Below are 123,248 nucleotides of genomic sequence, written 5' to 3'. Positions count from 1 at the left end.
GAAAAGCAACAGCATCTTCATCCTAAGTCTGAAGAGACGCTGAGAAAAGTTTCTGTGGGCAGCCTGTGCCATTGAAAACCCACCTGATGTCCGAGACCTATCATCCAGGAATCTTAGCCAGTGGGTTGTGCCTGAGTTGCTGTTGACCGGACCCATTCCTATTGCTGGAAGCTTCACTCCTGGAACGTCACTGACCAGATCCAGGCAGCCTTCTGGAAGCCATAATTTGCGGTGCTTACTGATTCCAGGGCTGATCACCAGCCTCTCATGGTGGTGTCTTTTTCCTTTTTTTAAGGCTTAATTATTTATTTTAGAGAAAGAGGGTGAGTTGGAGCAGAGGGAGAGAGAGAATCCTGAAGCAGACCCCCAGCTGAGCGTGGAGCTGGAGGTGCGATCTCACCACCCTGAGATCATGACTTGAGGCGAAACCAAGAGTCAGAGCTCAACTGACTGAGCCCGACGCCCCAACACAGAGGTATCTTATGTCCACCTCCCTCCCAGCATTCTGTGTAACAGACTCTCCTCTGAGCTAGTCGTGCTGTCACGTCTTACGAACCAGAGTTCGTGGGTGCATGCTGACCCAGGAAATTCTAATCACCTCCCATGAACACCCATGGGAGGTCATGCCTGATCTCTACGCCTACAGAGATCCTGAAAAGATTGGAAAGGAAAAACAGGCCCCTGGTAGAAAGGCTGTGACCAAGGAGAAATTTCTGGGTGAATAGATTGCTCTGGGTCCTGAACTTGGTGCTGTTGATCCTAAGGTCACAGATGGATCTGAGGTGCCCTCTGTGCCCCTTCAACCCTTCCCTCAGGAAGACTGGAGCTCTCAGCCACCCACTGGGGACTGGTCCGCAGCTCCCACTGCTCGGACCACTGACTGGGCAGGAAGAGCCATGGAGGCTACTTCGCCTGTTCTTGCACAGACTCCTGAGTGGGGAATGGAACTAAGGTTGACAGAAAAATCAACTGTTTCTTTTTTTTTTTTTTTAAGATTTTATTTATTTATTTGGCAGACAGAGATTACAAGTAGGAAGAGAGGCAGGCAGAGAGAGAGAGAGAGAGGAGGAAGCAAGCTCCCCACAGAGCAGAGAGCCCGATGTGGGGCTCGATCCCAGGACCCTGGAATCATGACCTAAGCCGAGGGCAGAGACTTTAACCCCCTGAGCCACCCAGGTGCCCCAAATCAACTGTTTCTAAAAGTAAAAATGAAAACAAAAAGCCCACACTTCTAACAAACACATGGGTCAGAGAAGAAATCTCAAGGGAAATTTCAAAATATTTTGAATGGAATAAAATGAAAACACAACATACCGGAATTTGGGAGAGAGAGTGAGAGCAGAGTTTGAGAGAAATATATACAGTTGAATGCATTAGTTAGAAAAAGAGAAAGATCTAAAATCAGTGATCTAAGTTTCCACTTTAGGAAACTAGAAAAAGAAAAGCCAATTAAACCCAAGGTAAGCAGAAGAGAAGAAATCCTAAGAACTATATCAGAAATCCATGAGTATGGAATCAAGAAATCAGTAGAGTTGGCATCCAAATTCAGGTATAAATGACTTCAAAGCAGCCCTCCTCCGAGTGCCTCAGCGAAAGATGATTTGAGTCAAGCTCAGGACTAGTGTTTTTTGTTTTTATGTTTTTTGTTTTTGTTTTTGTTTTTTTACCAATATTGAAGGCTGGATGCCTTACTTATTCAGCAGAACCCACCATGTGAGTCACCCCATCAGTGCCTTTCTGTTCTCCTGCATACATGCCTGTGCGCATCTAGAAAACCATGGGGCACTTCTTTCCAGAAAATGGATAGAGAAGGCAGTGAAGAGGTTTCTGGGAGAAAAGTGATCCTAATAAGGAAGGGAGCAGAGATGATGAGGTTTGTCGAATTATACATACAGACTTTACTCCTTCACAAAGGCAGGAGCCCGAGGAAGCTGGAAGGACAACGGAGACGGGGTTTTGATATGTGCCTGAAGATCTGGCACATAAGGAGCCGTGCTTTCCTACCATCCCCCTAACAGGCCGAGGCAGCATTCTCTCCACCCGCCACCTCACACAGACCAGACCTCAAGGCTCCTGGGAAAGTGCCTGTTTGTGGCTTAGGGCAAGGCTCCCATCCTGGTGCAGGACAGCAGGTGTGCCTGGAGGAAAGCCTATGCCTAGAGTATGGAGACAGAGGAGGAAGTAGTTGCTGGAGAAAGGTCAGCAGTTCTGAGCCAAAGTGGTGGTTTTCAGAAAAGATAGCCCAAAGTAGGAGAAGGATACCATGGCTAAAGCCAAGATTTTTGTTTTGTTTTGCTTTGTTGTGTTTTAAGCCAAGTTTTAATTAATCAGTTTGGTTCTTAACCAAATGTCCACACCCCTGGCTGTTCCATGAAGTTGAGCTGGGCATCTGCCCCATTGGGAATGGGAGCCAGTAACACCCGCAGGAAATACATGCATTACCTCACTTAATATTCGCAACCTCCCCTTTGTACATTTATAAAAAGAAATAAGACTCAAAGAGGATCAAGAACTCGTCAAATTCGCAACATAATTAAGAAATTAAATGAGGAAGTCACCTCAGCAACATGGAGGAGTTAGAAGTCGTGGAACCTCCTTCCCCATAAAAGACACTGGCTCATCAACAATGCCCTTTGTGAGAAATCTGGAACTAGTGGGAAGGCTCCCACCCCAGGAGAAAATAAGGCCACACTCCTCAAAGCTGGTGAGGAGATTCAGAACAGAGACTTGGCCCTCAGTACGATGCCGTATGATCAGAAAGAAACTGCATAGCTTCCAGTTTTGCCCAGCTTTCAAGTTTCTCAAGGGGGCTCCCCAAAGACCAGCTTCTGTCTGCCAGTCTTGAGGCTCTGACCAGTCCGGCACATTGTAGCATCCCAGGGGAGAATCGAAGTGGCCCCTTGGACTGGGAAACATTGCAACTCCTGTCTCAGTCCAGTCAGGCTGCTTTCACAGAAGGCCACAGACTGGGGGGCTTGTAAAAGCAGACATGTATTTCTCACAGTCCAGCGGCGGAGTCCAGATCAAGGTGCTGGCCAATTACGTCTCTGATGAGAGCCCACTTCTTGGATCTTGGATGGTCATGTTTTCTCTGTTGTTCTCACATGTCAGAGGTGGGGCACAGGAGTTCTCTGGGGCAACCTTTTAAGGGCACTAACCCCCATTAATAAGGGTTTAGTCCTCATGATCTAATCACTTCCTAAAAGTCCCACCTCCAAGTACCAGCTCATTGGGAGTTAGGTTTCAACCTACAAATTGGGGAGGCCACAAGCATTCAGTCCATAACATTCTGCTTCTGGGCCCCAAAGATCCGCATCTTTACCAAATGTCAGCTCAAATGTCTAAGTCCAAAGTTTCCTCTAAATACCACCTAAATCAGGGGCGCCTGAGTGGCTCAATCACTAAGCCTTTGTCTTTGGCTCAGGTGATGATCCCAGGGTTCTGGGGTTGAGTCCCGCATTGGTCTCCCTGCTTAGTGGGAAGCCTGTTTCTCACTCTCCCTCTCTCTCTGTCTCTATCTCTCAGGAATAAATAAATAAAATCTTAAAAAAAAAAAAAGAAAAGAAAAACAACACCTCAGGTGATTAAAGCAATCATGCCCACCCTGCCGACCAAGACAAACGCAAACCAAATGGTTTCACTGGTGAAGTCTATCAAACACCTAAAGAAGAAATAATACCAATCCATCTTAAACTCCTCCAAAAATTTATTTATTTTATTTTATGTTTTAAAAAATTGTATTTATTTATTTGACAGAGAGAGAGAGAGAGAGAGAGAGAGGACAGCAGGGGGAGCAGCAGCAGAGGGAGAGAGAGAAACAGGCTCTCTGAGGAGGGAACGCCATGTGGGGCTCGATCCCAGGACCCTGGAATCATGACCTGAGTTGAAGGCACACACTTAACAACTGAGCCACCCAGGTGCCCCTCCTCCAAAAATTTAAAGAGGAAACACTCCCAAACTCATTTAATGAAGCCTCCATTCCCACAATACCAAAGCCAGTTCTCACTATGAGAAAAGAAAACTAGAGGCCAATATCCCTGATGAATATAGATGTAAAAATTCTCAACAAAATTCTACTTAACCAAACTTAACTGCACATTAAAGAGATCATACACTAGAATCAAGTGGGATTTATCTTTGGGATAAAAGGATGTTTCAATGTATGCAAATCAGTTAACATGAGGTACCACATGAGGTAATAAAATGAAGCACGAAAATAATATTATCCTCTCAATAGAGAAAAAAAATTTCACAAAAATTCAACACCTTTTCATGATAAAAGCTCTTAAAAATTGGGTATAGAATGAACATACTTCAACATATCAAAGGCCACATATGATAAGCCCCCAAGCTAATATCATATTCAACAATGAAAGATTTCCTCAAAAATAAGGAACAAGATAAGGGTGCACGCTCCTACCATCCTATTCAACATAGTACTAGAAGTCCTAATCACAATAATGAGGCAAAAATAAATAGATGAAAGATAGACAAAGATAGTGTATGATCTCTTTAAATCAATGGTATCCAAGTCAGAAAGGAAGAAGTTAGATTGTCTCTGTTTCCAGATGACATAGTCTTATACGTAGAAAACTCCTAAGACTCTGCTGAAAAAACTATGAGAACTAATCAATGTATTCAAGTAAAGTTGCATGATACAAAATCAATGTGCGAAAATTTTTTGCATTAACAATGAAATATCTAAAGAAAAATAAACAGGGCGCCTGGGTGGCTCAGTGGGTTAAGCCACTGCCTTCGGCTCAGGTCATGATCTCAGGGTCCTGGGATCGAGTTCCGCATCGGGCTCTCTGCTCAGCAGGGAGCCTGCTTCCTCCTCTCTCTCTCTCTCTCTGCCTGCCTCTCTGCCTACTTGTGATCTCTGTCTGTCAAATAAATAAATAAAATCTTTAAAAAAAGAAAAAAGAAAAAAAAGGAAAAATAAACAGCCTCATTTACAATAGATTCAAAGAGAATATTTTATTCTTATTAAATTCTTTAAAAAAAAAAGAATAAAATATTTATGAATAAATTTAACCAAGGAAGTGAAAGATCTGTACAATGAAAGCAATAAAATATTGATAAAAGAAATTGAGCATAGAATGCAAATCAATGGAAAACATCCCAAGGTCATAGATAGAAAGAAATAATATTAAAATGTCCATACTGGGTGCCTGGATGGCTCAGTGGGTTAAGCCTCTGCCTTTGCCTCAGGTAATGGTCTCAGGGTCCTGGGATCGAGCCCCGTGTCAGGCTCTCTGCTCAGTGGGGAGTCTGCTTCCTCTCTCTCTCTCTGCCTACTTGTGATCTGTCAAATAAATAAATAAAATCTTAAAATAAAATGTCCAAACTACCCCAAATCATCTGTAACTTTAATTTATTTTTTCAGATGTTATTTTATTTTAGGTGCACCTGGGTGGTTCTGTCAGTTAAGCATCCGACTCTTGGTTCCCCCTCAGGTCATGATATCAATGTCTTGGGATCATGCCCCAAGTCAGGCTCCAGGATCAGTGTGGAGTCCACTTGGGGTTCTCTCTCTCCCTCTCCCTCTACCCTTCACTTTCTCTTTTTGACAGAGAGAGAGAGAGAGAGAGAAGGAGCACAGGCAGTGAGAGCTGCAGGCAGAGGCAGAGGCAGAGGGAGAAGCAGGCTCCTCTTTGAGCAAGGAGCTCAATGCCAGGCTCAATCCCGGAACCTGGGATCATGACCTGAGCCAAAGGCAGACAACAACTGAACCACTCAGGCATCCCAAGATTTTATTTTTAAGTAATCTCTACACCCAACATGGGGCTTGAACTCATGATCCCAACATTAAGAGTCACATGTTCTACAACTGAGCCACGGAGGTGCCCCCAAAATCATCTAAAGATTCAGTGAAATCTTGATCAAAATTCTAATGTTGTTTTTCACAAGATAAGTAATCCTAAAATTCATACAGAACAAAAGACCTTGGATAGCTGAGGCAATCTTGAGACCAAACAAAGCTGGAGGGATGACACTTCCTGATTTCAAACTATGCCACAAAGCTCTGGTAATCATATGGTACTGCCATAAAAGCCAATACACAGACCAACTGAATAAATTCAAGAGCACTGGAATCAGTCCAAGCATAAATAGTCAATTTATCTTTGACAATGGAGTCCAGAACTGAATGGGGAAAAGATCATCTTTTTAATAAATGGTGTCAGGAACACTGGATATTCACATAAAAGAATGAAATTGCACCCCTATCTTCACAAATCTTACCTCAAAATGGATGAAAGGCTTAAATGTAAGACTTGAAACCATAATACCTCTAGAAGAGAACATAGGGGAAAAGCTCCTTGACATTGGTCTTGGGTATGACACTAAAACCCTTTGGACATGATAACAAAAGCTGGAGTAGCAAAAGCAAAAAGAAACAAATGGGACTAACATCAAACTAAAAAGCTTCAGCACAGCAAAAGAAACAATCAACAGAATGAAAAGGCAGCCTATGGAATGGCACAAAATATTTGCAAACCACCTATCTGAGAAAACGTTAACTTCCAAAATACATAAGGAACTCCCGCAGCTCAATAACAAAAGAAACAAATAACCTGATTTAAATATGGGAAAAGGACTTGAGTAGACATTTCTCAAAAGGAAGCTGCAAATGGCCAACAAGTGTATGAAAAGATGCTCAGCCACCACAAATCAGAGCCACCACGAAATGTCACCTCACATCTGTCAGGATGGCTGTTATCAAAATAACAAAAGATAGCAAGTGTTGGCAAGGATTTGGAGAAATTAGAACCCTTGAACACCGTCAAATGGTGCAGCCACTATGGAAAACAGTGTGGATGTTCCTCAAAAAATTAAAAATAGCACTACCATATGATCCAGTAATCCCACTTCTGGGTATATATCCAAGAGCTGAAATCAAGACCTTGAAGAGATATGTGCACCCCCATGTTCATAGAAGCATTACTCACAATAGATATGGAAACAACCTAAATGTTCATTGATGGATGAGTAGATAAAGAAATGTGGTATATACGTACCAAGAAATATTTTTTCAGCATTAAAAAAAACCAACAACCGGAAATCTCCTAATATGTAACTACATAGATAGACCTGGAGAACATTATGCCACGTGAAATAATTCTCTTACAGAAGGACAATTATTACATGATTCCACTTACATAAGGTACCTAAAATCTTTAAATTTATAGAAGCAAAGGGTAGAATGGTAGTTTCCAGGGGATAGGAGTTGTTGTTCAATAGAAAAAGTTCGAGTTACGTGAGGTGAGTAAGTTCTAAGATCTGTCGTATGACATGGTGCCTATAGTTAACAACACTGCATCGTGCATGTAAACATGGGGTAAATGTCATATCAAATGTTTGGATCCCAAAAAAGGCAGGAGGCATAAGGAAAGTTAGAGGTGGTGGGTATGTTAGCTACCTTTATTACAGTGCATAGCTGTGTTCATATGTCCAAACTCATCAAATATATTAAATATTGGTAGTTTTTTTGTATATCAGTTACACCTCAATAAAGCTGTCTTTCTTTTTTTTTTTAAGATTTTATGCATTTATTTGATAGAGACAGAGACAGAGAGAGCACAAGCAGGGGCAGAGGCAGAGGCAGGCAGAGGCAGAGGGAGAGGGAGAAGCAGACTCCTCACTGAGCAGGAAGACAGGACCCTGCGATCATGATCTGAGCTGAAGGCAGATGCATAACCGACTGAGCCACCCAAGCGCCCCTAATGTCAATCAAAAATCTACAAAAAAATTCAAGTGGCCGCCCAGGTGGCTCAGTCGGTTAAGCAACTGCCTTCGGCTCAGGTCTTGATCCCAGGGTCCTGGGATGGGCCCCTCACGTCGGGTTCCCTGCTCATCGGGGCGCCTGCTTCTCCCTCTCCCTTTGCTCCTTCCTCTCCCTCTGTTCCTCCCCCTGCTTGTGTGCTCTCTCTCTCTCTCTCACACATAAGTAAATAAAATCTTAAAAGTAAATAAAAAATAAAAATATAAAAGAATTCAATGTACTACAGAGAAAAAGAATATTCCTCTTTGAATGTGATTTCTTTCCCATTAAATTAATGAAAATTTAAAGGAATAATACTGAGGACTGGGAAAAGTGATAGAAAACAAGCCTTCTCATATAATGTTGGTGTCAATCTAAATTAGAAAAGCCTTCCTGAAGGGGAATTTGAGGGTGTATGTGAAACTTTATGTGGAATATACCTTTTGAACAAGAAATTCCACTTTTTTGTTTTTTTTTAAGATTTTTATTTATTTATTTGACACAGAGAGAAGCATAATGAGAGAAAGAGAGCACAGGCAGAGGGAGTGGCAGGCAGGCAGGCAGAGGGAAAGGGAGAAGCAGGCTCCCTGCTGATCACGGAGCCCCATGCGGGGCTCCATCCCAGGGCCCCGGGATCATGACCTGAGCTAAAGGCGGACGTTTATCCCACTGAGCCACCCAGGAGCCCCAGAAATTCCACTTCTGAGATCCAGTTACAAGCACATGCGCTGAGAAATTTATGCTGGTGTGTTTTCCTAAAACAGTTCATTAAAAACAAAAATAACAACAAAAAACAATAGGGGCATCAGGGCGGTGCAGTCAGTTAAGCATCTGATTCATGGTTTCAGCTCAGGTCCTGATCTCAGGATCGTATGACTGAGCCCTGCATCGGACTCTCTGCTCAACGGGGAGTCTGCTTGAGTCTCTCTCCTTCTCCCTCTGCCTTTCCCCCCACTTGCTCTCTCTCAAATAAAAAAAAAAAAATTTTAAGATTTTGTTTATTTATGTATTTGTGAGAGACAGTGCCCTGGAGAAGGAGCGTAGGCAGAAGGACAAGCAGACTCCATGCTGCGTGCAGACCCGATGAGGGAGTTGATCCCACGACCCCCAGATCATGACCTGACCCAAAATCAAGAGTCAGATGCTCAACCGAGTCACCCAGGCACCCTAATACAAAAACCTTAAAAAAAAAAAAAAAAACCAACTATCAAGTCTCTAAATGACTTCAGTAAGAAAATTGACCTCCCCCCACCCAGAACTGTGATATATTCATACCACAGGGCACTATCTACCCATCCATTAAAAAGAATAAGGTTTGCTCAGGGGTCAGCAAACTATGACCCACAGGCCAAATTTGTTATGTGGCCTGTTTTATGTGGCCTCTAAGCCAAGAAGGCTTTTCATATTTCATAACAATTGTAAAAAAAATTTTTTTATTCAAAAAAAAATAACAACAACAAAAAAGAAGGGACAGAGACTACAGGTGGCCCCTAAGTCCTGAAATTATTATTATCTGGCCTTTCACAAAACGTTTCCCAACCCTTAGATCTTTATGTTCTGACATGGAAAGATTTTCAAGCAAAGTTACAGACTGGGGTTACCATACTTAGGGTTTTTTTCCCAAGCAGACAGCAGGTAAAGTGATGTCAGTAATTTTCCCTGGGAAATACGGTGGAAACTGAGGTGAACATTCACTTTTTACTCTACAGATTTCTGTGTTGTTTTCTCTTCTGCAAAGTGAATATTTTCATGTATTTTTATAATTTAAAATAATAAAAAGGTAAAAAATAATAATACCTTGACAAACCATACTAGAGTCCATACGGCAGATTAGTGCCCAGTAGACATTCTAATCTCTTTCTAGTGTGTCCTCCTATATCAGACGATAAAAAGATTAAAGGAAATAAAATCCCACTTTTTCCAAACCCCCTTGCAGTTAAAACCCTGGATATGACTTAAATTCCTCAAATCAGATCATAAGGTAAGAGCTCTGCTTTAGTTTTTTCTATGTTTTTGAGGTTTTTTCATTTTGTTTTTTTAAAGATTTTATTCATTTATTCGACAGAGAGAGAGAGCACAAGCAGGGGGAGTGGGAGAGGGAGAAGCAGGCTCTCCACTGAGCAGGGAGCCTGATGTGGGCGTCGACCCCAGGACTCGGGGATCATGACCTGAGCCAAAGGCAGATGCTTAACGGACTGAGTCACCCAGGCACCCCTCTATGTTTCTGTTTTAAAAACAGTCGCAAAAGGGGGTGTTTGGGTGGCTCAGTCCGTTAAGTGTCCAGCTCTGGTTTTGGCTCAGGTCATGATCTCAGGGTCATGAGATCGAGCCCCATGCTGAGTCTTGCATGGAGCCCCCGCACAGGGCTCTGCACTCAGGGGGAAGCCTGGTGAAAATTCTCTTTCTCCCTCTTCTCCTCTCTCTCTCTCTCTCTAATAATGAATAACTATTCATTATTATGAATAATAATGAATTCCCTCTCTCTAATAAATGAATAATAAAATCTTTAAAATAAATAAATAAAATAAAATAATAAAATGTTTGCAGAGGGGTGTGGTTTATCTGCAGGCACATGAGCCAAGGTCCCAGGATCCAGACAGCGCTGTCTGAAGATAGGGTTCACTCTCCCGGGTGGGGCGTGGATCTGAAGCGGGTAGCTGGGGGGGCAGAGGTCTCTTCATGATGCCTTCCCGACGGAGGTCATGATGGTGTGACTTCATGGTCAGCAATCGTTGTGGCGGCTTCCCATCTTAGTAAATGGCTTCCAGACTCGAGTCTCCAGCGGCTTCCTTGGCGTCCCGGTTCTGCGCTGTAGCTTTGAAATTCCCTTCTAAGTGTTCAACGTAGAACCTGTTTCTTCAGCCCTCCGATCTGTGACTACTTTTCCACGTAAATCAGCTAAAACAGATTTTTTGTTGCATCAGTGAACCCCAGTCGTTCCAGCAATCTGTCAACATCCCATAACAAAGGGCTCTGAGGGACGGCTGGGTGGCTCAGTTGGTTAACCGACTGCTCAGGTCATGATCCTGGAGTCCCGGGATCGAGCCCCGCATCAGGCTTCCTGCTCAGCAGGGAGTCCGCTTCTCCCTGGGACCCTCCCACTTCTCATGTTTTCTCTCTCTCTCTAAAAAATAAATAAAATCTTAAAAAAAAAGAACCCCACAAAGGACTCTGAGAGTAAAGAAGGAATTCCAGGGAGGTCAAATATCTTCGTACTAATCCTCGCATCAACGTAGGAGGCAGCATTTCCATTTTAGAGAAAAGAAAACAGGAATAAGGGATGAAGTTACCAGGTTAAGGTCATATAATTATTAAATAGCAGAACTGGAATGTGAGCCCATTACCATCTGAGCACAAAAGCCATGCTTTCCATACACACTGTGGCATGTAAGTCTGCTTGGCCGTCACTGTTGTCAGACTCACTAGGAGGTGCTGGTGCTGCTTGTTGCTGTTTCCATGCTTGTCTTGAGTACAGATGCATACAGGAGTCGTAAGGAGACAGAGGTTGCACATGGGTAGCTGTGTATGATGGATGGTACTTTTCTTCTTAAAACACACCAACAGTGGAGCACCTGGGGGGCTCAGTGGGTTAAGCCTCTGCCTTTGGCTCAGGTCATGATCCCAGGGTCCTGGGTTCAAGCCCCACATCAGGCTCTGTGCTCAGGAGGGAGCCTGCTTCCCCCATTCTCTCTGCCTGCCTCTCTGCCTACTTGTGGTCTCTGTCTGTCAAATAAATAAATAAAATCTTTTAAAAAAAATACACTAATAGTTTTTAGTCTTTGGCGGGGGGGTGGTCAGATTCCCCCAATGAGAAGCTGATGAAATTACAAATTCTTTTTCTTTTTTTCTTTTTTTCAAGATTTTATTTATTTGAGAGAGAGAGAGAGAATGAGAGGGAGAGAGAGAGCATGAAGCGGGAGAGGATCAGAAGGAGAAGCAGACTCCCTGCTGAACAGGAAGCCCAATGCGGGACTCGATCCTGGGACTCCAGGATCATGACCTGAGCTGAAGGCAGTAGCTTAACCAACTGAGCCACCCTCGTGCCCTACAAATCCTTTCTTATTTGATTTATATTTATTATTTTTTCAAAGTAATCTCTTTTCCCTAATGTGGGGCTTGAGCTTACGACCCCAAGATCAAGAGTCACATACTCCACTGACTGGGCCAGTCAGGTCCCCTTCACTACCAATCCTTTCTTGAGAAAAAGTTGCATTCAATTTTAGGGAGTTTATGTCCCCGCATCAGGACCGCATTCAACAAATGTTATTTCTTCTGCGTTTCACTGAGTCTTAAGGTCCTGGGAGTTTGCATGAATTTGATTCCTTTGAAGAATCAAGTCACACTATCTCCTCCGTGATTTTTTCGTAGCAGATTGACCTCTTCAAATCATTCCCAGTTCTAGGCTTTCTTCAAGATGCCAAGGAGCCCTCACTTCTGGGACATTCTGACTGAGAAGGTTCTACCCAAGATCAAGTACGATGGAGTCTCTAGTCTCCCACTCACAGCTTTGCTTTATGTGGAACTATCTCCTTGTGTCTGCTTCATCAGGGAATGTCTTCGTGTGGACCCACTTAGCCGAGCGAAGCAATGTCGAGTACCTGGGGAGCAATCACAGCCGTCTCACTACAATGCATCCTTCTCCAGACCACACCAGCCAAAACAGACATCTTCTAGAAGGATAGCCCTGATTCCATTCCTGATAATGCTGTGGGAATCCCAACCCTCCCTCAAATTCCTCCCAAAGGGTGCTGCTCCTCTCTGGTGGGTGCCGCCAGCATATTCTCCAAGAAACCCTCCATGAGCGGCACTTAAATTGGGGGCCAGGGCCTCTGAAGCCACTGCAATGTTGCCAAGGCCTGATGTCCTTCCTGCTCTCATCTGTGAGTCACTGTGTCCACTGCCTGCGCCAACAGCATCCAATGAGGAATAAAATATCCTTTCGGGTGGGAGTTAAAATAGTTAAAAGCAAGCTTAAAGCCGTGACTTCTGCCTTCCCAGGGGCCCTGTACGTGCACAGTTCCTATCAAGAGACAAAGGAATGTCTTCGCTGCCTCTTTCTACATGCAGACACGGGTGGGGGAGAGAGGAAGAGCAGGACTGAAATTTCAAAGCCACGGGCATCTCGAGGTTGCTAAGCGGCGGCGTGTTACCAAGTAGGCGGAGCCTTGCTTTAGCGGAGGTATGAATGCGGCATCAGCTCCAAGAAGAAAGGCTCGCAGAATGAAGAGAGGTTAGAGAATTTAAATTGGAGGCAAGGCAGGAAAATACAGAGAGTGGGTGTCTTGGTTTACATTTTCCCAAAAAGCAGCCCCTGGGGAGCAGCGTAGGTGCCGGCAGTTTGTTTGGGAGGTGTTGCTAGGCAGCAGAAGAGCCAGGGAAAGATATGCTAATGAGGGCATGACCGGCGTGGGCAAGTTTGTCGCAGTCCTGCTGGGGACCCCTGGGCCGAGTTGTCCCACCGCGGCACTGGAAAGGGGAAGCATTTGTCTACCTGTTGATGCCCTTCATCAGTTGGGGGTGGACACTGGCGCATTAACCGCCCCCACCCCACCGTCCTGGACCCGAGAAAGCCTTTTAAGCACCCAAGCATTTAGGGCCTTCAGGGAGAGAGCAGGTCCTGCTTGGTGACTGGATACCAAAGTGGAGGGTGGGTAGGGAGTGCCACGGAAGCATGAGTCAGAGGTGGCCGTGGGAACAGCCCACAGGACATCAAAAGAGCAGGTGCTCTCAGAAGAGGTTTCCAGGTCATTTCTCCTGAGCCTTCGTGCATCTTGCAGGGGTTAGAAATGGGACCACTCTTTGCATTGGAACTTGATGTCCTGTTGCAGCTCCTTCCCCTCCCAGGACTCGGGTGTGCAGCCCAGGGAGCAGCCTTAGGGCAGAGGACAATTTGAGTGGCAGCTACCCCCCCCCACCCCATGCTGTCCTCAGAAGCCCCTGTCCCCCAACACTTGCCCTCTCCCTGTCTTTGAACCGAATCCAGGAATTTCTTTTCCATGAGGCTTTTAATGCAAAATGACTGGCCTCCTGGCACAGGTCAGCCCCCTCAGATCAGACCACAGTCCGATCCGAATTCTGGATGAACCCACTTTCGGCTTTTGAGGAGGGATCCCCACTATCTGTCTGCAAACTTGCCTGTGGGGAAACCCGGCTCAGCCTCCCAGCCAAGGGCACTGGCAGAGGCCTAGACAAACCAGGCGATGAGCACTGTCAGTGCTCAAGAGACAGACCTTGCAGCAAGCCAGAAAGAGCTGTTTTTCCTGCACTGGAAAATATTTCTAAGACAAAGCCTGGTCCTCTGAAGCATTAGCCGGGATTTTGTGCCATAGGCGACTTAATCACATTCCTGCACAGTGGGCTCCACGGAGGGAAAAGGGGCAGAGTTGCTAAGTTACCACCGCAGTGCCTGAATGACATCAGCAAGATTAAGGCAGGTCACAAATTCCAGCTCCTGCCTGAAGATGGGGAAGGAGTTCCTAATATTCCGTCCTTCTTGGTTCTCAGAGTTTCCAGGCCTGGACTGGGTCAGATTTTCCAAACTTGCCTTTCGTTAATCATGTTCTTTGAATTCTTACCAAGTCCTCTAGAGACTTCCTAAAATTTGGAGTGCCTCATCCGATGATTGCTTTCATTCTGGTGAAAAGATATGTAAAAACCTTCTCCGAAAATGTAGAACAGTGGTGCGGTACTCAAGGAACAAATATGGCTGTTCCTGGCATCAATAAACACAAGTCAGCAATTACCTGCCACTGGTCCCAGCACGGGAGACACAGACAACTAGGGGACACAGGGACAGAGGACGCAAAGGAGATGACAGGAACTCCTCCCTCAGTCACACTGGGAAGGTGTTGTCACCAACGTCTCACTGAGAAAAGCTCCTATCAGAAACCATGCAGCATCTTTTATATTTTATTATATTAAAAAGTATACCATGGGCCACCTGGTTGGCTCAATCTGTACAGCACATGGCTTGTGAGTTCGAGTCCCACCTTGGATGTAGAATTTACTTGGAAGGAAGGAGGGAAGGAAGGGAAGGAAAGGAGGCGGAGAGAGAGAGAGAGAGTAGAAGGAAGGAAAAGTATTCCTAAGTCAGATGGGGTGAGTTCTGCTACAATAACAAGCAACACCAAAATGTCAGTGGCTTCAAACAGGAAAGGTTTGGGGGTACCTGGGTGGCTCAGTCAGTTAAACATCTGCCTTCAGCTCAGGTCATGATCCCAGGGTCCTGGGATCCAGCCCCATGTCAGGCTCCTTGCTCAGCGGGGAGCCTGCTTCTCCTTCTGGCTGCCACTCCCCCTGCTTTTGTGCTCTCTTGCTCTCTTTCTCTCTCTGACAAATAAGTAAATAAAATCTTTAGAAGTAAAAAATTTAAAAAAACACTTCTTTGCAGTTCTTAAATTATATCCCCCATAAATTATATTCCCACATATTGCCTTTGTGAAGGCAAAATATTATATTTTAAAGTCTCGGGGTGCCTGGGTGGCTCAGTGGGATAAACCTCTGCCTTTGGCCCAGGTCATGATCTCAGGGTCCCGGGATCGAGCCCCACGTCGGGCTCTCTGCTCAGCAGGGAGCCTGCTTCTCCCTCTCTCTCTGCCTGCCTCTCTGCCTACTTGTGATCTCTGTCTGTCAAATAAATAAAAGATAATCTTTTTTTTTTAAAGTCTCTTAAAGTACTGTACTGCTCTTCTCTATATGGATATGCTAAAACTTGATATATAATTAGGTTTATTAGTGTTAGTTTGTTTTCCTTTTTTTTTTAGTAAGCTCTATGCCCAATGTGAACTCACAACCTCAAGATCAAGATTCGTATTCTCTGCCTACTGAGGTTGCCAGGCACTCCAACAGTTTTCAGTTTTAAAGGATTGTTCTTGAAGGAAACCAGAATATGTCACCCCAAAATAGGCCATGTGGACGTATTGAATAATTTGAGTTGAAGGCATTTAAGAAGGAACCAGTGCAAGAAAAACCCTCTGACCCTCCTTTGTTTTCTTCAGAACAGGAGATCCCTCTCTCATGTAAGAGATGCCCTCCCTGTGCTGGGAGAAGGGAAGACATTCCTACCAGACACAGGGAATTTGGGGCCAGAGATCTATACAGAAAAATCTTGTAAACTAACTCTTACCTTCCTACTTAATTCTTCACCATATCCCACCCTTAGCCCAAACCTTTTGTCTTGCCAGTTTTTCACACATTTCTAGCTATGTTATCTAAAAGGTATAAAAATTCCTGCTATGGTCACATCCAGTCATCATTCCCTTGCGTAGGCTCCCATGTAAATGCAAAAACTTAATGAAATTCTATATTTTTCTCTTGTTAGTCTTTCAGGATTATGTCAGTTTAATTCTTGAACCCTGCTAGAGACCCAAGGAAGATAGTTTTTCCTCCCCTAATATTCTTTTCATTTGATTCCATTCAATTCATTATAAAAAACAAATAGAGTTGGGCGCCTGGGTGGCTCAGCGGGTTAGGCCTCTGCCTTTGGCTCAGGTCATGATCTCAGGGTCCTGGGATCGAGTCCCGCATCGGGCTCTCTGCTCAGCGGGGAGCCTGCTTCCTCCTCTCTCTCTCTGCCTGCCTCTCTGCCTACTTGTGATCTCTCTCTGTCGAATGAATAAATAAAAAATCTTTAAAAAAAAAAAACAAATAGAGTTACTAACAAAGATTCTTTGATCAAACTTGAGTCTGACTCCTAAAACTTCTCCTAGACCCATCCTTGTACTTCCTTATAAAATCTGGTATTGGCAAGAACCCTGCTAAATCAGCTTAGTGTGAGTCCCCCAACCTCTGTGAGAAGGGTCCAAACCACTCTTTGTCTAATTTATCCTCTAATTTGTCCTTTCTTTTTTTCTTTTTAATAGGATTTTATTTATTTATTCATTTATTTACTTATTTATTTATTAACATATAATGTATTTTTTTATTTTTTATTTTTATTTATTTATTTTTTTAAAATATTTTATTTATTTATTTGACAGAGAGAGATCACAAGTAGGCAGAGAGGCAGGCAGAAAGAGAGGAGGAAGCAGGCTCCCCGCTGAGCAGAGAGCCCGATGCGGGACTCGATCCCAGGACCCTGAGATCATGACCTGAGCCGAAGGCAGCGGCTTAACCCACTGAGCCACCCAGGCGCCCCTAACATATAATGTATTATTTGCTTCAGGGGTGCAGGTCTGTGAATCATCAGTCTTATGCAACTCACAGCACTCACCGTAGCACATGCCCTCACCAATGTCACCAGTGTCCCCCAGCTACCCTATCCCGTCCCCCGTCCCTCGCCCAACAGCCCTCAGTTTGTTTCCTGAGAGTAAGAGCCTCTTACGGTTTGTCTCCCTCTGTGGTCCCATCTTGTTTCATTTTTTCCCTCCCCACTCTCCACCCTGCCTCTCAAATTCCTCCTATCAGAGAGAGCATATGATAATTGTTTTTCTCTGATTGATTTATTTCGCTTAGCATAATACCCTCCAGTTCCATCCACATCGTTGCAAATGGCAGGATTTCGGGGGTTTTGATGGTTGCATAGTATTTCATTATGCATTCTTTATCCATCTTCTTTATCCATTCTTTATCTCTTTATCCATTCATCTGTTGATGGACATCTAGGTTCTTTCCATAGTTTGGCTATTGTGGACATTGCTGCTATAAACGTTTGGTGCAAATGCCCTTTAGGATCACTACATTTGTATCTTTAGGGTAAATACCCAGTAGCACGATTGCTGGGTCATAGGGTAGCTCTATTTTCAACTTTTTAATTGGTTCTTTCTATGATGAGTCAGTTTGGGTAATTCCATACACAAGAAATTGAGAGGTAGACTTAGAAGCAACCAAGCAGACATCTTGGTATTTCCAAAGTCCTTTCCTATCCAATTCTTTCTGAATAGATAGGAAGTCGTTACTTGGGTCTTGCAGTTCTCTTTTATGACTTATCTAAGGGCCATCCTAATGAAGTTCTCTTCCCTGAGGAGGGTGAATAATCCCAGCCAAGGGTCTAGCGCCTTGAAATGGGACTCAGGGGCATAGTCCCAAGGCTTGAAAACTGCTCGGGTTTCTTGAATGGCTGGAGAAGAGTTTGTTAATTTCACATATGTACTAGCTATTTATCATGGTGGAGAATTCTCCTGAGTTGATTTTAGCAGGACTCTTGCTAAAACTGACTTCTACAAAGAAGAATCCGTATTGAGGAGAAGGTTCAGTGGAGCTTGAATCAAATTCAGTCAAGCAAAGAGTCTCTGTCAATACATACACATCTACATACATACACGCACACCCTGTCTTATTCACAAGATAACACACTCTAATGCAGTTCCGGACCCATCTTCTCGTATTCAAATCTATCTTACTGAACACTCACTGTCAGTATATAGAGATACTCTTTAACCCTTTTTCACCCACAGAAGGCTCCACTGTGCAGAAATAGCATCATCTCTTTAATTTAGGTGTGTCTTACATACAACGTAGCATTGAGTTGGCTTGCAAAACGTCCTGAAATGGTTTATAATTTTAGCATGTGGTTACCAGTCCTACACTATGTATGTATGATGTTTCTAGGAATGACTGCCATCAAAAATGCTTCCTTCCACTTAAGTTAGGTCATAATCTGGATAAATGCTGGGAAAGCAGTATTCTTATCCTGTATGTGTTTTGTGCATCCTCTTGGACACTGGGGCTTCACAAGGAGATGTCTTAGGACCCGGCCAAGAATTTTCAGAGAAACCCCTCTCCAGAGTTCTATAAGACTAAACTTAAGATGAGATAAATATACATTGTCTGGGAGCTGTCTCTGACATTTTACTGCTCTTTGACAACTTAACCAAAAGGAAATTGATGCTAACACAGACTGGACCGAGACAAAAATGTGCCTCAGCATCTGAATTGTGACCTCACTCAGAGCTCTTGACAGTGATACCCACCTGAAGGTTTGAAAGTCACCCATTTAGTCATATTGACTGTTGGGGCGAAGGTCCATGTATGTGTTTCCACAACTCAAAAACTTCACCCAGGGGCGCCTGGGTGGCTCAGTGGGTTAAGCCGCTGCCTTCGGCTCAGGTCATGATCTCAGGGTCCTGGGATCGAGGCCCGCATCGGGCTCTCTGCTCAGCAGGGAGCCTGCTTCCTCCTCTCTCTCTGCCTGCCTCTCTGCCTGCTTGTGATCTCGCTCTGTCAAATAAATAAATAAAATCTTTAAAAAAAAAAAAAAACGGGACGCCTGGGTGGCGCAGTTGGTTAAACGACTGCCTCCGGCTCAGGGCGTGATCCTGGAGTCCCGAGATCGAGTCCCACATCAGGCTCCCAGCTCCATGGGGAGTCTGCTTCTCCCTCTGACCTTCTCCTCGCTCATGCTCTCTCTCACTGTCTCTCTCTCTCAAATAAATAAAATAAAATCTTAAAAAAAAAAAAAAAAAAAAAACTTCACCCAGAGCCCCTGAGTTCATCCCGATTCTGTGTTGTGATATTGTAGTTGTAACACCAGCAAATCCGGAGTAGAGAATCAGGAAACTATGAGCCAAGCCATTAGGACTGGGCACAACTGTACTTTTCTAAATATATATCCCACCTGACATCATCAGTTTGGAACTTAGACATAGGGTACAATTATATGACTCCTTTCATATTCCAGAAACATCAGGAGATTATATGTTGTTGCCTGGTAAGTGAGGTTATTTCTTTTGTTCTTCTAGTTCTCATGAGGAAAGTTCCCTGACTTTTCCTTTATGCTTTGCCTTTTCAATCATTTTGAGCTGAAATCCTCCTGAATAATGAATTTGTATAAACAAGGAGTTTAGGAAAATAATAATAATATAGAATGTCAACTGATGAGCTAGAAAAATGATCATGCTTGGTTTCTATTCCAGGGACAAAGCAAGGTTTTTGTCTACTTTAGCGATAGCCCTATACCGTGGCCCCTTTTAGCCAAATAATCACTACATGTCAGGGACTGTATTCGACGACTCAATTTATGTGCTTTTTTCCGTTTCCTTCCATTCTTACAGCAGCATTGGGAGGTAGATCCTCAGTCAGTTAGATTTTCTCTTTGTTTCACAAACAAACCTACCAGCATTACCTTATACAATGAGACTTTGTTATAATAATACCTTGAACGATGAGGGTGTCATCATTTTTCAGGGAGTCTGATATGGTGCGGTTTATGTGAGTCACAATCCGTTCTGGTGACCTGTAACAACAAACTCAAAGTGATCGTCACCCAAACTGATTAAAGGCTTATATCTCTCACAAAACCGTAATTCTGGAGGTAGAATGTTGCTGGCTTCATTTTCGTGCCTCAAGAATCTCAAGGCTGAGATCTCCAGGATTTTAGACTCCGTAGCCTCTGCCCCGCATCTCTTGTTCCTTTATAGTCCAAAAAGCTGCTGAACCTTCAGTCATCTTGTTGACCTTCCAAGGTATACCTCCAAACCAGAGCCAGTTTTCCTTGAAGCCCCAGCCAGAGTTCTCCACATAAATCCTTGTGGCCATTCTTGGCTTCAGTGGAAGCTGGGAAGCGTAGTGTTTTATCTGGATAGGCTGCTGTCCTGAATAAAATAGCGGTTCTGGTGATGAGAAAGGAGGCAGGGATGCATTTTGAGTAGGCAACTGTGATCACCGCTGCAAACTAAATAGGTGGTAATAGCACCTCATCAACAGATAATATAACTGGAAAGTACCTTGGGCTGATTCGGGGCAGGTAATCATAACAAGCGTGAATGGCGACCTCGCTCTTTATGTTATGTGCCTTACGTATATTCTCTTATGCAAGCCTCGCAACAGTGATGTTGTGATCATTGCCTACCAGGATGTAGGTAATGACATTATCATTCTCCAGACAAGAAAACCAGGGCTTAGAGAATTTCAGAAACTTGTTTAAAGCCATTCAGCCTGTCCATGGGAGAGCAGCCAGAGCTAGAATCCGAGTGCTAGAGCCCAGACTTCCCCGTCAGTACGTGGTGGTTTCCCTTCTTGCCCTGAACCAAGTGACCAATCACAGAACCAGGAGTCTGTTCTAGAGAGCAGAGCCCTCTCCTAGAAAACCTTTCCCAGGACTGTTTATCTCAAAGGGCAATGTTACTTCATCAGTCTGACTCTGCTTTTTCTCCCATCAAATCATTTCGTCAACACATTTGCCATATTCTGTTTTGGCTACGTGTGCCCTGCTCTTTGCATTGATCATCCTTATGTGTCCTGGTACCATAATGATTTGAGGGCAGTTTTCCAGGTGAAGTTCCAAGGGTGACATTTACTGCAACACTTTGATAACTGAAATGACAGGAAAGAAAATAAAATATTAAGGATGCTCTTTAAAATGTCATAAATGTGTATTCGTTGGCGAGGGTTCCTGGACTCTCACTGAAGCTGTAAACTTACAACTCTGTTGCTAACTGACTCTGGAGAATGCAGGAGAAGCTTTCATTTTTCCATCTAATATGCTTATAATTCAACAAAATCCCTTCTCACTTTGCTTCCTAGACCTCATAAAATTTAAATGGAAATATTAAATGGTTTAATAACTAGGCAACACCAAATAGCATGCTTGGCGTGACTTAGCATTTCTAAAATACGGAGCCTCATTATATTAAATGTGTCTCATTATTGTAATTATGCTGCTACAAATGTAGTGGATAACACATCACATCATTATTTAATTTTATGGAAAAGCTTTCTGAGTTATTTGTTGACAGAGAAAGTACCAGATTCTGTTTCCATTTGCTTAAATTGCAGCCTGTGTTAGGGTTTTGTGGGTTTTTTTTTTCTCCCTATGCCAGGATTTTATATTTCACTTCAGTATTTCATAAATGTGCTTATCTTTGGGATCCAGATTGATAGGCATTATTTCATTTAAGATACCAGGAATTGCTTTGAAGACAGCATCACAGCTTTTGTGTTTTAGGATGACAATAAAATTGCCACTTTTTAAAATGCCTTAAAGGACATCTGTCATTAAAAATATGTTTTGGGGGTCCCTTGGGTGGCTCAGTCAGTTAAGCGTCTAACTCTTCCTCTCAGCTCAGGTCTTGGTCTCAGGGTGGTGAATTCAAGCCCCACACTGGGGGTAGAGATTACTTACAAAAATTAATTCATTAGTTAATTAACAAACTAATTAAAGTTTAAAAATATGCTAAAACATCATGGGTTTGTTCCATAAATGGTGAATATTGGGATGATTTTAATTATCATTTTACGTTCTTTGCTATTTTCTGAAAATTCTATGGTAAGCAAATCATTCTACTTTTTATTTAACATTTATTTATTTATTTAAGAGAGAAAGCACTGGCATGCATGTGAGGGGGAGGAGCCGAGGGAGAGGGAGAAGGAAAGAAGCTGACTCCCTGCTGAGTGCTGAGCCCACCAGCCAGCTGCCAGCCACGGGACTCGATTCCGCGACCCTGAGCTTATGACCTGAACCGATATCTAGAGTCGGATGCTCAACTGACTGAGCCATCCAGGCGCCCCAGCGTTCTGCTTCTTTAACTGGAGAAAAAAAAAAAAAGTTAATAGTTTGGCAGTTACTTCAAATGGGTGGGTGGAAGGTATTGCGATATGACCTTGACTACAGAGCAATAAAGCTTAAACAAAGCAGCTGATAACTCATTCCACGATTAGTTTCAGTCCAAGGATACCAAGCATCTTCAAAGACGATGGTAAAAATAATGGCCTGGGCCCCTTTCTGGCCTCTCTAGGAACTCCATCTGGACCTCCTACTCTCCCAGCAAATCGGGCTGTCCCAGCCAGGACCCGTTGACCTCCTTCTCTCTACGCACACTGCGGCTGAGGTTGCCTCTCACCCTGCCTCTCTTCATGCTGGTTACTTAGCCCGAGGGCCCTTCTCTGCCTAACCTGTCCACTGAAATGCCTTTTATTTCTTATTTTTTTTTAAAGATTTTATTTATTTATTTGAGATCACAAGTAGGCAGAGAGGCTGGCAGAGAGAGAGGGGGAGGCAGGCTCCCGCTGAGCAGAGAGCCCGATGTGGGGCTCGATCCCAGAACCCTGAGATCATGACCTGAGCTGAAGGCAGAGGCTTTAACCCACTGAGCCACCCAGGCGGCCCCTGAAATGCCTTTAAAAAAAAAAATAATAACTTTTTAAAGCAATTTCTACGCCCTACGTGGGGCTTGAATTCGTGACCCCAAAGTCAAGAGTAACATGTCAGCCAGGTGCCCCTTTTTGAAATGTCTTTTAAAAATTCAATTCTGTAATGGGTTATAGAGTTGCATATTTGGAAGATTTAAAAGTTCTTTTCCACCATGGAGTATTTAACCAAAGAAAATGAAAAGACAAATTTGAAAAGATATATGTACCCCTAAGCTTAGTGTCATATTATTTACAATAGCCAAGATATGGGAGAACTTAAGTGTCCATTGATAGATGAATGGATAAAGGAGACGTGATATATATATATATATATATATATGAATATGACTCAGCCATAAAAAAAGAACGAAATCTTATCATTTGTGACAACATGGATGGACCTGAGGATATTACGCTAAGTGAAATAAGTCAGACAGAGAAAGCCAAATACCATCTGATTTCATTTACATGTGAACCTAGAAAATACAACAAATGAACAAACAACAAAAAAGCAGAAACAGACTCATAAATACGAAGAACAAACTGGTGGTCGCCAGAGAGGGGGAGGGGAGAAGATGGGCAAAGAGGATGAAGGGGAGTGGGAAGTAGAGGCTTCCAGTCACGGCACGAAGAAGTCACAGGGATAAAAGTCACAGCCTAGAGAACATAGTGATGCTGTCACAGTGTAGCACGGTGACAGACGGGAGTGACTCTTGAGCGGAGCGGAGCATACGCCTAGACCTGCTGAATCACTGTGTTGTACACCTGAAACTAACGTAACACTATGTGTCAACTACACGTCAAAGGAAAAAAAAAAGTGGAAAAAGTTTTGGAGAATTATGTCATGACAGTGTGAATCCTAAACTATCGAATTGTGTATATAAAACTGGTTAATCTTGTCAATTTTGTGTTACGTGTTTTTTTAATCACAAATTCAAAAAAAAAAAAGAGAGAAAAAGTGTTGAAAATCAGTGCAAAGAGCTCCAACAACACAATAAGCCCAGTGATTCTCAATACATCTTGCTGAGTCCATGAGGTCAGTGAAACTTATGCAACCTCCTTCCCAAATATGCCACTTTGGCATAAGGATTATTTTGACCTGAAAGCAATAAAGAAACAGCAGACCTATGGGGCGCCTGGATGGCTCAGTCGGTTAAGCATCTGCCATTGGCTCAGGTCATGATCCCAGAGTCTGGGATCCAGCCCCACACTGGGCTCTCTGCTCAGCAGGGAGTCTGTTTCTCCCTCTCCCTCCACCCCTCCCCCAGTTCATGTGCTCTCTCTCGCTCTCTCTCTCTCTCTTAAATAAATGAATAAAATCTAAGAAATACAGAAAGGAAGGAAGGAAGGAAGAAAGGAAGGAAGGAAGGAAGGAAGGAGAAGAAAGAGAGAGAGATAAATAAATAACGACCAGACCCAGAAGGAATTCTCTGCTCTTCCTCCTTCGTCCTAAAAGCAGGTCATAAATGACTTCTCACTTGAAAAGGGGTCTCCCCTCTGTACCAGGAAGAGGAGAAGGCTTCTTATCATGCGTGATGGCACTAACTTGAGTCTGCATCACAAACCTTACTGCCTTAGTCCATTCAGGCTTGTGTAAGACAATACCACAAATTGGGGAGTGTTTAAACAATGGAAATTGATTTCTCACAGTTCTGGAGGCTGGGATGTCCAAAGCAGGTGCCAACACGGTTGTGTTCTGACCACAAGTGCACTTTCTCCCTATGTCCTCATGCAGTAGCAGGGACAGGGAGCTGTCTGTTGGTCTTTGATAAGAGCATGAATCCCATTCATGAAGCGGAAGGCCTCTCAAAGGCTCCCCTCTCCTAATATTATCACTTTTGGGGGTTAGGACTTATCACATGAATTTTGGTGGGGACACAGACATTCAGACCACAGCACTTATGAAACAACCCTTATCTATCATATATTTCCTTGTCGACTTCCCCAGATTTAGCACCCCTAGAAGCCCACCGTCTAGGGTGGTTCAGTCGTTAAGCATCTGTCTTCTGCTCTGGTCATGATCCCAGGATCCTGGGATTCAGCTCCGTGTCAGGCTCCCTCTCCCACTCCCCCTGCTTGTGTTCTGTCTCTCACTGTGTTTCTCTCTGTCAAATAAATGAATAAAATCTTAAAAAAAAAAAAAAAGCCCACCTCCCCCCTTTTCTTTTGTCCATTGCTTCTCTGTAATGTAACACCCTTTGTTAAAATGGTATATACGTTCCCAAGCCTAACTGCCTCCTTTTTTTTTTTTTAAGATTTTATTTACTTATTTTAGAGAGAGATAGAGAGAGCACAAAGAGAAACCCAAGCAGACTCCACACTGAGTGTGGAGCCCAACGCAGGGCTTGATCCCAGAACCCAGAGATCATGACTTAAATCAAGACTCAGACGCTTAAGCAGCTGAGTCCCTGGGGCACTCTCGCTTCTTTTTGTATCTATCTGACAACTGGACCATACATCCCCTGGTTGCAGGCCGACATAATAATATTTTATGCACATAATTATCCAGTGACAAGGCTCAGGACAGGCTACCCCTAAATAGGGCACCTTGACCTGTGACTATTTTAATCTTGAAGGGTTTTGAGAAAGAACGTGTGCAGGAACAGCCTTCTGACCTTCTCCTAAAGCCGTCCTAAAACCCTCATGTGCGCGGTGCCCTCCCTACTCCAACTGAGGAAAGGAGTAGCCTCACATCCACAACGCGATGCCAGGAGGAATCTGAACAAACAGGCCTGGCTGGTCCGCCAGTTTATACACTTAGTTCAGACCCTTCTTTGTCCTACCGTATTTTTTCACAACTTTTCATTCTTCACCAGCCCTGGCATAAAACACTCTTCAGGTCTTCATTTCCTTATGAAGACCTCCATGGTCATGTAAAATTTATATTAAATAAATGTGTATGCTTTTCTCTTGATAATCTGTCTTTTCTTACAAGGGCCCCACTTAAAAGGATAGGAGAAAAACACACTTTTCCTCTTCTACAGCAGCAGTTAATAATTGAATTTTAATGAAACATATCTGTCTACAGAAGGTACAATTAATGCTGTAATGCTTTTACTTTTTGAATCAGTCTCTCAAAAATTGTTTTCAAACAATTTTTCTAACATTTTATTTATGCTTTGAGGATTTTATTTTTTAAGTAATGTCTACAGTCAATGTGGGGCCCAAACTCACAACCCCACTGTCAAGGATCACATGCTCCATGCCAGGCAGACATCCCTTAAAACAATTTTTTTTTCCTTAAAACAATTTTTTAAAAATGATTTTCAAGAGGCGCCTGGGTGGCTCAGTGGGTTAAGCTTCTGCCTTCGGCTCAGGTCATGGTCTCAGAGTCCAGGGATAGAGCCCCATATCAGGCTCTCTGCTCAGCAGGGAGCCTGCTTCCCTCCCTCTCTCTGCCTGCCTCCCTGCCTATTTGTGATCTCTCTCTCTCTGTCAAAAAAATGAAGTCTTTAAAAAAATGATTTTCAAAGGGTGCCTGGATAGTTCAGTCAGTTAAACATCTTCCTACAGGGCGCCTGGGTGGCTCAGCGGGTTAAAGCCTCTGCCTTCGGCTCAGGTCATGTCCTGGGATCCAGCGCCATATCAGGCTCTCTGCTCAGCAGGGAGCCTACTTACTGCCCACCACCGCCCCCCCCACTGCCTACTTGGGATCTCTGTCAAATAAATAAATAAAATCTTAAAAAAAAAAAACCCACAAAAAACAAAAAACATCTTCTTACAGCCCAGGTCATGATCTTGAGGTCTTGGGATCAAGCCCTGTATCAGGGTCCTTGTTTAGCAGGGAGTCTGCTTCTCCCTCTGCACCCCACCCCATGTGTTCCCTTTCTCTCTCAAATAAGTAAATAAAATCTTTCTTAAAATGATTTTCTTAAAAAAAAATGAGTTTCTATTTTAAAAATACTATCCAAGTTCAGTAAAAAAAAAAAGTTTGTGGACTAAAATTTACATTTGCCAAATAAAAAATAGCACAACTTGCAGCTCTCCTTTTATCTTACCGTTTCACATTTAAAAAAAAAAAGATTTTATTTATTGGGGCACGTGGGTGGCTCAGTGGGTTAAAGCCTCTGCCTTCAGCTCAGGTCATGGTCTCAGGGTCCTGGGATTGAGCCCCACATCGGGCTCTGCTCAGCGGGGAACCTGCTTCCTCCTCTCTCTCTGCTTGTCTCTCTGCCTACCTGTGATCTCTGTCAAATACATAAGTAAAAAATCTTTTTTTTAAAGATTTTATTTATGTATTTGAGAGACAGACAGTGAGAGAGAGCATGAGAGGGGAGAAAGTCAGAGGGAGAAGCAGACTCTCCAAGGAGCAGGGAGCCTGATGTGGGACTCGATCCCAGGACTCCGGGATCATGATCTGAGCTGAAGGCAGTCGCTTAACCAACAGAGCCACCCAGGCGCCCCATAAATAAAAAATCTTAAAAAAAAAAAAAAAAAAAAAAAAGGGCGCCTGGGTGGCTCAGTGGGTAAAGCCGCTGCTTTCGGCTCAGGTCGTGATCTCAGGGTCCTGGAATCGAGTCCCGCATCGGGCTCTCTGCTCGGCAGGGAGCCTGCTTCCCTCTCTCTCTCTCTCTCTCTCTCTCTGTCTGCCTCTCCGTCTGCTTGTGATTTCTCTCTGTCAAATAAATAAATAAAATCTTAAAAAAAAAGATTTTATTTATTAATTTGACACAGTGAGACAGAGATCAGAAGTAGACAGAGAGGCAGGTGGGGCCGGTGGAGGGGAGCAAGCTCCCTGCTGAGCAGAGGGCCCAGTGTGGGGCTCGATGTGGGGCTGGATGCGGGTCTCAGTCCAGGACCCTGAGACCATGACCTAAGCCGAAGGCAGAAGCTTAACCCACTGAGCCACCCTGGTGCCCCTACTGTTTCACATTTTAAATAGAAGGACAAACTTCGAGTGGTACAGTGAGATGAAGAAACCGAAATGATTTAAGTTCCATTTCTTCATTTTTACCATGTGTTTTCACTGTGTGTTTCAAATCTATAGTTGAAATATAAGCATTTGTAATATTATAGGGGGAAACATGAACCACCAATGATTTGGAAACATTACCAACTTAATCTCCAAACAAAGCAGCACAGGGCACACATGGAAGGGTGTGTGTCTCCAATAGGGAATTTTTTATATTAACTTCCATGTAAACTGTATTGTCTATTAAAAAAAAGAAACACAAATTAAAATAAGAATAAGTAAGAATAAGTTTCATGTGAAACACCTTGTGAAATAAAAAATATATATATAAATATATAAACACAAAATTAGGGCACCTGGGTGCCTCAGTGGGTTAAAGCCTCTGCCTTCAGCTCAGGTCATGATCTCAGGGTCCTCGGTTCTAGCCCTGCATCGGGCTCTGTGTTCAGCGGGGAGCCTGCTTCCCCCTCTCCTCCCTGCCTACTTGTGATCTGTGTCCAAAAAAACAAAAAAAAACCAAAAACCCACTACAGTTAATGTATATACAAAATTAAAACTCCTACTTTTCAAAGCAACTGTTTAGACCTCAAGCCCACAAAAGATTTTTTGAGGGGAGGAGTATTTCATCACTGACCTTGTTTAGAATTGCTGGCACATGGTGATCACACAAAAAAGCAGAACTTTAATTGATTTTATTATTGTTTTTAAATTTCTTATAGACAGTGCTCTCCTTTATTGCCCGCACCTGGGCAGACGGCGCCCCAGCGTACCTCCTTCCGCGTACCGCCGTTGCACAGCTAAGCTAGCTCAAGTTGGTTTCGCTCATTTCATCATATTTTACAATGCATTCAGGTTTTACTAGGGAAATGCAGAGGATTCATTTTTTTATTAAACACACACACACACACACACACACACACACACACACACACTCCTCCTGTAATAAACATCACTGCCCGACGACTTCTCTCTGTGTGTACTCCATTTTCCTAAATTGAAGAAATTCAGCAGGAGAAGAATTAGAAAGGAACACAAGGGTTGAAAGGGCAAATTCCTGGAGGGTCAGATGGGCTATTGTCTGAGAATCAGGAGTGCAGAGGAGAAAGGATGGAACGGGCAGCAGTACTCGGCCCCAGGTGCGCGGCGCGGACGGTTCTGGGTTCTGGACGCGGGCGGACCTGCAACTGGATCCTTCCGGGACGCAGGCCCATTGTTACCAGTTCGGGCCTTTTTTTTTTTTTTTTTTTCATGAGATGATAATCAGGATGGCTGTGAGATCTCCTGATTTTTAAATGATGGAAATTAATTCAAACTCTAGGAAACACTGTGCAGCGCAAACAAAACACGTCTCCGGCTGCAGTACGCCCCTAGGCTACCAATTTCCTAATGAAAAATGCAAATAGTGATTGAACCAGTTACAGAAGTCGAGAAAATATGCTTTATTCTCTGATCCTTTTCCTTTCCCAAAATGTGACATTTTAGAAAAATACAGATGCACTTACATCATACCCATAATCAGCAGTTTAACGAGCAAAGTAGCGTCATTAGAGTAGATAGCAGGGCGGGGCTTGAATTCCCAGAGCAGTCCTTGCTCTTGAATGAGGACCAAGGATGGTGTCACCCAGATGCCTGTTGACTAAGTGATGTACAGCAGATTTATTTAACCACTGGCAAACCACATTTCTTTTTCCAGGGCAGTAAGTTAAAAGGTTATTTACTTCCCTTGGTTACAAAAAGAGGAAATACTTCTTCCAAGAATTAGGGGAGCTGTGAGCAGTTGTGTCCCAGAAATTCTTAACCGTGAGGATGATGGAGAGAACAGAGCCCTGCTGGGCCCCCTTACCTCCCTGCAGCTGAGGGCACAGGAACCTTCGGAGAGGTGTTTGCTCTGCCCTCCAAAAGCTCTCAGGCCCCAGCCTCTGAGATTTGTAGTTAAGAAAACCGGTCTAAATCCTTCTGATGAGCTCTCATTTGATGTGGCATTTGCCATATTAAAAGAGAAGGTTCGTTCAAATTAGAGATAACAATAGAGGCTGGTCCCCACATTTCCGCAGGTAATTAGAGCTTTGTGTATTTTAATTAAAAAGATGTATAGCTAAATCCTCTAACAGACTTCCTGAGCATCCTCAAGGCTCCATTCCTTGCAGGGGCCATACAGAATTAAAAGCAAGAATTTGGAGACGGGCTTTGTCCTCAACGGCCTTTCAGAAGTTCTGCGTTAAGTGGCAGGCAAGCCGCCCTGTCCAGGCTGGTTAGCCGGCCCCTCATGCGACCTCCCAGAGCCTGGTCTGCGCCCCGGAGTCTGTTTCAGTGTCTAGGAAAAGCTTTGCGTGGTTCCAGCCGCACTGTTCAACCCAATAAAGGCCCCAAAGTTTAATCTCTGACCCTGAAGAGACGGGCCTCGGAAGGGCCTTACACAAAGCGAGCTTCTTCTCCCTGTATGACAAGAGCGGGGGAAAAAATGAAAAGAAGTGAAGTTTCCCATTGTTCACACACCGGCTTCTTGAATAAGAAAATGTCTGCTTGTATGTTATCTCTTTTCCAGCGTTGGAGGCTGCATTCTTCTTTTTCTTTTTCTTTTAACCAAACAAGTGACAATAAAAAGATTAGAAAGGATGATCATTAACAAAAATCCATGTATTTTTTGGACTGTATTTTCCCAAATATCTATTTCTAAAAGTTCCACCATCAGGAGTATTCAAGTGTTTGAGGCAAATAGGCTATTTTCACAAGAAACAAGAAAGAAGAATAATGATCTTAATCATATAAAAAGAGGGGAGGCCAAGCTGCTGACCCCATTTTTTTTTTCTGGTGGGGTTGGGATGGGAACAGGGGGTGACTATCTTAAAACTGTTAGATCCATTCTAACTATTAGAGCTTCACTAGATTCATACAAAGCTTTTTTTTTTATTTTTTAAAAGTTTAAAAAAGATTTTATTTCTTTATTTGAGAGTGAGTGAGAGCGTGCACGAGCTGCGAGTGGGGAGGGGCACTGGGAGAGGGAGAAGCAGACTGTCCTCCACACAGGGAGTCCAACTCGGGGCTCAGAGGAACATAACCTGAGCCACCAGGAGCCCCAAATCTTTTCCTTTAAAATGTAGTCTCTTCCAAAGAACAACTCTCTAACAGTGAAATTCCAAGCATCCGTGAAGAAAAGCTCCTTTTATTTTATTTTTTAAGATTTCATTTATTTGATAGAGAGAGAGCACGTACAGGAGTGGGAAGGAGGGGCCAGGGGAGAAGCAGACTCCCCTCTAAGCAGGGAGCCAGACACCCCACCCAGGCACCCGAAAAGCTACTTTTAGAGAGAGACATACTGTTACCCAAAACAATAGGATAGAAGCACTGGATACCTTCTTCTCTGGGCTCAGTTCGCCCTACAAACCTGTTTACACATAGGACCCCTTGAAATCCTGACCCCAACAGGCCTCAGAGAATTTCAGTGATTTAGAGACTGGTGGAACTATCCTGAAACCCTAGAATCTGGCTGAAGGTATTCCTGCCCCTTCCTCCCATTCACTCAATTCTGAAAACATCTCTTCTCGTAGAGAGATAGATAGTCTAATGCTTATGTCTCTCTCTCTCTTTCTGTCTCTTTTTTTTTAATTCAGTAGGCTCCACGCCCAACGTGGGCTTGAACTCACGACCCTGACATCAAGAGTCACATGCTCTATTGACAGAACCAGCCAACTGCCCCCCACCACCCACCCACCCCGGGTCAAGTCTCTGCTTGGAGTCCGAATGCCCAGGACTGAACAACTATGCAACTTACAGGAGAGGTTGTCTTGACCCGCCTCCAATGAACTAACTCACCCGCTTAACCAACACACCCAGCGTCTTGGCTGATGTCCACTGTGCTATTGTACGCCCGGGATGGCAAGTAAGTTATCTCTACTACCTCTGAGCTTTGCAGCTGCAACTACTTTTGAATGACAGATCAACTCTAAGACATACCTTACAGTGTTCAAGGGGAGGCCTTCAAATGCACAGCAAGCTATAGGGTTCATTAGCTGAGAGATTTTGATCTATTGTTCCTGAGCTTGGGGGACCAGTGTCAAAGATAAGTAAGGATATGTTTCAATTCTGTTATTTGGGGTGCTAACCAAAACATTAAAATAAAAATGGTTACACTGAGACACCTGGCTGGCTCAGTCAGTGGAGTTTGCAACTCCTGATCTCGGTTGTGAGCTGGAGCCCCACGATGGGTAGAGATTATTTTAAATAAAATCTTTTTTTTTTTTTAAGATTTTATTTATTGATTTGAGTGAGACAGAGAGCATGGGAGAGAGACAGCGAGTGAGCACAAGAAGGGGGAGCAGCAGTGGGAGAGGGAGAAGCGGGCTCCCCACCCAGCAGGGCTCCTGACCCCAGTGGGCGGCAGATGTCTACCTGACTGAGCCACCCAGGTGCCCCCAAAATAATATCTCTTAAAAAAATGCTCACACTTCCCTCGGTTTCAGTGCTTAAACTACACTCGGTACGCAGGAAATGCTTGCCGTCCTTCCTCTCGTTTTGTGGATGAAATCGTGTGTTTACAGACGATTACATATGATTATTAACAAATCCTAATACAGCTGATACAGAGGAGTAGGAACTGGTGACCAGACCGGAGTCTCCCACAGAGCGTCCTACTCCCTCTTTCAAGGACCATCTCTGTGCTCAGATAATACTGAGAAGAAATATGAAAAGATTGTTAATTGTAGTTTATTTTCTGTGGAATCAGGGAATGGAGGTGAACGCAGAAGAGTGTACGTCCTTATGGGGCGAAGGGATATCGTATTTTGAAAAGGTGTGGGCACACGACCCCCCAGAATTCCTCTTCTATGCTCCCCCCCCCAGCCCACTCCGCCCCCACGCAATGATTTCGATTTTCTAGATTTGGTTATGTAGGGGAGGAAAAATAATTTTCCCTCTACCTTTCACTGTTCTTGGCTAAGACCCCCTCCTGTTAAACAACAACAACAAAAGATTAACAGGAGGAGGAAAAAAAAACCTATTTTAATTACATACATAAGGGAGCCCCAGTAGAACAGGAGACTGAAAAGCCCGGACGATGGAGGCTTCCGTACCATCCAGACCTAAGGAGCGGGCTAGGGGCCTGGGGCGGGAAGCAGGCGAAGGCCATTTACCGGAAACCAATTCTCGGGAAGGTGAGAAGAGGCAATGTTTGGTAAACAAAGAGCAGATCAGTCTCTCAGGTGAAAAAGTCATCTCTGGTAATAGCTCTCTTTCCGGTAACAGGCCCCCTTTCTAATGTTAATGTCCCTTATAAATATAGATTTCCCTCACAAAAGGGCAACTTGCATTCTGTTTTCGGAGCTTGTTCCGTGTCCGCCGTTTCTTAAAAATAATCAGTTCAAAATAATCGTTATGCCGAAGAGGTGTATTTTGGGCTGGCATATTCGACTTACCCTCCAGTCAAATACGAAATTGTGTGTTTCTCTGCCAGCTCACCTAACGATGTTCAATTAGCCGGCCTAACCATGTTTTATGACCTAATAATGTTCAATTTCCAGTATCACATGATAGAGCTGATGTTCGAGCGTACAAAAATCAACTTAGCTCTGCAGCGAGAAGCTAACCACATCAAGGCTTGCTTACCTTCAGCCTCTATGTTTCTCATCCTGTGAATTTCTGAATTCTGAGCCCTGTTTCAGATACACAGATGTGCTCACATCTGCCAGAACCCCAGGAGGAGATGAGGGATTAAAAAAAAAAAATCAATCCTTTAATTGCCTCGGATCCCAGAGAGTTCTCTCTCAACCTACCTAGGCAAAGAAATGAAAACTAAAAGACATAATTAACGTGTGATTACAATTCTTCACTCTCAGAAACACCCCGAAACCCAGTGAGTGAAATCTTTCTCCTAATGAGCACTACAGAATTTGCTGTGCCATTGAAGAGCTGTCCTTTGACATTCTAACGTTCTTTTCATTCCCTCGTTGGAAAGACATTTAACTTGACTTTTCATAAGCAAAAAGCCCACCAAACAAAGGAAGGATTGGTGCCCCCCCCATCACTTTTCAGACTGCGGCACCGCAGCCAATAGCAATGATTTCCATTCAAAAAACAAACCTCAGTTATACACACAAACACGCTGAGCAAAAGAATTAATTTGTGCAGTATGTTCATTGCTTACTTTTCCCCTGGAATACATGATGAATTTTTATGGAGGATGGTGGAGGAGGGGAAGAACCACATTCAAATGAAACCGAACATCCCTTTCCTTCTACAGTGTCATTTCAAAAGCCAGATAAAAGCCAAATGAGGAGGCTGGGAAAGAGTGTCCAACGTAGCGGTTCTGAAAACCACCCTCCATTTCATTCTGGAGCCGGGAGGTCACACCCAGGCATCAGAATAGCTTCTCTCCTCAAAGTAAATTAACTGGTAAGTGCTTTCTTGTTTGTTTTCCTCCAAATGACACATTTGCAGCTGACCTGATGAGGATTTTCTGCAGATGATTTATTTACAAAACAGTATTTTGACAAACTACCAGCTGGCAAACGAGGAAAAGGACTCCTGATAGTTTAGGAAAAGCTTCTGTGTGCAGATTCCTATTTTTGGTCCTGTCAGAGTGTTTAGGGAAGGTCACAACCGGGCTTGCTACAGCTGCCGATTAAAACCTCCAACGCGGAAAGAGAGAACATGAGGATGTTGCAGGGGGGATGGGTGGGGGGAGGGCACAAAGAACTTTCAGTAATTCCCTCGGCTTTTACCTAGGAAATTACAGCTCATAAATGTGGATTTTAAGTAGTTGTGACTCAGAAATAATCAAACATCATTTGTGGAAAGGCCACTTAGAGAAAACTAGTAGGAGGAAATGGTGCTCTCAAATGAAAATTGATTTTGCCCTCCTTAGATGACAAGGTAGGGGGAAAGTTCTAAATGGAGCTGTAATGTGGTTTGGTTGGTTTTTTCCCCTCTTTTAAAGATGAATGGCTTGTGGTTCGTCAAAGCAAACATGTCTTTGTTGCTGCTGCATTTTTGAAATCTCATAATCAATTGCCTGTGAGAATAATTGGTACCTGGGCTCCCCTAATGAAGGACAAATGGGTAAATGCAGGGAAATCGCCGGGAGAAAAGGTTCCTTGAACTTGATTGTTCTTTTGGGAGGCAGATAACTGAGCACCAATTGCTTTCTGTCTAATAGCTGATCCTTACCTCCAAGTGAAAGCTAATGAAAACCAAATGAAAAGTTGATAACTTTCACCAGCAATTATTCTTTCACATTGGCCGTTTTCACTGAAACTCTTTTTAGTCCAAGCTTCCACAGACTTGTTGCTCAAAGAATCCACCACTATTTTTTGGTTTGTTTTGTAGGGGGAAGAAAAAAAAACAAAGATGCCAAGGGATCTTTCTCTGGGTGTCTATCTAGTTCAAGTAATTCCTGTAACTGAATAAATTCTCCTCATGTTTGCAGGTCTTTCGAACACTAAATGCTAAATGCCGTCTATGTTTTTTTCATGGCCTTTATGATTCTATGGAGACGTTAGGTGTTTAATTTATAACATATTTTCTGTTACTTTACTGCTAATTGTCATCTGTCAGAAATGGATATTTAAGTCAATGTTCCCTTTTCGAAGGCCGCAGCAGTCGGAGATAACCCATGGAAGTAATTTCAAAAGGAGAAAAGCTTTATGCTTACATTTTTTTTTCTAAATTATTTATAATTTGAAAAAAATTTGAAGCAAATATCCAATGGTAAGAGGCCAGTTAAGGAACCTCTTTATAGCATCCCATTGAAATATTTTGCAGGCATCAGGAAATCATAATTTGGAGGATTATGTTGTATCATGAATGGGTGCTTATAATATTAACAATAATTATTAATAGTGAAAAGTAAACACAGTTGAGGGGTGCCTGGGTGGCTCAGTGGGTTAAAGCCTCTGATCATGATCCCAGGTTCCTGGGATTGAGCCCCACATCGGGCTCTCCGCTCAGCGGGGAGCCTGCTTCCCTTCCTCTCTCTCTGCCTGCCTCTCTGCCTATTTGTGATCTCTGTTTGTCAAACAAAAAAATAAATAAAAAATCTTAAAAAAAAAAGTAAACATAGTAGAAAAAACTGAAGAAAATATGACAATTGAAACAGTTGTTTTGTGACTTTATGTTGGTGAGCTGATGGTATGTTGAGAGAGAAAACTTTTCCTCTATCCTCTTAGATTCAGTTCTGAAGCTCTGCAAATTAAACTCATTAGAGACAAATTAGTAAGAAAAAAGACCAAATTTAATCACATATTTATCTTAACATTCATAGGGGAGTTCAGAGAAAAATGTGACTCAAAGAGATGGTTAGAATTTGGGGTTTAGGGGCGCCTGGGTGGCTCAGTGGGTTGAGTCTCTGCCTTCGGCTCAGATCATGATCTCAGGGTCCTGGGATCAAGCCCCGCATCGGGCTCTCTGCTCAGCGGGGAGCCTGCTTCCTCCTCTCTCTCTGCCTGCCTCTCTGCCTGTTTGTGATCTCTCTCTGTCAAATAAATAAATAAAATATTTAAAAAAAAAAAAAGAAAAAAGAATTTGGGGTTTACATACCATCTTGATAAAGGAGGGGAAGAAAGGAGACTTAAGGGAAAACAAATGACTTTTTAGAACATAAATGGGCCCTTAAAAGAATAGATGTGACTGTTGTCTCTTTAGGTGTGGTGTGAAGACTTCTTATCTCTGGTTAGGAGTCAGCCTTCCCTGATTGCTTTCTAGGAAGGGCTTTATGACAATTGAGTTATTTGGGACTTCTTCTCAAAATAATTTTTGTGCCACAGTGGTGTGTGCTGGACCCTTTTTGTGATACATCTCTTCTTTTTTTCCTAAACTTTCTCTAATAGTCTATTAATTTTATCATTTAAAAACTCTACCATATTGAAAATTCTTATTTTTTTCTTCAGTCCTTAAGTTTCATAAAAACCACAAAAGTTAAATCCTTTGATCTCATGGGGGCTCTTCAGTTCTAATTCACCTGGTTTCTTTGATGACATTAACTTTAGTAAATGTTTCTGCCTCATAAAACTTCTAATGAAAGTAGTGAAAGCCAAGAGTACAATAAAAACTGATAGTATAAAACTTAATAGCTAGAAAAAACATAACTAGTTAAATGAAGATTACTAACAGCATTCTCTTAAACTGGACAATGTTCAAATCTATGATTGCATAATATCTTTACGATTACTAGTTTGATTTTGCCTGTCACTGCAGGATTGTAATACCAACTCCGATTTTAGCTTTTTTTCATTGCTTGAGGCAGAAAAAACTCTCTGGACCTTAGTTTCCCTTTCTCCAAAATAAATCTGAGGAGCTAGGCTTTCTTCCTGCACCACAATCCACCTCCTCCCACCTCCTTTTTTTTTTTTTTTTTTAAAGTAAGCTCCATGCCCAATGTGGGACTTGAACTCTTGTGACTGTGAGATTGAGACCTGAGCTGAGATCAAGAGTCTGATGCTTAACCAACTAAGCCACCCAGGTACCCCACCTGCTTCTCTTCTTAAATCTCTGGTTAAGTCATTTCTCAACGTGACATATATAATGGGTACCTAGCACAAATAGTAGGTGCCTAAAAAATTTAGTTGAGACAACTCTTTCATTCTGAGTGTTTTTCCATATTCTTCAATTATTATAGTATGTTTTGATTATTCCACTGATACTCAAATATGATGGAAAACACTCTTCATTGTTAAAGACGATAGTGTCAGTTGGAACAAAGTATGCATGATTTAGGCACAAACGTTTTATTAGAAATTATGCAGTTATCCCTTCAACCAAACTAATATATTGGTCAGATGATTAATTAGAGGGTGGAGGCAGATGTTAAATAGGGTTTGGCTTTGACTGTGGAAGGGTTTCTCTGCACGCAGGGAACTGACCCCGGGGAGAGCCAACCTTCTGATCTTGGCCTCACTGGCCCTTATTCATTGTTAAAACAACAATCAACTAGCCCATGCGAACTCAAGAGTATGCAATATTACATACACAGCTCTCGGCAGGACCCACACAAATAAAGATTTGGTTTGTGATAAAGGAATTCACCAAATCAAATAACTAAAATGTGTCAGGACTTAACAAATGGTCTAAATATTCTTTTGTTGTGTCTTACTCCATGTCACCTCCATGTGGAAGATGGAAGATGGCGGGGGGCGGGGGGCAGGGGGCAGGCGCCTGGCTGACTCAGCTGGTAGAATATGCAACTCTTTTTTTAATCTTTAAAAAAAAAAAAAAAAAAAAATCTTTTATTTATTTATTTATTTATTTATTTGAGACAGAGAGTGCACACATAAGGGGGATGGGGCAGAAGGGCAGTGGGGGGGTACAAGCAGACTCCTCACTGAGTACCGAGCATGTGGCAGGGCTCCATCTCATGACCCCAAGATCTTGATTTCAGGGTTGTAAGTTTGAGTCCCACGTTGGGTGTAGAGATTACTTTTAAAAAAATTAAAATCTTAAAAAAAGAAGATGGAGGCTGGAAATTTTGGCTATTTATTTGGAAGTCTACTATTTTTCATTTCGTGGGGGAGAGAGGGGTACTTGTTTATCATTAACTAAGAAAAGTTCCCTGTACATGTCTTATTCAGTCAAACAGATCCCGACAGAACCCTCAGGTCTGGTGGTAGAAGACACAAGAATTTTAAAGGAATATTCCCTGCCCTCGGTAAGCTTAAAGTTGTGCAGCTTGGGGCACAGAATGAAATTATTAAACTAAAAAACTTTATTTATTTTTTTAGGATTCTCTATGCTTACTGGGGCTCAAACTCAGGACCCTGAGATCAAGAGTCACTTGCTCTGTTGACTGAGCCAGCCCTAAACTAAAAAGGTTTAGAAGTGGGGCACCTGGCAGGCTCAGTTGCTAAGCCCCTGCCTTGGACTCAGGTCATGATCTCAGGTCCCTGGCCTCGAGCCCCACATGGGGCTCCTGGTTCAGTGGGAGTCTGCTTTTCCCTCTCACTCTGCCCCTCCCTGCTGCTTGTAATTTCATGCTCGCTCACTCGCTCTTTCATATAAAATCTTAAAAAATAAACAAAAACAAAAAACTGTTTAGAGGTATGGAGTGCCTCCAGAAGGTGGAGTTCATGAAAGGGAGGGAGGGACATGAACAGGAACATGCAAGTTAACAGTTCACAGAGGAAGTGAGATAGTGAGAGAGGTGGGTATCGCGTCCCATCATGAGTCGAAGTGAGATGACTAGATTTGGCCTTGATGGAGGAACTGATGGGTATACCCACCAGAAGTCCTCCCCAGCCTGAGGAGCTTGCAGAAGAACTTTCTAGGAGGGACAGCACAGACATTTGACCCTCAAGAGGAGAAGGGGTATGAGAGCAGCAGCAAGTGAAAAACAAAGAGCTGTTTTCACTAAAATGTCAGGATATAGCAGCCCTATTTGGGATCCCCTCTAAGAAAAAAATACCCATGGAAGAGAATTCTCCATCCCACTACCATCACTTGATGGCAAAGCTCCACCCAGCTTTGGCAGGGCAAGCGGCCCTGGGCTCTGGCCCCACACCCGAGGGAGTTGCGGTGCCCTGGAAGTGCAAACTTGGAATTAACAAGTGCAATTCACCTCCGGGAGGCCCCGGAAATACTCTTTGGTGAACTCTCCTCACGTGTGATGTATTTAGTGGGCAAACACAGTAGGCTCCACATCAGTCAATGGAGACACCCCAGTGAATCTTGAATTAAAGCTTAAAATCATCCCGTTTGTGTCCACTGTCCACTCAGGAAGTTTCCAGGTTACAGTAGGAATATATTTAGGTAACACTTGATGTTTTTCACTCTCTTCAGCAACACTGCTGACTACTGTTCTTGGGAATCCGCATCTAACTCAATTCTGCATTGAAGGTTCTCCCTTAAGTCCTGGAAACCTGTATTACCGGTGTGGCCCAGGTGTGTGAAGTATTTCGGAATTCAACCATTCTGGTAAAATAGCTGGGCTCAAGGTCAGGCTATCCCAACTGGGACCAGGAGATTCCCAAGCGGAATTTTTGTTTTTGAGTGTACTTTTTTTTTTTTCTTTTTACCTTTTATTTATTTTAAGATTTTATTTTTTTTAAGTCCTCTCTACAGCCAACATGGGGCTCAAACTCACACCCCTAAGGTCAAGAGTCGCTCGCTCTACCAACTGAGCCAGCGAGGAGCCCCCTGAGTGTACTTTTTTAAACTGAGGGTGGAAGTAGCGTAGGAAAAGGATTCTGGCCCATCAGTGTTTAGGCGGCCATTTTAGAACACCAAACACAGAGGCCTTGTTGGTATTACTGTTGAAAGGCACACTCATGATTACAAAGTTCCAAGTGAGGTGAAACCAAGAAAGTAATTCATTTCATAAAGTTTCACACATAAAGAATTCAGTGAGGAGAGGTCATAGTGTTCCCTCAGGAATCATGAGGAAGCAAACAGCTCTCGATTGTGCTTAAAATGGCTCCCAGGGTTACTCTCTGAAGCTCTAATTTTGCATTTCCTTTAATGCAAAAAAAAAAGTTATTAAAGAACTGTCTATGGTCAACCAGTCAGTCATCTAGTATAATAACTGAATCAGTTGGGTTTACTCTGCCATTTCCAATGTTTTACATAATTGCATGCAAAAGACCTCGTTATTCAACAAAAAGTGATCATTACAAACACATGTAATGTAATCATTACAAAAGTGTTTAAAGAACACTAGGGGGTGTATCAGGGCTTGGGATAAAGGCCGAGTTGCTACTAAAAAAGGGAAGACTTCATGGAGAAGGATTTTTGAAAGGAAGTATGCAAACTGGCAGGTTAGAAAAAATGTCAAGTCTAATAAATATGTTTGGGGTTGAATTTTCGTTAGGACCACATGGTCTTCAAGGGCGTGCAAAATAATGTGTATATAAAGTTGTATCACTGGAGTTAGAACAAGGTGATTACAGAGATGTCATCCTTAATTTTTCATAAAAGTTTCTTTTTGGAGGTTTATAAGGACAAACTTCATTTGAGTAGGAAAAAAATATGGTAATGGAGTATTCTGCTTCATTATATAGAGTTGACATAGTTTTTCTAATTAGATTATACCCTATAAAATCCTATTATTTTACTTGACCATTTTTTTTTAAAGATTTTATTTATTAATTTGATAGAGATTACAAGTAGTCAGAGAGGCAGGCAGAGAGAGAGAGGAGGAAGTAGGCTCCCTGCTGAGCAGAGAGCCCGATTTGGGGTTCGAACCCAGGATGCTGGGATCATGACCTGAGCCTAAGGCAGAGGCTTTTAACCCACTGAGCCACCCAGGCGCCCCTACTTGACCATTTTTGACCTAACAAAATGGCAGTTTCTTATGCTTTAACAGAAAATATTGTTTTTTGGGGGCGCCTGGGTGGCTCAGTGGGTTGAGCCGCTGCCTTCGGCTCGGGTCATGATCTCAGGGTCCTGGGATTGAGTCCCGCATCGGGCTCTCTGCTCAGCAGGGAGCCTGCTTCCTCCTCTCTCTCTCTCTGCTTGCCTCTATGCCTACTTGTGATTTCTCTCTGTCAAATAAATAAATAAAATCTTTAAAAAAAAAAAAGAAAGAAAATATTGTTTTTTAAATTTTTTTTCAGAAAATATTGTTTACTAATTTAATAAGAACAGTACAATATTTGTATACACATATAATAGTTTTATTATATAAATATTTGTTTGATTTCTGTATTTTTTTAATATACATGATATAGTCAACTATATTTAACATGAAAACCATTGTAACCATACTATAGTTTTGGTGACTGAAAAAGCACTTTCTCCTTCATTCGCTAAACTTTTATCAAGCATCTGTTATGATTTTTGCTCTCTGCTCTGTGCTTGACACATAGGATGAGTAAAGCACTGTCCTTGTCCTTGAGGCTTTCCCAGTTTAGTAGGGGAGATAAACACATCCACAGATAATTACTACAGAGGTTGTGTGCAAGGGTTAAGAAGGAAGTCTCTGAAGTCAGACCCAGAGGTCTTGTCTGAGATTCAGCACTATTGCTAAATAAATACCCAACCTCGCTTTGCCTTGTGGAAATAACAGTAGTACGTCACAGAGTTGTTGTGAGAATTAAACGTGAAAATGCATGTAAAATGGCTTAGTATTGTGTTATACTTAACAAGTATGTGGGAAATGTTAGGTATTGCCATAATGTGTTAAATGCTCTTATGTAATTAGGTGTGCCTGCGATTTGCTTCCTTTTGCATGTGGTTAAGTGAACTGGTTTTAATTATGAGTAATACATGATTAGACAACCATATGGTTAATAGTGAACTAGTTTGCTCTTGGTAAGATTTTAGAGGAAAATTTCATCACTTCCCCTGGAAGAAAGACCCATTGTCCACCAAAAGCCCTTGTCTAGTTAACTGGCTGAACGGATTTAACACGTCAGTAGTAAGGCTTGTTTTCCGAAGGACTCAACCTTCTTTTACTATCTTTAATAAAAAAGAAAAACTGAACACAGGAACTAATGAGTTTGATGTTAATCAAGAACTTAAATCCTCACCTCAAACTCACCTTTGCCTTTTTAGATAAAAATTAGTTCGTTATTAGTTAGTTATTAGTTAGTTATTGTTGAGATGCCATGGTCATAAATGCCTTCTATTGAAAGTCACTAAGTCGTCTTCTGGCCAGTAATAAATATTATTCAGCTCTACTATTTGCCGGGCCCTGTGCTAGGATCTGAAGGTATAAAGGCAAGCAAAAACTACAGCGTGCTGGAGGAGAGATATTTATCAAATAAGTATTCAAATATAAAACTAAAGGTTATAAGTAAAGCGTAGAGAGCAGTGACCCTGACTGACACTGAGATGGCAGGCTGGTGAGAAGAGTTCATTTAGGAAAGTAACATCTGGGGGCTCAGTCCGTTAAGCGTCCGACTTGATTTTGGCTCAGGTTGTGGTCTTAGGGTTGTGAGATCGAGCCCCACATCAGACTCCGTGCTCAGCAGGGAGTCTGCTCAGGATTCTCTCTTTCCCTTTTCCTGGGCCCCCCTTCTTACGCCCACGCTCTCTGTAACATCTGAAAATACCGCTTACCCTTAAGGAGAGCTGGAGATTTTCTCCCAAATTCTAAAACTAAATAAGATAGATATATATATAGAGAGAGATATATACCTATCTTATATATATATATATATATATATATATATATATATATATATATAATTATTTGTTTTATTGTTGTGTTATAAGGAAATAAAAGCTTAGTCAAATCCAATATCTGGCTACATCATGAAAAACACTAAGCTGATATAAATTATTTACTCTTAGCCGATCAGATACCTAACGTTAAACATGACCTTTTTGTTTGATCGACATTCTGTCCCATGTAGGCTTTCATTTCATCAACCCTATTCAAAATAAAGGCCTTCACCTCTGGAGTGATTTTCTCATTATCAACACACACACAAAATGTGTACTTCTATACAGTCCTTTACATCTACTAACCAAGAAGATGGGGGCAATTTAGAAGACAATAAAATGACTAAGTTCTTCTTACCTTATCTCGGAGAGACGCCTTGCTCTGGAATGATATTTGATGTACAAACATGCCATTTTCCCACGGTTTGCTTTGTTCTTTTTGAGAGACTGAATAAGGAAGGGGGAACATCAGCACACGCTTAAAATGGCTTCTCTCATCGGAAGGATTATAACATGCCAACCACTATATAAAAGATTTCCTTCGAAAGGTGTTGTGGTTCCCAGAACACGCGGCGGCGGGGGGGTGGGGAGAATGATTGTAGAGAGTGTCTGTCCATTTTAACTTTTTATTAAAATATTAACAGGGGCACGTGGGTGGCTCAGTTAGTTGAGCACCGGACTCTTGGTTTCTGCTCAGGTCATGATCTCCAGACTGTGGGATTGAGCCCCGCATCGGGCTCTGCACTCAGTGCAGAGTTTGCTTCAGATTCCTTCTCCCTCTCCCTCTCCCCCCCACCCCAAACAAACGAAAAACATATTTCCAAGAATATTCACATCCTGGGGTATCTGGCCGGCTCAATCAGAAGAGTATGTGACTCTTGATCTCAGGGTCACAAGTTCGAGCCCCATGTCGGATAAAGAGATTACTTAAACAACATTTTTTTAAAAAAAGAGTATTCACATTCATTTATTTCAGCCTCAAATAAACAAAAGCTCTATTTTTAAAAATTAGATCTATTGTTTGCCAGGTCCAGTGGAATCTCAAATCTGCTGAGTGTTCTTTCATAATTTCCTAAAGAAAGACCATTTCTTTCATTTACACTTCTCTCAAGCAAACGATAAATAACTTGTTCATCAAACTTGAGAGAATCCCCCAAAAGAATTTGGAAAAGCTGGTTTTCTTCTCGCGGAGCCAGGCAATTACTCTGTTTTCTAGCCAGTTGGATTATAGCAAGTCAGTGAGATCACAGCAAGAAGCCCAGCTATGTTTTACTCGTTTTTATCACAAGAAATGAACTCATCTACACGAATCATTTGGTGCAAAATAAATAAATTCCTTCAGTAGAACATTATCACAGGATCAGAATGTCCTACTTTGGAAAGGAAGGAATGAACACAATGTAGCTTTACAGTAACAGCAGGAAACCATTATTTTTTTGCTCACAGTGGTATGTTTCAGCCCATGTTTTCTTAGAATGAAGCATAAATCCAAAATGTTAGCTAAACTACTCACAAGTATCAAATGAGCTCCCTGCTTACAGCCAGCGACCATTACATGAGCTGGAAACCTACAAATATGCTACCTTTCAACAAAGCCATGTTATGTGAATTATTTCATAATACACCCTAATAAAAAGATTAATTAAAGTAAGATAATAAGAAAAGCTCACAATTGTTGAGCTTTTCCTATAAGCCAGGCGCCGTGAGAGACATTTACGTATGTATCTTATATCAGTTTTGTAAGTGAAACATAACCTCAAGATTATATTGTCTTCATAATAAAACAAAATTGGACACTTAGAACTAGATCATTTAGCCCTTTCTCTTATCAAAATGCTCTCTTCTCTTAATTGCTAGCGTTCTCTTCGATCCGCAGCTAGAATCAACACAATCAAGCCTCAGCACAATGTTCTTTATAGTTTTAGCTTTTTCCCAGAAGATCTGTCCACCCACCATAGCCACTCTGCTTCCTGCCATAACGCCGCTTTTCCTGGGCATAGAGACTCCTTGCCCCTCTTGGAATGTGTCACTTTATAGGGTCGGTGTTTGCCACCCTTCTTACAGAAAGTCTGGCAGTCTTAGGAACGGTCACCGTGTTTGTGAGAGTGCTTTATGGAAAGTATCTTGTATAATTCTTAAAACAACCCAACAATGGTTTACTGATGGGCTTTCTCTCCAGATCACAGAGGAAGAAACAGAAGTCAATTGTAATAAGAAAATGATGCGATACGTATGATCGTTGTCTTTGATTTGCCATTACAGGGGAGGGGAAAAAATATCTTTTCCTTTTCCTTTTCTAAATTCTCAGCTGGGGCCCTTGTAATAAAAGACAGAGTATCGGGCGCCTGGGTGGCTCAGTGGGTTAAGCCGCTGCCTTCGGCTCAGGTCATGATCTCAAGGTCCTGGGATCGAGTCCCACATCGGGCTCTCTGCTCAGCAGGGGGCCTGCTTCCCTTCCTCTCTCTCTGCCTGCCTCTCTGTCTACTGTCATCTCTCTCTGCCAAATAAATAAAACACAGAGTATCGCGTACAGATTTTTTAATGTAAATTTTACATGACATAGGAGCCTTCATAAGGAAATGACCCAAGGAAACGGTTAAGTCTGAATGTTTTTACACTATGTTTGACCAAAAATGGGGACTCGTGGAAAATGTGCTAGGACACAAGTTGATGAGCAGAGAGAGTCGAGTGTGGGAAACAGCAAAGCTTGTTTGTTCAAGCCATTACCTCCTTCCTCGGAGGTTAGGATGCTTTCCTCGGGGTATGTGGAGGGCGCCTCTCACGTGAGACTCATAGGACCTGCTTCAAGGAGACCAGGAAGGTCAGAGAGTCCTTCTTGAACCTGCTGTTTCTCAAACTCCTTCCGCTTAAACTATTCAATATACCAAGGTGCCATCCTGTGGGGTAGCATATCCTGTGCCTTATTTATGGTAGACTGAGAAAAAAGTTTGAAATGGTACCTACAAATAAGATAATGGGAAATAGAAGTACACTAGAAATAGAGGGAAAATGAGAAATGAGAGTCTGGAGTAGGGAAAAAAATTACAATAGTAGCCAATGACTGTGTCCGTGACGCTCAGTGTCATTTGACTGCCTCATTTCATAATATCAAGTAGATATTATTATTGTCCCTCTTTTACAGATGGAGAAACTGAGGCTTGGAGCTTCTGACTAACTTCGCAAGGCCACACGGGTAGGTAATAAATGGAACTGCGATTTGAAACCAGGGTCTGCCTGACTCCCGGGCCCTAGTCCTTTGTTACCATCAAATACCACCCAGAAATGTTTGTGATTGTTTGTGGGTTTCATCCAAGCACTTGGTAAGGATGGGCTGGTGGGAAAGAGGGCAGTTTAACAGCAGAAGAGACAAAGGTGGCAGAGAAGACAAACATAGAAGACTGAAAAGGAAACAGAGAACTAAAATTCTACTCAGGACACCTGGGTGGCTCAATTGGTTAAGCACCTGCCTTTGGCTCACCTTGTGATCCCAGGGTCCCCAAGTCAAGCCCTGCATCCAGCTCCCTGCCCAGCTGGGAGTCTGCTTCTCCCTCTGCCCCTCTCCCCCGGTTCTCTCGCATTCTCTCGCTCTCATGGGCTTGAGCCAAAAATAAATAAATGAAACCTTTTAAAAATTAACAAAACTAAAATAAAATTCAGCTCAACATAAACATCCCGCATGTATTTAGCGATCTCAAGAGAGAGAAGGGAGCAAGGGCAGTGACAGTGAAACATAACTGGAGGGTTTGGGGGGCTGCTGTGACTTCGCTTCATCTCACACTGGAGAGCCAGAGACATGTTCTTGGGCCAAGAAAGACATTCTGTGTTCTGGAACCGCAGTGTCCATCAGGCAAAACGCCACATCTAGCCAATTATCTGGAGTTTGGGGGTGACTAGAGCATGGGCTTGGCCCTTTCCTCTGTTTGAGTAGCTGCAGCAATGATTAACGTAGCCTGAGTCTGATTGAAAAAAAAAAAAGGAAAGAAAAAGAAAAAGTAAAAAGAGAGATAAAAGGAAAGCCGTACATATTTGAACCTATTTGAATAGTGTGTTAAGGTTTTGGCTGTGCAAAGCAATTCTATTAATCTTGCTTATTGGTCTCTCGATTCCAACAGTCCTATTACGGACCTGGGCTTCTAACACACAGTCCTTAAAGAGGACAGGTAGGGGTTCAGGGAAGAGAGTCTGGGATCCCTCAAGAAGGAATTTGCATCCTCAGTTCCAAACGTGGGGTGCCATTAGAAATTTTCTCTCCTGAAGCCCTTGCCTGGTTGTCTGGAATTCCTTTTAGCCCTCCTTTCCTCTGAGGGACGGTTTCCCCATCTTGATATGAACACCGTCATTACTCTAGGAGTAAATTTAGGTTTTGGAAATTGAGAGGACCAGAAACAAACTTCATGTACCTTTCTTAAAAACCTTATCACACCCTCATCCTTCTCCCCGTCTTCATTGTCCTCTCAAGGTAAGACCAACACTTTTGGGGGGCGCTTGGGTGGCTCAGTGGGTTAAAGCCTCTGCCTTTGACTCAGGTCACGATCCCAGGACCACGAGCCCCACATCGGGCTCTCTGCTCAGCAAGGAGCCTGCTTCCTCCTCTCTCTGCCTGCCTCTCTGCCTACTTGTAATCTCTGTCTGTGAAATAAATAAATAAGTAAAATCTTAAAAAAAAAAAAAGACCAACACTTTTGGACTAAAGATCTGTTAAAAGATAATTTTTCAAACAGATAAATCATGACTTGCATACAAATATAAAATTGACATGTCTCAAAGGTCTTATTTAACTCAGTAATGAATGATAGAATCAGTAAGATGTTACGTGGGTTAAAAAGAGAATCAAAGTATCACACACATATATAGACCATCAGGAATGTTGAAATGAATTTACAAACAGTTGCAAAATTGGTGAAACTGGTTAGTAATTCACAGGGCAATAATCAATTGCATTCCACTGGACACAATTCATTCATATTTCTGTGGACAAGGATCATTTGCATTATTATAAGTTGTCGACAATGTGCACCATTGTGAAATATTCAGATAGTAACAGGCAGAGAACCCAAAAACACGGATTCTGAGGTACTCGGAATCTGTCTTCCCCTTTCAGTATCTTCACAAGTTTTCCTGACAGACCCTAACTACTTAAGACATTATATCCCTCTTCATATGTAATTCAATGTAAAAAAAAAAAAAAAAAAAGAATATATATAGACACTAAACCAAACTCATAAATTTATTAATGAAAGTAAAATAGTTTTTTTCCAGAATTTTCTTACTGCAAAGTTCTACCTTAATCCATAGATGTTAAACTGTTTTTGTTGTTTTACTACCTCTGTTTTGCAGGTATACTAACTTTGTCTGCTTTTGGAGTAATAACTCCTCCCACAACAACTCAGCTCTTGGTCACACTGATGACATCTTTAGGAAAGTCCTCTTACAGGCCATAGGCTGAGTATTTTATAATGAAATAGATCAAAGAGACATTATGTATAACTGTCACTATAAATGGGTAAAATATCTGAAATAAAACCCAAGTGTGGAGGGCCTGGCTGGCTTGGTCAGAAGAACATGCAACTCTTGATCTTGGGGTTCTGAGATTAAGTCCCTTGTTGGGTGGAGAGATTACTTAAAATATGTTTTAAAAAGATCTTTAAAAAACCCACAACATCGACTCAATCATATTTTTCAGGACAACTACATATCATAAAGCATGTCTTGCATTATACTTCTGTATTAAGCCCACTGTACTGATTTTTTTCACTAATTTAAATTCTAATTAGATTTTAATTCTAATGTTCCACTTCAATGTGTCAAGAGGTTGAGGAGTAGGTGTGTGTGTTTTTGTAAACAGTATGGTAAGATGTCACCTGGAAAACACTTTAGATATTTACTGGGTCTTTCAGTTAAACAGATAATTTTTTTTAAAGATTTATTTATTCATTTATTTGAGATAGAGCAAGAATGAGAGAGCACAAGCAGGGGGAGCAGCAGGCGGAGGGAAAAGCAGGCTCTCCACAAAACAGGTGGCCCCCCGCGGGGCTTGATTCCAAGACTCCAGGATCGTGCCCTGACCTGAAGTCAGAGGCTCAACTGACTGAGCCATTCAGGCACCCCTAAATGGATAATTCCTTATTATTCAGTGTAAAATAACTAATTAAAAATTTAAACCAATTATTTATTTTATTTTTTAGAAGATTTTACTTATTTATTTGGGGGGAGCAGCAGAAGGAAGGGGAGAAGCAGACTCCCCACTGAATAGGGAGCCTGATATGGGGCTCGATTCCAGGACCCTGAGATCATGAAGGCAGACGCTTAACGGACTGAGCCACCCAGGCGCCCCTAAACAAATTATTTTAAATAAAAGTTGCCTAGGGAGGGAGCAAGCAGCTTTCTAGGTTTGAAAATGAGAAGGTGGGGACTGGACAGGGGATAAAGGATGAAACACTGAAGGCTCTTGGTTATACTTTGCTCAGTGGGTTCTAACTCTGAGTTGGGAGTAGAAATAGTCCGTACCGTATAGTCAAGTAGAATCGAGAGGATGCCCAGAAACAACAGCGTCGTGTGTCCCAGGGTGACCTTTGCCAGCTGGGACCGAGCCCCCATTAGCCACCGCACCACCAGCAAGTGCCAGTGGTTTGCCAGGGGGACGTGATCATGGGGAGGCTGTTGTTTTGTGGTTAACACTTCCAGCCAGCTCCATGTGGGCAGACATCCAAATGAGACAAAACCGATGGGCAGGCTCCTGCTATTTCCACATCTGTTTAGGTTTCTCTCGGTTCCTGCTCCAGTCCTGGTTTCTGCCTTCTGACTTCTGGCCGATCCAGTTCCAGCAGCTTTATTAGTTTCTGGTCTTACTGAGTGAGTGTCGATTCTTGGCTAATAAATAAGCTGCTTTCTTGGATGCATGGCTTCCTTTCGCTGGCTGCCTTCATGCTTCCACATGTGGTGGCACATCGGTTCTCTGGGATTCGAGTTCGCTCTGTCCTGCGTGGTGAGTTCTCCCCTTGTGGATCCCCAGGAGCCACAGCTACCCCTCCTTCCTCAAGGTCACTGTACACTCCCTGCCCTGGCGGGCTTGCTTCCTCAAGGCTCTGCTGCTCCCTCCAGGAGCCCAGCAGCACTACCTCAAGCTATTTCCTGGCTCAGGTTTGTCCAGATAAACTACTTGGTTGCTGATAATTCCAGAATTCTGATGCTCCCAACTTGCAGTAAGAAAGAGAAAGTAAGCCAAAAAAGTAAAGCCAAATTTAATTTTGATGATAATGACGGAAGTTGATGTTTCGTAGGTGAAATTATTGACTTACACACAAGTCTCTATTTATTTAAGTAAGATCTTCCTCACTTGTTCTTTCAACGGGTATTTATTAAGCATATTCCATGTTCTCAGAATTGTTCTAGCAACTAAGGATATAGCAGAGACTAAAAAAGATCAAATTTGGGTACTCAGAGCTTACACTGTATATCTAATGGGGTTTCATAGAGAAAGGAGGTAAATAATTAATGATTTAAGGAGCTCTGCTGGGGCACCTGGATGGCTCAGTGGGTTAAAGCCTCTGCCTTGGGCTCAGGTCATGGTCCCAGAGTTCTGGGATCAAGCCCTGTGTCAGGCTCTCTGCTCGGCAGGGAGCCTGCTTCCCTTCCTCTCTCTCTGCTTGCCTCTCTGCCTACCTGTGATCTCTGTCAAATAAATAAATAAAATCGTAAAAAAAAAAAAAAAGAGCTCTGCTTGAGAAAGGGGGAAGCTTTCAGAGGCTAATTGGTATGCTAATATATGCTCTTGGTTAATTATAGATAAAGTAACCTTTAAATTAGCGGCTCCTACCTGAAATCAGGGTCCAGTGTTCCAAAAGGTAGTCTTGCAAGTCTTAAAGAGTCAAAACATAGCAAATATCCTGGCCTGTGTTTTTTTCCAACCTTTTTTATGAAAAATTCCAAGCATTCAAAAAAGTTGAAAGAGTAGTGCAGAGAACAATTACATACTTGTAATCTCAACCATTATTTAACATTTTAGCATAGCTGGTTGACCTGTAATATTTATATATTTTCAATTTATTATTTGAAGATAATCTCAAGCTTGCAAAAGAGTTACAAGAAAAATTCGAAGAATCCTTTCAAATCCCTTTTTACCTCTATTCACCAATTGTTAAATTTTTGTTGCTTTGTATTTATATTCTGCCTGTGTATGTATGTATGTTGTTTTTCTGAATCATTTGAGAGGAAGCTGCATATTCCATGCCCTCTTCTCCCTATATATTTTACTGTCTATTTCCTAAAAGCAAGGACATTCTTCTACATAATTGCTGTATACCTAATAATCACGGGACATGTTGAGACAATATTTAATCAATCTCTAATCTTTGTTCTAATTCTGTCAATTGCTTCAATAATGTTCTTTTTGGCCTTTTATTTTTCTCTAGTATATGATGCAGTCCAGCATCATATAGTACATTTAGTTGCAGTGTGTCTTTAGTCTGTTTTAATCTGGAACATTTCCATAGCCTTTCTTTGTCTTTGATGACATTAGCATTTTCAAAGAAAACAGAACTTCAAAATAAAGCGGCGGGGGTGGGGGGGTGGGGGGGGACCTGGATGGCTCAGGTCATGATCTCAGGGTCCTGGGATTGAGCCCAGCATCGGGCTCTCTGCTCAGCAGGGAGCCTGCTTCCCCCTCTCTCTCTGCCTGCCTCTCTGCCTATTTGTGATCTCTGTCAAATAAATAAGTAAATAAATCTTCAAAAAAAAAAAAATTCCTCATTTAGAGGTTGTCTGGTATCCATCTTGAGTCACAGGTTGAGTTCTTCTAGAAGAAAACTCAGAGACAGAGTTTAATAATCAGATATTAGGTTGTGCCCTTAGGATCAATACCTTTGTATGGAAGGTGGAAAGACAGCTGGGAAGGGGGAGAAATTGAGCTGCAAGGATGGACCGGCAACTCTAGCCAGAGGTAGACCCGCGAAGCTAAAATGGACCCATCAGAATCGTCCCCCACTGGGCACCATGGCCAGGCCTTTCTGCTTCTAGTCCAGTCCTCACTGGAGGTGAACCACTCTCGAAGGCAAGTCCCCAGGAAGGGAGCTCTATGTAGTAGCAGGAGCCCCTGAAGTGCTGCTAATTAGACACTGTCACTTGATGGTTCTCCCTCGAGCTAGGGCAACAAGTTTGGGATCTAGACTATGCAGTAACTCTACCTCAGTTAAAAAAAAAAAAAAAAGATAAATACAAAAAATCAATATCTAACCAATCGTCACAGATTACATTTTTCTTTTCTTTTTTCTTTTTCTTTTCTTTTTTTTTTTTTTAAAGCAAGCTCTAGGGGCATCTAGGGTGGCTCACTGGGGTAATTATCTGCCTTCAGCTCAGTTCGTGATCTCAGGGTCCTGGGATCAAAGCCTGCGTGGGCTCCCTGCTCAGCGGGGAGACTGCTTCTCCCTCTGCCCTTCCCCATGGCTCATGCTCTCCCTTGTGCTCTCTCTCTCTCATATAAGTACATAAAAGCTTTAAAAAAGAAAAAGAAAGAAAGAAAGCCCTACAGGTAATGTGGGTCTTGAACTCATGACCCTAGGTCAAGACTCAGATGCCCCACCCACAGCCAGGCAGGCCCCCTCTTGTCTCTTGTAATCTGGAACTACCCTTCTGTTTGCACTCCCTCGACAAAGGCTAAACGGGAGAGGTTTGATGTCTTGAAGAACCTTCCTATTTTTTCAGTGTTTTTCAAATTTGAGTCTTGTGACTTAATGTCACAAGAACTGAGGAAAATATGATTTGCTTTTAATGCAATGATTTTAAGTATTAATATAGATAAAACAATTTTCAAAGATGTGGACTGTCTTTGCTAGCATAGTCATTGAAGGCCTGCTTTTATATTCATTATTAATAAAGGAGAGTCATAGAGAAGTAAAGAGATAAAGTGATTTATGACACCAATTTTATTACACATTTATAAAATTGAGTTAACTCAGTATTTATGTGTGTGTGAGTGTGTATGCATAGCCAGATACTACTTAACCTTCGCATTTTCTTCTCCAGCAAAGAACAAAACAAAAAGCTGCTTTGTGGGTTTTTTTTTTTTTTTTTTGTAATTTGCTAGTGAAAACAGGAAATGAAAGAATCATATTATCTTGTCCCATCATATTATGTTGTACCATAATCATATTATATTATATTGTTACTAAAGCTTCTTTAGTCCTTTAAATGTAGCACTCATTATAAGCAGCTCTAATCCTCTTAAAATATTATGACTCATTCATTATAACAAATTAAGGAAGACATGAGACACAAAGATCTTTTCAGATTATTTCCAGACAGGCTCCTTTAACTAATGTCCTTCAATTGAGCTAGTTATAAGTTTTTTGATGGAAAATAATTATCTCTGCTAGGTATTAGTCAAATACTTTCAAAATTTGTCAGTGGCCACCACCTTGACAAGGGCCAGGAGGATCTTCCTCTCTCCCCTCTCCTTTCCCCCAACCCTTCTCTCTCCTTTTTTCCTTTCTTTTATGGAAAGGATTTATTGTTAAAACTTTATTCTAGTACTCATTTTTCACCCAAACCAAGATATATCCCATAAACATTAAGGGAAGTGGGAAATCATCAACATAAAATTTATAACTTTATATGAGATAAATATAAAGCTAAAAATTTAGTGTTAGGTGAGGATAAAATATAATAGCGTATCGGTTGGAGCCAATATGTTTTGATTCAGCACCCTTCCTTGAATATTCATTGTGTTTAAGTCCCGTACTAGACCCTTTGATGAGTCACAAATCTGTCTGACTGATTGATTCACTCACTCATTCATTCATTCATTCACTTTTATAGTCTCCACCATTAACATGTTTAGGAAGGAGAAGACGGTGTTGGGAAAATATACGTGTTTCCATAGGAGTTTAATTAGTATGTGGGCTATATTGCTATTCTTAGACTTAATAAGCCTTATTTTTCATTTGTTTTTAATTTTTAAAAAGATTTATTTATTTTAGAGCAAGAGAGAGTGAGGGCAAGCAAGGGTGATAGAGGGAGAGAGAGAATCTCAAGCTGAGCACAGAGCCTCACCCAGGGCTCGATTTCACAACCCTGAGACCATGACCTGAGCTGAAACCAAGAGTTGGACGCTTCAGCTAGGCACCCCTAAGCCTAATTTTTTAAAGAACACCATGCTGCTTGAGCCACGTGGCTCCCATATGTGCAAAATATGCCTATTCAAACTCCCCATCCAGGTGCCAGGAGCAAAACTAGCAGAGTAAGGACCTCAGAAAACGGTCTCCTCCACAAAGTAACAAGAAGCTGGCAAAATGGTCTGAATCCATTTCTCCAGAACTCTGATATTTATCCAAAGGCTTGCAACAATCTGGGAGTGTTCATCAAAAACAAAAACAACAAAATTTAAAACGACTTCATCTCAGTAGAAGAAGTGAGCTGTGTAACATTTGTAACTTGCTCTAGTCTTCCCTGGCGGTGCAGTCTTCTAGAAAGCTGACAACCTGCATTCCCCGTGAAGACCAGCAGCCTGGGAGCAACCGGAAGGAACAGAAAATAGCTTTGGAGCTCCTTAAAAGCTTCATTCCCCGAAAATTATTGTGACCTGCCTGGTGGCTTCCTGCAAAGCCTCACTTGCAAAACATCTGTATTTGACCTAAGTCAGCTCACCTACGGTGAAAAGTACCCCCCCCCCGCCCCGTAAGCATTTATCGAAAATAGTAACAGCAGTTACTAGTTTTGCAGCTGCCTGAGGAGGTGGATACCAGTTGAGGGAAAGCATTAGACTAACCAAAAGCTTCACTAAAAAAATTTTTTTAAAGATTTATTTACCTATTTGAGAGAGACAGAGTGTACGTGTGTACAGTTATGCGCATGGGAGAGGGGCAGAGGGAGAGGGAGAAAGAGGAAGCTGACTCCCTACGAAGCAGGGAGCCGAATGCCAAGTTCAGTCTCAAGACCCGGAGATCATGACCTGAGCCAAAACCAAGAGTCAGACAGTTAAGTGACTAAGCCACTCAGGCGCCCTAAGCAAAAGTTTTAAAAGGAAGACTGAGGAATAAGACATACAGAGAGGCTTTGAAAAGCTCTGACATATACCTAAGAATCAAGGATAGGGCTGTGCTGGTGCCCAGGGTCCCGTGCATTGCCAAGAGAGGCAGGAAAAGGCCTTAATATTTGACCTTGGATGACCTTGACGTTTCTGTGAGTAGAAAATGACATCTAAGGGAGAGTTAAAAGTGTGCTCCCAGCATGCACGAGTGCCCCTCACCAGAAACTGCGAGACTTATGGGTTCCAGGCGTTTAAGGAAATTTTCGGGTCCTACATTATACCTTCTGAGCTTTGCATGGTGGTAACAACAAAGGAAAGGTTGCATAAGCCATGGCTTTGATGTCTCTCTGCATTCCTTACCCCCCCCCCATTTCCGTTCAAGCCTCTAAGAATTTTCCTTACTTTCTTGCCACCTCAGCCATACACTTAAAAAGATGATTTTGTTATGTTTAATCCAGTGTTTTTCAAGGTTTTGTAGTGAAAGGTGTTTGAAGAATATCTAGAGTATCTACAGTACCATATTGCCAGGAACATAACTCCCCCCCAGCTTTTGGGCTATTAGGAGGGATCTGCATACACTGTCGTTTATAGATAGATTGATGATTGATAGATAGGCTGGCGCAAGGAGTCATGTAGATTCCACTGACCGCCTTGCTGGAGAATCCCACTTGTCTCTCTCTGCTATTGAACCCCAGAGCGAGGCTCCAAGCACCTCCTGTGTTCTCTCCTTATCTGTGAGAGCCCCAGGGAACTCAGACACCTCCCTCTCCCTCAGTGGCTGGCTCTACCCACTTCTCTTGTTGTGCATCTGTCCAACTGCCATATTCTTCGCTCTACAAACATCTATTTTTACCTTAAATCTTTTACTGCTAATCACCAGGGGAGAATAGTAGATACCAGAAACACGATCAGTATGAGAAACTTCCAGACATTCCATAATTTTACAAAAGGTCTTAGAAGCCTGGTACTGATTTCTTTCCAGAATGAGTTTTTGTTTTCCAATTTTATTCTCTTAGGGAGTTGTTCCATATTTGGTCAAGGCCAAAGGGATCCTGTTTTCAAACACGACCCATGTCAGGGCAGAGCAAAGGTGTCCCTGGCCTCTTCAGAATCACCAGATTGAATGATCCCCAAATCAATCACCCTCTGTGCTGACCAGGAATATTTTGGGAGCACCTGGAGGCACCTGACTTTGGCTCAGGTCATGATCCCAGGGTCCTGTTCAGTGGGGATCCTGCTTCTCCCTCTGCCTGCCACTGCCCCTGCTTGTGCTCTCTCTCTCTCTTTCTGGCAAATAAATAGAAAAAAAAATTTTTTAAAGGGATATTATGGGCATTCATTATTTTATAATCCTATTTTTAGATGCTCAAAACACCCACGTATCAACTAGACTTTGATTGGGGTCCTACTTTTAACCACCTAGTTAGCACAAGGCTTTATTCCCTTCTGCCATGTTGATTTGATAATATGTTAGACTGCTTTACTCTGTCCTTTATTTTTTAGGCTTTCTTTCCTATTTTCCATCTCATTGTCTCGCTGTGCTACATTTTAGGTATCCTCTTCAGATAGATCTTCTAGTTTACATTCTCCCTTTGACTGGGTCTCAGCTCCCATTTTATGCATCCAGTAAAATAAATTCCAATATCAACTTTGTAATTTCTAGAAATTCCGCATGATTCTTTATAAACCTCTCTGGGCCCAAAGTCGATATTTTGCCTAAAATGCTAGTAATTATTAGTGCTTCCGTCTTAGGTATTCAGGGATTTTTCTTTTTTCTTTCCTGCCCCCACCACTGCCATATTCAGGTCTTTATGGGTTCTCCTAACTCTCTGCTTTTCTTATGTATAAAATGAAGGGACTAGATTAAGTTGTCTCTGACATCCCATTTCACTTTAACAGACTATAATTCTATGATCTTTAAAGATTTATTTGTCTGAAAGAGAGAGAGAGCGCACTTGTGTGCAAGCAGGGGGAGGGGCAGAAGGAGAGGGAGAGAAGAATCGCAAGCAGAGTCCCCCTGAGCACAGAGTCCGATGCAGCGCTCGATAGCACAACCCTGAGACTATGCATGACCTGAGCCGAAATCAAAAGTCTGGCACTTAACCAGCCAAGTCATCCAGATGCCTCAATAATTCTATAATCTTTGGCCATACTAACTTCACCCTCTTTCAAAGAGATTAAAGAATAGAAATCGGTTTGTAAAGGGAGAACTCCCCTTCCCCTGACTAAGGGCAAGTTGAAAAAGATGAAAATGAGGAGAAATGGCTGCTACGTCTTTGGGAGTGAAAATGAGACATAAGAAAATTGTTTCCCTTCACGGTACATTATATGGCATACATTTGTCCTTCATGCACCCCATCCTTCCAAGACCCCTTAGTGAAGCAGGCACTGCGTATAGACACGGCTTGGCAGGACATTATGGCTAAGCCACAGAATCAGACTGTACATCCTGACCAGGGGCCAGGAGAGTCAGCCAACTGTAACAGGTATAACATTAGTTTCAGGGGCTCCGGTGGCTCAGTCGTTAAGCATCTGCCTTTGACTCAGGTCATGATTCCAGGGTCCTGGGATCGAGCCCTGCATTGGGCTCTCTGCTCAGGAGGAAACCTACTTCTCCCTCTCCCACCGCCCCCACCACCACGAGCCCCCCCACCCCGCCACACTTGTGTTCCCTCTCTCGCTGTGTCTCTCTCTGTGTCAAATAAATAAACAAAAGTCTTTTTTTGATTTTATTTTTTTAAGATTTTATTTATTTAATTAATTAATTTATTTAATTTGACAGAGAGAGAGAGACAGCGAGAGAAGGAACACAAGCAGGGAGAGTGGGAGAGAGAGAAGCAGGCTTCCCGCCAAGCAGGGAGCCCAATGCGGGGCTCGATCCCAGGACTCTGGGATCATGACCTGAGCTGAAGGCAGACACTTAAGGACTGAGCCACCCAGGTGCCCACAAAAAAGTCTTTTTTTTTTTTTTTTTTAAGATTTTATTTGTTTATTTGACAGACAGAGATCACAAGTAGACAGAGAGGCAGGCAGAGAGAGAGAGAGGGAAGCAGGCTCCCTGCTGAGCAGAGAGCCCGATGTGGGACTCGATCCCAGGACCCTGAGATCATGACCTGAGCCGAAGGCAGCGGCTTAACCCACTGAGCCACCCAGGCGCCCGCCCACAAAAAAGTCTTAACAACAACAACAAAAAAACCAAAATAGTAGAGTTTCAGAGTTAGCAGAACTTTAGAGAACATCAAGCCCGGTCACACTTAATTCCTGATTTCCTCCTACAAAACCCCTCAGTTCTCGGTTGCCTTATTCAACACCTCCATTTGTGAGAAGTGGGTCATCAACTGACATAGCTTTGCACCAGGAGGAAAGCTGCGCGGGTTCTGTTCACCGCTACTCACTACTGTTTGGAGCTTAGAACATACTGTAGATGCTTAATAAATACTTTCTAAAATATTTTTTGATAAATATTTTTTAAACAAATAAACCCTGATTTTAAACAACTCTCATCTTTAGAAAATGTTGCCTTTTTTGGAACTAAAATGTGTCTTTCTCTCCTTCGTTTTGCTCTCTGGTCAGGTAAGAGCTCCCTCATCTGCATACCAGACCATGAGCCATTTAAAAAAAAGTTACCCTCCTCTAAGGCACCTGGCTCAGTCAGAAGAGCATGTGACACTTGATTTCAGGGTCATAAGTTCGAACACCATGTTGGGTACAGAAATTACCAAAAAAATAAATTCTAAAAAAAAGGTTATCCTGTCCTTTCTTTTCTGGAATAAATAGCCTCCACCAATTCATTCTGCGTTCCTCACATGATGTCATTTCAAGCCTTCTCTCTGTCCTGTTGTCTCTCTTCTGGACGTGCTCTAGTTTATCACTGTTCCTCCAAAACTGTTAATTCTCAGAAAAGAGTATAACACTCCCAGGTACAACCTGACTGGTTCAAGCACAGTTGGACAAACACTCCCTTCATTCTGTTAGAACAGCTCAAGGACAAATTCACCTTTTTTTTCCTTTCCTCTTCTTAAAGCAGTCACATCCCTTTGTGGACTCACATAGAGCTCATGGTCAAGGAGAAGTGTTACTTTGGTGCAGAAATTTTAGCACATCTAAACCTCAGGACAGATTGCCACAGGACAAGTGACAGTGCCTTTGGTGAATGGTGCACATCATGGAAATGTCAGTGGAGGTGGTGGGCTGAGACCCTGCCCAGGCAGACCACATCATTTCCCTTCTCTTGGATGATAAAAAGGCACTGAGTAAGCCATTAGCCCATCTTCTGTATCTCTTTGATGTAGGCTTACCAAATCCATCTTGGGAAAAAATTCAAGGCCTGTAATTGCTGCCTAAGCACATTACCAACCAGGAGAACCTGTCAGGAGATGATTTGTTTTATACAGTAACTGGCATAAAGTTCAATGCAGATGTTGCTTAACAAGTGAATTCTGAAGTGAGAGAAGACAGGTAATTTCTAACGAACATTCTGGACACTCCCGTGAAGTCCTATTTTCCAGGTCATTATGGTGAAATTAGATTTTTTTTTAAGAAGTAATAGGAAGGCCATTCTGAATATCTTTTTTCAAAACTTGATTATCTTGAATGCAAGCAAAACTAAAGTGTCTTCAACTCAAGCTCTCTATGGTTACTATTAATATGACTCTGTATGGTGGTTTTTTTTTTTAAGATTTTATTTATTTATTTGAGAAAGAGGAGAGCACACAAGCAGGGGGAAGGTCAGAGGCTGAGCCTGACCTTCTGCCGAGCCTGATGCAGGGCTCGATCCCAGGACCCTGGAACCTGAACTAAAGGCAGACGCTTAAAGACTGAGCCACCCAGGCACCCCTGTATTGTGGGTTTAAAGGTGATTTTAGAATTGCCATTTTTTGGCTTTTATTTGCTTATTTTTATATTTTTTAAATATTTTATTTACTTATTAGAGAGAAAGAGGGAGAAAGCACAAGCAGGGGGAGGGGCAGAGGGACAAGCAGACTCCCCGCTGAGCAGGGAGCCTGAGGTGGGACTTGATCCCAGGACCCTGGGACCACGACTTTAGCCAAAGGCTTAACCGACTGAGCCACCCAGGCACATGCTTTTTCTGCTTTTAATAACTTTCTGTAATTGGACTTTAGGCTTAAAACGGTTTGTCTAACTTTGTCTCATTAGTGGAAATCTGTGATGAACAGAAAAGATGCAGGAACCTTTGCTAAAAGTAAAATTAAAAATTGTTTTTCTTCTATCAAGTGGTTTGTTGCTGAGTTCCTTCCAACTTCCTTGCGAGGAAGCAAACTGCTTATATTATGTTTATCTGAAGATATATTATAGGACTTGTATAGATGCCGAGATATTTTCTGATTTGAGCACTGGTGAAGCCCTTGGCTTTTGAGTTCTCCAAGTACTAAAGCGATAGAAGCAGTGCGGTATATGCAAACATCCATTCTTTCTCCCGCACCACTGCATTTAATGACTTTCACAAGATCTCTTTCCTTTCCATCAAGTACCAGACCTCTGCCTCTGGGACAAGGTGAATGGTATCAAAGATGAAAGAAAGATATTAAATAAATGCAGATTATTTTATTGTATGGTTAGTGTGTCCAGAACCAATTTACAAAATAATATAGTTAAGAGGTCTTAGAAGTGGCTCTTCTCTCTCATTGCTACCACTATAGACAGTAGGTAAATGGAAAAGATGCCTATTGTAAAATGAACTAAGAATAAAAGAATGCTCTTAAAATACAGTCTGATGTTTTACCACTGAACCAGGATCTGACGATATTCCTTTCTTTCCCCCTTCCTTCCTTCCTTTCTTTCTTCATTTATTTTTTTCTTAGTCAAGGAAAGAAGAGAGGGGCCTATGAATACACTCTCTCCTTACCTTCTAGTTATGCAAACTTAAAATATGAAGAAGTAGTTAGGAAGTGGAGATTCTATTTTTTCGGAAGTTCCACAGCTGTTTTGGGCACCATCGCATGTTTATAACCTTTTCTCACAGATGTTACATTTTATGAAATCTGACTCACTAGGGTGGTACTAGTATCTTTAGATGGAAAGAAATCCCTGAGGGCTGGGTGATTACACAAGTCTGCTTCACTCAAAACCTGAAATATTTGAATAGAATATTTCCCGGAAAAAAAAGAATTTGCCATAATTAAATAAATCAGAGAGCAATGATTTTAAATTCTTTTTTTTTTTTTTTCTGGGAAGAATGAGGGAGGGACAGTGTTCTTGTTGGGGGAGGTTTCTGTTTTATTCGCAGAATGTTTCTAATTTGTGCAGGCTTTTCATTTTGGACCTTGGTCTCTAATTTTGTTTCAGTGTGCAAAAAGCATTGACTAGAAGATATTTTTTGAATACCCACTCCCTGAAAGCATCAGATTTGGTGCTGTTTGGAGGCAGGGAGGATAGTTAAAGAGCTAGAATATGTTGTCCAGCCATCTTGGTGTTTCTCATAAAAGTTTAAAATTAAATGTCCCCTGTGTTTTTTAGAGGAGACCCGTGCGGTCCTGATAGGAAGGGGACTCATCCAAAGATGTGCAGTAGTGACATGCAGAACTAAGACTTAGAACCACTTGTAATTAGTTCTGGAACTTGTTCAACACACCCAGCTACTTGGTTACCTGTGGACTTAGATGGGGTCAAGTGTTACCGCAGGGCCAACACCAGGATGAGGCAATTGACACAAAATTGTCACAAGTACCCAAAATCTCATTAATCAAAATGAATGTAAAACATCTGCTGGACAAAAAAAAAAACACCAAAATTTTAAGCAAAGTCAGGATACGGCCCTGCTCTTATATGACCCTGCCTCACTTGTCTTACCCTGATCTTGGGCCTTCATGCAATCTGACTCTTGGGGGAGCTAAAGGGGCAAACAATAAAGAAATAATTCCCAAGTCTGGGATAATAGTAAATTATTATTATAATTGTAAGTTGTAGTGGCATCATTGAATATATAGAGTGAGATGCCCAGATGTTCAGAGATAGATCACAAAGTATCACAAAGTATTGAGGCAAAATGGCGCACGTTTGTTTTATTTTTTTAAGATTTTATTTATTTATTTGACAGACAGAGATCACAAGCAGGCAGAGAGGCAGGCAGAGAGAGAAGGGGAAGCAGGCTCCCCGCTGAGCAGAGAGCCCCATGCGAGGCTCAATCCCAGAACCCTGGGATCATGACCTGAGCCGAAGGCAGCTTTAACCCACTGAGCCACCCAGGCGCCCCTCACGTTTGTTTTATTTTTTTTTTAAGATTTTATTTATTTATTTGTCAGAGAGAGTGTGAGTGAACACACAAGCAGGAGGAGCAGCAGGCAGAGGGAGAAGCAGGCTTCCTGCTGAGCAGGAAACCTTATGCAGGGCTCTATCCCAGGACCCTGTGATCATCAGCTGAGCAGAAAACAGACCGCTTAACCGACTGAGCCACCCAGGCAACACAAATAAAATCTTTCAAAAGAGAAAAAAGAAAGACAAGAACGTGGGGGAAACTCGAGATGTGACAGTGGATCATGCTAATCTCTAGGGAACACTGTTTCCATAATGAACCCGGTTCCCTTCAAAGGCTCTGGACAAAATGCAGCCTCGAGGGGAGGTTTGGTTGGAGGGCTTTGATCAGAAGGAGAAACTGGGTTAAAAGTTTTCTTCCCTGAGTGCCTTGGTGCCTCAGATGGTCAAGCACCTGCTTTCAGCTCGGGTCATAATCTCCAGGTCCTGGGATGGAGCCCCACGTCAGGTTTCCAGCTCAGCACGGTGTCTGATTCTCTCTCGCCTGCCTCTGCCTCTCTCCTGGCTTGTGCTTTCTCTGTCTCTCTCTCTCAAGTAATAAATAAATCTTAAAAAAAAAAAAGTTTTCTTCCCCTTTTCTGTTTTCTTCTCTCTCATCCATGTCCAATGCCCGAAGTGGTAAGCTAGGACCTGGATACGTGTATACCATTTGAAAGTACCCTTGCCCTTAGGAAGCCAAGAAGAAATCCCACTGAATCCAGGAGGAAAGGAGAAGCCTTTGGCAAATTCTGTCCTCCAGGTTCACGTATGGTCCAGTTCACCAAGGCAGACCGCTGCTCTGGAGCAGTAAGAATACGCATTTGTCTGAATGTCCTCGCGAACCCAGCTGCCGGGAAGCTACATGGGAGGTGGTCTAGGGTCCTGGTCAGACAGTTTGGTTCTTCACTTTTCCACATTTTGCAGAGACTTTAACAGCAGAGTCAGAACCAGCGCCAGGAATAGACTAGGTTCTGGGCAAACAGGGGCCTATGAAGCAGGATTAATACGCCTCTGTGACTGGAGCTCGGAGTTACAATCTGTGCTCACAGGGGCGTCCCCTGGGCCAAGGGGTGCGGGGGGCAGGTGGTGAGTGGTGAGGAAGTCCAAGAAACAGCCCAAGCAGCTCTCTTCTGTCATTCTCAGCTTCATTCTAGCTAGGAGTCCTCATGTGTAGGGAAGAGGGCTTCATTTTTTGTTTCCTTTTGTTTTGTTTTTCATTTAACCACAGGGATAGCTCTAGTACAGGAAGGTCAAATTGTTCTTTAAGTAGGTGTCATTCTCAGAATCTCTCCTGCAGGGACGCCTGGGTGGCTCAGTGGGTTAAAGCCTCTGCCTTCACCTCAGGTCCTGACCTCAGAGTCCTGGGATCGAGCCCCGCATCGGGCTCTCTGCTCAGCGGGGAGCCTGCTTCCTCCTCTCTCTCTGCCTGCCTCTCTGCCTCCTTGTGATCTCTGCCTGTCAAATAAATAGAAAAAATCTAAAAAAAAAAATCTCTCCTGCTTGAGAAAGGCTTCTTGTGCCTTGGGTGCCTAAAGGTTAAGAGCGTGCACATTCACATATTTGGATAAGAATTTGGACCATGCCAGGTTGCCAGCCAAAGTTTTGTTCCAAGTTTTGCAATTTTCCTCATCTTCAGTTTCCTAATCATGTAGATAGAAAATAAGGGCTCAAAAGTAATCTGAAAAAAAGTTGTCATAGATTCTTGCTCTTAGAAGATGAAGTTTAAGACCCCCTTCGCGCGTGCTTCCGTGCCTTCTGGGGCCTCCCCATCCGGCAGTCAGCCTGTGCCCGAACCCCCCTCAATGCCCACCCAATGTTATGCATCTGTTTGCTCAATTTGTTGGCTGCTGGTTTTTAACATTCTCCGTTTTGAACAGCTATAAATTCTTGTTTCTACTAAGCCAAAATTTTCCTGGCTGCAATGCCAACATTTTTTTTTTTTTTTTGCCATAACTCCAACATGAGAAACACAGAGAATAAGTGTCTCACTTTTTCCTCATCTTTGAGTATCTGAAGACAGATATCAGACTCCTTCAGTGTTCCTTTCTCGCTGGTTTGCTTCAAACATGTCAACAAAGACATAACGTCAAGTCATTTCAGTCCCCTGTGTCCTTCCCTTACACTGCTTTCACTTCCCAGTGGTCTTCTCAAAATCTGTTTGGACGACCTCAACAAACTACTCCTGATGCAGACTGACCATGACAAGGTGGAGAGGAGGCTGCCAGCTTTGTTTCCGTTACCATAAAATAATCTTAAATGTTCATGACGAAAAGCTCGAAACCATCAAAATAATGGTTCTGGCACTCAACTGTTTGATAATGATCCATTGGCAAGATTTTTGACTTAGGCTTTGTTTTATCTTCTGTGACTACATTTCTGGGACCACACCCCCTCCCATGTCCTCCCAGGGCGGAAGAAAGGCAAACACATTGTCAGGCATAATCTTACATGAATGGGAGGAAGTTCTAGAATTGTCGCCCTTCCCTCCACCCCACACATTTTTGCTGCTGTGTTGAAAAAACATTACTCTTGCAACCAAAACAAGTTTCCCTTCCACCTCCTTGACCAAGTTCACTTACTACCTCTCAGAGGGATACACAGTATTGTTTTGTGAAGTGGCTACAAATTCAGTCTATTCTGCAAGTCCCTTGACTTCTGTTCCTTCCCCTTTAGGAGAATAGCCTCTCTCTTTTTCTTTCTTCTTCTTTTTTCTTTTCTTAAGATTTATTTATTTAGGGGCGCCTGGGTGGCTCAGTGGGTTAAGCCTCTGCCTTCAGCTCAGGTCATGGTCTCAGGGTCATGGGATCGAGCCCCGCGTCGGGCTCTCTGCTCGGCAGGGAGCCTGCTTCCTCCCTCTCTCTGCCTGTTTCTCTGCCTACTTGTGATCTCTGTCTGTCAAATAAATGAATAAAATCTTTAAAAAATAAATTTATTTATTTAGGAGAGCGAGCATGAGAACATGCTAGCGAGGTAGCGACAAAAGGGAGAGACTCAAGCAGACTCCCCACTGAGAGCAGAGCCTGATGCAAGGCTCTATCTCAGGACACATGAGATCAGGAGCTGAGCCCAAACCAAGAATCTGACCCTAAACCGACTGAGGCACCCAGGCACCCAGGCCTCCTCTTTCCTTAACAAAGGAAATGTCTTAGTATAAATTAAAATAAGACTCAAATGGCTGCCCATGCAGTTTTCACCCTAAATCGGCTATTACGCCTTACACTTCTGTAAATGTCATGGACACAATGTGATTGAGAAACAAGACATCTTCAGTCCAGGTAATGATGAAATAGAAAACAGGTACACTATGGTAGGCTGCACAGCATTATACTGTGTGCCCCTGGCTTTTCAGAATTTAAACCATGGGTGGTGTCTACTGCTGAGGAGTCGTGTAATCGGTGAAGTGCCCTATTGTGACTCCTGCTTCCAGAATCAGTTCTTCAGGAGACATAACACTGTCAGAGACGTTAAAAAGGATGAAAGCTTTAGTGTTGACCGTTTGTATGAATGAAAATATTCAGAAAGTAAATTGGAAAAATTCGGATCTCCAGCAGTTGTGCGGTCATATGCCCTACAAAAATAAAGTTACACAAGTCATGTGCCATCAAGGTTTTCAAATTCAGTACCCACATCCCTTCTGATAAAGAATTCCTTGAAAAATCTCTTTTCAAGGAAATGCTGAATTGGGGATTTCTCTTTGCTATGACCAAGGCTTTGAAACATACGTTATTGGTGGTGGTGAGTCTCCCAGACTCAGTAAAATATGGAAAGAAGTAAAATAAAGACCTAGACTTGGGGTTCCTGGCTGGGTCAGTTGGTAGAACATGTGCATCTTGATCAAAACTATCTTGATGTCATGAGTCCGAACCTCATGTTGGGCATAAAACTTACATTTAAAAAGAAAGAAAAAAGTAAAAAGGCCTAGACCATATCCTTATTCAAAAGTAAATAAGTAGCTTATTTAAAAGAGAGAAGTAAGAAGACTAAAATGCTCTACAGTATTCCATTTTTCACCACTCTTAGCCAGATACGGGCATAATAAGGGTATCTGAGGGCTAGACACAGGGGCCCCCTAACTCAAACACCATCAGAAGGCAGCATCTAACAATGTGTGAACCCCAGACAGATTTAATCTTTTTAAAAATATGAAGCCCACAAAACAAGTTTTTTAAAGAAAGATTTTAGTTGTTTATTTGAGAGAGAGAGAGAGAGAGTGTGTGTGTGTGTGCACAAGCAGGTAAAAAGAAGTAGAAGCAGGCTCCCTGTTGAGCAGGGAGCTGGCTGGGGGGCTCGGATGTGGGGCTCAATCCCAGGATCCTAAGACCATGACCTGAGCTGAAGGCAGACACTTAACCGAGTGAGCCCCTAGCCCTCCCAAAGCAAAGCAAGTATTTATTTATACTTTTAAAAGTTATTTATTTAGGGGACGCCTGGGTGGCTCAGTGGGTTGGGGCCTCTGCCTTCAGCTCAGGTCATGATCCCGGGTTCCTGGGATCAAGCCCCGCATCGGGCTCTCTGCTTGGTGGGGAGACTGCTTCCCCCCTTCTCTCTTCCTGCCTCTCTGCTTACTTGTGATCTCTGTCTGTCAAATAAATAAATAAAATCTTTTTTTTTATTTTTAAAAACGTTATTTATTTAGGTAATCTCTACTCCCAATGTGGACTTGAACTCATGACCCCAAGATCAAGAGTGGCTTGCTCTCCTGATAGAGCCAGCCAGGCACCCCCAAAACAAATTTTTATTTTATTTTATTTTATTTTTTAGAGACAGAGGCAGAAGGAGAGAGGGAGGGAGAGAATCTTAAGTAGGCCCCCTGAAATCATGACTTGAGCCAAAATCAAGAGTCGAACACTTAACCAACTGAGGCACTCAGGTGCCCCTCTTCTCATACTGTTCATGAAGTAACACAAACAAGTCCTCTTCTATTCTACCTTCCCCTCTATCGTGTGCCGCATTTAGTCCTGAACTGGTAATAATCAATAATCAAATCATGAGTCTGCTTTATGGGCAAGGTCCTGAATAAACCACTTTTTGAGGTTCTCCTTATGTGATGACTACAGCAACCCTACGAGTTAGTGCTATTACTACACTTACTTTACAAGCGAGGATGCTGAGGATTTGAGGTAGGAGGCCATTTGTCCAAGAATCCACAGCCAGGAAGAGGTACAACTGGGATCTGATAACAGGCAGTGATTCCAGAGCCATGGACCACTTTATTGCTGTATATTTCAATTACACCTGTGTGTTCATTAGCTCAAAGTCTCGCAAACAAATTAAGCCTGAAGGTTGCTCCCTGACCCGAGGTTAATCATTCACTGTTCTCTCCTGGCAATCCACAGAGCCATACAGATTGTACAAACCTGGACCGTAATTTCTGAGTGAAGCATTGGAACAACTGAAACGTAAGTAGGTGTTGACTTTGCAGATATGTGCTGGGTCCTGTTCAACTGTTCAAATGAAACCCGGGGTTTAGACTCGCAATCAGCCTGCAGGTGCCTTTTAATGAAAAGACATTGACCCCAACAGAGCGAAAAATAGATATCATTTCATTACCACTTGATTCAATTGGGAAGAACTTTCTCCCAACCCCATCGCCTTTAAAAGTGAATAAAACATGTGTATGCCTAAAATTAGTTAGCTTTCCTGAGGTTGATTTTAATGCCAATTCAATAAAAAAGTTATTGTGAAGGTTATACTCAGTTTAGCTAAGCTTCCTGAAAGTGTCTATTAATTTCCTAGATGATATCTATCAAAAATATCTCCTTCATCTTTATTCTCACTCTTTATTCTCACTCTCATGCCTAAGGCCCTTCCATCTTTGGCTTCAGTCATGGCAACATTTCCCCAAATCACTGCCAGATGATCTTTACAAAAACAAAGGTTCAATGGTGTCCCTCCCTGCTACAAACATTTTTATTTGCTCCCAACTGGCAATGGAATAAAATCCAAATACTTGAACATGACATTCAAGGGCTTCATTATCCGGCGCTCCCCTTTTTTTTTTTTTTGTTGCCTTTTTTGAGCCAAACCAAAATACTTCCATCTTTCTAGTATGTCAAGGACTGTTGTTATTTATCTTAATGTCTGAAATTAAGTAATAAATGACACAGGAACTGTAGATAGGCAAGATGCTTTTCTATTAATGGATAAGTGATGCCAGGAGAAGCCAGGAGAAGCAATGTGACAGTCATGGTTGCATCCCCTCCCAACCAGCAGGAAGCACCTGCTAGAACATTGAAACAACCCAAACTTTCGTTCTTTAAACCTCCTTTGCTTCCCTTGACCGAATCAACAGAGTATCTTTATAAGCATTGCTGTACTGTAATAGCTTCCAAGTAGAGGCTGTTCATCCAGAGGGCAGCAAAATATTCTGCTGGTGTCAAAGATCTTGAGAACAGTCTGGGGTGTGGTATAGAGTTTATATTTGATAGCTAGTGGAAAATACTGAGCAATGCCTCCAAACACCCCCCCACACACACACACAGCACACACACACATTCTTTAAAAAACAAAAAACAAAAAACAAAAAAACTCTCTTCCCTAAGAAGACAGCCCTTGGAAATTCAAGTTTGCTGGGTCACGGATCTGTGGTTTTCACCAGATTTTCTCCGTCATGTCTATCAATTCTTTCTCCTCATTTCTGTCATTCATTCTGAAGCTAAATACATGTTCCCTCAAGTTTCCACAAGGATCTCTCAAGAGGCACATTCAGCTCTTGAATTTTTTAACCACGATTTACAGGGGAGCTCTACACAGGCAATCCTCATAGAAAAAGATCAGCAATATCAAATCCTTCTCTCTGTTCCAAGTAGAGTGGAGACTACATTTTCTTAAGACTTCTGCGATTGTCCATAAAAATCCATCTAACTCCTCACTATGGAACTAAATGAAACCCTTCTGCATTCACCAAATGTTCTGCCAGAAGGAATCTTTGTGTTTTGTCAAGGTAGACAAACAAAATGTTTCCCTCTATAGCCGAGCCACATTTAAAAGTTTAAATGTTGAAAGCCACCTTTAAAAGTTTAATGATACACATTTCTACCAGATGTCCTTCCCCAAAGTCATCTGGGTTTTGCAGACAATTTATCATCACGCTTTCCACCAGGACTCTCGCAGTGAAATCTGTTGATTCAGAGACGGGTTTAGGCTTTACGATCTATTAAATCTGGATGGCTCAGAAACCAATTTATTTACTTTTAAAAACAGTTCTGTGCACCGGACTAGACATTGGCCACTCAAGTAGCCATAACCCAGGAATGTGATAACGTGAGTGTCCCCCCAAAATCTAAATCCCTGTGGTAAACAAACCTCTTCACATTCTTTGGAAACAAACCTTACCCTTCAGGGACAGTGCTCTGACCTTAGCTCCACACCGGGGGCTTTTCACGCGTCTCTAACCTGGCCTGGGGGAGCCTGGGTGTGTTCTCACACGGGGCACAGCCCGGTGCTTACTTAAGGGGCCCCTCAAAAGCGGTTACGGTCACGTATACCTCTGTTAGTCTTCGTCTCAGTCAGAATAATTTATTTGCCTTTCAGCAGCACATATGGTCTAAGACAAATACAGTAGCTCTTTCCTCTTTTCCGTCAAGTCTGAAAGCCTCATCCCGGCGCTGCTGTTGCGCTCCGCAAAGCACTTCCACATCACGAAAGCTCCATGAGGTCCCGGCGGAAAGTCACTGCCGGCCAACGCGGATTGACTCTGCCTGTTTAATAAATGACAGGGTTTCCTTTAGGCCTGGGCTGAAGGACTTAATTCGCTTGTCATTCGTCTTCATTTCGGGCGACTGCCCAGCAAGGCTCATTTCTCGTGCCCAGATGTTTCTCTAGTTTCACCACGACGTCTGCTTTCTATCCTTCCCTTCCTTCTCCGAGCCATATGTGTATGTGTCTATCAGCACGTATGTGTGTGTACTGTGTCCACATGATTAAACTGAGGACACACTTTCTCATGTTTTCTTTCTCTATCTCCTTTTTGCCCTTTTTCTCTTATCCCACCACAGATGAACAGATAAGTTTCACACAACACGATTGATGATAGAGCAGAATATCAGTTTTCACAAGTTTAATAATTCATCTCTAAAAAAAATTAAAAAGTCATCTCTAGGGGCACCTGGGTGGCTCAGTAAGTTGAGCGCCCTACTTTGTGATTTTTGCTTAGGTCATATGATCTTGTGGGTCATGTGACCAAGTCCTGTGTCAGGCTCCGCGCTCAGCGCAAGTCTGCTTGTCTTTCTCCCTTTCCTTTGTCCCAACTTATAGCTCATCTGCTGTATTAATTGGTAGAAAGTTAAAGCGAGGGTCCCTGGAGAGGCCTCGAGTAGCCTTGAATCACAGTTGCCTCCCAGGGACCAAGGGGCAAGTCATCTGCAGAGGCCAATTCAGAGTTTCTATTTCCATTTTATTTTTTTTAAGATTTTATTTATTTATTTGACAGAAATGACAAGCAGGCAGAGAGGCAGGCAGCGAGCCTGATGTGGGGCTCGATCCCAGGACCCTGAGATCATGACCTGAGCTGAAGGCAAAGGCTTAACCCAGTGAGGCACCCAGGCGCCCCTCTTTCCATTCTAATGCACAGCCTCCTCCTTCACTGTTAAAGGCTCAAACTTTTCAAGAGTTGGCCCACCCCAGGGGTCACAAGTCTGTGGACGGGCTGAATGTGGTCTGCAGCTGTTTTGTTCTGAAATAGTCGTTTAGAAACTGGAAGCTTTTCACATTAATAATATAGATATCCAGCCATTCTTCAAAACCTCTGGCAACACTAAGTCCTCACTTCCCGCATGGAAACAGTTGGCTAGGACGGAGGAGCTGCTGTCCATTGGGGCCGCCCTCATGTTCCTCTGTTCCCTTGAACCCTGTTGTCTCCTCAGCCTGAACTACTGAACCTCTTATGGTTATCTGCCCCCAGGACACTTAAATGTGAAATAGAGGGCAGAGGATGTTTAGCCTCTGCCAAAAGAGTATAGGTCTAATATCAGCCCAACTCAAGGTCTGCTTCCCATTTCCTTATAACGTAGGAGTCTTATCAGCTTACCATGGTCACTTGTGAAACCCCCCTCATAGTTGGCCTCCATGGTTGGAAAGGGTGTTCCTTAAATGACTCTTGCTGGGGTACAGAGATCTCCCTTACGAGGTCAGCTTCTTTCTCTTTCTGTCCCCAGGGGAAGCTCCCCACTCTCTCTCCCAGTAAGCTTCCTGAAGCCATGGCCACTGGTAGGAAGAGCTCCTTCCTCAAGGGTTTCTCATGGCCTCTTCTCGCAGGACGTGGACACAGCCAGGGCTCCGCCACAGTGCTTAAAGGCAAGGCCCAGGGAAGCTAAGTAGGTTAGGGTACGGGTCTTGCTGCTTTAACAAAAGCCCCAAAGAATAGCAGGGCAAATATGTTCTCACTAAGTAATACAGAAGGAGGAAGTCCAGAGAGGTAGGGCAGCTGTGCTCAACGAGGGCTAAGGAGGACCCAAGCTTCTTCTATCTTATGAAACACATGTTTTCCTCATCCACACAGTGCGAGATAGCTCGTGGCTGTATCTATACTCGCGCCAATGACAAGACAGAACAAGGGGTATCAGAGGGCCTTAGACTCTGGTACAGGAAACCCCAAGGCCCGGGAGTCATTTTTAACTCTTCTCTTCCACGTCGGATCCACTAAGAAACCTATTGATTCTGTCTTCGATGTATAAATTAGAATTCAGTCTGTCCTTTTTTTTTTTTTTTTTAAAAGACTTATTTCCTTGAGATAGACAGGTAGAGAGAGCATGTGCGTGAGTGGGGGGAAGGGCTGAGGGAAAGACTCTCAGGCCGATTCCCCACTGGGCACAGAGCCCGACCAGGGGCTCAGTCCCACGACACAGCGATCACGGCCTGATCAAGAGTCAGATGCTCAATGGACAGAGCCACCCAGGCGCCCCAAATTCAGGCCTTTCTCATCATTTCTGCTACTGCCCTGGTCCCAGCCACCCTCATTTCCGCCCGGGATTATTCCAGGAATCTCGGAATCGGTCTCGCTGCTTCTACCCTTGGGTGCCCCACCGCCGCCGTCCCCACTACCCCCAGCAGTCTCTTCTCAGCATAACAGAAGGAGGGATTGTACGATAATAGAAACAGATTACTTTTCTCCTCTGCTCAGAATCCTTCAGGGGCATCCTGCTTCCCTTAGAGTGAAAACCAGAGTCCTTCAATGGCCTACAAATGTCTACATATCTGACCTCTCACACACCCTTGCTGCTTCTTTTCTTCCACTCTTCCCCTTGTTCACAGTGCTCACCCTATTCGATACATACTGGTATCCTCACTCTTTCTGGAATACTTAGACACACTTGGCCCTAAGGCACTGGCTGTTCCCTCTGCCTAGAGCCCTCCTGCCCGCAATATCCACATGACTAACTCCCTGACGTCGCTCCGACTGTGGTTGCTGGCCCCCCAGTGAGCCCTTCTCTGACCACCTTACTGAAAATTAGAACCTGTTCTCCTGTCCCTTTTATTTTGTTCCTCCCTCCCCCCACCCCGTTTTTCTGAAGCACTTACCAGCTTTTAACACACTTTAACACGCTATGTAATTTGCTTTTCTATTATGTTTATTTTTTACTATCTCCTGCTAGACTCTAAAATCTAAAAGGGAAGAAATAATTGTCTCATTTAGTGAAGAAGCACAATTAACTAGAATGGCGCCTGAGAAATGCAGGCACTTACGGAACATGTGCTAAATGAATGAGTGATTACGATTCAGAGGTGGCTGCCAGCTCCGGGTTCGTGCTGCGGGTGGAATTGAGCCCCTCCAAAAGGGTACGTTGACATCTAAGCCTTCGGCCTCTCACAGTGTGATGTTATTTGGAATTATGGTTTTTATAGAGGTCATCAAGTTAAAACAGGGTCATTAGGGTGAGTTGAAATCCACCAGGAATCCAGTAGGACACAAGTCCTTATGGAAGGGTGACACTTGGGCACAGAGACAGACATGCAGGCAGAGCACCATGAGGCAATGAAGGCGGGTATAGGATGACACGTGTACAAGCCAAGAAAGGCCAAAGTTTGCTGGCAAATCACCAGAAGCTAGCACGGGACAGAGTCTCCCTCAAAGACTTCCCTCTGACTTCCCACCTGACTTCAGACTTCTAGCCTCTAGACTGTGAGCCAGTAAATTTCTGTTACTAAGAAATTTCAAGTTTAGAGTGCTTTGTCACGTCAGCCCTATGAGACTAATATAGTTAGCCTCTAGGTAGGTGGGTAGGTGTGAGATCTGGAAACTTAATTAGATCCGGAGGTGCCTATAAACTAGAAAGCAGCATATAAACAAGCTGTGATAATTAAATGAGACTATGTCCTTAAAGGTTAACTGTACTTGTCCAAGGCCCCGGGGGAATGTTGCTGAATTCTGCCTTACTTCTCTCTTTTCTCCGTCCTACCCATCTCCCTCACTGTCGCCACCACACAAAAACATCTGCTCTAAGTCACAGGGGAATTCCTAGATTATATTTCCTGCGAAGGTTTCAGCTGGGCAGCATTCAGCAACTCTTGAAGATCTTTCTCCAAGCTTGAGCTAACTGGATCTTGTGTCTAACCACCGCATCTGCTCTCTGAAAGATTGGGGACCTCTCTGATAGAGGGTTTTCTGTTTGAAGGGATTCTGAAACGGATGAACTAGATCACTCATCCTTGCGGTACCTTCCCCCCTACCAAAAGAACAGAAGAGACTGGTGGCTGGTGTCCTTCAGCAGGCCCTGTGATCATTCTGGCCTAGCAGGGTCAGTAATGGCATTAGAAGGGGGAGGTTTCTGACTTTTGGGCAGGGTAATGGTTCTAGTGTAATTCGGGGTCTTCCTTTGGCATTCTGTGCTTGGAGAATGAGGGTCCTTCTACTTACTGTTTAGGATTTTGTAAGCTGATTTAAACTGCCACCTAGGCCATTTGGCTTCAGGATTCCGAATAGCTTAAAAGGTCATAGGCAGGGGCGCCTGGGTGACTCAGTGGGTTAAAGCCTCTGCCTTTGGCTCAGGTCATGGTCCCAGGGTCCTGGGATCGAGCCCCACATCGGGCTCTCTGCTCAGCGGGGATCCTGCTTCCCCCTTTCTCTCTGCCTGCCTCTCTGCCTACTTGTGATCTCTGTCAACTAAATAAATAAAATCTTAAAAAAAAAAAAAAAAGGTCATAGGCATGAGGAGAGATGGGTGTCCCAGGATACAGGCAGAAAACAGAGACAGGGAGTTAGACACTGGCCTAGACAAAAACTTGATGTTGAGGATGGTCAGCCACCAGAAGCAGTGGACAGGGTAAGATCCCAGACCTGCACGAAAAGGGCAGCAAGAAGGGAGCCAATTCTTGGTCGGTGGAGTAGGATACACGAAGGAAAAGACTCAGTGTCAAGAAAAAAAGCCAAGATCCTGGGGATAGAATTGTGAGTCAAGGTCAGAGAGATTCTAGCAATGACGGTGACTGAAGTAAGGGTGAACTCACCAACTCTCCTGTTACGTTTGGTTCTGAACAGGATTTGTAGCTGAACCGATCATTTAATCGGCCCATGTTAAGCGTCTGTGATATGTTAAGACTGTACTAGGCACCATGGGGATCAGAGATGACAGGCATCGTTCTCAAGGAGTTAAGAATTTGGTAGGGCAGGGGCACCTGGGTGGCTCAGTGGGTTAAGCCTCTGCCTTCGACTCAGGTCATGATCTCAGGGTCCTGGGATCGAGCCCCACACCGGGCTCTCTGCTCAGCGGGGAGCTTGCTTCCTCCTCTCTCTCTCTCTGCCTCTCTCTGCCTACGTGTGATCTCGGTCATATAAATAAATAAAATCTTAAAAAAAAAAAAAGAAAGAATTTGGTAAGGCAGGAATCAAAGATAAACCAATGACAATTTAGTGTATCGAGTACAATAAGAATACAGTGTCATACAAAATCATAGAAACTAAGAGTCCGAACTCTGGGTCCAGTAGATTTGAGTTCATATCCGAACTCTCCAGTTAAAGGTTGTGTGATCCTGCGCAAGTCACGAAGTTTCCTCAAACTTCAGTATCCTTTCTTGTAAGTGGGAATAATAGCACTACTTACCTTCTTTATAAGAGTCTCATGAGGCTCAAATAAGATAATTGATCAAATCAAATTATATAGGTGCCTGGCACCTAGATTATTCCCAATAACATTGACTTTTTAAAAGATAATAATAGTGATTATTAGTATAATTATCCAGGCAAAGGTAATGTCAGAAAATGTTTCCAGGAAAAGGTGGCATTTAAGCTGAATATTGAAAAACAAAGAGAAGGTGGCTGGGCCTGGATTTGGGAAGAGGCTAATGAATTGCTTTTATTTTTTAATTTTGCCCTGCCAGGTTTCTCAAACACTTTGAGATAGGATGATGAATTCAGTGTTAGTAGAATTGAATGTGAGATTTCTCTGAGCAACACTACATGTTTTTACCTTTTCATTTTACTCCTACTATAATCTCGTTTTTTTTAAAGATTTTATTTATTTATTTGAGAGAGAGAGAGAAAGCAAGAGAGAGCATGGGAGCAGGGAGTTCCATGCACTCGGGTTGAATCCCAGGACCCTGGGATCATGACCTGAGCCGAAGGCAGAAGCTTAACCGACTGTACCACCCTGGCTTCCTTATAATCCCATATCTTGTATGTTTGCCCCATTAATTATTACAGCTCCATGAAATGAATATAACTATTAATCTTCTTTCTTCTAGATTTTGAATACTAACAAACAGAAACAACACGAAATAAAATTGATGTAATTAAAATTGTACCCAGCGGGAGGGGGGCAGGCAGGGAGAGGATGGTGGGGTTATGGACATTGAGGACGTTGCTATGAAGTGTGTAAACTTGGAGATTCACAGACCTGTACGCCTGGGGCTAATAATACATTATATGTTAGTTAAAAAATAAAAAAAATTTAAAAAATAAAAAAATAAAAACGTACCCAGTAAACTTTTTTTTTAATTGTAAAAATGACTTTGACCTCTTCTTAACCCAGAAAAACTGGTCCTGATAGGAAGGAGAAAAAAGATCACAAAAGAAAACTTAACTTTGGGTGAAATTATAATAGATAAATTTTGGTAGGGACAAAAAGAAACAAAACTGATTAATAAATCATACTTTTGTTGTAAATGTGGAACATAATTAATCCAAATTAATTCAAAACAAAGGAATTTCAATGATATACATATTTAAATAAAATTTAGTGGCACTCTATAGGAAATTGATACAGAAATTAAATGGTCAGAGTCGATTTTACTCCAAGGGATACCTTTCAGCTGAAAAGTCTTCCACACTAATAGAATTTTTACGAACATATTTGCCTTCATACACATAGAATCAAAACATCTGTGGGTGCAAAACAGTGTGTCAGAACCTCCAGTGCTTGCCTGTAACATCTGGAGGTGTGGACTGAAGAAGCATTTGGGACTCTTGTCTGGCTTAGAAAGTCAGGGTATAGGGTGCCTGGGTGGCTCAGTGGGTTAAAGCCTCTGCCTTTGGCTCAGGTCATGATCCCAGCATCCTGGGATCGAACCCCGCATCGGGCTTTCTGCTCAACAGGGAGCCTGCTTCCTCCTCTCTCCCTCTCTCTCTGCCTGTTTCTCTGCCTACTGTGATCTCTGTCTGTCAAATAAATACATAAAATCTTTAAAAAAAAAAAGAAAAGAAAAGAAAAAGAAAGTCAGGATATAACTAAGGGCTTTGAAGTCATCACCACATAAGTATTCATTCAGAATACAAGTATTCTGTATCTTCCATAAAATAATAATGCAGAGTCAGAACCTAATCTATGCCTATTAAATGTTAGATTCCTTTTTTTAAAAGTTTTTATTTATTTGTTTGGCAGACAGAGATCACAAGTAGGCAGAGAGGCAGGCAGAGAGAGAGGAAGGGAAGCAGGCTCCCCGCTGAGCAGAGGGCCCAATTCGGGGCTCGATTCAGGACCCTGGGATCATGGCCTGAGCCGAAGGCAGAGGCTTTAACCCACTGAGCCATCCAGGTGGCCCTGAATGTTAGATTCTCTCTAGTCAGGCCTATAAGCCTTATGGATAGAGGAATTGCACCTGTAGAGTCAATCATTTTAATTTAGCACTTACTGAATACTTTGCAAAAATGAGTTCTCACAGCTTTGAGAGTAACCAGAGCAAAACTGAAGTACCCCCACGATTTGGATATCTAGAATATAATCATAGACCTTACCAACAATTACACTATTTCCATTCAGTTCATCAAATGAAATATTTCTATCCTAATGTTCCTTGTTCACCGACATTTCCTCTTTTAAGAATTGTTTTCTTTCTTTTTAAATTTGCTTCTATAGATATCCTCATCCTCCACTTGACAAGGTCATGGAAGATCTAGAGGAAACATTATTTGAAGAATTTGAGAACTACTCCTATAACCTGGAATATTACTCCTCAGAGTCCGATTTGGAGGAGAAAGCCCACCTGGGAGTTGCCCATTGGGTCTCGCTGGTATTATACTGTTTAGCATTTATTCTGGGCATTCCAGGAAATGCCACTGTCATTTGGTTCACAGGGTTCAAGTGGAAGAAGACAGTCACCACTGTCTGGTTCCTCAACCTGGCTATCGCAGATTTCATTTTTCTTCTCTTCCTACCTCTGTACATCTCCTATGTGGTCATGAATTTCCACTGGCCCTTCGGCATCTGGTTGTGCAAGGCCAATTCCTTCATTGCCCAGCTGAACATGTTTGCTAGTGTTTTTTTCCTGACGGTGATCAGCGTGGACCGTTACATCCACTTGATCCATCCCGTCGTATCTCATCGGCACCGAACCCTAAGGAACTCCCTGATTGTTGTTGTTTCCGTTTGGTTTTTGGCTTCTCTAATGGGTGGTCCTGCCCTCTACTTTCGGGACACTCTGGAGTTCAATAACAACACTCTTTGCTATAACAATTTCCATGAGCATGATCCTGACCTTACTTTGATGAGGCATCATGTTCTGACCTGGGTGAAATTTATTGTCGGGTACCTCTTCCCCTTGCTAGCAATGAGCATTTGCTACTTGTGTCTCATCTTCAAGGTGAAGAAGCGAAGCATCCTGGTCTCCAGTAAGCATTTCTGGACCATCCTAGCTGTGGTCCTGGCCTTTTTGATTTGCTGGACTCCTTATCACTTGTTTAACATTTGGGAGCTCACAATCCACCACAGTAGCTATTTCCACCAGGTGCTTCAGGCTGGCATCCCCCTCTCCACTGGTTTGGCATTCCTCAACAGCTGCTTGAACCCTATCCTTTATGTCCTCATTAGTAAGAAGTTCCAAACTCGCTTTCGGGCCTCAGTTGCTGAGATTCTAAAGCACACGCTGTGGGAGGTCAGCTGTTCCGGCACAGTGAGCGAACAGCTCAGGAACTCTGAGACCAAGAACTTGTGTCTGCTGGAAACAGCTCAGTGAGTTATCTTTGAAGGCTTTTGCAGGGGGCCTGACACATGCTTTCAGATTATTTGGTTCCCAGGTATGGTAATAACCATCTCTTTTTGTTAAGCGGTTTGGTGGTTTTACATTTTTGTGTGGGTATGAAACATAGGAAAGATCTTCATTTTTTTCCCCCTGCAAATTAAATTATCTGTCATTCTTGCTAATTATACTGCAGTGGATTAGTCACCACTGTTGATGCAATATCAGCTATTATTTTTTTAATCTTCATGACTCTGAAGTCCTAGATCTTAATGTTAAATAGATGATTAATTCATTTCAGAAATGTTAACATATGTGCTTAAGTTCATTTTTATTTTGCACCAGTAACCTATGAGACATATTTTTGAAGTGCGACATGTACTTAATTTCTTTATTTCATGAAATCTATGTATATACATTTATAAATTAAAGTAATAGTTGATTACAGTAGTTTAAAACGTTGTGAACCCTTCATGCTTAGTGAAGTGTCCCAAAATCTAATCACTTCAAATGACAATTTATTGTCCTAACATCTCACAGTTCTGAGTCAGAAACTCAAGGCACAGAAGGGGGGTTCACCTCTCTCGGCCTCACAAGGTATGCAGCATGGGCTCGATTGGGATGGCCCAAATGACCGAGTTTTGGAACAGCTTGTCTCCTCTGCCCTACTGTCCCTTCTCTTCTTTGTCTTCACATGGCTCTTCCAGTATGGTAGCTCAGGGTAGCCAGACTTCTAACATGGCAGGTTAGGGCTCTAAGAGACTAAAGTGGGCATTTCTAGCCCTCTTAAAGCCTACGCCCACCCCTGACACGGTATCACATCACTGTGATCCTGGTCCAGCTCAGGGTCAAGGGGAGGCCACGTAGACCCCACCTGCCAATGGGGATATGTTCCTATCCCTAATCCCTCATGAAATCATTATAAATATCAAGATTCTTGGAAAATCTGGGTATGTGCAAGTATGTATAAGATGGCTGTAAACATAAAACACTGGCATCTAGATGGTGGATAGGCAAGCCCAATCTCAGAATGTTTTCAGAAAAAGAAAGCATGTATGACATTGATATATTTCTACCTTCTATTCCTCTAACTGTGTACATGTAGACACCAGTACAAGAACAATAAAGTATGCCTTTAAGTCAGTAACTTCCTCAATTTTAAAAAGCATTTAATTTTCTGTAATGTCTTAATTTTATTTTGAAAGTTGGGAGGGGAGCCATGTTATTTATTGAATCAGTATCCTTTTTAAATTTCATCTCTCAGCTTCTGGAAATGCCAATCTTCGATTGCTTACTGGCTATGTGCTTTACTAGTAGTCCATAGCAACAATCAGATCTGGTTTTGGAAATTATTCCTCAAAAATGCGTGGCATTGCTCAGCATGTCCCAAACTTTGCTCATCCCTGAATTTCATGGCTTCTGCCACACCCAGTATGGAGGGAAGGCAAGGAGAGAAGGGCTCATTGCGTGTGTTTGTCCCTCCATGACCAGGGTTTAAGAAATTCCACTCTGGGTTCCCCGTCACCCTCGAGGGATAGGCCCTGATTTCCCAGGATCGGGAGAAAAGTTGGAGGATGGAAGACAAAGAGAATATCTTAGGCTCATCCTTAGTTTGAGCAGATGGACAGATTCTCAGGGCTTTGGGGAAAGAGGAAGGCTGAGGAAGCAGGAAGAGGATTAAGCAACCAAGGGCAGAAGGAAATGATGGAGCAGGTGGTGTTACCACCTAGGAAGCAAGAGATTACCAAAGGCCTATGAAAATATTTGAGATCTTAAAAAAATATTGTTGGGTCTAGAATACAAAAAGGGAAACTTGAAAAGTCAAAATTAATAAATCCTTAATCACATGTCTATAAAATACATCTTTATGTCAATGAGTCAAATGAAATATTTCATAGTTACATAAAAGCTTATACTTAATATGGACATTCAATATGTTTCAGTGTTTGACATGAGGAGTGAAGCTTCCAAAAAATTTTTTTTAATTTAATTTTATTTTTTCAGTGTTCTAAGACAAAAAAAAAATGTCTTAAGGAAGGTCTACAAAGGTCTTTAAAAAAAAATCTTATTTATTTCTTTGACAGAGAGAGAGCACAAGCAGGGGGAGAGGCAGGCAGAGGGAGAAGCAACTCCTTGCTGAGCAGAGAGCTCAATATGGGGCTCAATCCCAGGCCCCTGCTATGACCTGAGCCGAATTCAGATGCTTAACCGACTGAGCCACCCGAGGTCTACAAATCTTAAAGAAACTCTGGATTCATTTGAGAATCTAAGGAAGGTTATGAGTCCTTTCCTTAGAAACTTTTTTTTTTTTTAATCAGTCTCCGCCCAAACTTGAAGCTTAAACTCACAACCTCAAGATCAAGACTCAAATCACATGTGACTGCCAGGCACCCCTCCCTAGAAACGTGCTTTTAAATAAAATGTCAGAGAGATCTTAGACCCTGGGCTAAAGACAAGTTTTAGTGGCTTTTAAAATAGGTGATAGTAGGTGGGGGGGCGCCTGGATGGCTCAGTCTGCCTCTGGCTCAAGTTATGATCCCAGAGTCCTGCTCAGTGGGAGGCCCACTTGTCCCTCTCCCACTCCCCCTGCTTGTGTTCCCTCTCTTGCTGTGTCTCTCTTAAATAAACAAAGATCTTTAAAAAAAAAAAAATAGTTGGGACGCCTGGGTGGCGCAGTTGGTTGGACGACTGCCTTCGGCTCAGGTCATGATCCTGGAGTCCCGGGATCGAGTCCCACATCAGGCTCCCAGCTCCATGGGGAGTCTGCTTCGCTCTCTGACCTTCTCCTCGCTCATTCTCTCTCTCACTGTCTCTCTCTCAAATAAATAAAATAAAATCTTTAAAAAAAAAATAGTTGATAGTGGGGATGTCATAGAAATCTGTTAGTGGAAAGTAGCAGCCAGTACAAGTACTCCCCAGCAGGGACGGGAGTTAATGTTTTATTCTCAGTTTGAGGGAAGATCCCAAGAGTAGCATTGGGTCCAGGACTGGGGACTCCGAGCCTCCTCCCCGGACAGTTGGAATTTGGTTAGTGGGGCTTTCCAGGGGTCTCCTGAAGAAGAGCGGGATGAACGACTAAATAACAGGACCCAGAGGACCGAGGCTGGTAGAGCAGACAGCACTGGAGCAATTAGGGAAGGAGTGAGGGAACTCAGTGCCCAGTGGGCAGAAAAGTGAAGAACCCCAGGCTCTCAGGGACTGGGGCGCAGACACGAGGAGACAAACCTGCCTCTTGAATGGAAAACAGCTCCTTGAAGGGGGCAAGTCCCAAGGCCTCCAGAGGCAGGAGATCTGGATTTGAACTAAGGCTCCCACACATCCTGGGTCTGTGTCCTTGGCTAAATTAATTCAGATTTCTAGACCCCATCTGCAAAATGGGGATAACAATAGTGGTACGTGCTACACAGGGCTGTTGTGGAAATTAAAGGAGATGCAGCAAAAGCATTTCGAGGGGTACTTGGCTCTAGAAACAACTTGACCAATCCTGGCTGGTATTAATCAGTGAAATTCTTGGCATCTTCCAACCTACTAATTGCTTACTAAATGTCAGCTCCTTTCCTCCTATATCAACATAGGAAGGATAAGGGAGCTACACAGAAAACTATCTTAAATTATCTTAAAACAAGATAGTTTATAAGTATGTATAAAAGACTATGTGCCTATAGCTGTGAAGCAGAATGAAAGTTTTCTCGGAAGATGTATTTGAAGTGCATCTTGAAGGATGGCCCCTATTTTCACAAGTGCAGGTGAGAAAAGAGGATTTTTAGGTAGGTGACCCAGGAAGGGCAAACATATGAAAGGAAAACAGGCTATGATCAGAAAAAAATTGTTTAGAAAAATAGTCCCAGGGGTGCCTGGGTGCTCAGTGGGCTAAACCCTCTGCCTTCGGCCCAGGTCATGATCTCAGGGTCCTGGATTCGAGCCCCACATCAGGCTGTCTGCTCAGCAGGGAGCCTGCTTCCTCCTCTTTCTGCCTGCCTTTCTGCCTACTTGTGATCTCTGCCAAATAAATATATAGATAAATAAATCTTAAAAAAAAAAAAAAGAAAAGAAAAGAAAAGAAAAAAGAAAAACAGTCCCATTTCCTTGGGACAGAATGAGGGTAGAAGATTCACAAGTTGGTGCCCAGCTTGAATAGTACTCCATGGTTCCTCAGTATTCTTACATATGGGCAGTTCTCTCGGGGGATGATTTAAGAAGTCCATGAACATTTTCTTTTGATTTTTAATATACTGAAAGCTAGGCAGGCCAATGGCATTCCAAACAACAGATGTTCATTTGGGTCATTTCTTAAATGCATCTGTTACCATCCATACAGTGCGTGTAATGAGAAAATGTTTTTATCAGTCTTAATTCCATTTTAAATTTACCCGTATGTGACTTTATCTTCTCACGTTCCCTAATTGAGGGTATGAAGCAAGGGTTACACTGATAAAATAGGATTAAATTGTCTAAAAGCGGGGATGAAGAACTTCTTTCATTCTATTGGCAACATCATTACCTGGCCAAGGGCCCGGGTTTCATTTCTCTCTCTCTAGGTGAATAATTGGGCAAATCATCTTTCAGAGTTCAGTTTCCTTATCCAAATGGGGATAACAGTGTCAGCTTTGCTTATCTCATAGCTTATGATGGTGTCCAAAAGTGAGGGACGCCTGGGTGGCTCAGTCGGCTAATCGGCTGCCTTCAGCTCAGTCATGATCCCAGAGTCCTGGGATCGAGTCCCACATCTGGCTCCTTGCTCAGCAGGGAGCCTGCTTCTCCCTCTGCCTCTGCCTGCCTGTGCTCACTCTCTGACAAACAAATAAATTTAAAAAAAATCTTTTTTAAAAAAAATGGACAATGGGGGCACCTGGGTGGCTCAGTGGGTTAAGCCCCTGCCTTTGGCTCAGGTCATGATCTCAGGGTCCTGGGATCAAGTCCCGCGTCGGGCTCTCTGCTCAGCAGGGAGCCTGCTTCTCTCTCTCTCTCTCTCTCTCTCTGCTTGCCTCTCTGCCTACTTGTGATCTATCTCTGTCAAATAAATAAATAAAATCTTTTTAAAAAAATGGACAATGTCTATGAGGCATGTATTTTTGTACTTTTTTACTTTTTTAGTCTAAGGACGATAACTGCCAAATTGGATTTGTTCAGGGGGAGGGGTGGGAGGGACCACACAGAGATTCTAAAACATGAATGCAACTCCTTTTGTATTTGTCTTTGCCCATAAGCTTATTTTTTCATAATAGGGAAGAACTCCAGCACTTTCTAACGTTGCTCTAGTCTGTCACTTTTTAATTATATTGTTTATAAAGTACTTCATTGAGTATATGTGCCATAATTTAGCCATTTCCATTCATGTTCGGACTGTAACAATCCGTTTAGTCCCATGCTTCCATCCATAACACCTCCAGGTCAGAGCTGTCGGCCTGTGTCATTTTCTGGCTCAGAAACCTACAAGGCTCCCCACCCTGCAGCGTGCGCGTGCACACACATACACACACACACACACACACACACTGCCCTTGAAGGAGCCAGCCTGGATGTGCAACCTGGCCCCACCCCATCTAATCCCAAACAGACACTGCAAAATCCAGCCCAATTGATGTAGTCTCCTCGTAAGTATCGCTTTGTCTATTCTTATTCCTGCCTTTTATCCCCTCTTGGAATACTTTTTTCTTTTCTTTCCTTTCTTTCTTTTCTTCTTTTTTTTTCTTTTAACAAATTACCAGTCAAGGTCCACCCAGCTCAAGTCCCAACTTCTCCAAAAAATTTTTCTTCAATTCTAGCCTTCCCAAACCTTCTGAACTTTTGGATTACTTGCTTAATCACAAAATGACTAATTTTTAACAATTTTATGTGTGTTTGAGCCACCTCCCTATTGTAATTTTCTTAACTCTTCTTTTGTATTTTATGTGTGTTCAAGACACCTCCCTATTGTAATTTTCTTAACTCTTCTTTTGTATTTTTGTAGCTTCTAATATGGTGATACTGAATGAATCATGTTTAATTCCCACACTGTTCTCACTCTTGTGTGAGGGATGCTAAATAATGAAAAATAAGTACAGCCTGAGTTACTGTAATCATTTATGGGCATACAAAAAAAAAAGAAAAAAGAAAAAACCTGGCCTCTTTTATCTTTTGTTAATACTCCAAAGTCAGAAGCAAACCAAAAAATCTCTCTTTCTCCATATCTACTCATGCCTTCTGAGCCCACTGGTTCAAAAACAGATTATTTGGGATACAGGCTCACAAGCAAATGTGAGCATTGCTTATAACAGCAGAAAACTGAAAGCAATCTAAAGCTCCAATAGACTGGTTAAATAAGATATGAGACAATGGATTATGTAACTGTTAGAATACGAGAAAGCTTTATAAGTACTGCCATGGAATATTCAAGATACAATTTCCAAGACATCCTAGTCTATTTTTAAGGACAAAGTAAAAGGTGCAGAACAGTTTGAATTGTATGCTACAATTACTTCATGCATGTGCTCACACTAGGTCTGGAAATTGCTGAGAACCTGTTGATAATGGTTGCTTTTATGGAGCTAAACGGGAAGCCTGAGCAAGGGGGAAGAGGGGTAGGGAAGACACAGAGACTTCACTGTATAACCTCTCGTTTTGTACAATGTTACTGTCTTATCTATTTTTTTAATATAAAATGAAAATATACCACTAAATATATCTATAGGAGGCTGTAGAATCAAGATTTTTAAAGTCACGTGCTTCATTTATCATTTTAAGATTTATAAGACAGCTGTGGTTTGAAATGACCATTCTAAATTTTTTAGCTCCTTTTACTTTGAACATTTTTAATCAACAGTTTTTATCATTTTTGTTAATACTTCCAGCTATCTGGTGCTCCATCCCTTTAACATGTCGATCATTGTGAGTAATTTGGGGCTGCTATTCACTAGTTGCTACATCTCGATCTTTCCATGGCAACATTTCCAGAACCCCGCTGCTCTGTTCTACAGAAAATGAAGTGCTGCTCTCTGCCGGCTTTCATGACGCTGACAACTGGGAAATTGCTTACGTTGGAAATACTGCTTAATTAAGATGATCGTAGTTTACAAGTACATACATACACCAATTGAATAAGTTTTATCTCAGATTTAAACAATTTCCCACATTTAAGGTACTCTCCCATATAAACAAAGTCAGATTGAGAGGAAAAAAATAGTACTGTCTGGTTTGGCTGGGAAAATTCTGACTTCAAACAAATCATTTGATCTCTTTCGTTTACAGATTAGAAACCACAAAATAAGACTTTTAGAAGTCAGTACTTCCTGGAGCGCCTGGATCGCTAAGTTGGTTAAGCATCTGACTCTTGATTTCAGCTCAGGCCTTGATCTCAGGGTCTTGAGTTCAAGATTTTTGTTGGGCTCCACACTTTGGTGCGGACCTACTCAAAAAAACAAAAAGCTGGCTCCGCCTACTTACCTGCAGCAAACCCATTATTGAAGTCTCTTCACCAATAGGTTCTGATATCCAAATCCAAGTAAAATGTCCCACTGAGTCCCCACCTCCACACCCTAGCCAGGTTTAGGAACCACAGCCTGGGAACCAACTACCTTATAACCTTTCCATGACACAGTGCTACTCAAAAATCGCATTCCCCGGGTTAAAGCCTCTGCCTTTAGCTGGGGCCATGATCCCAGGGTCCTGGGATCGAACCCCACATCGGGCTCTCTCTGCTCAGCGGAGAGCCTGCTTCCTCCTCTCTCTCTCTGCCTGCCTCTCTGCCTACTTGTGATCTCTGTCAAATAAATAAAATCTTTAAAAAAAAAAAATCGCATTCCCCAAAACACAAACCAAGCTCTCTCCATCAGGGCACCTGGGTGGCTCAGTTGGTTAGCATCTGCCTTCTGCTCAGGTCATCTCAGGGTTCTGGGACTGACCCCCAAGTAGGGCTCCCAGCTTAGCAGGGAGTCTACTTTCCCCTCTGCCCCCCACCCTTACTTGTGATTTTTTTTCGTTTTCCCAAGGTTTTATTTGAGAGAAGCCCACAAGCAGTGAGAGGGCCACCAAGGGATGCACACTCCCCAGTGAGCAGCGAGCCTGATGCAGGGGCTCCATCCCAGGACCTCCTCCCAAACCAATAAGTCCTGAGCTGAAGGCAGAGGCCAAACTGAGCCGCCCAGAAGCCCCAATGGTTTTATGGTTTGGGAATCCTTTCTGAGCCCTAACTTCCCTCCTCTGGGTTAGGTGTCCTTTAGTAAGATTGCACACCCCATTTCATATATTGCTTTCAAGATGGATTTTTTTTAAGAAAAAATTTTTTAACAAAGGTTTTGAGACAGCAAGAGAGGGAACACAAGCAGGGGGAATGGGAGATGGATGCAGGGCTAGATCCCAGCACCCCAGGATCCCAATGGGGGCCAAAGGCAGACGCTTAACCACTGAGCCACCCATAGGACCCTGAAGTGGGATTTTTCATCCTGGAGTAACCCCCAACTTGAAAGGCCATAGGTGACAACAAATTACTTCATTAGCCATTGGTCAACCTCAACATTTAACTCCCCTTTTTTTCCCAGTGTTCCATGAACTAGTCCAGTAAATAAACGACATTCACTGTGTCCAGTTATCTTAAGCACTTTACATGTATTGACCCATTACTCATCAAGGTACTTTGAACATTTCCATTGCAGAAAACCAGTCCAGGTATTACCTTGTTACTCCTTGCAAGTAAGCCCAAGGTCTGAACCATTATAAATCTACAGGGCTAAAATTCTAGTTGAAAATTCTTAATCCAAAATTTCCACAAGCAAAGCTTATCTGATTTCTTTTGAAAACAAAGCAAATACAGGGGGGGGGTGCTGAGTGGCTCAGTTGGTTAAGTGTCTGCCTTCGGCTCAGGTCATGATCCCAGGGTCCTGGGATCGAGCCCCACATCAGGCTCTCTGCTCAGCTGGAAGCCTGCTTCTTCCTCTCCCACTGCCCCCGGTTTGTGTTTCCTCTCTTGCTGTGTCTGTGTCAAGAAAAATCTTAAAAACAAAACAAAACAAACAAACAAACAAAAAAAACAAATACGAAACTTGAAATGCTGTGGTACAAATGTTATGTATCCTTGTGCATTGGGTACAGAAACTATACTGAGTCTATTTCCATGAATCTGTTTATAAAATCTACTCAACACCTACCTGTATTCAGTTATTTGTGATAAATATTTTCCCTCTGTTGGGATAAATATCTAACAATGCTGACACCCAAATTTATTTTTATGGATTGTACTGTCCACTGAATTTCTTCCCTCAATATGGAAACCACCCTATGTAAGAGTCTAGAGCCAACAGTTGTCTTTTAAGCTTTTATTTAAGGGCAATGATCTAAGATGTAGTTTTTAGATCTTATTAAAAGCAGCCACGTCCATGGACTGCACATAGTCCTCAAACGCAGTGATCCGTTCCTCCAGCATATCTGTTCCAACTTTATCATCTTCCACTACACACTGTATTTGAAGTTTTTTAATTCCATATCCCACTGGAACTAGTTTAGCTGAAAAGAACAAGAAAAGTCTTAGTTAGCACAGTCCTATTGATTGATAAACATTGTTAACTCTGCAACTTTCAGATGCCACTTTCAAAAAGCAAAAATTGAACTCACAAGAGCCCCAGACCAAGCCATCTGCCTGAATGCTTCGGACGCACTCCTCTAGTTTTGCCATATCCGTCTCATCGTCCCAGGGTTTCACATCTAGTAGTATGGAAGACTTGGCAACAAGCGCAGGTTCTAAGGAAAGAACAGCCAGCATTATTCAGACACTGCTAAAACCTGTAAAATCTTCATCTGTTTCCTAACGGATCATCTCCTCAGCCAAACAGAACTACAGGATACATCTTGTGTTTGTTACTCACATGCCCACTTTCTGTTGTGCTAAGAAAGAGGTGTTTTAATTGTTTAACAGTTTCTGTCCCACAGAGGAATGCCACAACTGCTACCGGGAGAACAGCTGCAGACCAGTAGCTGTGGAAGTTTTACGAAGAACCACCCATACGGTTTTTAAATACGGACCTCGTCAACAAATGCAGAGGCAATTACTTTAGAAATCAAACTTCAGAAAAGATCAATCACATTATTATGAAATAAAGTAGCACAAATTATAAAATGACCTACTTTTGGCTTTCTTTGACTCATACTGTGCAAGGCGTTCCTCTCTTAGCCTCTTTGCTTCCTCGCTTTCCTATAAAGAAAAATTAAGTACGTTTCACAAAGTTGGTGGTGTCTCAGCTTATAACTAATGGAACCATCACAACAAAGACCAGTTTCATCAGAAAAAAGCAAATCCATCAGGGGCTCAGCCGAAAGATGGTGATTTGATTTTATTCATCACGTAACCGGTGAGAACTTAAAAAGTCAGGTAATAAAGTGGTGAAACCAGAATTCAAATCCAGGCAATTTCACCACAGAGCCTATAATTAAGCTGATACACATATTAATTTGAGCCATACCTCCTCATCATCAGATCCAAAGAGATCAATGTCATCATCATCTTTACTATCTGTAGCTCCACTTCCTGTGGTGTCTTCCACATTGGCAGGGCCATACTTGCCCAAAGCTTTCTTCACTCCTGGAAGGCTTGAAAAAAAAAATTTAAGTTCAACCACCACTAGGTCAGTATGCTCTTTTTCGAACAGCACATGAGAATGTGTTTCCATCACTCTTTACCAACAGATCCCTTTTGTGACAAGAATTTAACCTTAAACACTCCCAGGCAAATATTTCTCCACGTTTAACTCCTCACCCAACAAGCATTAGGAGCACGTGAGACGTTACATTGGATACTCACTATGATTTACGCTTTCTGTATGAGTATTTCTTTTTGAGATTTCATTAAGTATGCTCAGTTCCATTCTTAGTGAACGGGAGTCCACTTCCCCAAACTTCCACCCTTGCTGGCAGTTTCAGAAGAATGGCCAAGGACTGAGTGAAAGAGCCACCCTCTCACCCCAGAGGTGGGCCCCCCAGGTCAGGGTCCAGGCACACTGTCAGGGCACTGTGGGGAAAAGTTGAACTGCTGCTGTCCATGTGCTACCTGTTCTGTGAAAAAATGGAGGACTTCAGTCTCTCGGCCTTCTCAAGTCACAAGGATAATTAAGCTCCCAATATCCCAAACAAAACTAACGCAGCCTGGGTCCAATGCTGTCATGTGAAAACCCTGCGTTTAAGCTGAGAAAACGTTCTCGTCTCCAGATAAAGACAAAGGTGATTTTACCTGGCCTTTTCCTTCTCGTAAGACTTGATGTGATTATACCAACGGAGGGCATGATACAAGTCGGCAGGCGGGGGGCCGGAGACTGCTTCGAATACTGCCACGTCTGCTTGTGACGGCACATACCTGCCGAGGAGACCAAAATTGCACACGCCTTTAAGAGGACATCCACCAACACCAGCAAATAAATGACGAACGGCACCTCTGTCCAACTAGTTACTGCGAGATGGCCCATTTGGTACTGGGAAGCCTAAGCTGCTGTACTTTTTTTTTTTTTTTTTTAATAAGCTCAAGATCAGGGGCCATGCATTTGGTGTTCCGCCCCACCCTGGGAATCCCCGCCACTTCGTGGACCTCAAAGTTTGCAGCATCTCACGAAGACCTACAGGCTTGCTTCCACAAACCGAGTGCTCGCGGGATAACCTGGGGGCATCAAGTCCGGGGAAAGCAAGCACGTTTAACTCCTCGCCGCTCGCAACCCCCCAGCGGCGGCAGAGGCCGCGCCACGTGGCCCGACCCCATCCCGGGCCCGTCCTCACCCCTCGATGTAGCTCTTGTCCGCTAGGTAGTCGTTGAGCACCTGGAGGCCGGCGGGGCTTTTCAGGTCTCCAAAACCCATGGCGTCGGCTGGTCCTAGGAACCGGGCGGCAACGAAAGAAAAGAGAAGAGGAGGGAGCCGCGGACTAACGCTAAGAGGAAGAAAAAAAAAAAGGGCCGCAAAAGGCCGGAAAAAGCCTTATATAGAGACGGAGGCGTTTCCCTCTGCCGCACCGGGTCGAAGGTTAAAGGTCAAAGTACGTTAAGAGTCTCATTCCTCCACGAAAAAATTCGGGGGCTCCGAAATGAACGGCCCACCGATTATCTGCGGGCCTCTTTGTGTATGCAAATAAACTAATAAAAGGGGTATTTCTTAAATTAGTACCTCCACGGCTCCGGAACACTACAGGAACCGCCCCTCGGAGCGCCGGAGATGACCGAAGACGCTCGGCCTCCGGCGCGTAGCTACTTCCGGCGGAACTGCGGTTCCAAACTGTCTCCCCGCCCTCCGCCCCCGCTCGCTCTAGGCGGCTCGCCCTCCGCCCCGCCCCCTGTGCGGGCGACGGAAATTGCCGAACTCTTGCTGAACGGAAATTGTCGAATCCGGGGTTTCTAGTCCCTCCTGGCTTCCCGTTCTCCAGGCCCGGCGGGCGAGCTGAGCCGAGGCCGCCATATTGAATAAGCAATCTGGCCTTTGAGGGGGCTGTTGCGGTACAGACAATTCTGTGGAGCGGCTTCGGCGGCTCCGAGGAGAAGGTGAGGCAGTGAATAGCGTGAGAAGACTGACATTCCTCTTGCCATAGGAGTTGATTTCTTGACGAGACTTTTGGCCCAGGTGACTTATTCTACTCTTGTCCTTGACTGGACATCACGTCCCACCCCGCCTCTCCCGGAAGCCCCTAGGGCCGGCAGGTGAGGGCTGTTGGCCGTGGTCTCCGGTTTTTGGGAGCGGAAATCAGGTGGACAACCTGGAGGCCCTGGGAGCGCTGGACCGGTGGCAGGCTTGTGGGTGACCTTCATTCTGCAGGGGAAATGCAGGACATTCCCCTTTGTAGAGCGGAGGCCGTTTTGTTCCCTGGGAGAGGACGTATGTCAAGTGACTTAGGCCTAAAGACTGAGCATTTCCCCCCCCCCCCAAGTTAGGATGTCCTTGGTACAGTACACTGTTTGGCCCCTATTGCCTTAGCAACCACCCACACCTCTCTGTTGTTGTTGTTTTGTTTTTTCATTGAGTGCATTGGGCAGTATTTTTTATTCTTTTCCCTGGTGGGGAAACTGAAGAAAATGATGTTTAAAAAGTTTGCCCAAGGTCGCACTGCTAATGACATAGCTACGTTGTTTAGCTATGTTGGGATCTAATGGGGATCCATTAGATGGGATCCGTAGATCGGACACAGCTCTGCTCCAGAACGATTTGAGGACATTGCAAATGTAGCTTGAACTGTTCCTGATGAATAAACACCCAGTTTGTTTCCTTGGAGAGTGTCCTTTTTTCCACCGAATTGCATGTGCATCGTTAAGCAGGGTGTTACAGGGCTGTCAGAGCACCTGCCCTTTTTAATTCCAGGGAAGTGGAAGTTTGGGCCAGAGATTTGAGATCGAATTCATTTAGCAAATAGTTATTGAATGTCTATTATAAACGAGAAATGAGGCTACGAAGAAGAATAAAATGGGTGATATGACTGGGGAGTAGTTAGGAAATTTTAAGATAGGCTGATCAAGGAAAGCCTCCCTGAGGAATGTCTGTTAAGCCCAAATTTCAAGGGCAAGAAGTCAGAAAGATCTGAAGGAAAAGCATTTCGGTCTGAGGCCACAGCCTGTGGGGAGAGGGGAGAAGCTGTGGGGACAGTGTAGAAGCTGGGAGACCTGTAGGTGGGCTGTTGTAATAGTCCAGGATAGACGATGGTAGCATACGGTAGAGTGGTATACCTTGGAGGGAGAGAAGCGCATGGATGCAGGATGTACGGTGGGGAATGTGGAATAGTACTGTTCTCATACTAAAAAGTGTCCATTCTAGTTTTAGAAATGTTTGGTCATTAACATTTTCCCATTTGAAGATGACTATTTCCATCCCTGTGTGATAGATAAGTATGTGTAAAGTACAGACCGAAATTTTGTATAGCTGTCTTCTGTTGGAGCTCAGCTATGCCCTCTTCCCTTTGATGCTGGATTTTCAAGAGACAGCCTAGTTCTGGTTGATTTCCTAGCTAACGTGGACAATACTTTTAGATTGTATTGGAGACAAAATAATAGTAAGTGTTTACATTGTTGTATGAAATATTGATTGTTGATTTTCAGTCTGTCATTGCACTGATTCAGCAAAGTCAGATTTACCTTTATATCATCAATAGAATTTAGTAAGACAGATGCTACTCATTTTGGAACTTGGTGATAAGATTGTTTGGTGGTTATTTTTTTTCAAGGGCTAGGTCTTCAGAAAAGGGAAATGACCAAATTACACCATTTTTCTTCAAGGAGCTTACACTTCAGTAGGTACTAAAATTGACGACCAACTTGTAATTTAGTAGGTGGAATACTAAAGCTGTATACACAGTGTGTGCTGATGGTACAGAGGGAGTACAAAGGAAGAGGATTTTGAAACTGCTCTTCAGTGGCTAGTATTGTCTGAACTGAATTTAGATTTAATTGACATTTATTGAACTACTACTAATAATGCATAGCCTAGGAAGTATTCTTTTCTTCCTTATCAATAGATAGAGAAGCAGAAACTCGATTTACCAAAAATCACTCACTTGTGGGTAATAGACTTCATGTCTGCAAATTTAGAATCACAAGTTCTGAATTAATGAATGTTATGAATTAACTAAAGTCTGATTTAATGACATTTTCTGTTATACCTCTTCTGTAATAGGTAACTGAAACTTCATACTTAAATCTTAGGTGTATGGACTGTCTTCCACTTTCTGCCTTTGAAAGTCATTATGTTGATACATTCTGATCTCATAATTTCCTTTTTTTAGACTTTCTAAGTGAAAAATTATAATTCAGATGCTTAGTCCATTTGATTGAGTAAATAGACAAAAAGCTCAGTGCTTAGATCTCATGACTAAGTGAATGGATAAAAACTCTAAAAGTTCAGATAGCTTTTCTCTTTGCTTGTGTATATCTTTAATTGGTGTTATTTATGTAATTCACTGCCATTTCTTTTAGTAATTTAGCAAATGTTTATTATAGGAGACTGCCTTGTGCATTGTAGGATGTTTAACAGAACCCTGGCCTCTACCGAGTAGAGGCCAGTAGCTTTCCCTCAGTTGTGACAACAGTGTCCAAATGTTGACACGTTCCATGGGAAGCAAAACTGTCCCTGGTCGAAAACCACTGTTTTAGAGCTTACTATGTACCAGCCTTGTAAATAGGCCCTAAAGATGGAAAAATTTAAGCAGTTCATAATTCGGTGAGGGTAGAACAGACATATAATTGCAAATCCGCAAGATAAATGTACTAAGCACAGAAAATGGCACTCCAGATGCTTAAAAGGCTTGAACTTGTGAGCCAGCTCAGAATCTCAGGAGCATTTAGTAAATCACTGCATAGCACATAGAATGTTAGAGTGAGTATTGGCAGGAAACGAAGGCAGGAAGGTAGACGTCATTTTACATAGTATTAATGCTAAGTTCACTGTTGTTATTTGAGCTTATTTTACTCCATAGTATTTTATATTTGATCATCTGTTGATAGTTAAAAACAACACAAAACTGCCCTTTACATAGATTTTTACACTAGCCACTCCTTCTTAGCTCTTTGGGATTGTACTTGGGCAATTGATTGTACTCAGTTATCTCCTGAGACTGGGTATTCTCATCTCTAGAATTTGAGGGGAAAAATCAGGGCTCATGAATGTTCAATGTAATAATGTTTGTGAAGTGTTTAAAACCTATGAACTATTACCAAAAAGTTTGTAATTAGGGTTTTATTTTTTCCTATGATAATATAACTCTTCTTTGTTTTATTCTTAGCAATATGTTAAGGATACCTCTAAGAAGGGCCTTAGTAGGCCTTTCTAATAAGTCTTCCAAAGGATGTGGTGAGTATTTTTTTTTTTTTTGCACTTGTGGGTACTAGCCTTTTATCTCTGTAAATTCATTGGTTTATGGAATGTTTCTTGAATGACCCTAAACTGTAATTTGTTTTAAGTAAAATAGAAACAAATGATCCTAGTCGAATAAAATAATTTTAAGATTTATTTATATATTTTAGAGAGAAAGAGCACACAAGCAGGGTGAGGGGCAAAGGGAAAGAATTTGAAGCAGACTCCCCACTGAGCAGGAAGCCTGACACAGGGGTTGATCTCACAATCCTGAGATCATGACCTGAGCTAAAACCAAGAGTAGGCCACTTAACTGACTAAGCCACCCAGGCACCCCTAGAGTAATTTTTAAAATACAACTAAATAGTTTATAGAAGATGTCATGAAATAAAAAGTAGTAGGAACTGCTTATCAGTGCCAGAATGGAAAAAGCAGTTATGCTGCTTTTGAAAAATAGTATTTCCATGAACATATTTTTAGTGGTATTAAGTTTGAAGTTAAACTACCACTAAAAGTGGATAGCCATATTCTAGCTGGTATTCAGGATTGGAAAAGCTTTTGTCTAATTCTTTATTTCATAGGTTTGCATCTAGAGAAGTAGAGGGGAATAGTATAAAATGAGGAAAATATTTAAGCTTGTAGGTTAGAGTTAATCCACTATCCTTTGCTATAATAAATTTAACTCTGTTAATTTATTTCTCATCTCAATATTTTTCATGGTCAGTTCGAACAACTGCCACAGCAGCAAGCAACTTAATTGAAGTATTTGTTGATGGTCAATCTGTCATGGTGGAACCAGGAACTACCGTCCTCCAAGTAGGCATATGTTCTAATTCTTTATTTTTGCATATGTTCTGGTTTTTAAGGACTATCAATTTGCTTCCTTTATACCGTTTATCTACATCTAAAAATTTTAAGGTTCCTTGATAAATGCTCATAAAAGAACTATAGATAGTAAAATTATATGAAAATAAATTGGATTTAAAATCTTGGCATTTCAAAGTGAGCTATCATTTATCTGTTTCTGACTTTCTTAGTGAGTATGGTAGTAAATTGTTTTACTTCTGTTTTCCAAGTAAATACCTACTAGAAATTTGAAGTTACCAAATATAAATTATAAATTAATATGGGTAAGTTTGGGAAAAAGGTATTCTTTGTTGTGAACCTGCTTGATGCTTTTCACTTCGTGTAACTTATCAATTTTTAGTATTATTTCCAGGAATGTGTCCTACAAAGCAGGTAAATGGAAGGTAGTCTGTTCTTGAATTTATGCTTGGAATATGTAATTTTTCCAGATAACTTCAGAACTAACAGAGTTGGTCATGGAGAAATGATGCTTCATTCCATCTGCGAGTTATCAAAAGCTAAAATGCTCTTCATTCATGTTAGCAGTCATTTCTAGTCTATCTGCCAAGCACAGACATGCGGTGGAGAGTATTTTTGCCAGGTACAGGAGGTGATAGAAAGAGATGTTAGGGGTATCTCAGGTGATACCCCTGAGATATACCCCTGATACTTTAAAATCTCAGGAGATTTTAAAGGCTAAGTAAGTGTTTATATTTGGACAAAAGCTTCAAATGGTTGGTATTATTGGGACATAAGGTATATGTAGAAGATAACAGGATCTCATATTACTCTGATAGAGAGGTCCAGTCATGAAAGAAGATATGTGTCATGCTGCAGAGCTTAGAGTTTGACCTGTCAGCCGTTTTCATGGCAGTTAGACAGTGTGACCGTGACTATAGAGGATCTTGGTTTGGAGAATAACAGGACTAGTGTGAGAGACAAAGGAGAAGTATGTTGCATTAGTAGAGCAGAAAATGAAAGGCCTAAAATAGATAGTAGCAATGGGAATGAAAGTAAGAGGATAGATGCAGGGAGAGTAAGATACAGGCCTTTGGGAACAGTGAAGAGCAGGGGCATCTTTGTAGTTTCTGGCTTTGTTAGCTTATTTGGGGGATGTATCATAGGAGACAGAAATAGGCTGAATTTTGGCTGTCTATAGAGCATACACGTGTGTATGCCTATTTAAGTCTAAAGCTTAGAGGAGTGGTAGACTGCTAGGGCTACACATGAGGGTTTAGATAGAATCATCATCTGGAATGTGGGCTCATATAAAGGTTGGGACCAGATCTTGCTTGTTACTTCCTATATCCTCTGTATCTAGCACAAAGGAAAACTCAGTACATTTTTGCTAAGTAGTTGAAACATTGGCATTTGAGGAAACTGCTTTAAGGTAAGGGCTAAAGATGGAAGAGCTAACTCCAGGGGAAATTTGAATAGGTTTGTAGGCCTCAAGAGGAAAGAGTGATAACTAGGAGAGCTGGGCTAATCCCCCTTAGTAGGTAAATGGGAACTGAGGAGAGTGTCAATGACAGTGGGAGTATGAGTCTTAGGTAAGGAATATGGAGCCAATATAGAAGCAGATCATAGCCAACTAGACAGTGTGAGTTGAAGTCTAATCCAAAGGGGGAGACCCAAGCAAAGAAGAAATCCCAGTATGAAACCACTGGGACAGAGTTTGAAGGAGTGTCTTTGTAGACAGCAGTTCAGAATGGAAAGGGGGAGTCAAACCTTCAGCACAGTCTGAGAGGTTGGTTCATTTCGTTTCTTCCACATAAGATATAGGTATGCTGAGGATTCTTAAAGAAGCAGCTTAAGAGTAGATAGGGGCAGTAATCAAGAACAAGGAAGGGTAATCAAGAACAAAGAAGGAGGGAAATCTGTTCAGGATTGGAGTAAGAATGAATAAAGGTATAGATATTTATAGATAGGTGTAATAAGGTAGGTGGGGATGACTTTTTTCTTCTGTGTTTTAGGCAAGAAAGGGATGAGGTTAGGTTATCCTAATGCAAAAAAATGTTTACTTTGTCTTCTAGGCTTGTGAGAAGGTTGGCATGCAGATCCCTCGGTTCTGTTATCATGAAAGATTGTCTGTTGCTGGAAACTGTAGGATGTGCCTGGTTGAAATTGAGAAAGCTCCTAAGGTACTTGATACCTAAAATTCCACACCATGCTGTAGAAGGTAGAAAACTTTAAATCTTGCAGCAAACTTTATTTAGAATCATTACTGTAGTGGAGAAACCTAGCCCTGTTTAATTGTTTCTAGAAATTTATCTTTTTGTGTGCAGTTAAGTCTGTTCATTTCAAAACTGGAAAAGCATTGAAGAAAGTGCTTTATAAATGCAAGCACTATATAAATGTAATAGATTTGGAAATTAAAGGTGACTTCTTACACCTGCCAGTATTTCCACGTGATAAGACACACAGGATGTGGAATTGCCAAGCATCATGTTGAAAGCTCTTCTGCTGTTCCATTTTCACTAGAGAAGGATTGTAATGAAGAGGTTCACTTTCAGTTCAATTTCATTTTGTCTCATATAGTTTTAATTCAGTAGTACGTGCTAATCAAGACAGAGTTATTTGATGTTCTGTTTCAGAGTCTAAAGTTGCTTTAACTATGAGAATAGAATTTAGAAGTATGATATCTTATTTTTTTCTAAGAGAAAGAGTCAGGTTATATTGTGAATATGAAAACTGGAAAATTATGTCTTAAAAAATACTGTACTTTGTTTCTCTTTAGGTGGATGACTTGATCTTTTCATATGTTGGGTTGCTTATAAATACAGGAACTGAAAGATTTTTCCTTGAAATTGCAGGTTGTAGCTGCTTGTGCCATGCCAGTAATGAAAGGTTGGAATATCCTGACAAACTCAGAGAAATCAAAGAAAGCCAGGTACTTTAGTGCTACTTAGCATAGTAACTTTTCTTAGAGCAGAAAATTGCTCATTTCAGTATTTAGACCTCTCCTAGATGAGGAACTCAGTAGCAAGCTCTGAAAAAGTTGGCATGTTTCAGCTCAGGGGAGCAGTGGAAGTAAGTACACATTGAGGAGGTGAAGTCAGGTATTTATGGTTTTGAGCCTAGAATGGAATTAGCACTAAAAGCTCTTCTTCAGTAACTTGTGATGAATAGTGAATCTGGGGCTTACTGAACTGAGATTATTTCAGTAACATATTACTATACTGTACAGGCACTGTTACTTGTTTTTTGCTGTGCATTTGTGTGTTTTTGTTTTGAATTAATGTGAATGTTTTCTGAAGATCATTTAGCAATTTTTGGTAATTTTGTATTGTTAAAAGTTACAATTTTCTAGATTCTATAATGATATTTTATTCCTAGATTTCTATAAACATTTTTTTAGATCATGTGTCTAATACTAGAACGATGGTTGCATTGGCATTTCTGATAAGTGTAAAATTAATGCTCTGTGAAAGGATGCATCTCTGGAGGTTATCTAGATAGCCTATATCCAAACCATTTTGAGTGCCAAAAATTTAAATCATTTTATATATTAAAATTATCCATACAGAGAAGGTGTGATGGAGTTCTTGCTAGCAAATCACCCACTGGACTGTCCTATTTGTGACCAGGGAGGTGAATGTGATCTGCAGGTATGTAGTCTAACTTCATACATTGTTTTTGGCTGCTTCAAGTTTAATTTTACTAGCAGCATTAAATTAACTCTCCTAATCTACTTAAGGACCAGTCCATGATGTTCGGAAGTGATAGGAGCCGATTTTTAGAAGGGAAACGGGCTGTGGAGGACAAGAACATTGGGCCATTGGTAAAGACCATCATGACTAGATGTATACAGTGTACTCGCTGCATCAGGTAATGTTTTTCCTCCTCTCTTCTGGAAAATCATTCACATACTTACCTAATACTCACAAATTTGGTGGAATAACAACAATGGAAGAAAGGGCAACTTTTATTTCGTTATAGGAAAGGGATTTTTTTTTTCCCCCAATTTATTTATTTTCAGAAAAACAGTATTCATTATTTTTTCACCACACCCAGTGCTCCATGCAAGCCGTGCCCTCTATAATACCCACCACCTGGTACCCCAACCTCCCACCCCCCCGCCACTTCAAACCCCTCAGATTGTTTTTCAGAGTCCATAGTCTCTCATGGTTCGCCTCCCCTTCCAATTTACCCAAAAGCACATACCCTCCCCAATGTCCATAACCCTACCCCCCTTCTCCCAACCCCCCTCCGCCAGCAACCCACAGTTTGTTTCGTGAGATGAAGAGTCACTTATGGTTTGTCTCCCTCCCTATCCCATCTTGTTTCATGGATTCTTCTCCTACCCACTTAAGCCCCCATGTTGCATCACCACTTCCTCATATCAGGGAGATCATAGGATAGTTGTCTTTCTCCGCTTGACTTATTTCGCTAAGCATGATACGCTCTAGTTCCATCATGTTGTCGCAAATGGCAAGATTTTGTTTCTTTTGATGGCTGCATAGTATTCCATTATGTATATATACCACATCTTCTTGATCCATTCATCTGTTGATGGACATCTAGGTTCTTTCCATAGTTTGACTATTGTGGACATTGCTGCTATAAACATTCGGGTGCACGTGCCCCTTTGGATCACTACGTTTGTATCTTTAGGGTAAATACCCAGTAGTGCAATTGCTGGGTCATAGGGTAGTTCTGTTTTCAACATTTTGAGGAACCTCCATGCTGTTTTCCAGAGTGGTTGCACCAGCTTGCATTCCCACCAACAGTGTAGGAGGGTTCTCCTTTCTCTGCATCCTCGCCAGCATCTGTCATTTCCTGACTTGTTGATTTTAGCCATTCTGACTGGTGTGAGGTGATATCTCATTGTGGTTTTGATTTGTATTTCCCTGATGCCGAGTGATATGGAGCACTTTTTCATGTGGAAAGGGATGTTTTTATCGTTGTCTGCACAAACCAATAAAATGAAATTTTTCACTTTCAGTGAATATCAGCTTCCACTGAATTTACAAATCAAAATCTATAAGCATTAACTCTGTGATAACTTATTGAGCTACACATGATTTGTGCCATTTTCTGTATGTGTGTTACATTGCAATTAACTTACAAGCAAACATTTATTGAACTATTTTTATTTAAGGACTATGCTCACCATTGAAAATATATTCATGTCTTTTTAGTGTTTTGAAAATCATTATTTCTTTGTGAGCATAGTTAGGAAAGGAGATAATTTTGCTGGATTTGATCATTTGGCAGTACATTTTTATCTTGCAGGTTTGCAAGTGAAATTGCAGGAGTAGATGATTTGGGAACAACAGGCAGAGGAAATGATATGCAAGTTGGCACATATGTTGAAAAGATGTTCATGTCTGAGCTTTCTGGAAATATCATTGATATCTGCCCAGTAGGTGCCCTGACCTCTAAGCCCTATGCTTTTACTGCCCGCCCTTGGGAAACAAGGTATTCATTGTTGTGTTTTTTGACAGTTTGTTTTCTGTCCTTTAGTTGACTGCTATTGAAAAAAATTGAAGATTCGTGTTCTTGCTGTATTCTAATTGTTTTGGTCTGCTAAGTTTTTAGGTATTTGCTTTAAGTTAAATCCTCTTCCTGGAAAGTAAGAAGATAGATTAAAGGATAGGATGAACCTGTGCAAATTAATTACAATTTTCTTGGAAATTAATTCCAAAGTACTTAACCATATAATTATTTTAGTCACTTGTATTTCCAAAGAGTAAAATGGTCTTGATTTTTTAAGATTTATAGTCTCTTCTCATTGTTTATTGTTTTCAACCATGTGGATATATCATACTTTATTTTGTTAGTTCCTATTATCAGGCATTTAGTTTGTTTCTGTATAGTTGTAAACCTATGATATAAATTGTTATTGGGATGCCTGAGTAGCTCAGTCACTTAAGCATCTAACTCTTGGTTTTGGCTCAGGTCATGATCTGAGTCATGAAATCAAGCCCCACATACAGCTCTGTGCTCAGCACAAGAGTCCACTTCAGATTCTCTCCCTCTCCCCCCAGCTTATATACTTTCTCTCTCTCTTTCTGTCTCTCAAGTGAATTAATAATAAAATATTTTTTAAAAATTGTTACAAATGAATTTTTTTTCTTGTATATCTGATTCTTCTTACTAAACCGGGAAATGGAGTAGGTAGTTGTAATAAGTTTGAGGGTTTTTTTTTTTTTTTAAAGATTTTATTTATTTATTTGACACAGAGAGAGAGATCACAAGTAGGCAGAGAGGCAGGCAGAGAGAGAGGAGGAATCAGGCTCCCCGCTGAGCAGAGAGCCCGATGTGGGGCTCGATCCCAGGACCCTGGGACCATGACCTGAGCTGAGGCTCAGAGGCTTTAACCCACTGAGCCACCCAGGTGCCCCAAGTGTATTTTTAAGGTTCTAGAAACATATCATTAAATTGCCCTCCCATTTTTAAACTTCCACTAGAATATATGGGAGTTTTTTACAGTTCTAGGTTTTAAACCATATATTTATGTATAAAAAGGATTTGGGGGATAAGGCACAGTACATAGCTGAGATGACATCAGTAGAGATTTCTCTGTTTTTCTTCTGAGACTCCCATAATGCAGGCGGAGAAGCTTCCATCTCCACAGCTTACCTCAGCCTGGCAGAACCTGTTCAAGGTGGTGGGGAAGGGGATGAGAATAGGTCCCAATTCACATCACCACTTATTTCCAGCCTTTTTACTTGAAGTTCAGTAGTTTTTCCCTGCATAAAAGCTTCTTGTGATGGTGTGTCCCTTTTTGTTAGATTTCCAAAGTGGTTATCTTTGCTAATTTTGTCCAGCTTTATTTTTGCTTTTTTGGGGGAGGATTTGTCAGGCTTTTTTAATCAGCCATAACCAGAAATCTTACCTTCTTGCTATTTATTTTGATAATCATATTTCCCAGATTTGGCCACTTAGAACCCTTACCATTGGCTTTTATATTAGTTAACAGTCTCTAAAGCTTTATTTATTTTTTAAGATTTTATTTATGGAGAGAGCTTGCAAGTTCATGCGTGTGCAGTTGCGGGGAGGAGCAGAGGGAGAGCAGACTCTGCATGCCACACAGGGCTTGATCTCGCTACCTTGAGATCATGACCTGAGTCGAAATCAACAGTCAGACGCCTAGGTATCCCTCAAGCTTTATTTTTACAGTAGGAATTTGTGTGAAGTAGTCAGATATGAGGGTATTTTTATTTTATTGCAATTTCTCTGGGTGCCATTATTTTTAGAAATTCAGAAAGGCAAGTCATTGTAAAATTTTTTGTTTTGGATATATCAGATAGCAGAAACTTTGTCCTTATTGCCAAAATCAGCATAGTAAATACATGTGCTTATTTTCTCAGAAAGACGGAATCCATTGATGTCATGGATGCAGTTGGAAGTAATATTGTGGTAAGCACAAGAACAGGAGAGGTGATGAGGATTTTGCCAAGGATGCACGAGGACATCAATGAAGAGTGGATCTCTGATAAAACCAGGTACATGCGACATTGTTTTCCTTAACTTTTGCACTTGAGTTGAAGTATATTTTATGGTAATTTTAATTTTAAAATAGTTTTTATACTTGCAAATTAGTTAATAAATATAGACTATTGAAAATCTAGACTGTTAATACAGAGAATTGGAGAAAATTAACAGTAGTCTAGGTATATCGCTGGCTTTCATTATTAACTGACAAATATCCATCCTGCAATTTTGAAGTGGATCAAGGTACTTAATCTATTCTAGTTTGTTCATTAGAGAAAAGCTACATGTAAGTTAGAGCTTGTACATCATAATTTTGATAAAATACCTAAAAGTATTCAGGTTTTATAAATAAAAATGACTTTGCTTCTTCAGCTATCAGATTTTTTTGTGTTGTAATTTCAGTTAGCTGAAAACAATTTACAAGAACTCAAACTCTTTAGATGATGTTTTAGTTTTGGATGATGTGCATAAAATATTTATTCATCTTCCAAAAACCGGGAGTAATTATTTGTATCCAAGTGTTCATCAGTCTGTTTGACACTATAACTGGTACAGTGTTTAAATAGCATTTTTTTAGATTTTAAACTTGAAAACTAGTTGCCTCTTCAGCAGGATTCCACAAATGGTGTAATTTCTGTTATTTAGATTTGCCTATGATGGGCTAAAACGTCAAAGACTTACGGAGCCGATGGTCAGAAATGAAAAGGGGCTTTTAACCTATACCTCCTGGGAGGATGCACTCTCTCGTGTAGCTGGAATGGTAAAAAATTGAAGTATAGAATAAATAGTATTTGTGATTTTCAAGGAACATCTTTGTAGCAAAGTGGGGAATGTGTGTCTCTTCGTTTTTTCTTGTCATGATTGCCTTTCATTTAACAAACATACATTAAGAACTGTATGCTAGATGGTCACGCTGGAGGTAGGGTTGTAGAGACCGCTAACACATGGTCCCTACTTCCCACAGTCTTGTAGTAGGGAAAGACCTGTAGTCAGTCAGGTGTCATGTGCTCAGGTAGTTGTGCAGGAAATGGTATACGAGAGAGCACACGGGAGGGGTGCCCAACCAGGCTAGCATATCAAGGATGCCTTCCTATATAAGGTCAATTAGGCAAAGTCTAAGAATGAATGCAGACTTGCCAGAGCAAAGATGGGGGGAGTGGCTTTCTAGTCAGAGAAATGTACACAAAGGGCTTGAGGGAGTAGTAGTTACTTTGGAAGAAGTCAAATTTAACTATAATTCAGTCTTCATCCTCCAAACCTCATCATGAGCCCCCTTTGTTTCTAATTTAAAACAAATACCTTCCTTCCACGCTGGCGGTATTATTATACCCTCCAAGCCTGGTATTATTATTGGGCCTCACAGACACCTTTGTTTGTCACTTCTAGATTAATAGTTGGTATAAGCCTTTCTAGTCTAAAGTTTGTTGCTTTTTTAATACTTTAAAATGACTGTTGTTTTCTGAGTAGTGGTCTTTGCTGAATAGAGGTTTTTGGTGATACCCTTTTTATGCATTTCCAGTTGCAGAGTTTTCAAGGCAATGATGTGGCAGCAATTGCAGGTGGCTTGGTGGATGCTGAAGCCCTGGTAGCTCTCAAAGATTTGCTTAATAGGGTGGACTCTGACACCCTGTGCACGGAAGAGGTCTTCCCCACTGCAGGAGCTGGGTGAGAACTACGAAGCCAGCATCTAGGCCTGCTTTGTTGTGGTTATAAAGTTGTGTATAAACCCTTACATCTGGTGCTCCTGGCCGGCTCAATCGGTCGAGTGGGTGACTCTTAATCTCGGGGTCATAAATTCGATCCCACATTGGTGGTAGAGTTTACTTAAATAAATAAGTAAATAGGGGGCGCCTGGGTGGCTCAGTGGGTTAAAGCCTCTGCCTTCGGCTCAGGTCATAATCCCAGGGTCCTGGGATCGAGCCCCACATCAGGCTGTCCACTCAGCAGGAAACCTGCTTCCTCCTCCCTCTCTCTCTGCCTGCCTCTTTGCCTACTTGTGATCTCTGTCAAATAAATAAAATCTTTTTTTTTTTTTTTTTAATTTTTAAAAATTTAAATAAATAAGTACGTCTGTGGCATCAATAAGTGATGACTGACAGCTTGGATTTTCTATCATACCCACCAGTTTCTTTTCACACAGAGACCAAAGTCAACCCAGGAACTATTGGAGAATCCCAGTTATCAATAAGTATCTGAATGGTGCCTGGGTCGCTCCATTGGTTAAGCATCCAGCTCTTGATTTCGGCTCAGGTCATGATCTCAGGGTCCTGGGATTGAGCCCTGAGTAGGCTTCCCCACTTAGCAGGGAATGTACTTGTCTCACTCTCCCTTGCCCTTCCCCCTGCTCACATGCACATGGTTTCTCTCTCCCTCTCTCACATAAATAAATCTTACCAAAAAAATATATCTGAAACTTTGATGTAATTTAGAAATACTTCATAGGAATTTTTTTGTCTGGGAATACCATGGGCTTGCTGACATGAAAATATTGCCTGGATTTTCATTATGTATTAGTTTTGAAGTAAACCTGCATTTTTAATTTTGTATTTCTAGCACAGATTTGCGTTCCAACTATCTTCTTAATACTACAATTGCTGGTGTGGAAGAGGCAGATCTTGTCCTTCTGGTTGGTACAAATCCACGTTTTGAGGCACCACTGTTTAATGCTAGAATTCGAAAGAGGTTAGTAGTAATATTCAAGGTTTTAAAAATGTTTATATAATAATTTAAGTCTGAAAAATAGCTAATTCTTAATAGTGTTAGTGGGAATGAGACTCCAGAAGATCATTGGAGTGCAGTGTCTAGCAGGTCCATTCCCTCCCTCCCCCGCTGCTGATCTTAATACTTCGTCCTCTTATTTTGAAGTAACTCAGGATGCACCAGTTTTTCCATAATTTTGTCTAGAACTTTTTTTCCTGCTCAGGATTCAGTCTCAAGTCATATACTGCAGTTAGTGTCATTACTCCTCAGTTTTCTTTTTTAACATTTCTTTGAAGAGTAGGGGCAGATGTAGAATACCTACATCATTTCATATCTTAGACACATATGAATAGGCTGGTATAATTTATTATCTATACTATGACAGTGTTGAGAGTGAGGGGGGAATTGTTAATGCCGCAGGAGGCAGATGAAAACCAGCACTGTCTCAAATAGAATATATGGTCACCATGTTTGTATCTAGTTTTAGAAGAGCTGGATCCTTATTTCCCTGGCAAAGGGAATAAATTTGAATGATGTAGTTTATTTTCATTAACTATATTTAAATCACCTTAATGGATAATTAGGAGATAATTGACTCTGCTATGTAAATATGATAAAATAAAAATTACACATCATTTATTCTAAAATTAAGTTTTTGTAGCTTGCTTAGTTTTGGCATTCTTATACACAGCAAATTAATTCACTGACTTACCTTGGTGTGCATTTTTACAACAGTGTTATTTTGAAAGGTACACAATAAATTATGTATGTGAAGGCCAAATGTTCTGTGACTGCTTTGTGCTTTAACATTTGTAACATAGGGGCGCCTGGGTGGCTCAGTGGATTAAGCCGCTGCCTTCGGCTCAGGTCATGATCCCAGAGTCCTGGGATCGAGTCCCACATCGGGCTCTCTGCTCAGCAGGGAGCCTGCTTCCCCCCTCTCTCTCTCTGCTTGCCTCTCTGCCTGCTTGTGATTTCTCTCTCTGTCAAATAAATAAATGAAATCTTAAAAAACAAAACAAAAAAAACATTTGTAACATAAATAGATGTAGCCTCTAGGTTACATTGTTAAGACTGGTGGCTATGCTAATTTAGTAATTTAACTCTAAAATCTTTGTTGTTTTTATTTCAGCTGGCTTCACAATGACTTAAAAGTGGCCCTTATTGGCAGCCCAGTGGATCTCACTTATAGATACGACCATCTGGGAGATTCTCCCAAAGTTCTTCAAGACATTGCTTTCGGTAGCCATCCATTCAGCCAGGTGCTCTCAAGTTATATGTATCCACTTTTGTTGATTTTTAAGTATTATTATTTTTTTAATTTTTTTTTTTTTAAGATTTCATTTATTTATTTGACAGAGAAAGATCACAAGTAGGCAGAGAGAGAGGAGGAGAGGAGGAGGAAGCAGGCTCCCTGCCACGCAGAGAGCCCGATGTAGGACTCGATCCCAGAACCCTGAGATCATGACCTGAGCTGAAGGCAGAGGCTTAACCCACTGAGCTACCCAGGCACCCCTAAGTATTACTATTTTTAAGAGTTATTGTTTTTGTCATAATAATACGTGATTACTGTTAAAAATTATACCACTTTAGAGAAGAAAAATGGGGGGGGGTGCCTGGATGACTCAGTTGGTTGACCATCTGCCTTCAGCTCAGGTCATGATTTCGGGGTCCTGGATCGAGTCCTGTGTTGGGCTCCCTGCTCAGCGGGGACTCTGCTTCTCCCTCGGCTCATCCTCCCACTCATTCTCTTAATCTCTCTCTCTCTCAAATACATAAATAAAAGAAAAATGGGAAAAAGTAGAACATTAGCTCAGGTTCCACCAACCCAAACAAGAATTTATTTTTTACTTTATTAAAGATTCTATTTATGGGGCGCCTGGGTGGCTCAGTGGGTTAAGCCTCTGCCTTCAGCTCAGGTCATGATCTCAGGGTTCTGGGATCGAGCCCCCGCATCGGGCTCTCTGCTCAGTGGGAGCCTGCTTCCTCCTCTCTCTGCCTGCCTCTCTGCCTACTTGTGATCTCTATCTGTCAAATAAATAAATAAAATCTTTAAAAAAAAAAAAAAAGATTCTATTTATTTGACAGAGTATGCGCACAAGCAGGGGGAGGGGCATGCAGACAGAGGGAGAAGCAGACGCCCTGCAGAGCACAGACCTCAGTGCAGGGGCTCAATCCCAGGATCCTGGGATCATGACGAGCTGAAGGCAGAGGCTTAACCCACTGAACCACCCAGGCACCCCCAAATAAATATTGATGAAACACCATAGTCATTTCTCTCTTCATATATAGAGCAAGATGGATGAATAGATAGGCAGACAAAAATGAGATCTTATTATATGTGCTATTTTTATGTACCAGAATTAATTTTACTTGAAATTATCAGAAAAGAAATTGATATAAGGGGTGCCTGGGTGGCTCAGTCCCTTAAGTGTCCGATTCTTAATCTTAGCTCAGGTCATGATTTCAGGGTCGTGAGTTCAAGCCCCTCCAAGCTGAAGTGAAACTGAAGGAATCTGAAGTTAAAGGAAATCTTTCTGTACTACAAGAGTTATTCTTCAAATTTCACCAGTCCTTTTAATGACATTTTCATTACCGAGTACTTTATTTACATTCACTTTGTTACTGTCTGGTATTTATAGGTTTTTATTTACTTTTCCAAAGGGGCTCATAAGTACACTGTTCCTTAATTTCTTGCTTGCTTGAGAATGTTTGTTTTATTCCTGAAGAGAGCCTTGGCAGAATACAAAGTTATGGAGTCACACTTTTTTCCTCTCTGAACTTCGTAGACACTGCTTTTTGTTACTGTGGAGAAGCCTGATGTCAGTCATATTTTCTCCCAACCCTGTACTGATTTTTTTTTTTTTACTATCTAGATACTTTTTTGAACCTTTATACTAGAATAGAATATACTTATTCTTTATCTTTGAAATTTAATAACTTCAGGGTATGTCTTAATGGTGGTGGTTCTGTCACTTTTTATGGGTCATGGTGCACCTTTCACTGTGAAAATTCAAGGTTCATTTTATTTCAGTATTTTGTGCCTATGTGGCGGAATGCTGATTATTTTAAAAATGTAAGAGGTTTCTATTCTTCACGTAACAGTTTTGGAGGGTAGGTGGTTTGATAAATGTCCAAGGATGTCATCTAGGAAGGATATTCCTTACTGCTTTACTCCTTCAGTGTCTTTGCTCCCGTGTGTTTGAGTGAGTTCCTCCTTATGGTTCCAAGTTGGTGAGACCTTAGGTGTAATCATGTGGTACAAAATAGCTAAGCCCAGTTCCTTTGTTTGGAATAGGAAAAACATTTTCATTGCAGTGATCAAAAATAGAAAAAAAAAAACTTAATGAAAAGTATTCTTCTTTTCTAATTCCCATCTCCGTGCATGCCCTAGAAAATGATTGGTGTTTTTCGGGAGTTTTTTTCTATACTAGATTTAAATGTATTTTCTTTCTTTTTTTTCCTTCTTCTTTTCTTTTTTTTTTATTAAGATTTTATTTATTTATTTGACAGGCAGAGATCACAAGTAGGCAGAGAGGCAGGCAGAGAGAAGAGAGGTGAAAGCAGGTCCCTGCTGGGCAGAGAGCCCGATATAGGGTTCGATCCCAGGACTCTGGGGTCATGACCTGAGTCCCAGGCAGGCGCTTTAACCCACTGAGCCACCCAGGCACCCCTAAATGTATTTTCAGTTAGTAAGTGGTGGTCTCTTCATTAAGAATTCCTAACAAGGGGCGCCTAGGTGGCCATGTTGGTTAAGCCTTTGGCCCTGGTCATGATCCCAGAGTCCTGGGATTGAGCCCTACGTGGGGCTCTCTGCTCAGTCGAGCGCCTGCTTCTCCCTCTCCCTCTGCCTTTCCCCCTGCTTGTGCTCTCTCTCTATCTCTCTGTCTCTCTGTCAAATAAATAAATAAAATGTTTTATAAAGAAAGAAAGAAAACCATTTTTCTGAACTCTTCACATTTTCTTGGGAAATTCCCTAGGAGGATGTTTACTCTCCTCTGTAGTGTGTAGGCATAACTCTCAGGTGGATTCTTTGATTTGGGCCAGTTATTTATCGAGGAATATTGAAGTAAAAAATTCTTTATCGAAGTAAAGAATTCCTCTTTACTTTTAATTTTTCCAACCTCCACTAAATATGTAGTTGCCTTTGATTTTGGGATGCACTCACCTCCGGTTTTGGCATTCAGAAGTTACTGTGATTTAAAGCAGAGCCCTTCAAGTTTTGGGTATTCTCTGTTATAATGCTAGTGCTAATTGCTTTCCCTACCTGTTCCTCCTTGTCTACAGCATGGTGAGTAGATAGAGACTATAGACATGATAGTCGAATGTGGCTTTTTCTGTTAGAAAGTACTAACTCAATCTCTGTGGGGACATTGCCCAGTTTCTCTGGAACATACCCATAATCATTCTGACCAAAGGATATTTGGGAAAGGCTTTCATTCCCAGTACTTACTTTTAGAAAATCTATTTTATCTGATAACTCATTTAGCCATTTCATAGTAGCATTGGCGAGGTGTTTAAGTTAAATCTGGTTGTATATATGTCTATATGTTGACTCTTAAAACTAAAACTTGGGACAACATATTGTAGATGGAAATTTTAAAAAATTTTTAATTGAAGTTATATTTTTAAATAGGTGTTACATGAAGCTAAAAAACCAATGGTGGTTTTAGGCAGTTCTGCACTCCAGAGAAATGATGGTGCAGCAATTCTTGCAGCTGTTTCCAACATTGCTCAGAAGATTCGGACGAGTAGTGGTGTTTCTGGTGATTGGAAAGTTATGAATATCCTTCATAGGTATGTTGAGTAATTGTTCTGTATAATGTAAGATTCAAGTAATTTCATGTACATGTGTTACTGTTATACTGTCACATTTAGATATACAAATAGCTTACTATTTAGCAATGGCTCAGTAGTAGATGTGAGAGATACCTTTATTTTCTGTGTGAGAAGAACCGAAGATGATAATATTTAAAATATTTGAGGGGTGCCTGGGTGGCTCAGTTGGTTAAGTGTCTGCCTTCAGCTTAGGTCGTGATCCCAGGGTTCTGGGATAGAGCCTGTGTCCGGCTCCCTGCTCGACAGGAATCTGCTCCTTCCTCTGCCTTTCCCCCTGCTCATGTTCTCTCCCTCTCTCTCAAATAAACAAATAAAATCTTTAAAAAAATAAAATAAAATACTTGGGATAGTGCTGAGAAAATCTTGGAAATCTGTATTGTATTGTATTGTATTAAGGTACACTTGGTTCAAAAATTGCAAGAAGCCTCTGACTGAATGATAAAAATATAAGCTAACATGAGAATTCAGTGTAAGGAAAGTTTTTTTCTGACCATATTAATAATAAAATTGGAGCATCTAGGTGGCTCACTTGGTTAAACGTCTGACTCTCGATTTTGGCTCAGGTCAGTGATCTTAGGGGTCATGAGATTGAACCCCACTTGTGCTACATGCTGGGTGTGGAGCCTGCCTGAGCTCTTTCTCCCCCTCCTTCTGCCCTTCCCACCAACCCCTGCGTATACTTCTCTTTAAAAAAAAAAAAAAAAAAATATATATATATATATATATATATATCTCAATATACATTTGTTTTAGGAAATTGGAAAGAGAAGAAAATATGGAAATGGAAATTATTCTTCTACAAATTACAGATAATTATTGTTGCTACTTCCTTCTGGTTCTTTTTTTCCTCTGTAAATATTCTTTTAGTTATATAGTTGAAATCATACTATGTACACAGTTTTCTATCCTGTTTTTATCAATTTTCATTACCAGATAAAATTTCTTCTTGTAATTAGAAATTTCATATAAATATAAACTTCAATGGCAATTTAGTATCATGAATATGTACAGCTTTTTAGTCATTTCATTCTTGTTAACATGTAAATTGATACTAGTCTGTAAAGTATAAGTAATGCAATGATACACAAATACTTAATGAACTTTAGATTATTTTCTTACAGTGGCTTTTTAAAAGTAGAGCTCTTAAGGTAAACAGGACAAACATTTTCTGAGGCTCTCCGTGCATATTTCCAACTTGTTTTAGAAATGGAACAGGGATGCTTAGGTGGCTCAGTTCGTTAAGCATCTGCCTTCGGCTCAGGTCATGATCCTTGGGTCCTGGGACTGAGGCCTCCCTTGGACTCCCTGCTTAGTGGGGAGCCCGTTTCTCCCTCTGCCTGCTGCTCCCTGCTTGTTTCTCTTTCTCTATCTCTCTAACAAATAAAATCTTTAAAAATTTTTTTTTAATTTTCATTTTTTATTAACAGAATGTATTATTAGCCCCAGAGGTACAGGTCTGTGAATTGTCAGGCTTGCACACTTCACAGCGCTCACCATAGCATATACCCTCCCCAATGCTCATAAACCCATAACAAGTAAAATCTTTAAAAAAAAAAAAAAAAAGGAAAGAAAAAAGAAATGTTGTAACAATTTTACCTTAGTAAATAAGTTTTCCCATTTCTTATAATCCTTTTTACCTTTAGAATTATTTTTATGGAGGTGCCTGGGTATCACAGTCATTTAAGCGTCTGCCTTCAGCTCAGGTTATGATCCCAGGGTCCTGGGATCAAGCCCCTCATTAGGCTCCCTGCTCAGTAGAGAGTCTGTTTCTCCCTCTCCCTCTGCCTCTTTCCCCACCTCTCTCTCTCAAATAAATAAAATCTTTTTTTTAAAGTATTATTTTTCAGATTTGTTTAAGGATTGAGGCTAAGTACTTTTAAATGTGATAGGCAAATTTTTTAAATTTACAAGTATTTGAATACTTTTTTTTTTTCTTTAAGATTTTATTTATTTATTTGACAGAGACAGTGAGAGAGGGAACACAAACGGGGGGAGTGGGAGAGGGAGAAGCAGGCCTCCTGCTGAGCAGGGAGCCTGATGGGGGCTCCGTCCTGAGCCAAAGGCGGACACTTAACAACTGAGCCACCAGGTACCCTGAATACATTTTTTTTTTAAGATTTTATTTATTTGAGAGAGAAAGAGCACAACTGGGGCCAGGGGCAGAGGAAGAGGCAAACTCCCCACTGAGCAGGGAGCCCAATGCGGGGCTCAATCCCAGGACCCTGAGATCGTGACCTGAGCTGAAGGCAGACACTTAACGACTAAGCTACCCAAGTGCCCCATTTTCATTCTCTATTTTAGAGAGGATCTAATGTATTCTCAGTTTTGTCACTGAGGATGACCTGACTTTGTATATGTGTCAGTGTCAGCCTGCTCACCCTTTGGGTTCTTATTTTTGGTGTTAAAATTTAAAATTCTGTCAGATTTTAAGTAGGTGACACTCAGATGTCATTACTTTTACCTGGGAATATCATAGATACTCTCCATTATCAAATTGAAATGTTTTGATTTTTTTTTTTTTTCTTTTAAGCTCAGAAAAGGTTATTGCTTTACTTTTACTTAGTTCTTTGCTCTCATGCAGAAACTTGTTTTGTTATGCATTGATAGGCCTTCAGACTTTTGGCTCTTCTCTCATAATTTTTCTCATATCTTTTTTTTCTGGGTTTAGTGAAAATTTCTTAAACTATGTTCCATCATTTTGTGAGTTTTCTTTCTGGAGAGAATGACATTGTTACAATTTTTAGTTTACATTTCATTCTTACAAGATTTCTTTTTTATGAAAGTTCATGTTAGTTTATTAGGACTTATTTTTTTTTAAGGTTTTATTTATTTATTTGACAGACAGAGATCACACGTAGGCAGAGAGGCAGGCAGAGGCAGGCTTCCCACTGAACAGAGAACCCGCTTGGGGGCTCCATCCCAGAATACTGGGACCATCACCTGAGCTGAAGGCAGAGGCTTTAAACCCACTGAGCCACCCAGGCGCCCCAGGACTTTTTTTTTTTTTTTTAAGTTTTTTTTTTTTATTTATTTGTTTGACAGATAGAGATCACAGGTAGGCAGAGAGCGAGAGAGAGAAGAGGAAGCAGGTTCCCTGCTGAGCAGAGAGCCCGATGTGGGGCTCGATCCCAGGACCCTAGGACCATGACCTGAGCCGAAGGCAGAGGCTTTAACCCACTGAGCCACCCAGGCGCCCCTTTTTTTAAAGATTTTATTTATTCATTTACTTGAGAGAGAGAGAGAGGGTGTGTGAGCAGGGGGAGAAGCAGAGGGAGAGCGATAAGCAGACTCCGTGCTGAGAGCATAGCCTGACCTGGGGCTCGATCCCACAAACCTGAGATCATGACCTGAGACGAAACCAAGAGTCAAGACACTCAATGAACTGAGCCATCCAGATGCCCCAGGACATACCTTTTATTGTAAAGGCAGACTTAAGCATACTCAGTTTGTTTTCTAGAATGAGGTAGACTGTTTTATAAGTTAATGTGAGTCTCTGCACAGATCTTTGAGAGAGACATGTCAAGACTTAAACTGAGGGAAATTAAGGAAAAAAAACCACTGGGGCAGAGGGATTTGTTTTGAAATTGGGAAGTATGAGTCCTCCAGTTTTGTTCACTGTTAAATGATAGGTTTGGCTATTCTGGGTTCTTCGCGTTCCGTATGAATTCTAGGATTAGCTTGTCCTTTTCTGTAAACTATTCATCTGTGATTTTTGATGGGATCATACTGAATTTGTGAGCTCAGTTGGGGAGTATTGCCATCGTAACAGTATTAAGTCCTCTCATCCATGAACTTGGGATGTCTTTCCGTTTAGGAAGTTCTTTAATTTCTTTCAAAGTTGTTTTGCAGTTTTCTTTATATAAATCTATGCTGTTACTTTTTTTAAAAAAGCATTTTATGCGGGGGGGTGGGAGGTTGGGGTACCAGGTGGTGGGTATTATAGAGGGCACAGCTTGCATGGAGCACTGGGTGTGGTGAAAAAATAATGAATACTGTTTTTCTGAAAATAAATAAATTGGAAAAAAAAATTAAAAAAAAAAAAAGCATTTTATGCTTTTGATGTTATCCAGAGTTTGACAGAGTAACAGCATATAGTAGGAGTTGGTTTGACCTGCTCTTTTCCCCTAACAAATAGGTAAAACACCAACTTGCTTTATATACAGTAGGTCCTCAGAATGGCTATTTCTAGAAAGTTAGCAATAGCGAACTGTACCAGACTCCCAGTTCAGAGTATAGTTATTTCAGACTCCTTTTTTATTTTTGTAAAGATTTTATTTATTTATTTGACAGACAGAGATCACAAGTAGGCAGAGAGGCAGGCAGAGAGAGGAAGGGAAGCAGGCTTCCTGCTGAGCAGAGAGCCCAATGAGGGGCTCGATCCCAGGGCCCTGAGATCATGACCTGAGCCAAAGGTAGAGTCTTTAACCCACTGAGCCACCCAGGCACCCCTTATTTTTATTTTTCTTAAGATTTTACTTATTTATTTGAGATAGAGAGAGAGAGAGAGAGAGAGCGCGAGCGAGCATGAACGGGCTGAAGGGCAGAGTGAGAAGCAGACCCCAGTGAGCAGGGAGCCTGATGCAGGGCTCAATTCCAGAACACCAGGATCATGACCTGAGTCAAAGGGAGATGCTTAACCGACTAAGGCACCAGGTGCCTCCAGACCTCATTTTAAAGGATTATTTTCTACTTATAAGAGTAATATATGCTCATAGAATACGTATGTACTAATTTTACTCTTTTCTTCAAATTACAGATTTATGACCAGTGTTTTAATTTCTCCCTTTTGATTTTCAAAATCATATGACTTTGCTCTAATGACTGTTTTTGCCTTACATTTTATATCTTGCTGTATTGAATAAGAATCAATTTAGGACAATTTCAGTTGGCATAAAGTTTCCAGAATTATTCCATTAACCATTATCTTATGAAGTGAGGTGTCTGAGTGGCTTAGTTGGTTAAGCATCTGACTCTTGATTTTGGCTCAGGTCATAATGTCATGGTCATGAGATTGAGCCCTGTGTCAGGCTCTATGCTGGGCATGCAGCCTGCTTAGAATTCTCTCTCACCCTATCCCTTTGCCCCTCCCCCCCTCCCCCCCCAAATAATAAATAACAAATAAGTAAATATTTCATGAAGACAGTGTTCTGAGCATCTTCTTTCTTTGTTTCCCACCCTTGAAACTAAAATACTGCTATTTTTGGTTTTGACATCTATTTTAAAATGGGTTAAGAAGATGAGGTAAGGTCTTTGTCAGCATTGAATAGAAAAGGGATTAAGTGTCATTTCAAGAGTCACATTTAATTTTTTTATAATGATAACACTGCAGGTGTGCTAAAAATCCGTAATTGTTTTACAGGATTGCAAGCCAAGTAGCTGCTTTGGACCTTGGCTATAAACCTGGGGTGGAAGCAATTCGCAAGAACCCTCCCAAAGTGCTGTTTCTCCTGGGAGCAGATGGAGGTTGTATCACTCGACAGGATTTGCCAAAGGATTGTTTCATTATTTATCAAGGTAAGTAGCATCTGTGACACTAGAAACAGAAAAGAATTTTACATCGTGTAGATTAGAAACTGTATGGCAATACATTTAGTCAAATGAATATTTTCCATTCAGGAGTTACACACACACACACACACACCTTAGTATTTTTTAAACTAAATCATGGGTTTTATTAGTTGTATAGCTGATAGTACTGTTAAGAATTTACCTGGTGGGGCGCCTGCATGGCTCTGTCAGTTTTAGGCATCTGCCTTCATGGCTTATGTCATGATTCCAGAGTCCTGGGATCGAGCCCCACATCGGGCTCCCTGCTCAAAGGGAGCCTGTTCCTCCCCTTCCCTCTGCCCCCGTCCAGATACAGGGAGACTCTCAAATAAATAAACAAAATCTAAGGGGAAAAAAAAAGAATGATTACCTGATGATATTTGATAACAAAGATTGAGAAGAAACCTAAATGCCTCAGTAATAGGAATGGTTAAGTAACGATTTATTTATACAGTTAAATGTTATATAACATTAAAACTCAACTTTTCAAAGAATATTTGGCATTATTATATAATCAGAGGAAAGCACTTTTACATAAATGGTAGAAAGTTTTAAAATAATGAATGCAGGGTACCTGGGTGGCTCAGTTGGTTAAAGCCTCTGCCTTTGGGTCAGGTCCTGATCCCAGGGTCCTGGAATCGAGCCTTGCATCGGGCTCTCCTTAGCAGGGAGCCTGCTTTCTCCCTCTCTCTCTGCCTGCCTCTCTGCCTACTTGTGATCTCTGTCTGTCAAATAAATAAAAAATAAAATCTTTTAAAGAAAAAAAGAAGAAAAGAAATATATTTGATAGTACTTCTCCAGGTGTTTTGTGTTTGACTCCTTTTCTTGAACTCTCACTCATTGTAAATATAATCAAGTTTCCTTAGAATAAATGGAGTCCAGAATATTCCTGTATATTTTACAGAGAAAAGTATTACATAACTCTCCACTTCATTTTATACAAACACCATAAATTTGTAATAGGCTTTTTATTGCTGTGGCACATAAAGAGCATTATATAATATTTTGTACCTTTTGTGTGATAAAGTTAAAGCAAAATGCATAATTTGCATCTGGTTCCTAGTCCCCTCCAGAAATAATCATTGATGATGGTTTTGGAAATGTATGCTTCTTATATTTTTCTGTTATATATGAAAATGTATACAAATGAGATTAGACTTCATATATTCTCTAACTTTCTTTCATTCAACTCAAGGTTTTCTTTTCCTTCTAACAGTTTTGTTAAACTATTAAAATTTTCATTATACTGTCTCCGCCTTTCATTATACTGTTTTCTATAATATCCTATTTATGTTCTTTTCGGGATTACCACTGTCATTCCTGTTCCACATTTTTTGTTCCTCCACCATGTAGTCTATTTCACTGAATTTCTCTAACGTACATCTGAGCATTTCCACTTTGTAATCAGCAAGAGAAATAACATACCTAGTTGCCCATGATACATGTTTGTATGATATTATACATATTTCTGTATTTACAAGAGATAATCTGGGGGGCATCTGGATGGCTCAGTCATTAAGATTCTGCCTTCAGCTTAGGTCATGATCCCAGGGTCCTGGGATGGAGCCCAAGACCTGCATCGGGCTCCCTGCTCAGCGGGGAGCCTGCTCCTCCCTTTGCTACTCCCTTTCCCACTTCGCCTGCTTGTGTTCCTTCTCTCACTGTGTCTCTCTCTCTTAAAAAAAAAAAAAAATTCTGTGAAGATAGCAAATGCTTATCAGTAATTTTCCTTGGGAAGGCAGTTGAATTGTGGGCAAGGTGGGCTTTTTATTACAAAATTTTTTTTTATGTTCTATATGTTATAATTTTGTAAACACTTTTGTAATTCTTTTTTTTTTTTTTTTTTGACAGAGAGGGAGGGAACACGGGCAAGGGGAGTGGGAGAGGGAGAAGCAGGCTCCCCCCTCTGCTGAGCAGGGAGCCTGAGGCAGGGCTCCATCCCAAGACCCCGGGATCATGACCTGAGCCAAAGGAAGACACTTGACGCCTGAGCCACCCCAACACTTTTGTATTCTTAATGGGATTTAAAAAGGATATCTGATGTTCATGTATGAAACCCAATCACTTTTTTGCTAAAATATAGTTTGGCATTTTCCATCTTTTCTCAGGACATCATGGTGACGTCGGCGCTCCGATAGCTGATGTTATTCTCCCAGGCGCTGCTTACACAGAGAAGTCAGCTACTTATGTCAATACTGAGGGCCGAGCCCAGCAGACTAAAGTAGCAGTGACACCTCCTGGCTTGGCAAGAGAAGACTGGAAAATTCTAAGAGCCCTCTCTGAGGTATTTGTTCTAAGTGATGCTGCTGATGGGATGTTTGCCTTGTTAGCTTGTCAAAATGATTTTCAGAGTCAGGGAGGATGCACATACCTCTAATGTGCAGAGGTAATTTGAGTAACCTCTTTAAGACAAATGTATTCAGAAAATGGGTGTTAGATATTGGTGGTTTTTTATTTTTGGCTTGTTTTTTTCCTAAAAACACTTCTTTTAACTCTTTTATTATTAAAAAAAAACACGAGATTTAAAATAATATATAGTTTTCTGTAAACTTTGTATATGATCAATATTGGGTTAGCAAAAACATTCAGATTTAGTATAGCATTATCTCTTTATTCATTTATTTCATTCTAAATCTAATTTCTGAAGAGAAATTACTAATGTACTGACAGTTCCTTATGAATTAAAATTTTTGACAGTTGTGTTTTCCACTTAATCACTTAATGTACATGCAGATGGGTATCAATAGAACTTACACTAGCACATTATTTCAGGATAGTAGCAGTTACGTATGATTTGAATTTTTTCAAGTACTAAAGCTTTATGTCGATTCTGAGGACCTCATATTTATAGATTGCAGGTATGACTCTTCCGTATGATACTCTGGATCAAGTAAGGAACAGACTGGAAGAAGTCTCTCCTAATCTTGTCCGATATGATGATGTCGAAGGAGCCAATTATTTCCAACAAGCAAATGAGCTCTCCAAGGTAAAAATTTGCCTGTGTTCAGTTTTCATACTAGCATATTCTCTGATGTTAGTTTTCAGTTGTTTTATTGACCTCATAATCCTTTTTTTGCAGCTAGTGAACCAGCAACTTCTTGCTGATCCGCTTGTTCCACCTCAGCTAACAATAAAAGACTTCTACATGACAGGTATGCATGTGTTAGCGTTGACTGCCAGATACAAGGGAGGGAGAGAATAAGATCACCTAATTTAGCATTATGATTCCAACCTGCTTATGAGAATATTTGATATTTTCTATTTAATTTTTGAAGACTTTGAAACATCAGAAGTAATGTAATTTATATTTTCTTTTCTTTTTTTTTAAAGATTTTATTTTGCAATTTATATTTTCTGATTTGACTCTAAATTTCTTTTCTTTCTGAAATGTCAGCAGATTTTAAATATAAAATTTACTGTTGTGTATAAAGTCACCATATAGCAATTTAGGGAGAATTTTTTTTAAGTGACAGCTGTGAAGGTTTTTCTGAGAATTAGAGTAGAAACATCAAAACACTTAAATGTGAAGTATGTTAAAGAGTGCTTCTGATGGACATTGTTAGGGATGCTTTTAAAGAATGTGGACTTACTGAAACTTGTTTATTGAAGATCTTGCATTTGCTATAATGTGATATAACAGTTGATATATAACATCTGTGTTCTGAGCTAGTTGACAGATGATTTTAAATAATATTCTATCTAAAAGCAGTTGGTATATTTAAAAATTTTTTAAGCTTATTAATCTAAGATTATTTTGGGTTTTTTTTAGTTATGTTATAAAACTTGTTTGTTGTAGAATACATACCTAAGCCCAACGAGGAAAAAATAATTACTATGATCCCCCTATCCAGAAATAACTACTTTTATTTTCTTAACATTTTGTCATATAGGAATATAACGTATATATTTTTTAAAAAGATATGATTATTCATTTATTTGGGGGGAGGGGTTGACAGCTTCATTGAAATACCATTTACAGGGACGCCTGGGTGGCTCAGTGGGTTAAAGCCTCTGCCTTCGGCTCAGGTCATGATCTCAGGGTCCTGGGATCAAGACCTCAGCAGGGAGCCTGCTTCCCCTTCTCTCTCTGCCTGCCTCTCTGTCTACTTGTGATCTCTCTCTCTCTCTCTGTCAAATAAATAAATAAAATCTTTAAAAGAAATACCATTTTATACACCATAAAATTTACTGAATTCAGTGGATTTTATTTTTTTGTTGTTTTTTTTTAAAGATTTTATTTGAGAGTGAGAGAGTGCATTCACGCACATATAGGAGTGGGGAGAAAGGGCAGAAGCAGAGGGAGAAGCAGACTCCCTACTGAGCAGGGAGCCCAACATGGGGCTAGATTCTAGGACCTGGGGATCATGACCTGAGCCGATTGGGCCACCCAGGTGCCCCTAGATTCAGTGGATTTTAGTACACATACTATTTTATAAACTTTCTTTCAGTAACAGTATTGTGTGCATATTTGTCCTATCTTTAGTACTTCTCTGTAATAATTGTAATGGTTGTATACTGGCATATTGTAGAGCTGTATATAATTATTTAATCATTCCTAGGAGTACTTACTAAAACCATTTAGCATAGAAGCATATTTTCTGGATTTGTTGTTCTCACATTAGATACCATTGACATAGAATTTTACAGTCTTTTATTGTTGTTCCTGAATACGTGTAACAAGAAAGTTATAATGTGTGCTTATTTAAAAATTGTGCTATTAAAATGCACATTTTCTTAATATCTTTCAGATTCAATTAGCAGAGCCTCACAGACAATGGCCAAATGTGTCAAAGCTGTCACGGAGGGTGCCCAGGCGGTAGAGGAACCATCCATATGCTGAAACTTCTGCAGAAGCCCCATTTTCTTACAGATAATTAATGGACAGTTATGTTGGAGTGATCTCCTACAGGTTTATCTCTTTAAAAAATAATCTGAATGGTGTAATACTCAAGGTCATACCTTGCTTATTTGAAAATGATGCTGCAGTTATCAGTGAACTTTGAGGTTTCCAAGACATATATGTGTTGTGTGTAAACATCGTTAAATTGTTCAATAAACAGTGTATACAGATGCTCTTTCACATAAAAGTATTGGCAATCTTTGTGACACATAAAAAGAAAATTCTTAAAATACGAGTTTTTATTTATTTTCATTGATATTTATGTTTGTAAAAATGGATGAAAGAGGAAGAGCTTCCATCAGAAACCATGGGCTTCTTGTGCTCAAGGAGGGATTTGAGCATTCTGTCAGGCTGGTAAATAGAAAAAAATATGTGTAACATAATCATACATCAGATATGTATCTTGGATAGCTATAACTAATAATAATCATAATGATAGGTAATGATTATTCAGCTTTTTCTATGTGCTGAGCACTCTGGTTGTACATGCATTATCTTGTTGTGTCCTTGCAACAACTCTGTGAGGTAGCGCTATCTCATTTTACAGACGAAGACACTGAAGCCTGGGGATATTTGTTAGCTTGCCCAAGGTCACAGAAAAATAGTTAAGGACTCTAGTGTGGTTCTCTCTGACTCCAAAGCTCATTGTTCTTACCTGCTACACATAATTCCCTCCCATTAATATAGATCTTGGGTTGTTATTTCTAAGAATTAGCAGTGAGAAGGTTAATGGATAGTACATCTTCATGTTTTCTCTTGAACCTGTTTATATGTTACGGTGATTTATGTGAAATTCTTCTTTGTATAAGAGATTATCACACCCACACCACTGGAGTGATAGAGTTAAGGGATATAATGTAGGTCTTTGTTGAGATTCCATATTCATTATATTAACTATCTGCAATTTTTAAGTCCACTAAATTACTCCAGTAATAGAAGACAAAACTAACAGCTTTTATAATTTTCAGTTGTCAAAACAAAATGGAGATAAAATTTTATAATTAATCAGGAGATAATTTAAAGCCATATTAAATGTTTTTCAAAATCTATGGTCAGAATCCTAATCCTTTTGTTCTGTAACCCTTATTCCTGCTTTCCCTAAAGACTTAGCCCAATTATAGGATGTGATATTCTTGATACAACAATAAGATTTTTCAAATAGTAGTATGTCTTTGATGCTTTATCTTCAAAAAGATAAATTGTACAGATTGTCACCTGTAAATTTTCTCCAAACTGTTTATTTTTTCATTAGAGATACATTATGAAGTATATTTTGCTTAAAGTACTTAAAATTCTAAGTTGCCTGAAATTGTACAAATTCTTTCTGAAAGTCTTTGAATTCAGTACAAACTTTTTGTCCCCCTCTACTTTCTTTACCCCTTAGCACTGTAGCTGACCTTAAGGGGCCATATGCTGCCAGTTCTGTATTCTACCCGGTAATTTTCAGTGAATGTGTGTAGACTTCATAGGCCTGTTGGTGAGGGAATATTGTGTTCAAATGGAGGAAAGGTGATTATATGTCCAAGATGGTTCAGAATCTTTGGGCTGCCATCTAGGCAACGTGTGTTGAACCTGTAGTTCTATAAAGAATACCTTTTCTGGGTTAAGTAGTGCTCAGTAAAATTGGCTGGTTTTTACATAAAATAAACATGAAAGTCTGTCTAATGAAGCACTTATTAATCCTATAAAACTAAATATTAAGGTTATTGTGAACATAAACATTAAAGGTGGTTTCTAGGGGGAAAAAAAACTTTCTGAAGAAGAGCCCCCAAATAGAAGAAAAATACATAAAGGTGAGAATAACCTGGCTGATAGAATGATCATTCTAAGTAATGAAACAATGAGAAAGTTAGAAAGCTCAAGGGCCAGGTTCCTTTGGGTGAAGAAGGCAATGTGGAAATACCCTCTCATTTAAAGCGGACCTAAATATGTATCACTAAAGTTTTAAGTACCTTATGTCTAATTTTCACAAAAACCCTGCAAACAATAGGTATTGAGACCTAAGAAATACCAAGTAATTTGCCTAAAGCTGCAGCGTTAGAGACAAAGGCAAGGGAGTTTAATCAGAGATATTTGATTGTCCCGTGTTGCCTCAAATATAAACCTCTCGACAGCTATGAAAATTGAGTAGATGTGCAAGAAAGATTTTAAAACCTAAGCTCTATACAAAATGCTTCCCAATTTTATTATGAATTGTATTATAACAAATATATTAATAAAAAGTGTGATGCCCTCTTAGTAATACCCAGTATACAGTCATTTGTTACTGTTTGTTGCTGAGTTATTTAAACACCACTTCTTGCCGGGTCAGCACTTTGGGAAGGTTACTAAGAAAAATTTGAAGATTATTTCTTCATTTGTAAAATGGGGATAAAAACAGAATAATTGTATTTACCTCTACCCCATACTGTTATTACAAGGATTAGGTCAGAAAACCTATGAAACTCTTAGCTTACTTCCTGACACAGTACGTGTTCAATGTGCTCAGGAACGAGACCATCATTATAGGGAAATGTGTATTCAAAATGTTTCTAACAGTTCAGGGGGTTGCAGGGAACCATCCACGGGAGTTTTGTTACTGTTTTTTAAAACTAAGCTCTGTACCCAACATGGGGCTCAAACTCAGAAGAGATCAGCAGTCACTCTACTGACTGAACAAGGGAGGCACCCCCAAGGGAGCTCTTGATCCTAAAATTAAAAGTCCCCATTCTAAATGA

At 41.5% G+C, this 123,248-nt stretch overlaps 3 protein-coding genes, 1 long non-coding RNA gene and 2 other non-coding genes across 13 annotated transcripts; 2 read left to right on the top strand and 4 right to left on the bottom strand.

Moving 5' to 3' along the window:
* The first annotated feature begins 34,000 nt into the window (after positions 1-34,000).
* On the top strand, positions 34,001-78,933 carry CMKLR2 (chemerin chemokine-like receptor 2). Of its 5 annotated transcripts, none has more exons than XM_044241411.1 (5): positions 34,001-34,127; positions 38,297-38,373; positions 45,967-46,017; positions 67,434-67,496; positions 77,385-78,933. In XM_044241411.1, the coding sequence occupies exon 5, from the start codon at positions 77,413-77,415 to the stop codon at positions 78,478-78,480; it is 1,068 nt and encodes a 355-aa protein (XP_044097346.1). In that variant the 5' UTR covers positions 34,001-34,127; positions 38,297-38,373; positions 45,967-46,017; positions 67,434-67,496; positions 77,385-77,412; the 3' UTR covers positions 78,481-78,933. The 5 variants fall into 5 exon arrangements, with proteins under 5 accessions (XP_044097346.1, XP_044097348.1, XP_044097347.1 ...); XM_044241413.1 differs by having other exon boundaries at positions 67,434-67,500; XM_044241412.1 differs by lacking the exon at positions 38,297-38,373.
* Positions 78,934-87,758: 8,825 nt separating this feature from the next.
* On the bottom strand, positions 87,759-90,391 carry EEF1B2 (eukaryotic translation elongation factor 1 beta 2). The gene is made up of 6 exons (XM_044241417.1): positions 90,214-90,391; positions 89,678-89,800; positions 88,914-89,040; positions 88,579-88,645; positions 88,069-88,194; positions 87,759-87,960 (listed from the first exon to the last, which is right to left on the bottom strand). The coding sequence occupies exons 1-6, from the start codon at positions 90,291-90,293 to the stop codon at positions 87,806-87,808; spliced, it is 678 nt and encodes a 225-aa protein (XP_044097352.1). The 5' UTR covers positions 90,294-90,391; the 3' UTR covers positions 87,759-87,805.
* Positions 88,303-88,436, bottom strand: LOC122903890. The gene has a single exon (XR_006384092.1). It is a non-coding gene; the product is annotated as a small nucleolar RNA SNORA41 (small nucleolar RNA).
* On the bottom strand, positions 88,725-88,803 carry LOC122903887. Its single transcript, XR_006384089.1, has one exon. It is a non-coding gene; the product is annotated as a small nucleolar RNA SNORD51 (small nucleolar RNA).
* A 463-nt stretch (positions 90,392-90,854) lies between the features above and the next one.
* NDUFS1 (NADH:ubiquinone oxidoreductase core subunit S1) lies at positions 90,855-122,773 on the top strand. Of its 4 annotated transcripts, none has more exons than XM_044241407.1 (19): positions 90,855-90,967; positions 94,189-94,256; positions 94,984-95,075; positions 97,139-97,246; positions 97,919-97,995; positions 98,632-98,713; positions 98,803-98,933; positions 100,341-100,526; positions 102,422-102,556; positions 103,191-103,305; positions 104,065-104,210; positions 105,099-105,227; positions 106,378-106,507; positions 109,882-110,042; positions 115,444-115,598; positions 117,740-117,915; positions 118,483-118,617; positions 118,711-118,783; positions 120,380-122,773. In XM_044241407.1, the coding sequence occupies exons 2-19, from the start codon at positions 94,193-94,195 to the stop codon at positions 120,469-120,471; spliced, it is 2,187 nt and encodes a 728-aa protein (XP_044097342.1). In that variant the 5' UTR covers positions 90,855-90,967; positions 94,189-94,192; the 3' UTR covers positions 120,472-122,773. The 4 variants fall into 4 exon arrangements, with proteins under 4 accessions (XP_044097342.1, XP_044097345.1, XP_044097344.1 ...); XM_044241410.1 differs by lacking the exon at positions 90,855-90,967 and adding an exon at positions 90,995-91,046; XM_044241409.1 differs by lacking the exon at positions 90,855-90,967 and adding an exon at positions 91,105-91,123.
* Positions 115,365-115,836, bottom strand: LOC122902232. Its single transcript, XR_006383778.1, has 2 exons — positions 115,795-115,836; positions 115,365-115,617 (listed from the first exon to the last, which is right to left on the bottom strand). It is a non-coding gene; the product is annotated as an uncharacterized LOC122902232 (long non-coding RNA).
* Positions 122,774-123,248: the final 475 nt, after the last annotated feature.

This window comes from Neovison vison, chromosome 3 (genome assembly GCF_020171115.1).
Source record: "Neovison vison isolate M4711 chromosome 3, ASM_NN_V1, whole genome shotgun sequence".
NCBI classification, from domain to species: domain Eukaryota; kingdom Metazoa; phylum Chordata; class Mammalia; order Carnivora; family Mustelidae; genus Neogale; species Neogale vison.
The sequence above is the reverse complement of the archived record's forward strand: the minus strand, read 5'-3'. Positions and strand labels throughout refer to the sequence as shown.

Bases quoted from the DNA above. Each gene is read 5' to 3' on its own strand.
- CMKLR2 (XM_044241412.1), top strand. From the start codon at position 77,413: ATGGAAGATCTAGAGGAAACATTATTTGAAGAATTTGAGAACTACTCC.
- EEF1B2 (XM_044241417.1), bottom strand. From the start codon at position 90,293: ATGGGTTTTGGAGACCTGAAAAGCCCCGCCGGCCTCCAGGTGCTCAAC. The intron at 89,801-90,213 runs GTGAGGACGGGC...TCTCCTCGGCAG, and splicing joins GACAAGAGCTACATCGAGGG to GTATGTGCCGTCACAAGCAG. The intron at 87,961-88,068 runs GTGAGTTCAATT...TGTTCTTTTCAG, and splicing joins TGGCTTGGTCTGGGGCTCTT to CTAAACTAGTTCCAGTGGGA.
- NDUFS1 (XM_044241407.1), top strand. From the start codon at position 94,193: ATGTTAAGGATACCTCTAAGAAGGGCCTTAGTAGGCCTTTCTAATAAG. The intron at 98,714-98,802 runs GTATGTAGTCTA...AATCTACTTAAG, and splicing joins GAGGTGAATGTGATCTGCAG to GACCAGTCCATGATGTTCGG. The intron at 117,916-118,482 runs GTATTTGTTCTA...TCATATTTATAG, and splicing joins TTCTAAGAGCCCTCTCTGAG to ATTGCAGGTATGACTCTTCC.